The 144,179-nt window shown below is 38.8% G+C and overlaps 4 protein-coding genes across 9 annotated transcripts; 2 read left to right on the top strand and 2 right to left on the bottom strand.

Annotated features, from left to right (window-relative positions):
- Positions 1 to 55,201: 55,201 nt before the first annotated feature.
- Positions 55,202 to 75,649, bottom strand: hccsb (holocytochrome c synthase b). 3 transcript variants are annotated; one of them, XM_028025765.1, is made up of 8 exons: positions 75,562 to 75,649; positions 65,017 to 65,128; positions 64,884 to 64,931; positions 64,635 to 64,768; positions 60,465 to 60,613; positions 56,619 to 56,738; positions 56,149 to 56,235; positions 55,202 to 55,902 (listed from the first exon to the last, which is right to left on the bottom strand). In XM_028025765.1, the coding sequence occupies exons 2-8, from the start codon at positions 65,120 to 65,122 to the stop codon at positions 55,704 to 55,706; spliced, it is 843 nt and encodes a 280-aa protein (XP_027881566.1). In that variant the 5' UTR covers positions 65,123 to 65,128; positions 75,562 to 75,649; the 3' UTR covers positions 55,202 to 55,703. The 3 variants fall into 3 exon arrangements, with proteins under 3 accessions (XP_027881566.1, XP_027881567.1, XP_027881568.1); XM_028025766.1 differs by having other exon boundaries at positions 64,635 to 64,753; XM_028025767.1 differs by lacking the exon at positions 64,884 to 64,931 and having other exon boundaries at positions 64,635 to 64,753.
- A 5,751-nt stretch (positions 75,650 to 81,400) lies between these two features.
- On the bottom strand, positions 81,401 to 106,225 carry trdmt1 (tRNA aspartic acid methyltransferase 1). 4 transcript variants are annotated; one of them, XM_028026146.1, is made up of 12 exons: positions 106,118 to 106,225; positions 102,665 to 102,774; positions 100,671 to 100,747; positions 97,102 to 97,173; positions 95,905 to 95,970; positions 93,665 to 93,734; positions 89,362 to 89,445; positions 88,570 to 88,647; positions 87,326 to 87,648; positions 86,158 to 86,215; positions 85,161 to 85,290; positions 81,401 to 82,466 (listed from the first exon to the last, which is right to left on the bottom strand). In XM_028026146.1, the coding sequence occupies exons 1-12, from the start codon at positions 106,179 to 106,181 to the stop codon at positions 82,300 to 82,302; spliced, it is 1,299 nt and encodes a 432-aa protein (XP_027881947.1). In that variant the 5' UTR covers positions 106,182 to 106,225; the 3' UTR covers positions 81,401 to 82,299. The 4 variants fall into 4 exon arrangements, with proteins under 4 accessions (XP_027881947.1, XP_027881949.1, XP_027881948.1 ...); XM_028026148.1 differs by lacking the exon at positions 106,118 to 106,225 and adding an exon at positions 100,897 to 101,342 and having other exon boundaries at positions 102,665 to 102,775; XM_028026147.1 differs by lacking the exon at positions 88,570 to 88,647.
- Positions 106,226 to 108,436: 2,211 nt separating this feature from the next.
- rsu1 (Ras suppressor protein 1) lies at positions 108,437 to 133,638 on the top strand. The gene is made up of 9 exons (XM_028025296.1): positions 108,437 to 108,592; positions 108,692 to 108,804; positions 110,885 to 110,935; positions 115,797 to 115,917; positions 117,424 to 117,548; positions 120,457 to 120,539; positions 122,038 to 122,152; positions 125,185 to 125,317; positions 132,150 to 133,638. The coding sequence occupies exons 2-9, from the start codon at positions 108,696 to 108,698 to the stop codon at positions 132,250 to 132,252; spliced, it is 840 nt and encodes a 279-aa protein (XP_027881097.1). The 5' UTR covers positions 108,437 to 108,592; positions 108,692 to 108,695; the 3' UTR covers positions 132,253 to 133,638.
- Positions 133,639 to 136,673: 3,035 nt separating this feature from the next.
- Positions 136,674 to 143,604, top strand: c1ql3a (complement component 1, q subcomponent-like 3a). Its single transcript, XM_028025297.1, has 2 exons — positions 136,674 to 137,577; positions 141,019 to 143,604. Exons 1-2 carry the CDS (start codon positions 136,987 to 136,989, stop codon positions 141,196 to 141,198), a joined length of 771 nt encoding a protein of 256 aa, XP_027881098.1. The 5' UTR covers positions 136,674 to 136,986; the 3' UTR covers positions 141,199 to 143,604.
- Positions 143,605 to 144,179: the final 575 nt, after the last annotated feature.

The following is a 144,179-nucleotide window of genomic DNA, read 5'->3' as shown; positions in this document are numbered from 1 at the left end:
GCCTCTTGAAAGTAAGGTGTGCAATACTTTGCTTTTTGGCTTTGTTCTTTGCACATTCACAGAATCCTGAATGGTGAATGATTGTGACCTAAATTCATATTAAAATTTTCCCAGCTTTCATGTATTATGATCCACTGTCAACCAATAGCATAATAACAGAAACTGTTATAAGTGAGTAGAAAGTTCTGATGAACTAAGCTACCGTGTTAAGGGCTCAAGATTAACATTTTGCACTGGTTGAACTGGTGCACCTAACTTTTTTTATTAGGGTGCAGCAGCGCAAAAGTTAGCCACACCCAAATGTTTGGGCACATCAGATTAGACATCACAGTTTTACAAGTTCGTTTTTTGAAATTCTGCTGTCCATAAAGGCAATATTGACTTAATCTAGTAAACATAAAATTCTTCACTTAAAGCAGAACAGTACAACACAAGTACTAAAACAGTGTCTAAAGTGCTTCAGTAAGCTAAAAACTAAGCTCAATCTAAGACAAATGAAATGAAAGAAGAATTTAATTAACATTTAATTAGTATAAATGTGTTAACATGACTGAACAGCTCATGAACATCTCAAACTACGTTCCATTATCAAACATGCTTATCCCTAGTGGGGTTTTGAGGTTTGGTGAAAGATGTGGTCACTCTGGACATGTCCAGTCCATCACAGGGCAACACAGAGGCAGATAGAAACCCAACATGACAAATTGTCAATTCTTTCAACCCACATACAGAACACAAACAGGAGACTAAGAAATCAGATAAATGACATTTATTTTGAACTGAGATTGAATTGTGAGATATGTGGTTCTTGTCCTGTGAGTGGGAAGCTGAGGGAACACTGAGGGTAGTTGGAGAGATCAAGTAAGTTGATGGTACTGATGGGATTTTGAGAAATGGAATGATCTTACTTGGTTAGAAGATACGTTTCCACCAGGGGGAGAAGTACTGTGGTCTCTGGGGATTTGGGGATATGCAGGGAGTTATTGAAATGATCCAGGTTCTGGATTTTTTTTGTAATACAGCAAGATGTGGCTGTATTACATTGTGCATGTGATGGCCAAATCCATGGCCACACTCTGATGTCGGTAACTCTTTTTTTATGCAGTTTATTTTTTCATGCAACACAACAACACTTTAGTTTCAATAAAAACATTTATTAGTTGATTTGAATGCATTTGTTCTATTTGTTAGCTCGCACATTTAGTTAGCATATGTATTTATATCAACTTAAAGTTGATTTTGTTTGCTTAAGATCAATTCTGTTTGTTTTCCCGCCGGTACTTACCTGCGTTGGAGTTGCCAGACAAAAGATGGGGGCCAGAGCTCAGCAGGCTTAAATGCTGATTGGACTGCAGCACTAGTACCTGCTGGCAGGGGGAATTTATAGTTTCTTTGTTTAGATAAGTTTTCTATTTAAGTAAATAATAGTATTTAAAGTTTAATATTTTTGATTTTAATTTTTGGGTTTTTAGTTTAGCCAAACTTAGCTGTACTGTTATTTGTTTTTGTGTTATTTGTAATTGTATTCTGTTTATTTACCCCTATTGTGTCTTAATTGGTCTGATCAGCCAGTATATAAACCCCTGTGTGTCATTTCTTTGTTAGGTCAGTTATGTTTGTTTGTGCAGCCAGTTTGTTTACATGTTTTGCCTGAGTTCAGTTTTGTTTCTTTGACCTCTTTTATGAGCTCAGTTTATCTTTTGTTATTTATAATCTTAGGGTTAAAATAAAAAACCCTATTTTTCTAATATGTCCTGTGACTCCTCCTGTTTTTAACTCGGTCCATCACAGTGCACATGCAGTAACTTGTGAAGGAACTGGGTTTCACTTGTGAAGTAGAGAGACAATCAGTTTTATTTGTGGCAAATAGGAACAAAGGTGATGAATTACAATCTGTTATGGGGATGTGTTTATAATACAAATATTTAGCTCAACTATCCTCCTGCCTCCTAGCACTATCCTATAGGTTATACTGGCATGCTAGAAAGCAAGGGTGACTCAAGTCTATCTGATGTAAAACTGTTTTTACAGCTCTATATATATTTTCAGGGCCTTCCTGCCATTAGCAATAAATTATTAATATCAGCAGACCACACTTATCATTACGATGAACAAAGAAAACAATACGTGAGTTAAGAGACCAATATTTCCATTTCAGGTTACATCACATATTAAGATGTGTTATTGCAAGACAATTTCAGGATAGGTGGTCTGTGATTGTTTGTTAAATGGGTTAACTGATCCTCTGTCTGAAAGAATTTGAGAAACAATGATTTAGAGATTCCCTAAATTACCCTTTTGTTTCCATGTCTAGATCACAGTCAGTGGATGATTTACTTTCACATTTATTCACAGCATCAATGATTTCTTTCTCTTATATGGGGGTAAGATACATTGAACTTGCATTATTCTCAACTGTAGCAGCTCCCCAGCAGTTGAATTACTCAGCCAGTCTCGACGGGTGAATTTAGCGTTTTATTTTTCTTTGATTGAGATCCACCATGATCATCACAGTCACCTCAGTCACCGTAAAAACTAAAACATATGCAAATATTAGAATACAAAACATAAACTTACAATACAAACAACAAAACAAAACGTACCTCGCTACTTTCACTGGGGAACACTAAGTGTTGATTTCTTCGTGTTTTGACAGTTCAAGTCATTCATTGGCACAATGATTCTACCAGCTTTATAGGGCCTGCCCTCGTTAGCTACGGCAGCCCGTGAGGTACATACAAACCCCCCCCCAAAACATTACAAAGTGTAAATACCATTAAACAAAACAAAATATAAACCACCAACAATGCTAATCAAAACAGACAAACATCCATAAACAATCTGCGACATTGTTAATTTAGAAAATTCACTTTGAGTAATTTACTTTCAATAGTCTACAAATATAAATTATTTGGGCAATTTATTTTAAATAGCTCACTATCCATTACATCAACTTTAAATGAGTTGCTGTTTTTAACGCTGGTATTTTTTCTGCTAAGTGATGTCCTATATTCATCAGTTCATCAGGTCGTGATCTGCAGCTCTCGATGGAGCAGTTCGCAGCCGAGTGTGAAGCGGCCAGAATAAGGATCAGCGCCTCCAAATCCTAGGCCATAGCCGGAAAAGGGTAGAGTGCCTTCTCCGGATTGGGGTGGGGAGGTGTCCTGCCCCAAGTGGAGGAGTTTAAGTGTCTTGGAATCTTGTTCACAAATGAGGGAGGAAAGTAGTGGGAGATCGACAGATCAAAATGGGTTTTCTCCGTAGGGTGTCTGGGCTCTCCCTTAGAGAAAGGGTGAGAAGCTCAGTCATCCGGGAGGGACTCAGAGTAGAGCCGCTGCTCCTTCACATTGAGAGGAGCCAGTTGAGGTGGCTCAGGCATCTGGTCAGGATGCCTCCTGGACGCCTCCCTGGTGAGGTGTTCTGGGCACGTCCCACCGGGAGGAGGCCCCGGGGAAGACCCAGGACACGCTGGAGGGACTGTGATTCTCGACTGGCCAGGGAACTCCTTGGGATTCCCCCGGAGGAGCTGGAACAAGTGACTGGGGAGAGGGGAGTCTGGGCCTCCGCTACCCCCGCGACCCGACCCTGGATAAGCGGAAGAAAATGAATGGATGTATTCCTTTTGAAATCTACTCCTCATTTTTTCAGCTTGTCCTCTTATTTTCCTTAACCAGACAGGTTTTATCATATGGTAATTTAAATATTCTTAAACATTCTTCATATGCTGAATTCACATCACATCATTATTCTATAATTTAATCCCCAATAATGTCATCAAATTGCCTTTTAGTGCCTTTAATGACTCTTCACTGTGATCTGATTGTTTTGATGACTTTTATTGTAGTTTTATTGCAGTTACAATCATAGACTACAAACACTGGCAAATTATCAGTTATGTCATTTATTAATATTCCACTAGTTAAACTATTTTCAAGAACATTTGTAAAAGAAATATTATCAACTAAGGTTGCACAGTGCGATGTAATGCGACTGAGGCTGGTGATTTTAGGATACAGACTTAGACTGTACATGGTATTAATAAATTCTTCTGTCATTCTATGTTTATTTGGATTTAGAAGATCAAAGTTCAAATCCCCACAGATAAATTAAACTCTTTGATTAACTTTTATACATTTTTCTTCCATCCAGTCTTCCATATTTGTTCTAGGTGCTCTATGCAACTCATAAAGACATTCTTCTGTTTTTCCACGAGTATTTCTATAGTCACACAGTTGACATTGTCTCCATCATCTTATAATTAATATTCTTGTCCACTGAAAGAGTTACACCACCTCTATTTTTGTTATCTCTGTTTTTACAAACCATTTCATAACCATCCATTTCAAAGTCTATGCCCTTTTCACTGTTGAGCCACGTTTCTGATACAGTATTGCAATATTAAAAGTCTGTGTGAGTTGTTGGAGGTTCTGTTTGATGTTGTAGAAATTTCCATACAAGCTTCTACTGTTAATGTGAATTATTGAAAGCTTATGTTCAGTTTTAATGCTGCTGTTAAACTGTTCATCAGTGTAATAGTGACAACTGTCGATACCAGTAAAAAAATTGTTATCGGGATCAATGTCATTTTCAATATCTTGTTGATGATAGTCGTTGTACTGAAATGTAATCAGTTCCACATCCTCATAATCAGCGATCCGTTACAGGTTTCTCCATCTAGGATGCGCGTCCGCTGTGCTTGTTGCCATGGTAATGTTTGTGTATTTGGATAATGATTGGCATCACTGGGTACAAACTGCATACCTGCCTGTCCTATATAGGTCACTGAGTAATTTTGGGGAACTCGAGTGGGGATGGGTGATCCACTAATCATAATGGAGATAAGCAATGTCTTCTCTTTGGTGTGCTGTTTTTAAGTACTGCATCAGTTCCGCCCTCCTCTTCCTTAAAGCATCTGTGAAGTCCTCGTTAATGTAGATTTTTGATCCCTTAAGTGCCTTGATGCAGTTTAGAATAGACGATCTGTCCTTGTATCTCAGCAATCTGACAACTATCGGCCTGGGTCTGTCTGCTCTGGTTTTCCCAGTGTGGTGAGCTCTCTCCATCTCAATCTTATGTTGAAGGTTTAACTTTTCAGACAGAACTGTCTTCACTTTCTCCTCTGTCTCAAGTGTCATTTGGCGACTCAGTAATTCCATTGATAACCAGATTGTTTCTCCTTGATTGTCAATTCAGTTCCTCCATCTTATCGGTGATTGCCAACAGGCTATCACAAACTTTAAAGACATCTAACTGCAGTGCTCTTACACAGGAGAAACAATACTTACTGAAGTTAGTTGAGGGCCTGAAACTGGTTGTACTTGGTAAATGTGATTATCTTCATGACTCTGCCAAACATATCATCCCTTGATGATATGTATATCTATATTTTTTTCCTGAAACAAATTAAGAGTCCACTGCACTGAATGGTTATTCCACCATGTATTGATTTCTGAACCCTTCCTGAGCTAAAACATTAGAATTGTTTGTTTCTAAATGACCATTTCTCATTTTCAAATAAATACTACATTTTTACTTGGAATTTTGGAGACATGTTGTCAGTAAAACAATAACTCTATTGTTCATAGAATTAAAAAGAACAATGTTCATTTTACTCAAACATGTATCTATGAAAAGTAAAACCAAAGAAACTGATCATTTTAAGTGGTCTTTTAATTTTTTCCAGAGGTGTATATACATATATATATATATACATATATATATATATATTTGTAAGCATGACATGAAATACCCACTCTAAAATTCAAAGAAGGTCTGTTTGATGTCACACCCTAATAAGATGCTTTATGCATAACCCCCCTCATGCCTCCCACAGTACCGGCTGAAACAAACTCATACTCAGCGCTCTTGCCAGAGTTGGAACCTTTGTGTGTGAGAGTTTTCGTACATGCTCATCTCATTAGATCCTCTCTGCAGGGATGGAAAGAGAAAAAACAGCAGGATTGAATAGTGAGATTTTTTTTGTTGCAATGAAATTTCCATTTTCAAGACCCGAAATACAACAGGAAGACAGCTCTCTGAGGACAGTTTAAGAGGACTTTACGGATGTAAAGAAGTAGGAGTAAAGGGGAATAAAGCAGCAGCAGAGTGACCTGGCTCCTCTCTGCCAGTGTGAGTTTAATCTTGCTGAATTTAAGATGTCAGGATGTGTCATTTCAACCTGAGCTATACTGAGTCCCAGAAGGTTTGCTGGAGCTGCCAGGCGCCCTGTGCTCTTAAACGTGACTGATGGAAGGACAAAGATTGTGGCTGGGGACTCATTACACACACAACTTTATAATAGCTCCATACGCCCTCTCCTCGTTTCTGTCTGACTGAATTTGAACCAATTGTTCTTCTGTCACTAACATTCTTTATGGCTCTGATAAAGCAGACGTTGCAGACCCAGCTACAGCAACATGACAGAAATAAATTGAAGGGGTAATAAAGTTGTCTGACTTGGGGTACGATGTAGAAACAAGCTGAATGAGATACAAGAAGCTAAAAGATATTTTCCACCCCTAACAGCTGGCAACCCTCTCAGTTTGTTCTTTGAAACATTAATAACTAAATACTGCATTTTATAACTATGTTTTACTTTGTTTTCCACAGCCCATATGGCACCTGGATCTGGCCACCAAATCATATTTGGTGGCCAGATTCCTGCAACAATATACGCTTGGTGATAAACTGACACAAGTGAGTGGGGTAGTCATTCTGCCATCAAACTCAGGCCCTGTTTACACGACAACAATTTCTGGTGAAAATGGAAGAATTTTATTGTGTTTGTAGTGTACATACATAAAACCACTGAATGTTTTCTCTGACAATGGCACAGATTGAAAACGGGTTCCAGAGTGCAATGGTTCTAAAGCGTACCGGTGTCCGTTGTCTTGTAAACAGAATAAATTGATCTTTTATGTCAGGGAATCCCTATCTCGTGCATAGTATGACGCAAAACATAGCTGCTTCCTACAATCCACAGAAGAAGAAGAAACTACTGACAATGCTGGTGTTACTACAATTCATGTTTCCTCATCAGATACGGTTCCATCAGCGTCTCTTCACCGCTCCGCACCGCCCAGGTGGCAAAATACATGTGTGCTTGTTCAGCGCTCATAACAAGCACTCGCTTGTTAAGCGCTCTTATCTAGAGAACTACGGACACCATGAAAGTTCAAACAACATGTTTCAGCAAAGTTATCCCACTTTTTTCCAACTGCGCCCTAATCAGACGCATATAGTGCGTGTTTTTCCCGCAGTATCTGCGGAACGGTACCTGATGGGGAAACGCGAATCGAAGTGCTTTCAAGTAGAACTTCTTTTTTTTTAAATACATGCACACTTAGTTTCAAAGAACCTAGCACCAACTAGTGGTGTGGCGAGAGCATTACACCATTTCAATGCGTAACATTACTGTGTAAACAAAGATTGTAATTAGAACGTCTTGATGTAAATGTGTTAACAGAAACTAAACAAAAATTCAATTTTCGTTGTATAATTGTCATGTAAACAGGGCCTCAGTTGTGAGTTTGATTTCAGCTTTCTTGTGCCATATACATATACACAATATCTATTTCTCTTGCTATTACCCCTGATAGTCCATACATACATAGTCTGGTACATCTGTAAATAAATATTTATATCTCGTAGAGCACTTCTGGATAGATGCAAACTACATCTCGTTGCTTGTACTTGTGACAGTGCAATGACAATAAAGTTGAATTCTATTCTATTCTATCCTATTCTATTCATATGTCAATGTGCCCCAGGACAAAGCATTTAACCCCAACTTTCCAAACTAATGTTTTCCAAAGAGAAGGTAGACAAAGACCAGGACCTCCGCAAAACTCTTCTATGGACTAAGTCTACTTCCTGCTTCCTTTCTTTCATACTGCATGCTGGGGATTGGTGGTGGAGCATGTGGTTAGTGGATTGAGAGATAAAACAGTTTCTTTCACATTTTCTCTCTTATTTCTATTCTGTTCTATTTCTGTTCTTTTTAATGTTTAAATTGTTACAAGAAATGTGTATTTTTTGGTGGCTCGGTTTAAATAATAGTGTTTGTTTCTGGTCGTGTTTTTTCCCTGCAGGGATGCCATCTGCAACAAAAGTTTATCTGTCTCTCAAAAATGAAAATGTGTATTCGTTAGAGGAAATTATTGCTTTTTTGGATGATGTTTATGGGAGATCATTTGACATAACAGATTATTTTCCTGATGTTGATCAGTTCATTCAGTTTGTGAAGAAAATACAGAAAGTTGTTGGTTTTTATATTTTAGATGATAAGAAGCAATGCCGTTTAAAGAAACAAAATTCTTTCAAAGGTGTTATCTAACAGGCTTAAACTTTTGATTGTCCTTTCAGTTCCAACAAATCAGTCATTGTGTTCCAGACAGATCTATGTTGGATCATTGATTTGTGTGATGTTTGTAAGAAATGTGATGCGAATGTGGGGATTATCTCTATGGATCAAGAGAAGACATTTGAAATGCTAGTTGTGAGGTGAAGGTAGTGGGGGGTTGAGTATCCCTATTTCAGTTAACAGAGGTAAGAGATGGCTGTCTTATTTTTGGTCAGTTATATAGTTTAGCAATTGAACCTCTTATTTAGGTTGAGATCTAGAATAAACGGATTTACTTTACCGGTTTTGATTCAGAATCTGAATGATGATGCTAATGTTTTTGTTAGTAATAAGAATGATATTTAGAATTTAAGGAAAGTTTACTTTTGTATGAAAAAGCTTCTTCAGCCAAGGACCACTGGGATAAAAGTAAAGCTTTCTTGGTGGAAAAGTAGTGTATGGATGATATTCCAATCTTGTCAGGAAAGCCATTTCAAAGAGGTTCAAGACACCCAATAACTGCAATCGTGTTCATAAAAGAGTTGAAAAAAGAGGGACTGATGCAGTCAACAAACAAGTAATTCTCCCTATACTGAGCGATCAACTGGCAGCAAGGAGGTAAGGCGGAAATACAGAGTTCTATGGGAGCAAGAGTTCTCTTGGCTGAGGAGGAAGGATGGAAAAATGTTTTGCGACGTGTAAAAAAGCCAATTTGAGAAACGGATTTGTCCGAGGGTACACAAACATACAGAAATCAGCATTAAACGACAGCCAAACTAGCTAGAGCCACATTGAGGCTTCAAGAGCACTCAGAGTTTATCCACATGCTATGATTAAGCATGTGGATAAATCACAGGTTGCCTGCAACAAGGTATTAAAAACACAACTTAAAGTTGTGCTGCATATGGCTAAAACAAACACCCCGAGTCACCTGTATCCTGACCTGATAAAGCTGTTACAGTCAGATGGCAGCCAAAATCTTACCAGTGCACACACATACACCCACCATGAAACTGTCAGTCAGATGGAGGAAGCCTTATCGAAGACCATAACCAGCAATATTGATGACCGCATCGCCAGCAGCAGATATGTTGGAATAATAAGTTGATGAAACTACTAACGTTGAAATGAAGAAGATGCTAATCATATACCTGACACTTCAACAGAAACTGTTCCCCAGCTGAAACTGTGTTCATCGGCAATTATGCAGTTTCATCTGGCACTGCTGAATGCATCACAGAAAAAATAAAACATACCCTGTCGAGTCGTGGGGTTGCTATGGCTCAGGTAGTTAGACTTGGAAGTGATGGAGCGAATGTGATGGTGGGCTGCAAGACCGGAGTTGTACAGCTGCTGCTCCAGAATGACTGTCCCTTTCTTGTAAACATTCACTGTGGTGCGCACAGGACTGTGCTTGCTGCTCATGAAGACTCCAGGGCTGTGTGTCAACTTAGTGTATATGCCACCACTGTTAACAACGTATTATTAAGAAAGAATAATTTAAAATTAACTTTGCACAAAACGTTTGGCTCTCTCTTCCTTAAACTTTCGGGTCCTCAGCGGGCGGCGTGCAGCCAGAATGAAAACAACAACACTGCGCGTTGACGTCACAGATCACAGAGTTTAATCCCATACAAAGCAACACATGAATCAATCAACAAAGCTGCAGAGGTACAGAGATATGCATTCTTTACCTTATACAGACAAAGACAGACAAGACAAAGACAGACAAAAAACAAAACAAAGACGCGTCTTTGGAGAGAGCCGATGGAAAAAAGCAAAATAGTGGCAGCTCTCTGAATTTTTAGTGCTGTGCACAAAGTCTTATACTAAAGGTGTGTCTTTGTTTTCTAATATATTCAATTAAGGCGTTCCTTTAGTTGACCAACTGGAAGCTACCTTGGACACTCAGAGAAACTTAGAACTCCCCCTAATTTATGGCAAAGATCAAAGGGCCATCTGGTCTCTGGTAAAACAAAAGAGCGAACAGCTGTGCCCTGACCCCCTGTGATTCTACGGTCATTCTGGGTACAGAACAACCTGAGATAAGATTTCACAGATACCTGTGAAATCTAAAGTCTCTCTCATTATCTCCCCTTACATAAATTCTCAAAGAAACTTACATCCCGTAATTTTTAGTTCAAGGAAATGTTATCTTTACAAACCCCAGTTTTGCTTCTCTACAGTCAGCACCCCAAAAGATTGAGTCCTGCCAAAAAATAACACATAAAATCAACAGAACAAAATAAGGTATAATTCCTGAGCAATTTTCTAATACTAAACAAAACATTTTCATTCAAACAATCTCCATTTGCTTCTGATATAGTCACAGATAATACAATTTTCAAATACATTCATCATTTAGTAGTTTTTAAAATGAGATAATACAATCTTCAGTAAAAACATGGTATTAATACTTAGAAAAATGTCTTAGAAATTAAATGTTAGCGGTTTCAGTCTTCTATGTTGTATTAAGTTTCACACCATCCCAGATGTTGGTTTATTGCAGGCTTTTGATCTGCTGTGAACAGACAGGCTTCTCTCCCCCAAGCTCAATTTATTGCCCTGCAGGAAATGCTAATTTTATGGCCTCGTGTGCTCTGGCCGCACAGCGGGAGGCCCCTGTTTGTCTGAATGCCTGCTCATCTGGCCCAATCCCGAATGCTCAACACAAACCTGTTCAAAATAAAGAAATTTGTTCAAAATAAGAGTGTTGAATATACCTTTTACACATGCCGTAAGATTAAATGTATTAAGCACTAAAAATAATCATTTTTCCTCAACAGTATATACAGTACATACTACGTGCAAAAATGTTCCCATACGAACATACAGAATAAATGAATTTCAAAAAGAAATGGGGGAACATGACCTGTTGAGCCTAAAACAACCAATGGCTACACGTTGGCTGTCGCTGGAGAGGGCAGTGAAAGGCATACATGCCAACTGGGCGGCTTTGATGTCAGAGTTGGGAGAGGAAGAAGACGGGAAAAACTGCCCGGTAGCTAAGGCCATCAGAAAGTGCCTTCAATCATACATGTTCCCTGCACTGATTCACTTGCTGATTGATGTTTTAGTCATGTTGAACCTCATGAACCTCATCTTCCAAAAAGAAGACGTAAACATCTCCTCCATTTCACCTGTTGTGAGCATGACTGTGGCCAGTCTGGAAGACTTAATGAATGGGCCGTGTGAGGTGGAAAAAAATTCAACAAGGCTTCACAAGATGGCAAATTCTGTGGCATCACACTTACGCATGGAGACGCAGAGCTTTACGTAGGGCAGTGGTCCCCAACCACCGGGCCGGTCCGCGGACCAATTGGTACCGGGCCACGCAAGAAATAATGAACTACTTCCGGATCTTTTATTTTGAAAATCCTAAACCTGATTTTACAGGTTACGTCTTGCGCGTCAAAATTGAGCCAACTTGCAGCAGAATGAGTAACAAAACAACATCACTAGTACAGTGAACCCTCGCTATTTCGCGGTTCAGCTTTCACATTCTTGCTGCTTCGTGGATTTTGTCAAGAAAACTGGTAGGGGGTTTGAGATCTATCCAGGTACACGCAGAAAAAGGTGCATGAAGGCCTGAAGGAAATAAAGCAATCTTGTGTTTTGATTTATAATGATTGAGTGTTTTGATAATGATTAAGTTGAACATGGATGAATACAATAGGTAAAATGACTGTATGTAAGTAATCACTGAATGATTCTGAAAGTGTACGAATCATGATCTGTAATAACATGACAACAATGAAATGATTAAGGTTTGATGATTTATAATAAGTGAAAGAGGTGATTAATGCTTATGATTAATGCTTAATGGAAATCAGCACATAGTTTTTAATTTGACTGTGTTTAAAAGTTAATCAGAGAAAAGCACATAGTTTTTAATGTTAAAAGGAAAAGGGGAAAAAGGAGAAGGGGAACTTGTGAGTTCCTGCTGTCGCAAGCAGTTCTGAACAGATGGCCAGACGCACAGAATGGGTGGGGCGGTATGGTTGGCTAAGATCAACACGCTGAGGAAAGGACGGGACTTTCCATCCCAGCCAGCAGACAGGAGGAGCCGACGGGGGTTTCCGTGAAATCAGCAGATGTTCAGGAAACCACGTAAACTAACACTCCCCATACACATACATGGCGGAGAACTGTATAAAAGCAGACGGAAAAGGAGAAGTTCTTGTTCTTTGTCTGCGGCACCGAAGTAGAGCTAACACGAAGAAGCAGATCGAGGAAACAACAGCAGACCACACCCTGGAGCCACGGGAAAAGCTGAAGCTTCGTGCCGCCAAAGGGAGACAAGTTCCAATCGTCCAACCCGGGTTTCTGATTCGATCGTCGGTCTTACCTCAATCCAAACATTGCAACAGACTTGGAGAAAAGACAAAGGTCCCGGAGGGATAAAAGAGTTGGGTTTTCAAAAGCAATTGAGCCCTCTCCACTTTGCTTCTATTCTAAAGAGGAATTTTCCACACAGAGGACAAAGATTCAGACCAAGGTTTTCGGACGTTCCTGTTGCTAAAGATCCACCACCAACTGGGTATGAGTTGAACTTGCTTCCTAAAAAGCTATCTCAGAATCTGCGACATAGGTTAGGGAAAGAGACAGGAGGGTATGATTGTACATGTTGATTATATTACACTGCTCTTGAATTATATACAATTGATTATTGATTTGTATGTCACATATCCCTGCTTAAGCTTGCTTAATAAATTCATACTCTAAAATTCTAATGAGGTTGGTGGACATTGGAATTAATTGAGTCATTTATTCATTTTTCAGTTCTTTTAATAAGGGTAAAACTAATGTACATGGTTCTAGAAAAGAGGAGGCTTCATAATTTCCTTTGGCGAGAGTAAAATAACGACCCAGGGACTTACATCCGAGTCACTAAATTTAATCTAGCCGGTTCCAAGAGCAAGTTATATTTTAGAAAGCGAGCTACCGTTAACAGGAGTGGTTATTGGAATTATGCAGCTGTGAGGGCTACTCAGCTGACTGTTTCTTAACTGAAAAGGGTCGTAACTTCTGGATTGGAGGTAGTTAGAGCTAGACGAATCGCTTTCGACACCAGTTTGAATAGATTATCTCTTATAGATCTCATTTAGGGTAATACCCAGGTCTTAGAGATTTTCCGGACCTGTTAGACAGAGAACTGGTCAGTAGTCAGCCCCGGAGGGTTGTGAGGAAGAGGGCGGGGCTAGCTATTGCAGGATAACGGACAATTTGCATCGTACATTGTGTTCTGCATTCTGATTGGCTAAACAGTTTCGCCGCTTCTTCTCTACCTGTTTGTCAACAACGTTGCGGTATAATATGTACACGTACGTAAAACAGCTTGCCAAATTTAACGTAATCGATGGTGGCATGTCGGTTTATAAGAATCTTTTTGCCCAGAAGAAAAAAGAGCAACAGCTACCGATAACTATGTTCTTCTCTCGAAAAAACACACCTGCACCGCGGGTTTTAGAAGAAAAAAAAACCCGCTACAGAGTTGAGTCAGGATGCAGCGGCTCAGACAGAAGAGCAGTGAAATACACGTGAGTCACTATTACTACTGTACTTTGTTTTGTTTTTTTTCATAATCATTTTTTTATTTTCTCCCGTTCTAATCCAATGACTGAGGTCGCAGTGGGGCGGCGCTGATCTCCGCAATTCGGGCACGGGAATCCGCTTTCAGTTCATATTAAAATTATTATTTTACAGTACAGTAGTTATTTGTAAAAAAAAATGTTTATACAGTACTTCTTATTTCTTAAACAAATGTTTGGGCCTGTAAAAAGGCTTTGTTCTTTGGTTTCAATGTATTATGGAGTATTTTATTGTATAATAAATGTAAAAAAACGAAGGTGCCTACTTCGTGGATTTCGCCTATCACGGGTTCTAGGCGAAAGAACCTAGAACCCACACTTTTATGCCTAGGGCTCCAGACTCCTTTCAACAAATCATTCAGAGGTCTAACCACTTTGGCATAATCTCTAACAAAACGCCAGTAATAGCCATTGAAATCTAAGAATGACCGCAGCTCCTTAACTGTTTGAGGTCGAGGCCATTCTTTTACAGCAGCTACCTTTTCTGGAATATGATAATATGAATATGATAAGATCATCTAAGAAGGCAACAACCTCCTGGAGGTTAATTCCTTCCATCACTTTATCCATAGTTCATTGAGATGTGGCTGGAGAGTTAGTCAAACCTTGTGGCATTCTGCGGAACTGTCAGGTACCACAGGTTGTGGTAAACACTGTCTTTGGTCGATCTGCAGGTTCAACATCCAGCTGATAATACCCACTCTTAAGATCCAGCATGGTGAACCACTTTGAACACGACAACAGGGAAAATGTATCCTCTATCTGAGGTAATGGGTAAGAGTCTTTCTTAGTTAAATTGTTCAGTCTGCGATAATCCACCACCATTCGCAACTCTCCATTCTTTTTACAGATCAGAACAATGGGAGAGGCATAGGGACTATGAGATTCTTCTATTACACCCACAGCCAGAAGATCTTGAAGATGCCATTTCAAATCATCAAAGTCTGCAGGTGAGACACGTCTTGTTCTCTCTTTGAACGGCACATGAGGTCCTAGTTCAATACGGTGAGAGACACCTACAAAGCTACCAACATCTAGATTCATCTAAATCATGCCTAGAAAAAGCACTAGCAACTTCAGTGTTGATTCTACATTGTATGTGTTCTTTAAATTGGGGTGATATAGGGATGTAACCAAAGTGAAGATTGAGAGTTTCAGTTGTTGGAGCTAATTTTACATCACTAGTTACCAAAAAGGAATGTGCTTGGGGAACCTCAGCATCTGATAAAATGTCTGGTTTGCTGGATGTGATAGGCACAGCCCAGTCAATGGGAGAGCACTCAGCAATGAGAGTTTTTGGATACAGAGTTATGTCACATTATGAAATGTTTTTGACAGCAGGGTGGAACTTATTGTGGGATTTAGACTTTACCTCCACAATCTGGTCATAAACTATTAAGCCTCCTGGTATAGGGGCTTCCTCTGCACCACCTACAAGATCTTGAAACTCATCATTCCCCTGCTTACAATGGCAGATACCCTTTAAAGTGTATAACTGGCCACTCTTTAGGTATACAGGTACTTTGCTGCTAAGTGTGACACTGAGAACTTTTTCACTCTTTGTTTGAGAATCTGTCAACTCACGACACTTGGCATACACCATTACCCAATTGGCCTGAATAGGCAAAGTTCCTAAAAAATTTGTCCCACCCATCTACATACAATCTCGTGTCACTAGACGCAAGACAGTTGTACCAACAAGAAGAGGGTACTTGTTGTTGTAAGCCTGGTCTGGACTGACTAAAACTAAGATGTGATAGCCTTGGCCTGTCCCACATGCATCTGAACCTCCACCTCTACATATCTCACATAAGGGACCTTTTGCCTCGTTGCTCCTTCAACATTGAGTGCCCCTTTTTATAGAGAATAACTGTCGGTGGGAAAGGTAATGGGAGTAAAACGACTGAAATATTATGGTCACCTGTGACCAAGTGTCAATAATACATTTGCACTGAACTCCATGCAACCATACGTCACTATCACAGGGGCTTCCCCACCAGTCTAACAGGGATCTGAGAGATTTCTGTTACATGAGATGGCTCGGTAATACTCTGATTCAAAACAAGGGAACTAGTTTGACTTTGGGCCCCTGCCTATTCCATAGCAGGAGCCCTTATTTGTTTAAAGCCAAGTTTGGCGAAGAGGTTTTGTGTTGTGGGTTTAGTGTAAGTTGATTCTGCCTGGTTTGATGTCTCACGCACAGTTTCTTTTGCAGCAGGACAACATTGGTTGGATTGGTGCATTGCAGCAACAAATGAGCGTCATCTCCACAGTTATAACAAAACTTTCCAACTTTTATGAGATTTGGTGATAAAATGGCTGGGGCTGCTGAAGTTGCAGGACTGCCTTTAGTTCTTTGGTGGAGCTTCCATATTGGTTTCTCTTCTTTGGAATGTTGAGGGTGTTTAACAGGCACATTTCTCTGAAGTTCAGCTTCCAACTGCTGAACTGGGAGCTCAGTTCAGCAGAGCTTGGAATAGCAACTCTATTCCGGTTGCTCTCTAGAATACAGGGCTTTGAAGTGTCACTAGTGAGATGAGTCCTGGTATGGACTTTGTATGTGTGTGTGAAGAAAACAGTCTGTGATGTGTGTGTGTGAGGATAGTCCATGTGTTATTGTTATATGAGAGGATAGGGGAGTACAGTCCTTATAGTTTATGTTTTATGTCAGGAGGCGTTCAAAAGCGTGACAGCTGTGGGAAAGAAGCTGTTCCGGTGCCTGGTGGTTCTGGTCCGTAGGCTTCTGTAGCGCCTCCCAGAGGGCAGGAGGGAAAAGAGTGTGTGTGCTGGGTGAGTGGAGTCCTTTGTGATTTTCCCGGCCCTTTTCAAACATTGCTTCCTGTAGATGTCCTTGATGGCAGGGAGCGGTGCCCCGGCGATATACTGGGCAGTTTTCACCACCCTCTGCAACGCCTGCCGGTCGGAGACAGAGCAGTTCCCGTACTAAGCTGTAATACAGTTGGTGAGGATGCTCTCAATGGTGCAGCGGTAGAAGTTCGTGAGGATCTCTGAGGACAGGTGGTTCTTCCTCAGGGTCCTCATGAAGAAGAGGCGCTGATGCGCCTTCTTAATGAGTTTGGAGCAGCTGGTCGTCCAAGTCAGGTCCTCGGAGATGTGGACTCCCAGGAACTTAAAGGTGTCCACACGCTCCACCACTGTCCCCTTAATGTGGATGGATGAATGTAAGTCAGCGTTCCTCCTGAAGTCCACGATAAGCTCCTTGGTCTTCTCGGTGTTCAGCTGCAGGTTGTTTTTGTCGCACCACTCAGCCAGACGGTCTACCTCCTCCCTGTAAGCGGCCTCGTCATTATCTCTGATGAGGCCGATCACAGTGGTGTCGTCTGCAAACTTGATGATGGCGTTAGAGCCATGGACAGGTCTGCAGTCGTAGGTGAAGAGGGAGTAGAGGAAGGGACTCATTACACAGCCTTGTGGCACTCCGGTGTTTATGATGATGGTGGATGAGAAGTGGTTGTCCAGCCGGATATGTTGAGGTCAACTGGTCAGGAAGTTGAGCAACCAGTTACACATGAGTGGACTGATGCTGAGGTCTGTGAGTTTGGTAATGAGTTGTGATGGGATGACAGTGTTGCATGCTGAACTAAAATCTAAGAACAGCAGTCTGGCGTAAGTGTTCTTACTGTCCAGGTGAGAAAGGACAGAGTGCAGCGCTATAGAGACTGCATCCTCTGTGCTCCTGTTCTGCCTGTATGCAAATTGGTGGGGGTCTAGTGTGGGGGGGAGACAGGATCTGAGGTGTGCTAGGACCAGCCGCTCCAAGCACTTGGTAATGATGGGGGTAAGGGCTACCGGGCGGTAGTCATTGAGTCTGGTTGGGTTGGGATTCTTGGGGATTGGGACGATGGAAGTAGACGTGAAGCAGGTCGGTACCACAGCGCGGGCCAGGGACAGGTTGAAGATGTCCGTCAGCACTCCTGCCAGCTCCCCAGAGCACATTCTGAGGGCACGTCCAGGTATGCCATCAGGACCCGCAGCCTTGTGGGATTTAATCCTGCTCAGAGCCGCTCCTATGTAAGTGGGGAGGAAAGTCAGTGGCTGTTGGCCTGGGGTGGTAGCTGCTTTGGTTGCAGTTGTGGTATTCCCTCTCTCAAAACGAGCATAGAAGTTGTTAAGTTTGTTGAGGAAGGAGACATCATTAGAAGCGAGGGTGGTATTGGGGTTCTTGTAGTCTGTGAGAATCTGAAGGCCTTGCCACATACGTCGGGGGTTGGCGTTAGAAAAATGATCCTCCACCTTCCTTTTGTAGTGGTGTTTGGCCTTCTTGATTCCCTTCTTCAGCTCAGCCCTGGCTGCACTGTAAGTCTGTGCATCCCCTGACCTAAAGGCGATGTTGCGGGCCTTCAGCAGGAGACGAACGTCTCGGTTCATCCAGGGTTTCTGGTTGGGGTACATGGTAATGCGTTTGCAGGTGGTGACACATTCTATGGTGGTGGAAATATGGTTCAGTACAGATCAGGCGTACTGATCCAAGTCTGTATGGTGGAAAATAGTCCAATCTGTATTCCTGAACCGGTCCTGGAGCACAGTGTCTGAGCCCTCTGGCCACACCTTTACTGTCCTCACGGTAGGTTTCACACGTTGGATGAGTGGTAAGTATTGAGGTGTGAGGAACAGAGAGAGATGGTCTGATTGTCCGATGTTGGGGAGGGGTGTCACATTGTAGGCTCCAGCCAGATTGGAGTAGACATGGTCCAGGGTCTTGTCTCCTCTGGTGTGGCAGGAGACATGTTGGTGGAATCTGGGAAGAACTGTCTTCAAGTTGGAGTGATTGAAATCACCCGCAACAATAAAAGCAGCCTCGGGGTATTTGGTTTGGTGTTTGCTAATAGCCGCATAGAGTTCTTTCATGGCTAGCTTGGCATTAGCATCCGGGGGGGTGTACACGGCAGTGAGGATGATCGAGGTGAATTCCCTTGGGAGGTAATAAGGTCTGCATTTGACCATTAAAAACTCCACATTCTGTGAGCAGTGACTCTCGGTAGTAGCAGAGTCTGTGCACCAAGCTTTGTTAATATAAATGCACAAACCTCCGCCTCTGGTCTTGCCGGAGTCATCTGCTGTCCTGTCTGCTCGGTGTGTGTGGTGTCCACATAGCTGGATAGCATTGTTGTTTAGCCATGTTTCGGTGAAAAACATGACATTTGAGTCCATAATCCGTCTGTCACTCGTGATGGATTGTCGTAACTCATCCATTTTATTAGCCAGAGAACAGACACTGGCGAGGAAAATGCTGGGTAAAGGGAGCCGATGTGGTGTTAGCTTTAGCCTAGCTCGCACCCCTCCACGTTTACCCCGCCTTTGTTTACGTTCTCGTCACGGCCTGCGTACACTTCCACCCAGCCGGGAGAAGCGAGCAGCCTCTGGTGTTCTGGAGATCTCTGGGATGAGTCGGAGATCGGCGATCATAGAGTCAAAATTGTAGCTCCAAATAGAATAGAATAGAAGTACTTTATTCATCCCAGCAGGGAAACTACTTTGCAGTTACAGCATAGAGACAAGACACAATAACAACTACCATTGAGTAGTAGTTGTAGATAAAATAAATATAAAATGCTATAAATTGTAAAAATATAAAATGCTGTTAATATAAAAAGCAACTTAGAGCAGTCCTTGCAAAGATTCAAAAAATGCAGATATGTATATTTAAATGTCCATTGATAGGTATTTTCCTTTCGAACCTAAATAAAAGAAAGAACCACAGACAACGTATATGAATTTTATGTAGAGCTTTTGCAAAAGGAGAACACTCTATCGAACCTCTCCTCCGATCAGTTCTACAGAGCGCTCTGACCTGCCCTTACAACGGCTCCTGTTTTTATTGTCAAAGGAGAACAGGCAAGGGGGCAGTCAAGAAAACAACAGAGGTCGTAAAGCTTCTAACCCAAACATCTAACAACCCAGGTCCAGATGTGATATCTGATCAAAGGTCTGAGCCCAGTTCAAATCTCGGTCAATACTGTCAAGAAAACAAAATACGACTGCTCACAGGTGGTTACTAAATTAGGAGGTGTTCTTGCAAAAGGGTTTAAGGTCTGAGAAACTTAGTGTTACCTATTTCTCGTAAAGTTGAACAGACAGTAGTGACCTCCAGGTCATTTAAAGAAGAGAACACTTTAAACAGAAAATCACAAAGATCTATAGACTTAATGTCAACTAGAGTAAGAAAATAAAATGATAATACCAAAAAATCTCTAACATCCATTAGTTCATGTCTGTTGTAGCGCAGCAACGCTGTGCAATTCTGAAAAAAACGTCCAGTAATGAAAAGATAAAAAACCACTAAAGAGCAGATTCTGGAGAGACGCTGAGCCTTGCGTTGTTCACGCGCCACCATCTTGGTCGTTTTCAGGACTTTCTTAGTAATTTGATTTATCCACAGCTGTGAAACATAATTTAACTGTTGTGTGTGTGTTGACTTCTGCATTTTGCAAAATAAATCCAACACATCAGGACTTCTTAAATGGAGAAATGTTGTCATAGGAACATTTAGTTTTCTGCTTCAATTTTAATACGTTAGAAAGGCAAAAGATAAAAAACTGTCAGATGATTTTCAAGTTTAACAGTTAGAATGCATGTTAATGTCTGGTAATAGAAAACAACCAGCTTACTTTCAGACATTTGGAACCCTACTAACATAGCAGGCTCTTTCCAGTCAATACTCACAGTAATGCTCTAATGGCATCTCTCAGTAACATGTACAGTTTCACAGAATCATATGGATCTGATGGTGTCATTAGGCCATATTCTGCAATTAAAACATAGCAACTGTTATACACAGCTGAATCACATGGTATGGTCTGCCAAAAGGTGCATGCATCTCTACACAATTGAATATGTTCAACTTGAACAGGAGTGAGGAAGTCTGTAGTACTGTACAGTTCAAGTAGAGCATGCATCACATTGACCGCTGGGAACTTGCAAGTTTTTGGATGGCCTGATGTGGTGTGTGTTCCATACTTGTTCTGTGTCATTCAGCTCATCCTGTAACAGATAAAACGGAAAAAAATTAGTGCACTTTTGTTAACCTCAGCTGGAAAAAAGGATTAGGCATAGTCATTGTCCTTAATAGTTAGTGCTTATTTATTTGGTGTATTTGTTGTTTTTTAATGTAGCAATCACAGCAATGAAGTCATCAAAGAGGAAGAGTGGAGGAAGGTTATTGCATTTCGGAGGTTAATTTAATTGTAATTAGAGCAATTTCTTAAGTAATTTGATTTATGGTGTAGGATCACAATCTCTCAATGAGACACGCTACCCTGTCCGCAAAGCTTTGTGCTGGATTGCACCAGGAGAAGAGAGGTGAAATGTGCTGGCTATAAATTAGAAATTTTCTTATAAACATTACAAATAGAATAATATATTCTTGCACTAGTTGCTCCTTTTTACAGATTTTTTTATATATGTATCCAGTTTGTGTGTTCTGTTTCATAATTGCTAAATAACGTTTATTTAGGTAATTTCAGACTTGCTGTTTAGAACTGTCATTCATACTGTTACAGTTGAAATAGAGTTACAGAAATACATTTTTTGTGACATTCCTTAGACAAATTGATTTTAAAAATTACTTTGGTATCTTATAATAGTCTGACTTTTGATACAGTTAATACAGTTAGAAACTTGATGCCTATTTAAACGCCTACTATTGAGTTAAAAATAGTTCACTTTTGATTTTGGTTTAAAAAATAATAGCCAATTAAATTGAATGTATCTAAATTATAATAGAGGTTTAAATGCAGCTGTCAAAATGATCCCTTGTTGCTGTTATAGTGTAAAATCTCACGGTTCTACCTGCTCTTTCGTGTTATGACATTAAGGTAGAAAAAGTAACCAGTGCATTTTCAGCACCAGAGCTGTGTGAACAGCGACCAAGAAAGAACAGCTAGAGAACAGCTTTCTTTCTTTATATCATAATTTACCACAGATAAACTACTCCTCTTTGTAGAAAAAGATCACTTTCGTTTATGGATGTGCGCTCGTCATGCATTTTTTCCATTTTCAGTAGAAAGTTAATGATGTGATAAAAGTATGCACCTAGGTGACAAAATTGAGCGTGTGTCTGACATTCAAGTTTTGTACGAACAGAATACTAAATGGTGAATGCCACAAATAACCAGTGGCACCTCGTCCAGATACCATTAATGCTGATTTTAATGTTCATGCCTTTCAGACTTCCTTCCCTACGTCATATCTTATCCATCATATAAATATTACATTTGATTCAATTAACTCACCTGTATGAGTCCCATACAGCAAAACTGTAGAATGCTTTTGTCCAGAAATCCCCCATCAAAAAATCCATTGTCTCTGATTTCAGCAAACAAGGACAGCCAGAACTCCATACACTCCGTACGCAGAAAGCACCACCAATATTCAATTCTTTGATTTGCAGTGCTTGCTCCTTCGGGGTAACTTTCCAGAGAGTCGTTGGGCTGAGTGGGAATGAGGTATCTCTGGAAGTCTCTGACATAAACATTTTCTATACATAGATCCTCTCTAACAACTCTCGGACACCCTCCCAAATGCTTTACTGCTTCAGTGTAATATCCTCCTATCAACTTGGGACCATTGAGCATTGAGCCAGATAAAAAATTCATCTATGCTTCCGCAAATACAAAAGCCAAATGGCTTCAGTTTATCATAAGAATCAATGTGCCAAATGAAGTTCGGACCCTTTGAGAAGTAGTTGCTTCTTTGAAGACGTCTGGCTTGCCTTGAGGACACTCCGGCTGGATCTAATTCTCTCATGATCAGACGAGCATTCTCCTTTCTTACACGAAGTCCATGTTGCCTTCATTTAGCATATGCTAAATGAAGGTAACAACGATATCATCAACGATATCCGTGAAGCTGTCCAGAGGACTGAAGTTCTTTCCTGACGAATTCCACCAGACTTGCCAAGTCAGCATAACAGTTGCGATGAGTGTGGCCTTTTGCACTAAGTATTCTCCATTATAATAGATTTTCTCCAAGAGAGGTAGGTAGACTGTGTGGGACTGTCAACCATTTAGCATAGTTAGCTTAGCTACAGACTACTGTTTGCCTCCATTTCACTAGCGTTTAATGAATGAAGGAAAGAATTTAACATATTCATATGTTTAATTTGTCCCTCTACCTCTTACCACACTTAACAGATGAGTCAGTCAGCAGCAGTTCTAGCCTCGATAACATAACCGCTTACCCCTGCCCAGTGAAAAGGGTGAGCAACACTGTGTTCAATGACAAGCTAGTTAGCATCAGTTTTTTTTACCCAAATAATTATAGATTTATTTTACCCAAAGATAATCTGAGTTCATAAAAGAGGCCATAGAAACAAAACTGAACTCAGGCAAAACTGCAAATAAACTGGCTGCAAAAAAAAACAAAACTGACCTAACAAAGAAATGACTCACAAGGGTACATATACTGGCCGATGAGACTAATTCAGACACAATAGTGATAACTAAACACAATACAATAAATAACAAATAACAGTACAGCTATGTTTGACTACCCTTAACACCCAAAAATGAAAATCAAAAATATTAAACTTTAAATACTAATTTAAATACAAATTCCCCCTTGCCAACAGGAACTAGGGGCACAGTCCAATCAGCATTTAAGTCTGTTAAGTTCTGGCCCCCATGTTTTGTCTGGCAGCTCCATGTCAGGTAAGTACCAGCAAGAAACAAACAAGAGTTAATTTTAAGCAAACAGAATTAACTTTAAGTTGATATAAATACATCCATCCATCTTCTGTCTTCTGTACACCCTTGTCCCTAGTGGGATCCGGAGGGGTGCTGGTCCTTATCTTCAGTGAACCTTTTGGGCGACAGGCAAGGTACACCCTGGACAGGTCACCAGTCCATTGTAGGGAAACTCAAAGACAGACACACTCACATTTAGGGAGAATTTAGAGGGACCAATTAACCTGACAGTCATGTTTTTGGACTGTGGAAGGAAGCTAGAGTACCCAGAGAGAACCCACGCATGCACAGGGAGAACATGCAAATTCCATGCAGAACGACCCCAGGACAGGAATCGAACCCAGGACCTTGCAACAGTGCTACCAACTGCACCACTGTGCAGCTTGAGTTTTTTTTTTGCTCTGTGGCAGCTGAAGGAGGAACAGCTTGTCCTGCTCTCTCCTGTCCTTACTGATAACTTTGCCTGTGAGTTATTTTTTTAAAGTGACAGTTTTTATAGTTATATTCACATTTTCGACATCATAACTGTATTACTTCAACCTAAGGACTGGGGGATTTTCTTACTTTTATTTTTACGTTACTTTTCTTCATCTCCAAGTTGAACCAGGGCAAAATGCCTCCGGCCGACCCCAGGGACATTAGCAGTATTATACAACGACTTCAGTCTATAGAAATGAAGATTAAACTGCTGGAGGTGAACTTTGAGATCAACGCTACCTGTGGAAATCAGACAACTCTTCCTCAATTCAATGGAGAGGTCGTACGCCCCGCATCAAGCAACTCACCCTGGAACGCTCTGGGTGCCAAGTCGAAGCAAAAGTCTCACACCGCAGATCCGATGAGGCGACTGATAGAGAGAACCCCTCACCTGGATGAATCAGCGTGGCCGGCTCTGAGCCGAAACCCATCTTCAACTTCAACACCTGCTCCACCAAAGAAAAATAAACAAGCAGCTGCAACCAAAACGGTTCCACCGACCCCGCTCCCAAGGACAAAGCGACCAGCCCGGGCCTCAAAACATTCTGACTCTGGGAATCCCACTGAAAAACAGATTTTCTGTACTACAACCTGAGCCTCTGAGTGAAACCTCACCTTCAAATATCAACAATGAGGCAAGACCATCACATCCAGCCCCCGAAGCTCCAAAGGACAAAGCAGCTACCAGGAAAACGAAAGATATGCCAAAAGTGCTTATTGTTGGAGATGAGGCAGTAAATGGAATCAGTCATGTTTGCAATCCCAAGAAAACGAGAGCGAATTCTTTTCCTGGTGACACTGTATCTGATTTAACTCGTAAAGTTCTTTCGCTAACCACTGATCAGCCAGATATTGAGTCTTTAGTTGTGCATGTTGGAGCCAATGATCTGGCAAAGCAGAAATCTGAGATTCTGAACAAGTACTTTAATATTCTTCTGAACACTATGGAAAGATTAAAAATTAAGTCATTTCTCAGTGGTCCAATTCTATCACCTCAATGGGGAGACGAAAAACACTCCAGGCTGGACATGATAAACAAATGGCTGATTAAAAGCTGCTCTGCCAGCTCAGTGACCTTCATCCATAACCTCTGGATCTATTGGCAGTGCTTTCACCTTTTTGGAAGAGGCGGATGCAATCTTAATAAACATGGGATAAAGCTACTCACTGCAAATCTTTTTCATTTTATCAACAAGGACAGCAACATGATCATCGCTTCAGAAGAACAGGCTCAAGGAGTTCTGACTAGGATGGAACCCTCTGCATATCAGGAGCAAACCGTTCCAAAACAAGCTGATACATCGACTGCAGACAGAGCGACTGGTTCACTTCCTCCTTCCCCCCTCCCTCTCTGCTCACCCACTCATTCACAGGATTCACAAAATACTTATGACGAAATGTCTTCTGGACTGGAGTTTCTTAAATTTACAGATGGAATGAATCAACAGGTTCGCTTTGGCACGTCTCTCTTTAGTGCTCAAGTAGCAGACCTCACTTCATTTAAGCCACCTGACTCTAACTTCCCGGAAGATCCATCACTCTGCGTTTCTGAGGTCTGAGGCCGGGATCCAGATTTTATCTTTACACCCGTCTTACTCCAGAATGTGTCTGGCCCCCCTGGCACTACAAAACAGGACATTACCTGTCCGGATAACTACAAGAAAATTTACAAAAAACAGAAACATAAAATACAGCGGACCTAATTCAAACCTCAGAATGAAGAACTTTTGGCCTCCAAGTCACTTAAACTAGCTCTTTTAAATACCAGATCTCTCTGTGCTAAAGCCCTATTAATTAATTATTTCATCATTGAGCATAATATCGATGTTATGTTTCTGACAGAAACATGGTTGAATGACAATAATGAACCAATCGTACTAATTGAATCAGCGCCTCCTAACTACAATTTCTTAAGTGAGAATAGAAAACATAAAAAAGGAGGAGGCGTGGCTTCAATATTTAAGAATACCATAAATAGTAGTAAAATTTCCTTGGGTCAATTCACCTCTTATGAGTATCTTGGAATTGAGGTTAAAGGCCACAAACGAACTTTGACACTAACTTTATACAAAACTCCAACATATGTGGAAAATTTCTTTACTGACTTGAATGAGCTTCTATCTCTTATATGTATTGATTATGATTGTTTAATAATTGTCGGTGATTTCAACATTCATGTTGACAACCCACAAGATAGAGGGGCAAAAAAGCTCGCTAATATTTTAGAGACTTTTGGTCTAACACAACATGTCAAACAAGCAACACACACTCAAGGACACACACTGGACCTGGTTATCGGTAAGGGTGTGAATATTTTCAATGTCTCTGTAACTGATGTCGCCCTGTCGGATCATTTCGCTGTTATCTTTAAAAGTTCTTTATCTTTTAACCCACTTGGACAAACAGCAAACATCACAAAACGTTCTCTCACAGAAAACACAGCAGAAACTTTTAATCAAATCTACTCTTCTTCCTCACCCTTAAACTGTAATGACGTAGATAAGTTGGTAAATGATTTTCAGTCTAAAGTTTCAGATATTATTGATTCCATTGCCCCAATTAAAATGAAGGTTGTGTCTGATAGAAAGAAATCTCTATGGAGAAATACACAAACAGTTAGATCTGCAAGACAACTCTGCCGTAGGGCAGAACGAAAATGGCGTAAAACTCAACTTCACGTTCATTGTGACATCTATAAAGAAAGACTACGTAACTATCATTTAACACTAAAACATGCAAGAGAGGCTTTCTTTGCAGATGTCATAAACAAAAACATTAACAATGCTCAAGCTTTATTTGCAACAGTTGACAGGCTCACAAACCCTCCTATGACGTTATCGCCTGAATTTCAATGTATTGCTGCCTGCAACCAGTTTTCCAGCTTCTTTTCAGAGAAAATTTTTTAAAAATCAGAGGATTAATCTGTACATCCACTATAAAGTCAGTACCAATGCTGAACCGAAACAAAACAAATACAGGAAAAATGACCCAATTTCAACTACTTAATTATAAAACCCTAGAGGAAATTATAAGTCAACTAAGCTCAAGTTCCTGCTGTCTGGATGTTTTACCCACACATTTCTTTAAGAAAGTCCTGCCTGTTATTGCTACTGATCTGATCCAAATAGTAAACTTATCGCTCTCATCAGGCGTTTTCCCCCAGGCTTTGAAAACAGCAGTAATCAAACGACTGATAAAAAAGAACAATCTGGACAAATCACTAATGCAGAATTACAGGCCGATCTCCAACCTCCCATTCATCAGCAAAGTTATTGAAAAAGCTGTGTGTAAACAATTAAATAGTTTCCTAACAATAACCAACCGCTTTGACTCCTTCCAGTCTGGTTTTCATGCTCACCACAGCACAGAGACCGCCCTCGTAAAAATGTTCAATGATATCCATATAAATACAGACTGTGGGAGAACCACAGTGCTGGTTGTGCTGGACCTCAGTGCAGCTTTTGACACTGTTGACCATGACATATTACTGAATCGACTGGAGAGTTGGGTCAGACTCTCTGGTCCAGTGCTTAACTGGTTTGAATCTTACATAAAGAACAGGGATTTCTTTGTTTCAATAGGAAACTTCTCATCAAAGAGGTCAAAGGTCACATGTGGGGTACCCCAAGGTTCAATCCTAGGACCCCTCTTATTCAATATTTATATGCTCCCACTACCTCAGGTTATAACAGGAAATAATATTAGCTACCATAACTATGCAGATGATTCACAGCTCTACATTACGATGTCACCAGGTGACTCTGAACCCATCCAATCACTGAACAGATGCTTAGAACAGATAAATGTGTGGATGTGCCAAAACCTTCTCCAGTTGAACAGAAACAAAACTGAAGTTATCATCTTTGGACCTAAAGAGGAACGATGTAGAGTCAATGCACAGCTTCAGTTATTACAACTAAAAACCAGCAATCAGGCCCGAAACCTGGGAGTAGTTATGGACTCTAACCGGAACCTCCAGAGCCACATAAAGACAGTTACAAAGTCGGCCTTCTATCACCTGAAGAACATTTCCAGGATTAAAGGACTAATGTCTCAGCCAGATCTAGAGAAACTCATCCATTCGTTTATCTTCAGTCGCATTGATTATTGCAACAACGTCTTCACAGGTCTGTCCAACAAATCAATCAAACAGCTGCAGCTGATCCAGAATGCTGCTGCTTGCGTTCTCACTAAAACCAGGAAGATAGAGCACATCACACGTTTTAAAGTCCCTCCACTGGCTCCCTGTAGCTCAGAGAATAGACTTTAAAATACTGTTGTTAGTTTATAAATCACTGAACGGCTTAGCACCACAATACATTCAAGATCTGCTGTTGTTGTATCAACCTTCCAGACCTCTCTGGTTCTGGTTCTGCTGTGCATCCCCAGAACCAGAACCAAACGAGGAGAAGCAGCTTTCAGCATCTATGCACCACAAATTTGAAACAAACTTCCAGAAAACTGTAAAACAGCTGAAACACTGACTTCCTTGAAATCTAGACTAAAAACCCACCTGTTTAGGATTGTATTTGAAATGTAATCAATTACAAATTTATTGATGGAACTTGACTTAATGCTGTGTTTTGATTGTTGATTCTATGTTGCATTGTGATTCTGTGTTTGATATGATGTAAAGCACTTTGAAATGCCTTGCTGCTGAAATGTGCTATACAAATAAAATTTGATTGATTGATATAAATACATAGTGTTCTAACTAGATGGGCGTGCTAACAAATAGAACAAATGCATCCAAATCAACTAATAAATGTTTTATTGAAACGAAAGTGGTGTGTTTGTATAAAAAAATAAATTGTGCATTAAAAGAGTTACCAACTTAAGAGTGTGGCCATGGGTTTGGCCATCACACATCCCTAATCAGCATCAGAAATGCTCATCCAAGCTTATTGGCCCGAATTCACAGCATGATGTGTTCGTTACTATGCAATAGTCAGCCCCGCCCACTCCTCACAACTCTTCTGAGCTGACTACTGCCCAGTTCTCTGTCTAACAGGTCCGGAATATCTCTAAGACCTGGGTCTTACCCTAAAGGAGGTCTATGAGAGATAATCTTTCTAAACTGGTGGCGAGAGAGGCTTGTCTAGCTCCAACTACCTTCAATCCAGAAGTTACAACCCTCTACAGTTAAGAAACAGTCAACTGAGTAGCCCTCACAGCTGCGTAGCTCCAATAATCACTTCTGTTAACGGTAGCCCTCTCTCTAAAATAACCTGCACTTGGAAACGGCTAGATTAGATTTAGTGACTTAGATTCAAGTCCCAGGGTCATTATTTTTATACTCACTAAAGGAAAGTCCAAAGCCACCACATTACTAAAATCATGTACACTAATTTTACTTTAATTGGAGAAACTAAAATAATCAATTACTCAATTAATTTCAATGTCCACCAACCTCTACAGAATTTTAAAAGATATATTTATTAAGCAAGCTTTGGCAGGGATAAGTGACATGCAGATTAATTATTAGAGATTACAGTACTAATTTAGAATAATAAAATCAACATAAACCAAACATTCTATCCTAACTTCCTTCCCTGACCTATGTCACTAATAAACTGAGAGAGGCTTTTGGGGAGCAGTTCAACTCATACCCAGATGGCAGTTGATCTCGGCAACAAAAATCTTCAATTCCTTGGTCAGAATCTTTGTCCTTGTGTGGTAAAATCCTCTTTAGAATAGAAGCAAAGCAGAATTGGTCCTTGTCCTTCGAATGCCCAATTCTTTGTCCCTCCAGGGATCTTTGTCTTTTCTCCAAGTCTGTTGCAGTGGGTTTGAGATCGTTGGGTTGAGGCAGAGTCGGCGGTAGAATCAGGAGCCAGGGCTGGGGCTGAAGGATCTTGTCCCTTTTTGGCGGCGTGAAGTCTCAACCTCCCTGTGGCTCCAGGGTGCGGTCCTCTGCTGATCTTTTCTCTGCATCCTCCTGTTGACTCGTCTTCAGCGCCGCGGACTAAGAACAGTTTGTTCCTCTTTCTGCCGTCTTTTATACTATCTCAGCCCATGGTTGTGTGTGGGATGATGGTGTACGTGACTTCTTCAATGTTCGATGAGTCTATGGAAAGTCCCAACCTTCCCCAACTGTCAGCCCTTGCGTAACTTACAGCGTTAAACATGTGAACTTCCTCTTTTTGCGAGCCATCTGGCGTCTTTCACAATCGTACTCCTTGACACTCCCCTACTCCCTTGCTCTGCTCAGCTTGCCTATTGCGACACAGCCTGAGAACAGGACCTCACCCATCACTTTAATTCCATCTTTTTAAATCATCACATTTCTGTTAATTCATTATAAATCATTAACACAATCATCTTATCATTTACATTCATTATAACTTTGAGTATGATTTTAAACTAACACAGCTCTGTAATCCATTATTAATTATCAAGCATGATTGTAAATCAAGCACATTGTAATCTATTATTAAGTATCAACCCCAATCATCATGTTTTTATAATCATTACAGATCAAGGTACAAAAATACATTTCAATCATTCAGTGTTTAATTGTGCACATACTGTACATATTTATTTATCTTTAATTATTCTTAAATCAAACTGCAAGATTACTTTATTTCTCTCAGACCTTTATGCTCTGTTTTCTGCGTGTACCTGGCAAGATCTCACAACCCTATGCCAGCTTTTACGACAAATGTCTTCCGCCAGGGTCCGAGCACCAAAGAACTTTAATCCATTTATGCCAGTGCTGCTCAATTCCAGTCCTCAGTCCTGCAGAACAGTCCTGTTCTAGATATGCCTCTATCCCAGAACAGCTGATCCAAATGATTGCATGACCTCTTCTGCAGCCATCAAGTATTGCAGAAGACTGTTAATCACCCAGAGATTTAATCCAGGTGTGGCAGAAGGGAAACACATAACACATGCAGGGCAGGAGGGCGTGAGGACCGGAACTGAGAAACACTGATTTATGCCAATAAACTTTTTTTTAATTGCTGCTTTTCTCCGTCTGAGTCTCTCTAGATTGAAATGTGTTTTTATGTTTTTTTTCTTCTCTGATTAGTGGTGTACTATTGGATGAGTGACTTCAACCCATCCATTCCATCAGGGACTTTCAGTTTATCCAGAGGCCTTTAGCTCTAGTACTGAGATTCTCAAAACTATGGAACTGGTGTTATTTGTAGAGAGAGCCTTTCTTGTTTCAAGCCTGGGACTAAAAACATTAAAAATAAGTAAAAATTGTTTTTTTTACATGTTATCATGTTTCAAGAACCATTATGGCTAAAGCCCAACACTTTAGGATGCCTAAACACCAATGCTGCTTTTGACAGTGAGGTGAATTTAATATTAACTGAGAGGTTGATAGCTTCTGCGACAGACTGGCGACCTGTCCAGGGTGTACCCCGCCTCTAGCACGTTAGCTGAAGATAGGCACCAGCACCCTTCCCAACCACTCTAAGGGACAAGGATGTACAGAAAATGGATGGATGGATGGTTGATAGCTTCAAATTTGCAGCTGCCCACATTTTCGAGCTAAATTCCCTGTAGGAGTCAAGGTGAACCTCCTTCTTCTTAATTCAGTCGTGTTCTCTAGCCTGGGTGGCTTTAGCCATCTAGGCTAGCCATCTAGTTACCATGTTCTCTTTGTAAACTACTCATTTGTTAGCAATGTAATATTTCATTTAAACATTTAGTTTCTTAACAAAACCCAGTTTTAATTGCGGGAGGTAATACCCATGTCACAAAATGTTCTTTCCTGAAAATCCACTTTTGGTCTCTTTAGAGACAGTGAGGGATTCCTTCAGCATGTGGTGAAAGGCAGAAATAAAAAGAGGGGGGTCAGGTTTATGCATTGTGATTATTCTTGACAGACACACGTCATGCTCCCAGGCTCCTGACAACGTCACGCCCCGGGTGAAATTAACGCCTAGCTGCTTATCTACAAGAACCTGGGATTTAATTAAAAATGACATTTCCCCAAAGACCTATGCTTCTGAATCTGCCATGTTGAAATTAGCTGATGAGGGGCCCTCTCACGGGAAAGAAAATAAGCTAACTGTCAAACGCTGAGCAAATCGTTGCCGTTTATCAGTCCTGCTCACTGCTCAGGAAACAGTGGCCTTGAATGCTGCATGGCACCCAGTGCACCATTGATACCAGTCATATTGTTCTTAACAAGAGGTGGGCTGTTGGGGTGGGTGCACGCCTGCCAAATGTGATATGGAGACAAACAATGTTCATGGTGTAAGTACAGAAATAGCTTGCTGAAATGAGCTCTTAAGCCACCACATAAGCATTGTGCATCTAATAAAGAAACGCTTCATGGCTGGAACTTTCTGTTTATTCCAACAAGAGATGCCAAGAGAGTGAGTCTTGAATATTATTAATAAAAAAGATACAAAGCTAAAATAAAGGTGATCTTTGAATCTCATAATTAAACAGAATAATAATACTACTGAAGAAAGATATTATTACCACTAGATGGCGCAGTCGTTTTGTGAGTAATACTATGTTCACATGTAAAAATATTGTTCAGGAAGTGGTGCAGATCAGCAGAAGTTGTGTTCGCAGGTAGTTTTATGGTCTTATGAGAGTGTGCGTCCATAAGACTGGTAAGTCACAGTCTTTGTATGTTTAAGTAGGATAATATGTATATTTTATTACCTTCGACATTTTCTGTTTGCTGAATTTGGCTAAGCTAAAAATCATGTTTAGTTGCTCTCTTTTATTTTATTTAACTTTAACTAAAAGACAAACAATGTGATTATAATATATTTGTAACCTACAAAATGATTATTGGTGTTCATGGTGGATTCTTCATCTTTTTTTGTAGAACCACACACACACCTTCATACATATGCCACATCAATCCATCTAAACCTGCCTGTGAAAGTGGTTGTCTGAATCTGTCTATTAAAGTACCAAAATCATCACCTGGCCTTGTTATCTGCTTGAGGTCATTGAGGCCTGTAATCAGTGCACATTCTGCAATTACCACTTCAGTAATCCCAACCCCAGATGTGCAAACTGGATTGTAACAAACTTTTCATGTCTTGTTGAGTAATTTCATGTATAACTTTAATACATGAAATTAAAGTTCATAAATTGGACACTTGATCCAAGTTGATGAAGTATCATCCAAGTTGATACTTCATCAACTTGGATGAAGTATCAATCATCCAAGTTGATTGATACTCGGATGTATCAATCAACTCAATAATAAGAGCTCTAACAACTGCAACACATAGTGATTTTAGATACACTTCTTGTTTTTTTAAATATTGCAATAATTGTTGATCAGTTTTGTAATTTGTACGTCCTTTTTACTTGATTCATTTTATTTATTTTTATCCTTTTATTCTTTTATATATGGTATGGACTACGTTTTTGTCTAAAATAAAGGCATACATCTATTGTCTATCCAACTATATTCTTCCACTAATCTGGAGTCAGGTCACTGCGTAGCAGGTAGGAGGCCCAGACTTCCCTCTCCTGAGCCACTTAGGCCAGCTCCTCCAGCATGTCCTGAGTCTTCCCCTGGGTCTCCTGCGGGTGGGACATGGCCGGAACACCTCACCAGGAAGGTGTCTAGGAGGCATCCTTATTAGATGCCCGAGCCACCTCTACTGGCTCCTCTCCACATAGAGGAACAGAAGCTCTACTCTGACTTCCTCCCAGATGACTGAGCTTCCCACCCTATCTCTATGGGCGAGCCCAGACACCCTACTCATCTCGGCCGCTTGTATCCATTACCTTGTTCTTTCGGTAATGACTGTCATAGAATGGAACAATTTTATGCGGAAGTTTACACTGGAGTCGAATCCGGAAGTGAAGCACACACCATAAATTTTATAGCCTAGAACACACTGTTCTATGAGCTGCAATGTGTAACTGTTACGTTCGATATTAAAAAAAGATAAAACGCAATATCAGTGACATTCTTGATTTTGGCCATGTTAAAGAAAAAAATATTTGTGGCAGATTGGTCTTAGGAATAACTGACAAAGAGAGAAGCTGAAATGAAGCCTGACTTAACTCCCAGTAAAGTGGTAGAGCTTGTGAGACAGTCAGAGCAAGTCAAACAGCACGTAAGCGAACAAGGAGCTAATGCTTGTGATAACCAGTGAAGTGGTTTACAAGCTCCAGCAACACAAGCTGACACACAGTGAAAGTCATGCAAACAAAACACAGAACACAGGAGTAAAACAGAAACACTACCAAAATGTTAATAAATGTCACAAATGCATAAGGTGTGGTCGAGTACAAGCAAAAAACAATAAATATCCAGCCAGGGACGCTGAGTGTAGGAGCTGTAAAAGCTGGGTCAATTTATGGTCGTCTGTCGCTCCCATGTGGTCAATGAAGTTACTGCACCAAAAAAGGATAATGAAAGAAATACCTATAAATATCCAATAAATAAAATAAAACCTTTAAAAAAGAACTGCTGGAGGAAATGGTAGCATATGAAGATGCAACACAATGCTCTTGGTCTATTTCTCGTACCAAGCTGGATTTAATCAAACAAAACATGGCAGGATGCAACCCTTCAAACGGTGTTTTTTGCAGGCAGGTTGGCCTAAAACTACAAAGAAGGTGCCGGAAAGGGAGAGGCCATGTTACATCAACAGACATTCTCTTACCATGTCCTAAGGCCTGTTGCTGTTTAATGACAGAATTGTTATTAACACAACAGTTAAGATCTGACATTCTGTCCATTCGCTATGGACTGCCACCGGTTCAGAGTGAAAATCAGCCACCTGTGGAACCAGGGTGTGATCCTCCAAATCCAAAAAATCTTAGCTTACCTGTGATTTCAATTTGCACAACTTCTTTTATTTATATCTGTTATTTTGTCTTAAAAGTCTCGAAAAAGGGTGATGACTGGTACAGTGCCCACTTCACTGCGACAATCTGCCTGTTGATCTCCCGTTCCATTTTTCCCTCAATCATGAATAAGATCCTGAGATACTCCTCCACTTGGGGAAGGACATCTTCCCCAATCCAGAGAAGGTACTGTACCTTTTTCCAGCTCAAGACCATGGCCTCGACATCTTGTGGTGGGATGGCATAAGCAAGCCCACCCCTCACCTCACCAGCCCCCTTTTTAACTCTCTCAACCAGAGGATCTGAATGTCAATAGTGCCTAATGTAAAACATCCATAACCTCCCTCCCAGGACCCCAGGGGGTGCCGGAACGGCAGTTCGCTCAGGGTGCCAAACAGGCTAGGACCGCCTCTGGCTGCCAGTCAACAGGTTGGTCATTTCTCAGTCAATGGTCAGGCACATGGGAGTCACTGTATGTATTTGGAAAAGGCTTTTAATATCTACACTGTAGCATGCACATGTGCACACATTCAAAAGTACCTCCCAATGCTTATTTTATGTGAAGTACATACAGCACAAGAGGCACACAAAGGAAAAAATGAATTCACAGATATACAACTAAAACATCCACAGATACTCATGCATAAAATAAACACACACATAACAAATGGGAGTGGAATGAGACAGAGAGAAAAGCAGTAGCCCTGCAGCTTATTTCTGTACACAAGCTGTTGTTTAATAAGACTACAGCAGATGCCGGCCCCACGACAGTCATTTAAACCTCCAGAGTCTGCTCCACTCATCTCCTCTTCTTTGCTTTTCTGTTCTCCATCTCCTTCCATCTTTCTTACCTGCCTCTCTGTTTCTCACTTAGGAGAAGGAGGAGCCAGAGGTGGTGGAGTTATATTAATGCTTCATTAAAGCTATAATCCACAACCTGTTGCTTGGTTCTCTGGTGAAATGATGACTGTCAGTAGGACTCCATGAAGCCTTCCTTTTATTTATTCACTGCTCCTCCAGATGCTGCTGATTTGTTAACAAGAGTGGAGTTTCACTTGTGCAGCTAAAAAAAGGAGTAAAGCACAATTTGGTTGTTTTGTTTGATGTTGTTTCTAGATTTGACATCAAGCCATTCTGAAGAGAATAACAAAATGTATTTCATTATCCCATGCAGCTGTCTATTGCTGAGTAGGCAGCAAGAGACAGTAAAGCTGTGGTCAATGTTTGAATTAAACCCAAAGCAGAAGTCAAAGCAGTGTTGACTGATGCCACCTGTTGGCCAATACAAGTTTGTTACTATGGAAACTGAACAAATACAGGTGCATGGTTCTTATTGTTGACCCAAGAGTCACACTGACCTCTTACCTAAATCCCCCAGCTGCTTGGGAAGTTTTATTTCTTACATCTAAGGAAAGACTCTACTTTATGGAAGTCCTACAAACAAGAGAAATTGATTTTTACATTGTATTTTTCTGATATGCATAAAAGGACAATAAATGTACTTGTATTTCAAAACTAAAAATTTGAAACAAATAAGTGACATCAATGTGGCAGGAGTCCCCAGACATAATAGTGAAACCTCCTTTTTGCCCAGTGCTTCTGCTTCCGAACAGCAGCATGTGACAACACAGCAGCAGTTTCTTCTCAGCTGGTTGATAAACCTGCTGCTCCTCATACCATCAACATCTCCCCCGGTTTCTGCTAGGTCCTAATTGAAAACTACTTTATTGATTCAAAGGGAAATTAATATATAGTCAGCTAATCTCTTATCTCTTATCAATGGAAAACTGATGTGATATTAGGCTGGGAGATTTCTGAGTCACTATTTGGTGTTGCGAAGTGAATTCGAAAGAAACAAACCATGTAGTTTTCCATTTTGGGCCGGATTCAGATTTCCTGCTCTGCCTTGCTGATGGTCTTTAGTGATGGTCATTTCTGTCCTCTGCTGCAAATCTTTCTGTTCAGCATTTTTACTATTTTAATTTAGAGCATACTTTATAAAGAGAAAATTGTTTAAAATTGTAGTTATCAAAATCATCACATAACATTAAGTTTACAAGGTTTTAAAATACTAAAAATAATAATACATTAAAATAGGAATTTTTGTGCTCCACTGGGACACAATGTAAAAAATAAACGAAATGGAAGACCATAAGAAATGTCCTTTTTTATGATCCATGAAACTGAAATCAATAAATGCAACAGCTATATATACAACAGCTATGTAACAGCTATATATACCATAAACAATGAAAGGTTGTCTCACATACTGTCTAGGAGAGTTTCAACACATTTGTGCTCCACCAACCCTTTGTCACATTTTTATTTCCTCTGCATGAATTGTCCGTCTGAGCAACATGACCACATTACCTGGCTGACGTGGTGTGTCCTTCCTGCCCCTTGGTTTCTCCACCAGCATTCTCTTCTGCAGCAGGGCTACCCTTTCACACGCTCCAAAAATAAAAGGGTTTCTTCTGAAATGAAAATAAATTACACAATAAAGTTTTTTTGTAAGACTGAAAAGTTTATAACTTCTGTATCCAAAAATGTCTCAGCTAGGTGTGAGCTTTTAAATATTTTTACTGTTTTATGACAAATGCCAGGTAACATTGTATGTGTACTTCTAGGAATGATCTTGAAAAATTCCAAATAAGGAGTGCTAAATGTGGGAGAAAACGTAAATTGCACACACAGTAAGTTGGTGTGTTGAATGGATTCAAAGAGATTGTGTGTGCAATTGGTAACAGATGAAAATTGCTGCAGACTGTCCTATCTAAATGATGATTTTGCATGCAAAATGTCTTCTTTTGTATATTGTCACCTTCCTGAAATAATGCCTTAAGTACTTTTTTTGCCAAAAATGATTTTTTTTTGATGATGTAGGGGGGGGAAAGCACTTTTAGCAAAAAATGACTTAAACCTTTGTTTCAGGAACAGTGATAACATGAAAGTGGATATGATGTTGAGGATCCTCAATCTACTCGACAAGCAATCTCAGTGTGCACCGCTCTTAGTGTGAGAAGAGAATATCACACCGTATCGTTTAACAAGACTCTTTCCATGTTTAATTTCAAATTGTCTGAAGAATTCAACCCCCATGTTGCTAAAGGAACTAGCCTCTTTGAGCAGGTTGGCCATTTATAGTCTTCCATCCTTAACACGGAGCCTTCTGCACACAATGCACTTTTTTAATAACAAAAAAAGATACAGTTAAATATGGATATTGATATTTATATAGATGTGACAAAAAATATTACTATATTGTATAGTAATTTTATGCATATAGTATGATTTGTTTGAGTGACAAGGCTGGCAGTGTCAGCAGCAGATGTCACTAGTGAGTAATGAACCTGACCTGTTCTTTATCAGAAAGTATTCTAGAGACACGGGATCAGACTTCAGGCCAACTCTCCTCGAGCTGAAGCTTGGCTCAAACTCTGTCATGAAAAACCACTAATCCAGCAGAACGTTGAAAAAACAAATTGAGGTTTTCCTAGGCGCTTAACGCTGAAATGAATATGAAAACTTCAGAGGATGAAAATCATTTTGTGAAAGAGAGCAGGACATAATTCAGCCACAGTGGGTTGATGAAGTCAGAAAAAGAAATACGGCTTCAGGTTGTTCTTCTACGACCTACAAAATAATCGATGGCACGCTGTTTTTTACGCACAAGGTTTATATTTTCTTTCATCTTTGTGCAAGTTCCATGTTAATAATATGGAACTTGTAGTGTCTCTTTTGTAACACACATTCAGATTTAAAACCTGGTTCATATTTTCATTGTGTCCTGAAATTTACAAACATTTGAACTAGAAGACAGTGTACTTGTTTTATCAAGACAGTAAGTATTTCCCTATATATATAGGTATTAACCCTAACCCTAACAGTTAAAGAAAGAAATTCTATTATAATTAAACCTGTGTGTTTCGAGGGTGAGCTCAATGGTTTGGAATTTCGGCAGCATGTGTGTAGGGGCTGCATAATGGTCAGTGTGTATGAGAAAATGTGTGTGTCTCCTTCAGACAACAGCCTTGTTGCCAGGAATGGAGGTGAGCGAGACAGCAACCAAAGAAGTCACACAGGAGAGATGGAAAGAGCGAGAGGAGGCTCCCAGAGGTGCCTGTGGGTGCCTAATAGTCTGAGAGATTCTGTCAAATAATATTGGCTCCACTGTCCAACAGGGATGCTTTAGGGAGAATGTGTGGGTGGAGAAAGATGAGATGGGGACACAATGAGTAGACATAGGCTTCCCAACCTGCTGCTCCACTGAAGCACAAAGGAGCTGAACATAGATACTATTTATTTCCAGTCAGTCTTCTTCAATCTTACTTTAAATGCTACTTTTATGTTTATTTGTTCAGGTATGAAATATTTTGCAGTGTGAGTGTAATAAAACTCAGTTATGGTGAGCAACTAATGTTGAATTTGTTGCAATTACAGTACTGTAATCTTTCAGTTTTTACCAGCTTTCTACACATATTAACAGTTCAGCTAATTGATTTTAGCAAATTAGCTTATACTCATTCTGATTGGATGTCAATCAATAAGCATCAGTTTTTTATGTTGTCATGGACTTTAATAGAGCTTAGGCCTGCACTTTGACTGAACTAGTCTATTAGTTAATAATTATCATTGGTTGTTATGCAGTGGCTTGCAAAAGTATTCATACCCCTCGAACCTTTCTATATTTTGTCACATTTCAACCACAAACCTCAATATAGGTCTTTGGAATTTTAGGTAAACACTGGAGTGGAGATCTGTAGCACATGCTATGTGCTAATGCTAATATCGCCTAATTGTCAAGTTGAATAACCAGAGACTGCCTCTGAATCCAGACACTGCAAGAAAAGTGACATTTTTGACCCTGTATACCGACGCGAGTGAAGCTCGTGAGCGACAGCTATCGACAGTAGCCGACAGCTAGCAGGACAGCAACAGCACATTGTCACTCGCGGGAGTCGAATGTTGTCGGGCTGGCTGGAAGTGTTAACGACTCTACTTAACATACGAATAGCCTAGCACATGCAGGTTTTTCTTTTTTTTTTTCTTTTACTTTAATTCTCTTTCTGGAAAGAGAATAATAGTGAACCTTATATTATAGTGAACCTTTATATATAAAAATTTCCCTTCTCACCCACCGCGGGTGGTTCTTATCCTCTGAGCTCGGGTCCTCTACCAGAGGCCTGGGAGCTTGAGGGTTCTGCGCAGTATCTTGGCTGTGCCAAGGACTGCACATTTCTGGACTGAGATGTCTGATGTTGTTCCTGGGATCTGTTGTAGCCATTGGTCCAGTTTGGGGGTGACTGCCCCGAGGGCCCCGATGACCACAGGCACCACTGTGGTCTTCACCTTTCAGGCCCTCTCCAGTTCCGTTTCTCGTGCTCCTTTTTCCTGATGTTGCAGTCGCTTGGTATTGCTACATCTACCACAACGGCTTTCCTCTGTTGTTTATCCACTACGACAATGTCTGGTTGGTTCGCCATTACCATTTTGTCTGTCTGGATCTGGAAGTCCCACAGGATCTTAGCTCTGGCGTTCTCCGTCACCTTTGGGGTTGTTTCCCACTTTGATCTCGGGGTTTCCAGTCCATATTCTGCACAGATGTTTCTGTACACTATGCCTGCAACTTGGTTATGTCGTTCCATGTACGCTTTTCCTGCCAGTATCTTGCACCCTGCTGTTATGTGCTGGACTGTCTCAGGGGCCTCCTTGAACAACCTACACTTTGGGTCTTGTCTGGTGTGGTAGATCTGGGCCTCTATTGCTCTGGTGTTTAGGGCCTGTTCCTGGGCGGCCAGGATGAGGGCCTCTGTGCTGTCCTTGAGTCCAGCTTTTTCCAGCCATTGGTAGGATTTACTGATATCAGCCACTTGGGTTATTTGCTGGTGGTACATCCCATGTAGGGGCTTGTCCTCCCATGATGGTATCTCTGGCACCTCAACCTCCGTTCCCTGTTGTCTGAGATATTCACTGAGCACATTGTCTGTTGAGGCTTTGTCCCTGATGTATTTATGGATCTTAGTTGTTTCGTCCTATATTTCGTCCTATATATATATATATATATATATATATATATATATATATAATGCTAATCACAGGCATTGGCTAAATAGAAACCAAAAGGGTTCACCCAAAGGTCTGTCACATCCTGCTGCCACAACTAAGCATTTATTCTTAACTGGATGTTGGATATTTGTGCATTACAGCCCTACTTTAAGTGATACCATTTTCAGAATAATGTGGGAGAAGCGGAAGCAGCGAACAATCCATTACAGGCTCCTAAAAGTTACAGTGACAAATCACAGAGTGCTCCAGAACATTGTTCAAACTCCCCAAAAAGGGCAACCCCTTCATAACTGCTCTATAAAAACCAAAGTAAGCTGCATGGCTTTCTAGACCTTCTCATTCTGTGGCATGAGTTAGATGGTTAGGTAAACAGCATTCATACAAGAGCTAACATTTCAGGAAACTGGAGAAATTATTAAAAAAAAATAATAATAAGGGCACTGAGCATTCTATAAAAGGCCACTCAGTAAAACACAGCATTTGTCAGGCAGTATGAAACCCTTTTTGTTTTTTTGTTAGAGGCTTCATGTAACTGAACAGAGGTTACCATGTACAGTATATTATGTCCTATGTGCAGTTTGAAAATACTCTGAAAAAAGAATGTAACAACTCTATTTCCAACATAGATAATCTTGATAAGCTTTATTGATCCCCTAGTCCAGGAGACACGCAGCAATATTGTGAAAACAATATATATTTGAAATACATTGTGCAGCTATAATCACATTTGAACTTCATATGAAACACTATGGTGAGGTCATTCTGAAGTGAATAGTTGAAATATATCATGAGCACACCTCAGTATAAGCCACAGCCACCAACTTTGAAAAGAAAAAAGTGTACACATATATTCCACACTTGTCTAGAAGTCGCAGGTGTCCATGTTGTAAGAGGAGATATTTACAACTTTTAATGAATTATGTGCTGTTAATAGGAGCAAATGATATTGTCAAAAATGAGTGGTGGTGGTCTCCATTTTGTCCACATACTGATGTTCAGAGTTTGGCATCTGAGCGTCTGGTTTCTGTCAATTAGCCACACACATGGGTTGACATTCATTTTAAATTGCATTCTTTATTTGTTGTGTTCTTTGAGTAGTTTTCTTGTTTTGTCTCAAGTCCATCTGGTTATGTTGAGTGTCTTTGTATATAATTTAGATTTTTACTTGAGCTGACATGTTTATTTTGGGCAGTTATTTGGTATATCTTGGTGAATTATTTTGTAATCTACTAATTTTTTCCCTTTTGTTGTATTTAGTTTAGGGTTTGTAACCTCCATTAATGTGTTTTTTCTTTTGCAGTTGCTGGTTTTGTGGCAGTCTTCCTCTTCTGTGGGCTGTGATTCCTGAGTTTGGGTTTCTCACTGCATGTCTGATGTCTTAAAGGGGCTTTTTCCTTTTCCTGTGTTTCTGTCCATTACCACTGACCCTTCTACCGGTCACCTTGGCTACTGTATTTTTTTTTGTTTGTTCGTTCTATTTCTATTTTTTCTTTTTAGATTCGAATTTTTAAAATAAGTTTTTTAATCTAGAATTTATTAAATTACTTTGTAAATCCTGTCTCAGACATTATAAATATTTTTTATATATATGTGCCTTTTAAAGGAGTAGTATTCTCTGGGTGAAATTCCCAGAGGGTGTTACGAGCTGCTTACTTTTGGGGTCCAAAAACGTAAGCAGCATAATATTCATGAGTCTCACTTAGTGCTGCCACATTTGTTTTAATGGCAGTTGGCAAACAAGTACAGGAAGCACAGCCACATAGCCCCTCATGCTGCACAGGACAGGCTCAGTTAAATGATGTCAATTGATGTCCATCCATCCATCCATTTTCTGTTCACCCTTGTCCCTAATGGGGTCGGGAGGGTTGCTGGTGCCTATCTCCAGCTACGTTCCGGGCGAGAGGCGGGGTACACCCCGGACAGGTCGCCAGTCTGTCGCAGGGCAACACAGAGACATACAGGACAAACAACCATTCACACACACACTCACACCTAGGGAGAATTTTAGAGAAACCAATTGACCTGACAGTCATGTTTTTGGACTGTGGGAGGAAGCCGGAGTACCCGGAGAGAACCCACGCATGCACAGGGAGAACATGCAAACTCCATGCAGAAAGACCCCGGCCGGGAATCGAACCCAGGACCTTCTTGCTGCAAGGCAACAGTGCTACCAACTGCGCCACTGTGCAGCCCTCGTCAATTGATGTCATGATTATAATTTTTCACAGGTGTCAAAATATCCACTAGTATTACCATAAACAAGATAATATGGTACACCCCTAACTGGTAACATTAGAATACATATTGTAAATGCTTTGTCTGAACAGTGTCACACAGCTGCTTAAACAAAAATAAAAGGAAAAGTAATTCATCACTATATTCATGTTTCTCCTGCACATCAAAACTACTAAAATCATTTTCTTTGGTGTTGGAACTGAACAGCCTCTTATATTTTTTCAATCTCACTTTCACTTCTGTCTTGAGGCAAATTTTCTTTTGACCTTGTGTTGTCCTCTTCATTAGACACCAGTCCAGCCTTTCAAAACTCGCTGGTAAAAAGCCATGCATTAGCCACACTGCATTGTTCAAAAGTAACACCTTATAGTACAGAAATGATGGTTTACTAAAATGTGCACACGTGATGTGTTGGATGGCTGGCGTTGACCTTGTTGCAAGATGTGATGCTGTCTTCTAGGGGTTGTGATTGGTTCCTTTTCTTCTACTTCTTTTTGACAGCGGTTGGCAAATAAGATAAGGGCATTTTCACCGAAATAAAAAATACATATTTCATTATTCTAAGGGAATAATATCCCTTAAAGATGTTATTCCTTAGTGTCTTTAAGGGTGACGTTTATGAAAGTCACACTTCCCCACAAAAACACTCATATCCAATTTACACTGTCTTAAAAATAAAATATGGAATGAAATCTGTTACTTCTCAACTCTTTCTGAGATAATATATATAGATCTAGACCAAATATACCAGTAAAGTTTTATCAGATAAAAAAATGTACCAATCATTGAATCTAGACGGGATTAAAAGTGTTTCATCAATTAATTTAATTGAGGAAATATGCTAAATTAAATTAATTGCCTCGGAGGATCAACATGTTTGACATCTTCAATATTGTGATTTGTCACAGCTTTTCACATGGTGGTTATTTTCTATTTCAAACCAATTATTAATGTGTCATTGGGATTGCATGCTTGTATACACTTTTTATTTGGTCAAACGATCATAAGTGGGGAAGTAAAAGATGTGAAAGCAATCAGCACAGGAGCAGAGCCTGCTGTTGATACAACTGTATATTTTATTTATTATATTTCTCCTTTCTCTCAGTCTTTCTACCATCTTTCCAGCTTAACCCTCCCCCAGTCCTGGGCGTGGGGCATCAATGCAAACAATCCATACGCTGCTCTGGAGGGATCAGACTAACCCCACATGAACTGTGTTTAGTGTATAACTTGTCTTAGTCTTAGCCTGGGCCTGCTTGGCTTCAAACCTGAGTGTTTTTGCGTTGGCACTTCCAGCCAGTTGGTTCCAATTGGGCCAACCAGAGGTTTGGAGTCAGCTGTTGATTGGTCCATTGGGTTCGGGGACAGGACAGAGATAAGTTGTCTTCCAGATCTTCCCAGTTAGAGGAGCATTTATTTAGCATTTAGACTTTCTCATGTCTGTTATTTTAACATGCAGCGCCAAAAGACTCCAGTCATAATCTATTTTTATCTGTACGTTTTTTAAATGACAATATTGACATGTTCGATTGCATTTTATTTTCTTTTGGTTTAAATAATATTCAACAGGTAAATCTTTTTCCCACAGTGAAAACAAAAACACACACTGACTGTGATCCCGTAACTCCATATAAACAATACAATTTAATGATTGCACTTACTGTAATTTGTGAGCTATTCCTCTGCGGTAGCCTCAATGTTCTGTATAGAGTCTCACAACTTCCTGGTCTGCATCGGTTGTATAATGAAATATCTCAGAGTCTCAAACTCTGCGGTACACTAGGATTGAAAGCGCCACTTCAGCCAAAGATTTTAATGGTAAATGTAAAAAACGTTTCTCCAATTGAACCGATCAGAAATCGGCAAGACTGAATGAGAAGATTTCCGCATCTTACTTTGCTTGGGCAGGGAAATCCTGCCAGCTGCAGCAGCAGTAGAGCATTACCAAGCACTAGTCCAGCTCAGACAGAGGTCAGCAACCCAACATGTTGAAAGAGCCATTTTGGACTGATGTGGAAAAATTACAGTTAGGTTACACCTGCTAGTTGTATTGCTATATGTTTATTCTAAGTTCTGTATATTCCCACCAAGTTAAAGCTGTTTGGGTTACATGCACAAGGTTGGACGTTGTTTTTCCCCAGCTGCATGGGAACCAGTCTGATTCCCAGGCTTTGGATCCCGTATCCCTTTGTACAAAACTCATGTGTTTCTCTGCCTGGCAGAGCTTTCTGTTTCAGACCTGCTTCATTATTGATTGTCCTGTGAGCTCTCTGAGTTGTGCACAATTCATGAATAAACCTGATTGAGTGATTTTACCTGAACAGTGCTTGGAAATAGTTTTTTTCCACGACATGGACCAAAACAACAAACAACAAATCTGTCTGGAGCCGCAAAAAATTAAAAGCCTTATATAAGGTTTATAATGAATGCAAAACGAGCTTTAAGTGTTTATATTGGCTATATTAGCCTATTATTAAAATGACTAAGTGTATACATAATTACCATTCATGATTAAATGTTTATTTTCCCTGCTGTGCATCCTGGACGGAATGACGCACCACGTGACTCTGTTGTACAATGGTGCTTTAAGTTTACCTTCCGTTACAATATTAATGTTTTGAGTTTTGTTGCATTGATAAAATTAAAGAAATGCAAAAAAAGAAATGAGATTTTTGATGTTATTTTCATTATGACAGGGAAAGGGTCTTTTTTTTTTCCTTTTGGAACTCGGAAAATCTGCTCCAAAATGCAGTTTGCATAACGACGATCGCTCTTTGTAAATAATCACCGTAAAGTGTGTGATCAAACAAACTAAACGCAACCTGCAGTTACAAAATAAAACAGCAGCCTTTTGAAAAGGTTAGTATATTAAATTAAATTAATACAGTTTAAGTTTAATTTCTGTGCAAATGCCAAGCAAGTCAGTGCAATGGTAAGACATAGCAGCATCCTCTTCTCTTTTGTCAAGTCATTATGTTTTGACCGGAGCAACAAAACACAATAATATCGCCAAGTGTCATTCTAAATATATACTGACAAAAATCATTAATCAATTTATAAAAACAACAACTTTGTTACTAAATATATTTGCCTATGGAAGGATTGTGTTCTTAGTGTTTAAAGTGATTTCTGTTTACGGACATCACTGGACAGCTTCTCTACATCGGGCTTGTAAGATGCAACTTTAATCTTGACGTGGCAGCTAATGTAGCGCCTTCCCTGAAAATGTCTTTCCACATTACTGCATTTTTCAGACTATAAGCCGCTACTTTGTCCCCACATTTTGAACCATGTGGCTTATAGCCCGGTGCGACTTATGTATGTATGTTTCCAGTTATTATTGTTTTTTTTTATTATTATTATTGTAGGTGCAGCTTACAATAAGGTGTGCTCTATAGTCCAGAAAGTAACATACTCTTTTTACTCTTTTTGTTTTTTGACAACTTCTCGCTACAGAGCAAACATTCAGGTAATCCTTCTGCATTGGCAATGAATGCAAATGATTTGGTCCAATAATTGTAGAATCTCTCCTCGGCTATTTTTCTCTTTTCCCCTTTGCTCTCCATGGCCCACCTCACACCCGTCGGTTTGTTTACAGCAGCCACCTGCCTCGCTCTCCGTCCAGCTGAAAGAAACGTCACAGGCTATGACGCAAATCTTCGTTCACAGAAATGTTGAAATTTAATATTTATTCTACACATTTTTATAGCATTAGAAAACATTAAGAATGATTGTGTCATGTTTGTCCTCCTACAGAAACCATATTAAAACAAAATATATATTTCCCACCCCCATCTTTTTCAAATTTCAAACATTTTTTGAAAAAGCTCCAGAGAGCCACTAGGGCAGCGCGTAAGAGCCACATGCGGCACTGGAGCCGCGGGTTGCCGACCCCTGACCTAGTGAGATTTTTTTTAAAGGTAATTTTTTTTTTCGCAGCTTCCTTGCTGACAAGCTGGATGGGACAACCAAGAACTATACTGTTCCTTGGTCTTTGGGAGATGGCCTCAGTAGCTTCAGGAATTTCATTGACATGATGGTCAACCTTCGAGGCAACACTCTGGTCAATGCAAAGCAACCAGGGCCGCAGTACAATAAGGCTGGCTGGGCCTTTGTGAAATGGTACCTGCCTCAGAAAACTCATCTTTTAGGAGATTTATTTGAATAAATTACATTTTTTATAAAAGTGGATTTTTCAAATATTTCTTGTGATATTATGTTGCTGCAAGTAAAGATGCATTTATTTGTTCATCAGCTTTATTTTAACGTCAATTCAGAACAATACATGGACTATGCTTTGGGAGACGGATATTAGGTAAGAGGGTCAAAATGAGCAAATGAACTGATATAACAGGAGCATGAGAGCAAGGAGAACATGAAAAACGGATAGCAGCAGCACCACCCACCTGACTCTGCTCCAGCTCAGCTTCCTCTTTGTTTCTTCATACTCACATATAAATCACAGACATGGCTGTCCTTGTATGATAGAGCCCACTTATTATGGCTAAACACACAAGAGTATGGGGTGATTAATGTGTCTGGGGCGTCTTTGAGAAGATGGAGACATGATTTATTACCACAAACAGCAGCACAGTTAAATGGAGAAGGACTGAATGTTTAGTATTGTACCAAACAGACACTGTTTTCACAGACACTGCAATGAAAACAGTGTCTGTGACTACTGCTGCACTTTTACATATCATTTTACAGTTTAAACAATCTTAATGCTTTATTGTTTTTTCCAGTAACAGATGAGTCAAAAAGAAAAAGCGTCCTCTCAGGAAAATGTATTTACTTTTTCATTTCAAGCTCTGCCAGAGTTATGAAAAGGGCGAAAAACACTCCTTGCTTACCTTTTCTTCAAATGCATGTCTTTAATCATAGATACTCACAGAAATGAAGTAATGATGTAGGCAAAAGGTTTGTGGGAATTCAGTTTGCAAGGTTATATAGAATTCTAGGTCACTGTGCAATGTCTGGACAAACTGTTTGCACAACAGTGAATCACATAATCACATTCCCACACTAGTGTAGAAATTTGTCATGCTTGGTTCTCAGATCATTTTTTTTGCATCCCATATTACTAAGTTAATTTTCTAACTGGCTTCATCAGGTCATGATCTACAGCTTTGACTGGAGCAGTTCGCAGTCGAGTGTGAAGCACCGGGATGAGGATCAGTGCATCCAAATCCGAGGTCATGGTCTTGAGCCGGAAAAGGATAGAGTGCCTTTGACCTGGAGAAGGGGAGACATCCCCCCTTCACCAGGTCGGGGGATGTCCTGCCCCAAGTGGAGGAGTTTAAGCACCTTGGGATCTTGTTCACGAATGAGGTAAAAATGGAGTGGAAGATTGACAGGCAGACCGGTGCAGTGTCTGCTGTGAAGCGGGCGCTGTACCAGTCCGTCGTGGTGAAGAGAGCTGAGTCAAAAAGCAAAGCTCTCGATTTACCAGTCGATCTACGTTCTTACCCTCATCTATGGTCATGAGCTTTGGGTTATGACCAAAAGAACCAGGTCATGGATACAAGCGGCTGAAATGAGTTTTCTCAGTAGGGTGTCTTGTCTCTCCATTAGAGATAGGGTAAGAAACTCAGTCATCCAGGAGGGACTGCTCATCCTGTTGAGAGGAGCCAGTTGAAGTGGTTCAGATATCTAGTCAGGATGCCTCCTGGACACCTTCCTGGTGAGGTGTTCTGGGCACGTCCCACCAGGGGAAGACCCAGGACATGCTGGAGGGACAATGTTTCTCTGTTGGCCTGGGAACACCATGGCAGAGGTTAGAAATGAAAGCAAGTGCAATCCAGCAAGGAGGCTGCATTTTGGGTTCTGTGTGGGGTTTGCCTTCCTCAGTGTCCTCCAGAGGGAGCCAATGAGCAGCTGTGGAGGATGGACCTGTTGTACATCTCGCACACCTGCGATTCATCTGGGCTCATCAGCCAGAGGATAAGAGGAGTTGTTGCCAATCCGTCGACGCCTGAGTGTTAGCCTTTATGGTACTCTGAGCCCACCAGTGTTCAACCGTTGGTACTCTTTGTGTGAAGGTTTGATTAGCTCTGTGACTCACCTCTACATGTCCTTCTTTAAAAGTTTCTTCTGAAGAAGTTCCTGGATTCCTCCCTTCAAATCCCTCTGGTCTTTACCTCTGGATCACATACCATGGCTGGCAATATCCAACTCCTCTTCCTCATACCTGCGAACCTGTCCGTCCTCCACCACCCAGCAGGTTGTCCCTCTAGACTGTCTCAAGATCTCCCTTGATTCCAAGACGCTTCCCCACATGGCCCGGCTCCAGCCTCAGTCTGCCATCTGCCCCCACAGATTCTTTCTCCACGCCACCAGTAAGAATCACATTTTTGCTTCTACACTTTTTTTACCCTGTCATCTCCTGCCACTCACTGCTGTCCACTCTGTTCCAGTACCATCCCCAACTCCTGGCTCCCCAATCTCCCAGACTGAAGACTCACATTCATAATCATCTTTGTACAATAAACTTATCTTTTATCACCTGCCTCCTGAGTATGTTCTGCATGTGGGCAAAGAAACTACCCAAAACCATGACAGCAAGGTGACAAATGATGATGGCACTAGTTACAAGCAATGAGCTGATGAAAGGGTGAAAAAGAAGCCAAATTAAAAGACCAACTTTTGAGGTTACTTCAGATGGCAAGTTAAATCTAAGTTTAAAATGTAACTGTAAAATGGTCATAGTTTTAGGAGCCTATTGTCACCATCTCTGATTGGTCCAATGAGATTTCAGTTAATCTGGCAGCAGAGTCAAATAAGACAAGGAGGACATCCAATCAGCCTCCTTCCTGTGGCCGCTGATTAAGGGTTGCTGCTTCATTAATCCTCAACAATTGCTTTGGCTCATGGTAATTAGTTAACCTATCTTAATCAAAACAGGATGTAGTTATTGTTTGAAAGGAGTGCTACTGATGACGATGAGAGAAATTACAGGCCTTTCGTGTCAGATCTGTGTTGGACGCTGTGATTGAGATATTAGCGCTGCCTGAGTGAACCAGATGGAGACGACCATTACCACAAAGAGCAGGCCTACTGGCTTCTGTGGTAATGCTTTTGTAAACTTAGGCAGTTAGGTCTGAGTAGTACTGCTTCATCACTTACATACCCTAATGCGAGTCTACTGTCCCTACACACAGCACTGGAGGCTTTTCAGACATTAATTTTCATATTGTAGGTTCATTCAATGAATTAACTTGGAAAGCTTTCAGTCTGACTAAGATCCAACAGAGGACAACACCAACTGAAGGCTGACATAACTCATATGGTATGGCACAGATATGTGTGTGTATGTGCATATGGGGCGTTGTGTTCCCTGAAAAAAAATCTTGCAGTTTAAACTTTTCACAGTGGGAGTGATACATTTTCCTCCCTTCCAAAGTCACCTTAATCTTCCTCTTAAAATTGCATTTAAACAGCACACTGGAAAAACTGAAGAAATTTTCTCTCAATATGCAAAACTCTGTTCACAAGGCCCTTTATGGCTGTCCTGTGATGTATTTTTGAGATATGCAAATATGACATTTCTTCTCTGTGATTGCACTTCAAGCCCAGCTCTCTCTCCTGCTCTTTTTCTCTCTGTCATCATGAGGTGAGGCATCACCTGCTCAGCTGTGAAAACATTACAGCAGATTGCAGCATCTGTTTGGAGCAGCTGAAGAGAATTTTACTGTCATTGTCCCTTATTTTCATTTGGCCAGGCCCCTGATTTCTCATTTAGTTAAAACATTTTTTTACTCATCACAAAAACATCCAGATTTATGAGGTGCTCCATAAAATTGCACAATTTGAGTCTGCAGGGTTGTATGCAGTAGAGTGATGTGAGGTTTTGGGTCATGATCAAAAGAACCAGGTCACGGATACAAGAGGCCAAAATGAGTTTTTGCAGTGCACATTTTGTGACATCTCAGGCATATACACACATTATACTGGAGTTACTTTATAATCTTTCTCTGTTTTTAAGACTAAAATAGTTACTAATTATATATTGTTGGCTGTTTTTATATTTAAACAAAGTTTAGGTTAATTATTTGAATATCTATTTATCCTAATGGATATGGAGTTAAGCTTTACTTTTTTAATTTAATTTTATTTTATTTATTGAAGTGACACTTAACAGAGATTAAACATTACTTGTGTCTACTTTATCACATCTGGCAGACCTACAAACATTTAATTTATTGTTGAATGTCTATAATAATATTTTGTCATGCTAACTTATTGGTTATTCCCTTAACCCTCACCCCCCAAAAAGACATTGTAGAAACGGAACATGGACGTTTTGCTGCTTGTCAACAACAAACCTTGACAGTAAAAAGAATATCATTAATTTTGAAATAAGACACTTTTCAATAGTAAGCTTTTTGTACAAAATCAATCTTGAACACACACATATCACAAAATTTTTTACTAAACCACTTAACTCTGGTTTTCAGTAAATACTGACACAATCACAATGGAAGCACTTTGCAGGGTGACGGCTGGGTTCCTGGCATGTCCCACATGGTGCATGATGCTGAAGGTCTTACCTCCAACACGCTGCTCTGCCGTAAAGAGGACGTGGCCTGATCAGAACTACCTCCAGCTAAGTTGTGCACCTGTTGAGAGGTTGACTGCAGGTGTACCTAACACTAACAGGAGTGTTCATAAGCTCTGTCTGTTGGTGAAAAGGATTGTCATCTTTGATTTTGCTGAGCATTCTCTGAGTCCTTGTCTTATGAGGTTATATCTGAGTCACTGTCAGGTTTTGCCCCAGCAGGGGGCCAGAAGTGTGTTAACTAACAATTGAATTATTACTTGCACTACTACATTAAATTACTCACCATTATTGTTATGATCATTATTATTAGATTAATTTGTGTTAGATGGAGAGTGTGATGCTTTTTGACTTGAAAGATCTTCTTGCTCTTTTTTTACCAACTTATTTACTCTTGCTCTTCTCCGTAGAACAGGTTTTTCTGCTTCTTTTTGATAAATAATAGTGTAATCATTTTAATAACATTAAACAATCATCAAATGTATATTCTATTCTACAGAAATTGTACAACAACAATTAAAAAATAGTATAATTGATGTATTACTCATTGTCCTATTTTTCTGGCCAATCCTACCATTATATGAAGAGCTGCACCTTCTTACATAAACACAAAAATCAATAAAAAAATTATAAAATTCTCTAGACCATAAATTGCTAACATAGCCTGGAGATAAATAAATATGACTAAAACACTTTAATTGAGCTATATAGTATATAGTATATAGTATTATAATCAGACTGGACAAAATATACCTAATATTAGACTTACTTGCTATGCCGTGTTGAAGCTATCCACCATCACTCAGTGGGTCGGTGATTCTCTGGCTTGGCTTTAATAAAGCACACAGGGCTGGCAATCCTCATATTCTGCTACAATAAACCTTTCATATGTCCACATGCAAAATAACTGAAAGCTTTAATAAACTTGTAGGCTTTCAGTAACTCTTCATCGAAGGGGACAGGTGTTTGTCCGCTTCTCTGTACAGCTGGTCAAATTAGGGCTCCATCATACACAAGCTCATTGTTATACTGCTGCAGGTTGAAGTGCTAACGCATATGGAGAATATACACTCATGTTTTCACTAAAATAATTGGTTTGATTCAGAAATAACGTACACATATCACGTGTATGTTGTTTGCTGGTTGGCAACAGGAAGTTCTTTTGCCAACCAGCAAAGGGCCAATGTAAACATTAACACTGAACTTGTCTGTAGGCTTGTATGTTTTCTTTACAAAATTTTGCAAGTGAGTGAGCAAACTCTGGAAAAGCTAAAACAGTTTCTAAAGGATTCTGCTCCGCCTGTAGCTTTTCTATGGGATTAAGAATCCAGGGAGAACAATGATTTGTCTTCTGTCCAGTGAATCATTTATGAGTTTATGTAAATGGTGAATGGCTTGTACTTATCTAGCACTTTACAAAGTACAGAGAACTCCAAAATACATCACAGTATATTCAGTAATTCACTCAGTCACACCCACACACATTCACACACTGATGGTGGTGAGCTGTATAGTACTGTGTAGTAGCCACAGCTGCCCTGGGGCAGCCTGACAGAAGGGAGGCTGCCACTCACCGGCCCTACCGGGCCCTCTGAGCCAAACCACACAGTGTCAGACAAACACACGACAGCCTTCATGAAGACCTTTTAGAAGATGACCAGCAGGGTCTCTCTGCATCAGGGCTTTCCTTTAAAATCTCTGTATAATAATGAGTAATAATAATAATAAAATCTCTGTTTTTCCCTCATGTCTGTTATTACGTCAAGTAGCTCCAGCTAACAAGCAAATGTTTAATGTTCAGGTCTGAATGTTGAATTTGAACATTCACTAGCTTAAAAAGGAGTTTTTGCTGTGACTTTATCTGATCAGTTTTTACGTATGAATCACAAGCTTCACTTTTGGTTGCAACTCTATGTTGTGTTCGCCTGGCTAGCATACAAGTCCTATAAATAGATTTTCATATTGTTTTGGTCCACACTGCATAACCTTTTCAACAGTTTTAATTTTGTGCATATTTCTCTTCCAAGTACAGCTGGATACGGAAAAGGGTTAGGGCCACCAAAAAAAAAGAATTCTGAGATTAAAGTCAGAATTCTTTATTTTTTTTCGGTGGCCCTAATCCTCTTCCGTAGCTGGAGCATGCTTATAATTTCAAAGTCAATCTTGTGTTTTTCACCCTTGTACTGAGATGCGAGTGATTGTTTTGTCCACTAGCTCCATCTTGTGGCCTCAATAAGTCACTAACTTCCAGTGTGAAGTTTTAAGCTTTTTAACTTCCAGTCTGCAATGTTTTGAGGGAGATAACATTACAGTTCGCGTCTGTGTCTATTGGAAACGTAGCTTTCTTCTTATTCATTATTTGTTCTTCAGACCATCACTAATTATTACTTCTTGCTTTTCAAGCTGCACCAACTTCCTTTACATCCATAGTTCCAATAAACGCTTTTTTACTTTGTTTAGCCACGTGCATCTTGTGCTTTTCTGCTTGCTGCATGTCCGGCACGTTTACAAAACGATTTTTCTTTTTTGCACTTGTTGCATGATTGACCATAGGCTGAGCACTTTCAGTTCGTGCTTATATCCTCACCTATCAGTCAATTTTCTTCTCACCGGACAATTTTGTGGATTTCCCCAAATGTTCCCTCTGACTATTTTAACAAATCAGGAATAATATTTAATGTTTAACATGTAAATCTTGATTGACACAATGGCTTTGATCAAGTGCAGAATCTGATATTGTTAAAGTCATTACAGATTAAACATCCTGGAAGATGGAGTTTTCTTTTCAGCACTTGAAAAACTAGTTCCACCGAGCTAATCTGCTTGTGTCAAAATTCAATCAGGGCCAATACATTTGTAAATGAATAAAAAGGCCCCTGAAAGTAGCTGGCTCTTTCCTGTTGTTAAAAACATGGTGTCTACATCTACATGTCTTCACCACATTTACGCAGAATTTCTTACCTAAAACAAGCTGAACAAGTCAAGACAGCAGACAGACAGCCTGGCTAATAAACCAACAGGCTGGAGAGAGAACCATCAAGTTTGATTATCAGACTCTTGGTCCAGATGCCCTTCACCGCTGCCCTGCTTTCTTAAGGAAAATCCAGCAGCTGATCCTATTCAGGATCAGTGTCTGTGTGAGAACACTAAAGCTGATCAATACCCTGCAGAGGAAGCAAACAGAGCCCCTCTCACAGATTAAGGGCAGAGAATTAAATCGACAGCAGAAAGGTGTTTTTGGTTTAAAGGGCCAGTATTATGTATTTTCCAGGCACAGTGTTGTTTTATAGCACAAACCTTCAGTTATTAAAAAACTGAAGGTTTTATATCAAATACGAGTTAAAAGAAATGTAATTTTGTAATTTAACATCTTGAAATTAGGTCTCTGTCTCTTTAAAAACTCCCTTTGTCCATGGATGTTGTTCTGAGACAGACGACATTCAGGAGCAGATCAGAACCAGCTTTATTGATTTGACTGAACCAGTACAACAGACAATCAGTACAGAAACAGAGCACAGTGTCAACGAGTAAGAAAACTAAACAGTTCCTCACATCAAAACCAATCAAATAAGATAAATAAAACTGAATGGTGAAGAACTACAGGGATTTGAAACTGTTCCATATAATTTCAGGATGTTCTGTAAGACATCAGGTTTTAGATATGATGATTTCCACTCAAAATCATTCCCCCAGTCCTGTGCTTTAATCCTGACCTGCGGGACAAACACTCAACTAAGATTGGATGAACAGACACACTGTGTTAATTACATCAATTCCAGAAAATGAAAGTCAATGAGCAAACAGTGTTGTACATTACATCTGAAAATACTTAGTAATCTTACTTTTTCTCACTACATCATGTTCTTTTCAGGGCTCACAATTCTCTAGAAACATCCCTCAACAGTCTTTGTTTAGATGTGACTATGACATTCACATGAATCTTAGGAGGTCCAACGCCACCAGGCCACCTTCATGCGATCCCACACAGCGTCTAAAGAGTCAAAAGCTGGACGCACATCTAGGATGGAGAATTGATAGTTTTCACGGTTCAGTTCTCCATCATAGTAGTCGATGACATAGCGCACCTCCTTCCCACAGCGGTCAATGATCCAGTCATGGCGGTCAAACGGCAGTTCATAGCTATGAGAACACATTCAGTTAAAATCATGTAAATGCAGCAGACTGAAACACTTAGGATCTGTAAAATGAATTAAGGGGGATTATTAGTCATTATGGCATCATTTATCACAATGAGGTTTTTATACAACAGACATAAATAAGTGGTCATAAAATAAGCTACATACACCCACTGATAATGTACTGAATGTAGGCAAACCTAAACAAACAAACAAAAATGAAGTTGAATCAGAGCAACGTAGAGCTTACCCCATCCAGTGGCGTACCCGGGCTCTGGGAGAGAACTCTTTGGCCTTCCCACCAAACCTCTTCAGTGTGGGCCCACAAGGACACTCACTGTGAGAACCAGAAACAAACCGCTCATCGTTTGAATCTTAAGATACAATTTAAACTCAATAATACTTTATTGATCCCAAAGGGAAATTAAATGAAACTCATTAATTCAAAATTCTTAGCGTTATTGTAGATGGTAATGGCTGTTGGCAGGAAGGATTTCCTGTAGCAGTCTGTATTACAGCAAATTTGAGGAAGCCTCTGACTAAAGACACTGTTTTTATGAGATGACCTCATGAAGAGGATGAGTAGGGTTGTCCATAATTTTCTTGATTTAATTTAAAATCCTCCCTTGCATCATCATCTTCAGAGGTTCCACAAACATCCCAAAAACAGAACCAGCCTTCTACTTCAGAACTCTTCGGTACTGAATGACCGTCACTTACCGTGCATGCAGGGCTTCCCACTTAAGGATCTCCTGCCAGGCCTGCTCATTGTTCTGATTGTGGATTTTAATAATGTCGGTCATGTCGTGGGGAGCAAGGTCATCATCCCGCCAGCGCCATCTACAAAGTAATATCAAATTAAAAGTCCCAAGTCATTAGGTTACCAAATACAACACAAACATTAAAACAAAAGACAGCAGCTGAAAATGAAATGCATTTTAATAAAAGTAAGTTGAAAAGTGAAAAAATAAGTGCTTATTCTAGAAAGCAAAAAAATGCATGTATAGTTTTTGCCCAGGATTGAAAACCCAAATCCCAGAAAATGTGGAAGTTCTGCAATTGTAAATAATAATAAAAAAAAATCCAAGAGATTTTCAAGGCACAAGTTAATGTTTCATTCACAACAAAATCTGTTGTGTTAAATCTGAGAAGTCATACACCTGTATTCATCATTAAATGAGATCATCTCAAAGCTGATGCATGGTTACAGCTGCCACCATGTGGAATCTCCTCCCTTTTCCAAAACACTCTGCAGACAGCTGGACACTGGCTTTCTATTCTTGCTTTAATGAAGCATCCAGCAACTTCATTTGTGGAACATTACATTTCACTTTTAATGATGTTCTTGTTAGGCAGACATCCAAAGTAAAAGGAAATGAATGGACAAGCTTGGACAAAACAGCAACAACAACAAAGTAGAGGCTTGTGTTAAAAAGGGAACTCTAAATTCTGGTTGAGAGAGGAACAAAAAAGAAACTAACATCACAAATTCTGAAACCTCCATGTTTCACACTGAAAGTGTTTTGTAACCAGCTAAGGCCCTGATTTACAAGCATCCAAATAAGGACTGGTAAATTGTGCAAAGAAAAAAAAGTGCACAAAAATATGCACATGACTACAAAGATTGACTGCGCAATTGATTAAAGGAGCAGCAGAGGTACAGACTGGCCTATTTAAAGGAGGAGTTAGCGTGAGCCACTGGCTCTCTACACAGAGAATGTCAGAGAGGAGAGAGGCCAGAAAAATGAACAGAAAGACATTATCCTGGTTTCATTAAAACAGACACTTCTCATACAATATACAGAGATTGTTGAACTTAATGTATTAAAAGATAAACAAGATTCAGAAATTGTAACTTTACATGCTAAAAAAAGCATTCGATAAAGTGAACTGGTCATTTTTCTGATCGATATTAAAAGGGTTTAGATTTGGAGATTCTTTGATTAACTGGATTAAGTTATTCTGCATATCATCAAGAGCAACTTCACAGGACCTCATCTTACAGACATGTCCACTCTCTCCATCCTCGTTGTCCATTTTTATTGAACCCCTTGCAGCAGCAACTCATCAAAACTCTCTTATAAAATGTATTCCAATTAATTCAACAGAACATAACATTTGATCACAGGATGACAATATCCTGTTACTACTACAGGATCCATATTCTTCAATGACAAACAATCAGAAGAATTTTCAAAAACATCTAATTCCTCAATAAATTGGAGTAAATCTGCAGTTCTCCCTTTAAATCATTTAAAATGGGAGACAATCCAAAACATACTCATCCCTCTGAGCTGAAGTCATATTACATATCCTGAGAACCTAACCTCTTAACCTCTTAGGTTGTCAGAACTGTTTAATTTTAATTTCATACCTCTTCAACAATCAATACAACACAATTTGAAACAATGGTTAAATTGACCACTTCACCTGCTGGCAGAATAGCAACTATTAAAATGAAAATACTTCCTCAAATTAATTATTTTCTATGTTACCCAGACAACCCAGTAAAGAATGGTTTACATCTTTAGATATTATAATCACCAAATTTTATTGGAAAAATAAGCCACCAAGAATAAACTTCACAAAAATCTAAACAAAATTTGGAAGGTTAGATGCATCAAATTTTTAGCATTATTATGTAGCCAATCAGCTGCAGTACATAATTAAGTGGAATCAAAATCAGCAGTAAATGGCTTAAATGAAACAGAACAATCATTTTGTGGTCCAACTATCAGATTGGTGGAAATTCAATAATATTACCAATATACACACCACTTTGGAACAATCTCACAATGAATAAAAACTCCTATTTTTTTAGCTCATGGGTCTCTAAAGGCATTACACATTTTGAACACATACATGGCTATAATAAACTCCTTCATTTCCATAATTAATTAAACGATATAAACTTGATGATAATCAATTCTTAGAATACCTTCACATAAAATCTCTTTTACAAAGTAAATATGCCCTGGCACAACTCATTATAGAACCTAATTCACAAATTACTGGACTACTTAATATTACATCTAGAAAGAAAATTCAGGCGAGATACAGAATATTAAAAGGATTGATTCAACGATATCCATACTACTTTAAAATGGCAAACGGATCTGAATATAAACCCAAATGATGACTTCTGAATTAAAATTTGCAATAATATCTCATATATGACAAAAAACTCTAATCTTCAGCTCATTCAATATAAAGTACTTCACTGAATCTACTACACAAGTCACAGAATGCATAAAATGGGTTTGGCTCCATCTGAATTGTGCAGAAATTGTTCACAAAATATTCCTGATACATATTTTCATGCTTTCTGGTTATGCAAACCTGCTGAATAATTTTGGACACAAGTAACTTTTATTAATGTAATATACCACACCATGTATTTTGTACTTTGATGTAAAATTAATTTCTATTAAAAAAAGAAAAAAAGAGAAAGTCATGTTGGGCATTACAATGTTGTAATACTAATTTAAATGAATTGTATTATTATTATTGGCACACTAGGCTTAGTCATGGTGTTTTTTGTTTTGTGATAATTGTATTAATGTATTAATATACTTTTTCTGGGCTCCTGCAGAGCATCAAACTGTGAGTGTTCTGGATACAGTGATGGTGCGTTGTAATTATTCTGTAGTCCTGCAGCTCAAAATCAGCAATGCAGGAAGATATTTCTAAAACATTTTATACAAGCCATGACATACAGGTATGTCATTTATTGTAAATATACCTCCTACTGCGTACAGTTTACACCTACTTTTCAAGCGTGTTAAACATAAATGCAACAACAGGTCCAGCAGTCTGGTTCAGGTTTAGTACATTGTGTTGGAGGAGGTAAGTCATTACATTTGCATGTCCTCCTCCCATGATTTGTTACTTTCTGATGATCAGCTATGTTTTCCATATTCATGAAGGCAGACATGTTTTTGCGCCTGTGATTTTAATTTTGTTATGCAATCCTTTTTGTATATTGAGTTGTTTCTATACACAAACCTTTAGTAGATCAGGCCTGTAGTGTTTTTCAGAAAACCATCTGACCAGAGCACCATCTTCAACATTTGCTGTGTCTCCCACAAATTTTTGATACCTTTATTTGCGCAATAGTTTATTTTCAGCAACAGTTTTCTGCTTAGCACTCTCCTATTGATTTGTGTAGTTCATAACTAAAAGGTGTCCTGAATGAAAAGAAACTGATGATGTCTACTAAGGAATAATTATCTTTGTATGCCTCCTGCAGTATATGAAATCAATGTTTGATCTTGAGAGAAAATGTCACTACACTACTGCTCCCTGGGTCACGTTTACTTCTGGCTCTGCAGCTACTTACACACAATCACATCTGGTTCAACCATCCGCTCTGCAAAAAAGCTGAGTAAAACTCCTAGTACAAATAATATACTCATATTACTGATCATAGCCAGCTAATTAACTCCATTCATAGATGAGTCTCTGAAAAAAACTACTTTGCCAAAGCCAACTAAGATTTAAAACAATCTAGAAAACAGGCGTAGAGCCCTGAATGAAAAGCGTTCTGAATGTACAGCTGGGACTAACCCCTTCCGCAGCATGGCGTTCCAGAACATCTGCTCTGATGGGTAGACCCAGTTCTTTTCTGCACCGTGACGTGGAATGTTTGACTCCTCTCTGGAGACGGACAGTTTAAAGGGCTGATCTGGAGCTGGCGTTTGGTTTGGAGGAGGCATCTGTACAGAAATGAAAAGTTAAGCCACTTCATAACATCTTTACAGTCAAAACTCAGTGGCCAACTGAAACACATTAAAACAGAATACTTGCAGAATAACCAACCAATGGAATTTAAAAAAAAACTACCAAAGTGGGCATTGACATTTTTTGTTATTGGCAGAGTATCTCTGAAGTTATGTTGAATGACGAACATAATCTGGATCTGAATAGTAACATAATCAGACAGTTTAGAAATGTACAATAATCAAAGCTGCAAGCAGCATCAAGCACCCTGCTGGAGATCTGGTCTGCTCTGTGTTGAGACCACAGATCGTTAGTGGGCCTGCCACACATTAACTAGAAGACAAGTCTTGAAAATTAAGCTTAGTCATGTTAAATTCAGCTCTGGTGTGAAGTCGCAACAATTTGGCTAAAATAACTTTCCTGGTGGAAGTTAGTTACAGTTTGATGGTTGACAAATATATGTAATTTTGGTGCAATATTGAAATCACTCATGTTCAAAAGGGATTTAGAGGCACTATTTGTAAATGGTGAGATTCTGAAACTCACCACATATGTAGGATTGAACAAAAATTGGACAGTTCACAGTTGGATTCAACATAATCATGCTCCTATACGGCTTCAAATTTATGAGTGAGCAAGTAAAAGAAGATCCAATGTTTGTTTCAAAATGGCCAACTTTCTCTGGGGTCTGGACTACTGGACCTACAGACTTCATTGTAGGTCTTCAGTTACATTTATTATCATATTCAGCAAAATTAAAATAGGCTGGCGAGGCTTTTTGGTCAGATTAAAATGATCTTTTAAAAATAATCTTTAAGTGGGTATTGAACAGTTTTCCTTATGCTTATGTATTAAAAATATTTTATTGACCTGATGTAATATCCTAATCTCAGCTGTTGCTTTTTATTTGCTGCAAGCGGAAAAGCAAACAGAAATAAATGTTTGAAAACATCAGTCATGTTATTAATCTATAAAATGTGTTTGACTGAATGAGTTGGTTTGCTAAAATAAATGGCCTTTTCAACAATATTCCATCCATCCATTTTCTAACACCCTTGTCCCTAGTGGGGTCAGCAGGGATTCTGGTGCTTCTCCAGTGAACGTTCCGGGTGAGAGGCGGGGTACACCCTGGACAGGTCACCAGTCTGTCGCAGGACAACACAGACACAGACAGGACAAACAACCATGCACACATACACACACACACACACACACACCTAGAGAGAATTTAGAGAGACCAATTAACCTGATAGTCATGTTTTTGGACTGTGGGAGGAAGCTGGAGAAACGAGAAAGAACCCACCATGCACAAGGAGAACATGGAAACTCCATGCAGAAAGACCCCAGGACGGGAATCGAACCCAGGACCTTCTTGCTGCAAGGCTACTGTGCAGCCCAACAATATTCCAAAGTACTGTATATTCCTATGTCATATGTTTATAGAGGTGCTGTAAGGTACCGTATTTTTTGGACACATAAAATCCCTATATTTGAAAAAAAAAAATCGGCAATGCGCCTCATATTCCGGTGCGCCATATGTATGAACAGTGTACCGTATGTTTTATTACGACTTTGGTAAGCGACAAAGCCACTCCCCTTGATTGTCGAAGCATAGTCGCTGCTGGTCAGAAACCTGGTGGAGTCAGCTTTCTATGCTGTCTAGACAGACTTGTTTTGGGGTCGCGGACCACTTCTCAACTATGGTCCGAGCTTTCACAAGGGCCGGAATCATCAATGAACAGCCAAGCAACAGCAATGAGACTGAATCGGATGATGACGAGAGGGATCCGGGTTTGCTTGATGCCGCTGTCGCCCAACTGTTAAATTCCGACACCGAAGACGAGGAATTTGATGGAGGTACCATCATTGACGAAGATTACTTTTATTACTTAATTTTCATACAATTTCTATTCATCATAGCTTTTGTCTGTTTCAAATGATGTCAGTGATCATCATAAACCTTTGGTCATTGACATGAACAACTTTGTATGTATATATGAGGACATGCAAGATTAAGAGCAACTCATTCATTCCAAATAATTTCTACCTATTGTGCTTTGCTTAACTGAAGAGGATGTTCACCACAGTGGTCATGTCAGAGTGGGCTTACCACATAGTGAAATGTGCCAACAGGAATCCTAGTTTGAATCTTAAACTGATTTTTGTTCACTTTATGTATTTTTGTTCACTTGATTCCCAGTTTAGCAAAGGAGCAAATTTAAATCAAAAGGCCAAAACTTTCACTTAGATTTTTTCACAAAATACTTTTCAAACATCCTGCTGCCTGTACACTGTTCATGTAGAACCACTTCCCTGGCAGAGGAGATGAATATCTTCTTTGCCCGCTTTGAGGCAACACTTACCACAGCTCCATCACAGCTGCCTGTCCACAGCAGCTCTGCTCTCACAGTAGAGGATTGTGAGGTGAGGCAGGTGATGAGGAAGGTGACCTGACGGTGTGTCGGGACGGGTGCTTAAAAACTGTGCAGACCAACTGGCTGGAATCTTCACAAAGATTTCTAACCAGTCCCTGTCTCAAGCCACTGTCCCTTCCTGCCTAATGTCCTCTACCATTGTCCCCCTGCCAAAAAGAACCAACATCAACACCCTGAACGACTACTGTCCAGTGGCACTCACACCGATCATCATGAAGTGCTTCGAGAGACTGGTCACATCCTCACTGGCCTGCCTGCTGAGCTGGACCCTCTCCAATTTGCCTACAAAGCAAAGAGGTCCACAGAGGACGCTGTATCCACAGCACTTCATGCTGCCCTGACCCACTTAGAGAAGCAGGGGAGCTACGTCAGAATGCTCTTCGTGGACTTCAGCTCAGTATTTAATACTATACTTCCCCAACGTCTGGTGTCCAAGCTAGCAAACCTTGGGCTCCCATCAGCCACCTGCAGTTGGATCCTGGACTTCCTAACAGGTCGCTCCCAGAGGGTCAGACTGGGCCCCCACACCTCCACTGCTCTGAGCCTGAACACTGGATCGCCACAGGGTTGTGTGCTCAGCCCACTTCTCTACACCCTCTACACTCATGACTGTGTCTCCAACCACCTCAGCAACAAGATCATAAAATTTGCAGATGACACGACTGTTGTTGGTCTCATCTCAGGTGGGAAGGGGGAGCTGGAGTACAGGGATGAGGTGAAGCGGCTGTTAGAGTGGTGCAAAGATAATAACCTGCTCCTCATCACCTCCAAAACAAAGGAGCTGGTAATCGACTTCAGGAAGAACAAAACGGACATCCAGCCTCTCACCATCAGTGGGACCTGTGAGGAGAGGGTCCCAGTGTTCAGGTTTCTGGGCATGGAGTTGGAGGACCAACACCAAGGAGCTGTTGAAGAAGGCACAGCAGAGACTGTACTTTCTGAGAATACTCAAGAAGAACTGTCTCCCCTCAGACCTGCTGCAGGCCTTCTACCACTGCTCCATAGAGAGTGTGCTCACGGACGGTCTGTGTGTCTGGTACGGCAGCAGCACATCTGTGGACAAGAAGGCGCTCCAGAGGGTTGTTAGGGCAGCAGAGAGAACCATAGGCTGCCCCCTCCCCACTATGGAACAGATTTACACTTCCAGGCTCCACAAGAAAGTTTTGGACATGTTAAATGACTCTTCACACCCTGGCCATGGTCTCTTCCAGCTGCTGCCATCAGGCAAGAGATACAGAGCAATAAAAACCAGGACAAATCGCCTAAAAAACAGTTTTTACCCGATGGCAATCATGGCACTAAATTCAAAGGCATAAGAACTTCTGCTCTTGACACCACTTGTTAAAAATGTAAATTCTGTTGCGACACCTCCAGGTGCTGCAACCATCTTCTGATGTCTATTTATTTCTCATTTTGTACTATTTATTTCTTTATCTTTTTTATGTATGTATGGACAGTATATGTATATTGTATATTATGTATATACACATAACCTGCATTTTAACTCGAGTCGAGCAAATCTCAATCTCGTAATCTATTGATGACAATGACAAATAAATCTTATCTTATCTGTCTTAGGTACCATATTCGCTGGGTCAATGTCACTATTCTTGGGTTCTGCAGCTCTCATGGGACACTCCACAAACTCATAGGCTCGGTCCTGATGGGCTGGACCTGCCTCTGCACCTTTTATCGGGATCTCTGAAAGAGAAGATGCTGTCAAAGATAAGAAAGGTTTGAAAGATAAGGACCATTGCAAACACCTTTGAGCTAAATGTAGTTACCAAAGAACTAAAGCAATGTGTTCTGACCTTACAATTAAACTAGTTACCTTTGATAGGCTGAGCTTGACGCATAGGACATCCTGAAGGTGGTGATGCTAAGAAAATAAAATTCAATTAACATTGTAAACAAAATGTCATTGATTACATGTGGCAAGCTACGTATATTAAAATATGTGGAACCTTTGGTAGACTGGACTTGGTGCATAGGACAGCCTTGAGGGGGAATTGCCTCTATGGCCTCTGCTCGAACAGTCAGCGCACCATCAGAGGACACACCCGATCCCATCTTGACCTATCATGATGAAAAACACAAAGCATCCATTGAAAACCACCATAAAGCAAGGGTCTCCAATCTTATCTTATCTGAGCTACGTTCTCATGTAAAGGTAGCTCAGATAAAATGAAAGAGCTGCTCATGCTTAGCTAAATTTATTTATAAATAACCAATTTCTAAAACCAAAAGTGAACATTTATTTGAATACATTGAAACATGTTTACACAGAGCACATATGGTATATGAGAATGTACATTCACAATCATCTGAGTGCTGCTTGTTGCAATTTTAAAGGGTGCAAAAAACAATGAAGACAACATGCACGAATAAATGAACAGCATAGGTATTCTGAACTACTGAAGAACACTTCAAAATAAGATAATCAAATAAAATTGATGCTGCGTATTTTAATTACCTGAACATCTTTAATTCACATTTTGTCAAAGCAAACAAATGTCTGAGCTCCTGAATCTACCATCTTTGTATCATTTTACTGAGATATTCTGCAGCTTCTGCAGAATATCAATGGGAAGACTGGTACCGCATACATTACCAGTACCAGAAATGTATGCTGACTGGTACTGCATACATTTATCAAGCGACATCATGGTTCAGCCTATTCTAGTTCCCACAAGTCTTTGACCAGGTCTCGCATGTTTCCACAGAGAGAAAAAGGTTCTGCAGTGGAAATCCTGGAAATATATAGTGTTACTTCACATTTTGCATTTTGTCCAAAATGTTACATTTGAGTCTGGTCTGACAAGACTAAAATTGACCAGACTAACCTGCTTCTCCCACATGTTTGCTGTGTCCAATGTGGCTTCTGGTAAACTGCAAACAGGACTTCTTATGGTTTTCTTTAACGACGGCTTTCTTCTTCCTACTCTTCCCTTTGTGTAATGATGACTAATATTGTTCTGCGGACAAATAACCCCACCTGAGCTGTGGATCTCTGCATCTGGTCCAGAGTCACCACGGGTCTGTTGGCTGCATCTCTGATCTATTATTATTATTAATGTTTGCGGTTGTAATGTGACAAAATAAAAAAATTCAAGGGGTATGAAAACTTTTGCGATGTAGGTTGAAAGTTATAATAGCTATAAGACAATGTGACCTCACATATTAGCTTGGTTGTTGTGTAAAACTCCTTCAAATACAAACCAAATGGACTTGCCACTGTACATTCCTTCACATTGTCAGAGTTCAGTACAACTGTCTGTTCAATTTCTGTTATTCTCTTCACAAGATAAACAGCATACATTCTCCATTAATGTCAACTCAAACACATTTTAATACTTTAATAACTGTTGTGAAATGTGATGTGATTAGTAATTTGCTAAATTTCCACTTTTCAAAACCTTTAATCATGACAATGTCATGGAGCTTGAAATGACAGCATTCAAGTCTGTCAAACAGTGTTCTGTGTCAAATTAAAAAATATGTACTAATCTTCTGAGAATCGCACTACAGATTATAATTATAATAATAATAACAACTTTAAGACTAACAAAATAAGTAATTTCAAAGTTTTAAGGCCTAAAATTGTGATTTTCACGTTACCTTTTAGACCCAGTAGAAACACTGGTACAGAAAACAGTTTTTACCCCATGAACACAACCTATTTTCACAAGTGACTGTTACAAAAGGTTCTCAAAGCATCTTCTAATTTCAGGCTTAAATTTTACTCACTAAAGTTAATTGGTTTGTTTCAGACTGCTTAAAAACAATGTAATTGTGTACTTTACAACTTTACTACACATAGGCTTACGACTGATGAGGAGCCAGTCAACTGTGATTCATCACCCTTGCTGTAGCCCGACAGACCAGCGTGCAGCATTAGCTTAGTTGCAAACACAGATTAGGGTCGCTGTGTGTTTGTATAGACTAAAGATAGATCTGCAGCTCAGCCTTCACAAACTGTAGACAAAAAGGATTAAAGACTTCACATCTAAAACATTTAATGTCTGTACATAAGAGGAATTAAAGCTAATTAGAGGATACTAGCCTAAATTTAACTATGCACAGGCAGTCACACTTCTTCCAACCCATTACCTCTGATTGTTCAAGCCAAGGTGGCTTTAGTGATCAATAGTAAGCTTGTAAACTGTGTGAGGTGCAAATTATCAAGGTACTAAAGCTTTAAAGCTGGTTTAAAGACCAGACTGAGCAAGTATTAAGTAATTATAGGCCAATAATTATTGGCCCAATATCAAGGCATCGTGTCATTCTATCTGATATATCAAATAGCACCGATAATGTATTCAGTGGTGTGGGTTTTAAGTACTCCACCTACTGCACAGAGATCAAGTGGCATCAGAATAATTGTAGAAAACAACTGTGGGACTGGAAATAAATAATTTTAACATTTCCTCAAGTCAGGAAACAACTGTCATAATTTTAATAACACTACAAGTAAAAAAAGAACATATCAAGTAACCCAGGGTCTTAGAATAGAATAGAATAGAATTACTTTATTCATCCCAGGAGGGAAATTATTTTGCAGTTACAGCAGCATAGAGACAAGACACACAACAACCACCACCCAGTAGCAATTGTAGACAAAATAAAAATAAAATATAACATGCTGTCAATATAAAAAGCAGCTTAGAGCAGTCCTTGCAAAGATTCCAAAAATGCAGATACAGTATGTATATGTAAATATATGTACAGCAAGTGTGTCACAGTGCAGTTGTGCAAAATTGGACTGATTTGTGCAGAACAATGATTTAGCTTTTATTGTACAGTGAGATGGCATGTGGCAGGAAGGATTTCCTGCATCTGTCCCTACGACAGCGGAGCTGGAGCAGTCTATGTGAGAAGGTGCTCCGCTGTCTGTCCACTATGTGGTGGAGAGGCTGCTGTTTATTGTCCATAATAGACAGAACCTTCTTCAGTGTCCTCCTCTCCACCACAGTTTCCAGGGACTCCAGCCTTAGTCCCAGTACAGAGCCAGCTTTCCTGATGATTTAGTCTACTAGCGTCACTGGCTCTGATGCTGCTTCCCCAACACACAGCAGCAAAGAAGATGGCACCGGCAACAACACTGTGATAGAAGGTCTCCAGCATCTTGCTGCACACATTGAAGGATCTCAGCTTCCTTAAAAAATAGAGTCTGCTCATCCCCTTCCTGCACACAGCGTCAGTGTTAGATGCCCAGTCCAGTCTGTTGCCGATTACAACTCCCAGGTATTTGTAATCCTCCACCTCCTCCACCACTTCCCCTTTGACCTTTAGTGGCCGTGAAGGTATCTTCTTCCTTCTGAAGTCAATCACCATCTCTCTGGTCTTACTAATGTTGAGCTTCAGGTGATTCTGGTCAGACCACTCCACAAAACTGTCCACCAGTGTCCTGTACTCCCCCTCCCCTCCATCCCCTATACACCCGACAACCGCTGAGTCATCAGAAAACGTCTGTAGGTGACATGACTCAGAGTTGTACTGGAAATCAGTGGTGTACAAGGTGAAGAGAAAGGGAGAAAGCACAGTTCCCTGTGGAGCTCCTACGTCACTGACCACCACATCAGACAGGACACTGCCCAGACGGACAAACTGTGGCCTGCCTGTCAAGTAGTCAGTCACCCAGGAGATCACTGAGTCGTTGACACCCATCCTCTGCAGCTTCTCACCCAGCAGCAGAGGCTGGATGGTGTTGAAGGCACTGGAGAAATCTAAGAATGTGATTCTCACAGTGTCTCCTCCACCATCCAGGTGCGACAGTGCTCGTTGCAGCAGGATATGCAAACAATGGAAATATAAACAAAAAAGGTCAGAATGAGCCCAACTGGGAACGTCCAATACTATATGAATGCAGCTCAGCTTGTCAGTCAACTTCTTTAAGGTTTCAGTGGAAGACAATACTCTGTTTAAAAACTGTTCAAAGTTCTCCAAGTTGAAAAATAGCATGTCATCTAAAATGCAACCATTGCTTTGACAAAGTATTCAAACTCAGCATTTGAGAACGCCTGCGATGCTAAAGATGGTAGCAACAAGGCAGCTTTTAAGAAACCATCGGGACTCAAATCCATTGCAAAGCTTTTAATGAAACATGAATATGTGCTCACGAAACAAAAGGGCTGAAACAATCAAATGAATGACGGCACTTGAAGACCAACCCTCTACCCTAGTTGAAGACGGGGCTGTTTTCGGCTCATTTGCCCCTTGGAGCTGCAGTTTACCATGATGAGCTCCATCTACTTTTCTGATGTGCGTCTTCCAGATAAGTATGATGCGATCACCAAATACATTCACACTTTGATTGCATAGAAATATTATGTCTATGTTTGACAGAAGCGTTAATGAAATAAGCTTCTTCTACTAATAATTTCTGCCAAGTTGTAGGCTGGCTTAGAGTACTGGTCTTATTCTCATAAGCCTCACCATGAATATAACAGTTAATATCCATAATTGTACATTGGTAGTACAAATTAATGTGCTTTTAATCTAATTTGTGTAAGAACATTTTCTATTTTGAACTTGGGCAATAAAATTGTTCACTTTGTATTTATTTAAACTTCCTGATCAATTTTAGAGGCATTGATTTTTTAGTAATGAACTTTATTTAAATAAATGCTTATTTGAGATATGGCTTATTTGGGGGATTTTCTGATCAAGTTTTTTGCTGGAAATACCAATCACCAATACTGATCACCTGGATTGGCTGCAAATTTTTCACTTTAGGTATAAACGTTACTATGTGATCTGGCAAAATGGAAAAATAATCTAGTAATAAAATCACCTAGCTTAAGACAAAAAACTTGGAGGCACAAAGCAGCAAGTATCTGGTCAAACACAACGGAAAACCTGCCATCAGTAATACAATATTTAGTCTCTCACAGCCGAACAAAGTCAAATAAATCTCACAACACTGCCTAAATAATGTCAAGTAAACAGTGAAACATTCATTCCAAGTCAAATGCAGGTTACAGTTACTAAATCAAAACTGCCTGATTGTTTTGTGTTGGTTCTGATGGGTTGGTTTTGACCAACCTGAGTAATTCTGCAGAACACAGAGAGGAGGCAGAAGAGGTAGATTTTTGTTCACAGATTATATGTCTCATCTTAGGACAGTTAAAGTTTTAAAATGTATGTAAAAAACGTTTTTTTTTTAATTACATGCTGCAGCCTTAAGGAGTCGTTCAATTGATGGATCTCAAACGGTGCAAAATATTACAGTTTTCAGCCAGACAGAACGCAGCGTATTACACCACTAGCTTGAAGACAAATTATTTTCTGGGTTATTTGCTTAGCTTTCTGACAATCATGCTCCGCAATCATGCGGATGGATGTTGAAAATTATGCTCTGCTTTACTTGTTGTCTGACTGCTGTGGATTTCTTTTTTCTGCAGTGAGCCTTGATATAGCCATATATTGTTTTTTAAATGTCATATTAGATTCATTGTGTTGATGCATTTTGACGTGCTTCACCCCTGAGGTAATTTGCGTCTTAAAACGCAAACGTTGCTGAGGATTTACTGCCAGGTGCTTGTGCAGTGTGGAGGAAAGGGGTAAGTACGCTGTATGCGGTACCTCTGTAGATTGTGAAGTATAAGATACTGGTGATCGGTTTTTGTGATCGGCAACACCAGTCATAGACTTTTTCACTGAGATCGACCGATTATGATCAGAGACTGAGAGTACATTGGGATCCTGGCAGTTTGAGAGGCAGCTACTCAGAGATCCAAGCAGGAAAATGGCAAGGCTGCGCAGCTGCAAGGAGTCGATCACTATGGGGTGAGGCAGAGCCACTCCTCCAGCAGCTAGTAGTAAACAGCTTACAGCCAAGGTAGAAAAACCTTTTCCCTGTAATCCAAAATACTTTTTTTACTCCAAAACACAGCCACAGTATGTCCAAAAGAAAAACAGAAGTGCAGTCATTTGCATAATGAGAGTCTATAGAGGCTGATAATCTCCAAACTCAGCTGCTGGATCACTGTTGAAACTTTTGAGTTTTATGTCAAATCCACATGAATTAAATGACAGAAACTAATTTTCTCAATGCATCTTTGATTCATTTTGTCCAGCTGTAGACTGTTAGACTCTGTCCAATCAGAGTCAAGTATTGGGTAGTTGGTGCTTTTAATCTATTTTCAGTTAATTAAATCCAAGTCTATGGAACACAAAATGTCACAAAAATCACTTTGTCCCTCTAAAATCTTTCAGAAAATTGTAAAAGTGTGTCAAATCGTACCGAATTGTATTGTCTGTCAAATATCGTGATACATATTGTATTGTGATCAGAATATCGTATATGGTAAAATAAACAATCCTAACTTACTAAATCCAAACTTCCTGAGAGCATGGCTAGCTGAGTAATGCTGGCTCTGATTGGCTGGTTCTGACTGAGCTGAATAATTCTGCAGAACACATGGAGGAGGCAGAGGAGATTGATGTTTTTTTCAGAGATTGTCTATCTCATGTTAGGACATAGCGAAAGTTTTAAAAAGCATGTGAAATCTTTTTTTGTTTAAGTTACATGCTGCAGCTTTAAGCAGATGTTAGGTGTCAGAGTACACTGCCGGGTGGAGGTTGACCAGTGCTACGTCTATTACTACCAGTAGAGCGTAGCAGCGGTCCAACAGCGAGAGCAGAACCCAGGATCTTACACCACTAGCTCGCTGACTTGAATTATTTTGCAGGTTATTTGTTTAGCTTTCTGACCATCGTCTCTTCCGGGTGAGTGTTGGTAGTTGTGTGCTGCTATCTGGCCGCTCCGGATGTCTTTTTTTTCTGCAGTGAGCCTCGATATAGCCAAACTCTGTCAAGTGTTTGTTTTGTCATATTAGGTTGGTTGTGTTGATGCATTTTGACATGCTTCACCCCCGAGGTAATTATTTGTCGCAACACACAAACTTCCCCATTCAGTCTGAGTGCTGAAGTTCCTCACCACATTGCTTAGCATTTATTGCCGCGCGTAGTGTGAAGGAAAGAGGTGATGAGCAGCACACGCAGGCTGCAAAGTGAGATACAGGTGATCGATTTTGATGATCGGCAACACAAGAGTGATCAGTGATCAACGATCAGACACTTTTTCGCGGAATTTGGCCAATAATGATCACCGGCCGGTCAATTAGCCCACCTCTAGCAAGAATAATCTATAACAGGGTTTCCCCTAGAAAACCTGCTAAGCCCAGTGGTCGGGGCGCTGAGGCGGTGCACTGGTGGTCCACCATATTTTTGTATTAAAAGATGTTAAGTTGACAGAAAATTTAAAAATATTACTGGGTAATTATATGTCATATGAAAACATCACCAGTGAAAAGCTATTCAAACTCACAAGCAGTCTTAAAAACAACAAATCAAAAAATATAATTAGAAGTGCAAATAAATATCAATTATTTGCACTTCTGTTTAATCCAAATTAAGTCAGCGGCTCCATCAGGCCCCCAGGGCTTCAGGGGCCATAAATGCTAATATTTTAACACAGATACATAAATGTAACATTTGTTTACTGAGATAATCCATGCTGCTAAATTTGATTTAATGGTTTCAGCATAAGTTAAAAGATTTAAATTGTTTAACATTTAAATGTAAGATTTTAAGGCGCTGGTAAGTTTATTTTGTAAAAGTTCAAATAATATTCACAATTAGATTGCTTTATTAAGAATAGCTACAATCTGACGCTCTGAGTTTAAGCTCTGTTTGTCAGCCCTCACAAATACAAATTAGTAAACTGCAATTATAACTGATTGCTTTTTATGTTGGCCAGTTAATCTACTCTCTCTCTCCCAGATTAAATCGAACACAGAAGCTGTTAGAGGTGCTGAGGTTTTCAGCAGCAAGAGGGGCCCGTAAGTCAAATTCTGCTCAAAGCTCCATACAGTCTTAGACCGGCCCTGCATGATTATTTACATTTGCTGCACTGCCCTGAGATGTGCAACAAAATGCTGCTAGTGTGGCTTCAGTAGCTCTTCCATTTCGTGTCAGTTGAGTTTTTAATAAGCGCCACAGAAACTGTTTTGGTTGTCCGACTTTAAGGGACGAGTTTTTCAGATCTCCGTGCCACCGTATTAACTCTGACTGACTAAGTAGACAAATCGTTTGATACAATTTGATGCTTCGTGTAACCGGAAAAATAATAATAGAAATAATAATAAAATAATATAAAACCAGTGTGATGCGTGACTACAACGAGAGTGCGAAAGCTACTCATGGGGCTGAACCTGCATGATGTGGTTAGCGCTGGTACGTTAACCACTAACGCTCCGGCCAACCGGGAACACAGACATCAACTTTACAGGGAAGACAGTGCCAGGCGCTGGGCAGCGTGTTGAGATGTAAATGCCGCACATGATCCTTTGTTCACAAATATAGATCCTTCTCACCACTTGCTCAACGCGCACCTCTGAAAGCGCCACTATAAGTTATACCTGCAGTTCACATAGAGCTGCGCAACCAGAGCTAACACAGTGGGGTTTAAACTCCTACCTTAATGTGGAGTTTTCTAAAGAAACGTAATTCCCCACAGGGGCTTCATGTAAATATCCATACAAGTCAGTCTGTGTCCAGTTTGAGTGAATGGAGCGATCTGTGCTGAGATCAAGCAGCAGCAGCACAGGCTTCAACGCACAGAGGTGCCAGCTGTGTGATTGGTCCGCTACCCTGGCTTTAAATGCATAAACTATAAACATATCTTTTAGGAATAAATTCGCTCCGTCAGTGAAACACTCATTGCAACAGAGATGGTTCAATATGCCTTTAACTTAAAAAAAAAAGACAAAAAGTTGTATTTTTTAAAGGGCTGTTGTGAACAGCTCTTAAATTGTTCAAGTAACGTGGCCCAATATTTATATTTAGTCATGATATTTTTCTTTTTGATTTAATTGTGTAAATATTGCTGGTAGACCGGCAGCATTCATCTGTTCGAAGCAGGCATCTTTTCCCACACAATTTGTGTAAAATACAGCTGATATAATTTGCATCAAAATTTCTGAGCAAAATAGACACGCTCATGCAGAGCATGAAGACAGTATGGTACCATAAAGTGAATGTGCACTGGAATTATTTGTATCCTGCAGCTCAAAATTGGCATTTTGTATTATTTAAATGTTTCAAATATTTGACAAGCAATGACTTTTGTCATTGTATCTATGCCTCCTGCTTGCCACTGCCACAGTGACTTCACATCTTTGCATGCCAGCTCATACCTACTTTATAAAAGTGTGAAATATAGACGCAAAAACAGCATCCACCAATCTGGTTCAGATTTAGTAAATTGCATTGCGGTCAATACATTTGAATATTTGTCTTCAAGTACTTCCACTTGCCTGCTCTATAAAGTGAATTGTGAAGATTTGGAGTACAGCAACCTTTGAAGATTTGGGTCCCTTCAAAGAATCATTAATCCCTTCATTCTTCTTCTTCTTGTTTACTGGACATTGGCAAGCAACTAATGATGCATTACCACCACCCAGTGGTGAGGAAGGTGGACCAAATATTGCCCAGAAAAAAAAAAGTAAAAACTACCTTTCAAACAAACTACGTTTAAAAAAAGAAGAGTATCAAGTATAATGGTGTTTGTTTCCTTGCAGTCTCTTCCAAATCCACATAATGACAACTACAATTGTAATGTTCTTGAATGTGTATTCTGGCTGTGCTCAATCCATCATCTGTAGTTGATTTGTCATGACTTGCTGTGTGGAGCAGCCAATCAGACGTCAAGGTCTGTGGACCAGCCACATACAAGTCCCACTGAGTTTGACAGTTTAAATTAAATTATTTCATGACACCTATGGAGCGTTGTCATAACATTATAACTGCCACAAATACACAGTAAAATTAAGTATATTACTTAATAGTACACAAATAATTTCAAAATTGTAGCCCACCATTTATATGCACAAGCCCTAAACGCCGCTACGCACTGTAGAATCTTTTAAAATGAAGACGCAGAACATTTTTGTAGCAGGTTGTTGGACATTGTAGACGGTCCCTAAGAACTGGTCTGCACATGGAGATCATCCTTATTGGAAGGAGGACAATGTGGCTTCATTAAAGAAATCATAGTCTACAGTTCAACTTGCGGCGGTTACAGAGATGTTCATCCTATGTTTAAACACCGGTTCGTTTGAGACATTGAGAGGAAGGGAGAATAGACCGACTTTACTGTATCCATCTGGGTAAAATAGCATAGCGCTAAACTCCGAGCTCTAAATCTCTGTGGTTATTCTTTCTTTAAGCCTTTAATCAGAACGAACAGCAAAAACGTCATGACCCGAGACTCTTGTTTTCGCCGTCTAACGAGTTACAAAAGCATGACTACAAACAAGCACGTCCATTTAACGCTAGCTAAGCTACTAGCAGCTATGTTAACGTTAGGTTGAGTGAAGATAAACTTACAAAATAATAAACAAATCTCAGTGGGAAAGTTTTCAGTAAAATCCCTTCCTGTGGTTTGTCTCTGGTCAGATAATGTTGAGAGAGATTAATAACAAACAGTTAAAGTAAAGACTAACCTGTGCAAATGATTACTTCTTTCCTCCAATGTCACCGTGGACAGTGGTCGACTTGTGCAACTACGAACGTTAAGTTCTTCTTCTTCTTCTTTTTGTTTTTAATGGCGGTTGGCAAGCAACTTAATGGTGTGCATTACCGCCACCTACTGGTATGGAGTGTGGATCAGAACGCAACTTAAAAAAAAAAAAAAACACTAAATCCTTTCTATCAGTTTAGTTTTCTTAAGAAATTTTATGAAATAACCTAAATATTCAGAGGAAGAAGAATATCCCAAAATATCTGATATTTTTAACTGTAACTTATTCTTTAGAAGCCTTTATTCTAATTTCCTTCTCTCCTCGGAGTACTTTGGACATAACAATAAAACATGTTCTACTGCCTCTTCTTGAAGACAAAGATCACAATTACCTGATGGATGTTTCCCCATTTTAAATAGTGTACTGTTTAAACCTGTATGACCAAACCGTAATCTGGATATAATCTTTTCTTCTTTTCTACTTCTTTCTGTTGCCCTCATTGCACCAACTGTCCTTTGAATACGATAAAGCCATCTACCAGTTCTTTCTTCTTCCCACTGCTTCTGCCATCTTCCCTTAAACTTTTGTTTTATAATAGATTTTATTTCCTCTTTACTAAAAGGAATCGGTATCTCAATGGAACTGTTTTTTGAAGCTTGTTTTGCATATTTGTCTGCCAACTCATTTCCTTTTATTCCTATATGCGATGGAACCCATGTAAAAATGACAATTAATCCCATGGCCTGAATTCTATAAAATATTAACTGAATCTCAAATAAAAGGTCTGGCCTACTATTAGACTGATTATGTTTAATTGAATATAATGATGAACTTGAATCAGAACAAATTAAACTTCTCAGAGGACGAACCTCTTCAATCCATCCTAATGCCAGAATTATTCCCATCATTTCCCCTGTAAACACTGAGACGCCATCAGAAATCCTCTTACATTTTTTAATACTAAATCCTGGAACGATAAACGACACCCCATTGTTGCTATTTAAACTTTTAGATGCATCTGTATACACTTGAACATAATTAAAGTATTTATTTTCTACATATGCTTGCACTGAGTATGATTCTGAAATATTTCCTTTTTTTCCTCTTCTCCAACAAAGATAAATCCACAATGATTTCATGAAACAGAGATGGATGGACCGGTGACAATGGAACTGTTTCACTCATTTTTATAGATGATAAATCAAAATCTTTCACGTCACTCTCTATCTCCCAACCAAAGGATTTTAAAGTCTTTTTCCCCTTTTCCCAGCTAGGTTTTAAAATTTCTTGACATGGATGATTTTCATACTGACCCTTTAAATAACTCCAGTAAGATAATCTTAACTGTAATCTTCTGAGGTAAAGTGGTATTTCCCCCATTTCAACTAACAAAGCTGAGATCGGAGTTGTTCTGATGGCTCCTGTACACAACCTCAAGGCTTGATACTGAATAATGTCTAATTTTTTAAGTAATGTTTCTGATGCTGATCCAAAGGCCAGGCTACCATAATCTAATACAGATCTTATTAAACCCGTATATATTATTTTCAATGCTTTTCTCTCAACGCCCCACTCTTTTCCCACCAAACACCTCATAATATTTAAAACTCTCTTACACTTATCCACTATTTTTTGAATATGTCTACTCCAAGTAAGTTTTTCATCCATCCACAAACCCAAAAATTTAAACTCATTTACTCTTTCTAAATCATGTTTATACAAATACAATTTTAGATCACTAGATACTTTCTTTCTAGTGAAAAATAAGGTCTTTGTTTTATCTATTGAAATTTTAAAACCCCAATTATATGACCACTCTTCTATACTATATGTGGCGTTCCGTAATTTGGACAATACAATGTCGTTTGTTGCCAACAACGCCACCCGGGGTTTTCACCCAGGAATTATTAAAGGGACACAGGTCCGGTTTTGCAAAAAAGCGAGACAGGCCTCAAGACAATAATAATTTATTATGACAGAGTAAAAAAAAATACCTGTATCTGAACCAAAAGAAAAATTCACAAAACAAATCCAAATAGGCTTACCGGTGGATACAGCCAGGGCCTGGATGGTAGGCTCCAAAGCAAAGAAATCAAAACAAACACCCGTGAAGTCACTCACTCCTTGTAATTTCCTCCCCCTATTGGTATTGATCACTACAGTCACACCAAAAAGGGACGCCGCATCCAGGGCCCGAGCGCACCACCGGTAGTCTAGAAAATAAAAATAAGAAAAGACAATTTGTTAAAAATACAGGCAATAAAAGAAATAAAAATGTCAAAATAAACCCATAAAATCCCTATGCTCGACGTCACAGCAAAATGAGCAACCCAGTCCAATCCAATCCGAAATGAATGCGATCAGCCGCTCCTCGTTTCGATTTCGGAAGAGGGGGTGAGGGGGGGGCGTGTCCCCGGCAGCCGGTCTCTCTCTCGCAACAGCTAAGTAAGCAGTGACTTGGTGCAGGCAAAGCAGCAGCGGTGTGTGACAGTCGAGATTCCTAAATAATAAAACAGTTTAAAATAAAAGAATAAAAACAAGATGTGTCACTCATTCCACCTACCAATTAGCAAGCTCTCCACACTTGCACCCAAATGGGGACGCTCAAATGTTGGCACTGTTTTTGCAGGAACCACCTCACCCACAATCAATGTGGAGGTAAATACGCCCGTCCGTTCCTGCTGATAAAAGGCTCTACATGACTACGATGTATAAGCAGCTGTAAATACGCAGGTAGTCAACCTCACCTGTACTCAGCGCACAGACAGCTCAACACGGAAGCGTGGTGTGTCAACAGCAAACAACGTCAGACTGGAGCTCACCTCTACTTTTATACTGGGCGCCCTCTGGCGCTATTGGCCCGCTTGCAATCACCCTGCCAGCAGGTGCAGCCTCCACCTCTTCCTGCCACATTCATATTGCTTCTTGTAATTTCTTAACTATAAATTTCAAGTTCTTACCTCTCTTCCAAATTGCTCCATCATCAGCAAATAATGAACAACCCATACCACTCTCCAAATTGTCAAACATATCATTAATCATAATAGAGAAAAACAAAGGACTCACAATACTTCCTTGAGGAGTTCCATTTTCAACAAAATATTTTTCTGACAACTGTTGACCTATTCTTACTTGTACAGATCTATTATGTAAAAAATCTTTTATCCAATTGAACGTTAAGTTCTTTGCGTCATCACGCCAAAGCTGACGAAGTGTGGCAGGATATGGCAGGATATGGCAAGCCGTTTGAACATACATTCGGTTTTGTCTAACTGTCCTTATTACATTCTAGAGATGTCTAAAATTCATTTTGACTTGGCAAAACTACATTATGACTATCCGCAATGATAATTTAAGATATCTGCTTTTACATTCTGACTAGTAAGAATAATAATTCAAGATATATTCAATTGCATTTAGACGAGCCAAAATTTCTGTCCATATATAACGACGTCGCCTGATCTGTCATTTGACGTAATAAATAGCTGCAATTACGATTTAAAATCATCATAACCCTAACCCTCTCGAACGTAATTACAATTAGTCAAAATTACATTTTTAGATATCTGAATTAATTACGAATTACACCAAACAAAAACATAAACATTGTTTTTGTACTAATTTTTAATGACCTCTAGACCTAAAACATTTCAAAAATTATTTCTCCCAAATATCTGTGATAGTTAGCGCTTATCCTTTGCATAAATAATTAATCCCACCTCACAGTGTAGCATATCCTGATTAGACAGCATGGTTATTACTCTGGTGAGCTGTAGGCTGGCTGGCCACATTAAGTCACTAAAATGTGCTGTTTGCTTTTTTTGGGAGGGTCTTACAAAAGTATAAATGCAACACTTTTGTTTTTGCTCCCATTTTTTTTAGCTGACCTCAATAATCTAAAATATTTTTCTACATCAACAAATAATTTTCTCAAATATAGTTTACAAATCTGTCTAAATCTGATAGTGAGCACTTCTTTAAATAAGTGTTCACTGTGTATATACTCACAGGTCTGGCATATACAGATACTAATTAGATAGCATAATTATTGCACAGGTAGGCTGGCTACAATAAAAGCCTCAGAAATGTGCTTTCAGAGTGGCCAGAGGACAACTTGCCTCATGCAGTGCAACATCCGTCACATAGAGTTGATCAGGTTGTTGATTGTGGAATCTAGGTCCACTCCTCTTTCATGGCTCACATGTCCAGTGAGAAAGCTGGCCATGCAAGAACTGGGATGTTTTCAGCTTCCAGGAATTTTGTGCAGATTCTTACAAGATGGGGCAACACAAGGAGACAGTCGTGGATGAATGGCACAACAATGGAAACTCAGGATCTCTTCATGGTATCTCTGTGCCTTCAAATGCCATCAATAAAGGTACTTGTGTTTGATGTCCATGACATACACCGGCCCATACCATGACCCCGCCACCACCATGAGCCACTTCATCCATGGGCCACTCAGTCCACAATGTTGACATCAGCAAAAGCTTTATCCACCCCCAACCACACACACTGTCTGCTGTCTGTCCTGGGCTGAGGTGGTTACACATGGCCTGCAATTGTGAGGCTGGGTAGTTGTACTATCAAAATCTTTGAAAGGCTTTAGGAGAAGGTTTATGGTAATGATGTGTCTTCTCTGCCAAGGCTTTGGAGAATGTGTCTAGTACTCCCGGAGGATTTTTATGAACTGCGTATCAAGGCTTGTGTTGATGGAACAGGTTGTGACGTTTGAAGCCTGGCAAGCGGGGCGTACCACGTAACTGATTTAGGGACTGGCTCTCAGTTTGCCTGCAGATCAAAATAAATGTTTCACCCACCACATTTTCTTGTTTTAGGATTTTATTGCGTGTGCGTTTGCAAGTCATTGCATGAACCAAATTTTTCCTTGTCTGGCAACATTTTGATTTCTCCAAATAGTTTCACGCAGTAATAATAAACCATTGCCTATAAACATAAAAGAAACCCACCGTAGATCCTGTGTTTTAATTTATTAGAACACACAATTATGTACGCAAAGGAGAAGTGCCATCAGACTTAGATTTGTGAACAATATTTGAGAGAAATTATTTTTGTATATAGAAAATGTTTTTGATCATTGAGTTCAGCTAATAGAAATAGGAGCAAAAACAAAAGTGTTGCATTTATATTTTTGTTCAGTGTATTAACTCAACAACCAAAGGATACTCAGCTTAACTTGCAGAACTGACCTGACCCAAAGACACCTGAGGCTAACTTGCTTAGCGATTTGGCCAAACCATTTACACACAGTAGGAAAAACAAAACTAATCATTATCTAAAATGGATTAATCTAAATAAACCCAAAACCCCACCTTGCTGTTTAGCAAATGATTGGTCCTGTTGAGCTGGCATTGCACTCCCAAAGTCATAAACCATTGATTAGACATTAAAATAATCCCCGCCAAATACTCAGTCTCCGGAAATTTCCACTATTATTCGTAATAATAATTACTAATTACTAATACAAATTACTAATTTGTAATTTGTATTTGTAATTTGAAAGGTTCATTGCTTCATCGCCATCACAAGTGAAGGGTGTCGATGACGGTTTTCTTTAAAGTCAGAAGTCTTTGCCATAATTGTGTAGCGACTGAGGCAGAAGGAGAAAATTCAAAAGTTCGGGAAACCTTTGCAAGTGTTCTGAGTTAATTAGCTGATTAGGGTGTGACACCATGAGTTTCAATTAATGTGATTTTTCACAATATTCTAATTTTCTGAGATACTGAATGAGTTTTGCTTTCCGAGACAATTGGCAAAGATAATTACATTTTTACACAATATCATTATTTTGGTCTTCATATATGTACATCTTCTTTTATCTTTATTTTAGCTACACTAATGTTTGCATGTCTATACTTAATGTCTGAGCATGTGAAAACAACAAATACATTGTGCACACAAACTTAACCAAAAAACTGATTCTGACTAGCTAGAGGGCTAATTCTCATTAGAAAAATTTAAATGTGTTTCACTGGGTTTTACTTAAAAAATCAGAATGAAGAATACATATGCAGCTTTCACAGATATTAAATGGCTATGCAAATATGACACAAAACCCACAAAACAATACACTGACGTTTTTGGTTGAAAATTACAAAATATGGAACAAGTTCAGGAAAAAACACATACTTTTAAACTGGTTTGTACTTAAAAGAGAAAACATGCAAAAGTAAAATAACAGCCAACTGAGAAAGCAGATTTTAAGGCACACTGACATAACAGCCACATAACCAGTACTCCTTTGTGTAGTTGAATAAACTACAATGCAGCAGCATCTACCCATTTATTTTATATCAGGCAAGATTAACCTCACCCTATACTTATTTACCTTTAGCATGAAATGAAAAGGTTAATGATTCATTATAAATAGAAAGAGTAGCAAAGAAAAGCTAGCTAAGTTTTGCAATGCAGCTAATATTTATGGTATAACAATGTGATGGCACAGTATGGCAATTTCAGCGTCTTCTGCTTATCTGGACGGAGAGATTTTCTTTGCTTGCATCAGTTAAAAAACTGAATGTATTGCAAACAGAATGAGAAAAAGCTGTGCGACTACAGTATATAAGAATATAATAAGTAGGAGTTTTGTTAAGCTTACTTCGCTGATGCCATAAAATTGTGTGCACTCTGTAAATAAATTCTATTTCATGATGTTTGATCAACATTTGTATCCACAACTCTTCATCCACAGCGACAGAATTAAGAGCACGGATACTCATTTTCCAAGACTGAGAACTGCTCTTCTCCTTCAGAATGTCCAAAATGCTCAGATGTCATCAGTTGTAGAAGTCTGGCCACAACCAAAACATTGAGACTGTTTCCCAAAACTCTGTACTGCTGGATGATTGAGATATCCTCTGGAAAAGCTGCAAGGAAATTAAAAAATAATTTTGTCAAAACCTATAACATGTAAACAACAGAAAATAAACATGTTAGCTTGATAAAGAAACCATTGCAATTTTAAGCAGTTACAAAGTTCACTTTACACAACTAAAATATAAATCATTTTTTACTTCTCAAGCTCACATTTAACCTCTGACTGGTGTTTAGACTTTGTTTTAAATTGATAGCACAGTGATCGGAAATATGTGCTACTTCTATTTTTCATATAACTGCTCTGTATGGATCCCATCATATAATCCATTGATATGGTGAGTGTTGGGCATATTGAGCGGCGTGAACACTGTTTGCCTCCATACAGCTACCATTCCCTGATCTTTCACAATGGTGTTGATTTTTCTTGAGCTTTGTCTACCAACCATGTAATCAAGTTCCATATTAAAGTCTTCCACACACTACAATCCCTTCAGATTCTCACATGGTGTTAAGTGTGTAGGGCCTTCACATTTTGCTGATCATGTTTAGGAGGTATATAAAGATTATTTAGTGTAACCACCTCTCATTCTAGTTTAGATCTTACATTGACATCACTGTTTAAAATTACCCAAAATGTTTTATGCCCTCCTCTTTTATTACTTTTACATGTAGTATAGTGAGCTTCTAAAACCAAATTTCCAAAATTGCTAATGTTCTTCAAGTGACAGACATGTTTCCTCTAAATATATTGGCATTAAGCTTCCTCATTTTAAGTATCACCTTACTTCTCTTAATTGGGTTATTCGTTCCACTGACATTCATTCCCTCCATACTTATATCCAGCTATTTACTGTAGAGTTTTGTTCTATGCTTGGCTTATCACAACCATAGCAACCCACAATAATGCTGAGAACTTCAAACAAGAAAACACAAAACTTCAAGTAGCTGAAAATAGATGTTTGCCAGAGAATTTCTATGGTTTGAGGGGTATGTCACTTTCAAAAGAGAGGTCCTGGTGAGATCCAGCCTAGGTTTTTAATAACCAGCTTTTCAGGCACCACACTTTATTTTGTCTACAATGGCATGATAGATCTGCAAACATTTGGTCTGATTTTTTTCTGTCAGCATCAATTTCTACTGGCTTCAGCTGCTGGCTACATGTCTTAGAAATTCTCGTGCGTGTTCGCTGCCATTCTGATGCGTTTTGCAGCTGCTGCTCATTCTCACTTTCTGCTGAAACAGCCTACCTGAATTCTCTCCTCAGCTGTTCTGCCCCTGAACAAAGTCAGTAAACCCTAACTTTGTTCAGGGGAGTACAGAAGCAAATTCCTCTCTCATCCTAAGCTCTTTAAATTAAGGTGTAGTCCTTCCACTTCTAATTCACATTTATAGCATAGACATGATAAAAGAAAAGCTGTTTGTCCTGATACATAACTTTTTTCTTTGTCTTCAGTACCATCTCCCTTATTTTTTACTGAAGTAAGATCTCTACAACTGACTGCCGGGGTTTGGTCTGGTCTACTCTTAGGCATTAAAGCACTGTGTGCATACTGGCTATTCGGAGCCGGCGTCCTACGAGAGTACAGAGTTCCCTTCTGAATTCTCTTGTTTTTTCTAGTGCAACAGCTGACAAACTTTTTAAATATTCAAAGTTTTGCAGAGAGGGAGGTATTTTTAAGTTAACGAAATATTGCCAGATGTGCATTGGGAAGTTATGTCTAAATCTTAACAACTGAGTCAATAGTATCATATGCAGTGTTGACAACAGCTGATGGTGGAATGTACAAAAACCTTAGTGAACTCTCGTTAAGACTTCAATATCTGGACTACAGAGACAATGTTTCACAGTAGCATGTTAGTTTGAAGAAATTTCTCCTAGAACATGCGAGCCTGCTGCTAGCATGTGCTTGTTCTAAATGAAAATTAGCGCTTTCATTTTTGATTTCCAATTTTGACTTCCAATAATTCACTTCCTGCTAAAGAGCCCCCTGGTGGTTGAAGAAAAATCCACAGAAAAGCTGCACCAGGCTATAAGCCGCCTGGTTCAAAGCGTGGGAAAAACAGTAGCGGCTTATAGTCCGAAAAATACGGTAATCTACAGTGGCTTGCAAAAGTATTCATACCTCCTGAAACTTTCCAGTTTGTCACATTACAACCACAAACAAATATATTTGATTCTAATTTTATGTGAACCAACAAAAGCAGATGAGAAACAGCATTTTTGACATTCGTACACCTCAAACTTTAACAAACTCCTCCTGGGGATTGTGAGCTATCCGTTTCATCTTCAGTCAGTATGCAGTTTGGGGGGCAGGGGATTAAAAGTTAACAAAATCAAGAGTTTTGAGGGAGGCCAAGCAGCAAACTTGGTGTACTCACCAAAGCAAACGAAACACTATAACTTTCACACAGAGACTGAAAGCTTGGTCATCTAGGAGCCCCTGCTCCTTCACGTTGAGAGGAACCAGTTGAAGCATGTATGTATCCAACACTCAAACTTTGAGGTGTATACACAGTAAATACAGATTGAAACTTTAGCAACTGTTTATGTAGGAGGCTTTTCAAGGTCATCACAATGATGCCTGAGGCAGAGTTGCCACACTATTTCTATATGAAAATAATGGGCTAGAAATAATTTAAAACTGAATGAACTGAGATAAGCAGAGTTGTGTGAAATGGAAAATATCAAAATTTTAACACAGGCAGATCGTGTGAAAAACAAAATCCTGACATTTTTGACTTACTGAAACTCTGAGGGAAGCCCATCACGTTGGCTACTTCTCTTGGAGTAAAATAACGTAGATTTAATTTTAACATTTTCTGGAGCTTCTCCTCTTCAGTCAACTGGTCCAGATTGGTAAACACACTACTAATCTGCAAAGCACACAGAGAGAAATTTCACTATGATGACATACCAGCGTATACGTTGCGTGATTGTCCAAGTGATAGCTCCAATTGCATTAGAAATCATAGCTCAAGTAACTGGAACTAATCCAGAAGGCAAATGTTAGAAGCCAAGGATGCAGAATAATGACATTTGTCGAGTATCAGTGACGTTCAGGTCGGATAAATGTGACCTGGACATTAGGTTACATTTGAATAGGATATGTATCAGATACCCAGGTGGCCTGGGTCACATTCAAAAAGAATTCGACTTGTGTTGTTCAGACTGTCATGAAAAGATCAGACACAGGTTGTATTACCTAAAGAAAAATCAGAATTGGATCACTTCAGGCTGTAGTGTGAACGCAGCCTAAGTAGTTCTTCCCTAACAATAACTGCTTTGCAACAACGTGGGATGATGCAGAAACCACCGCCATTTTGGCTCGCTGTCTGCTCAGCATCTTGGTCTGCTCTTAAGACATGGAAAAAGTCTTACACTTATACATTTGAAACACCTTAGCTTGTAGTTCATCTCTATAGTTTGCCATTACATCAAATGATTAGTTAATTCTAACGTCATTAACACAAGAATTTATTTTTTTTAAAGTTTTGTCGGCTCCAGTGGCCTTTATCTGGCACTTGTCAGACAGGAAAACAGGCTGTGAGATTCATCGAAACATGCCGTTTCGATGAATGACACCTCCGTATGTCGGTCGTGCGATTTATCCTTACGCCATCACCGAACCCAAGAATAAAGAAGTCTAAGGAGGTAGTTGTGGAATGAGCTTCTAGTAAAGCTGTAAAGATTTATCTATGCCAAAAACGTTTACACTGTGGCTGAAAGTAAAAACTACATACCTCATTTTCCATGCAGCACTGTAGAACTGATCCAGTTCCTTCCACATACCTTCCATAACTAAGCAAAAAAGTATCACAAAATAATAAATCTTGCATGTAAAAATAAAACCTATACATATTAATAGCCGTTTTTATGAGCAAGAAAAAAAAAAGCCAAATCAAATACAGAAATTTAGCTAAATGAAAACTAGGGTTGTTACCACATATTTATGAAAGAGGAGCAACAAATTATTTGTTTTGCTTTCATGTCTTTGACACAGTCTTAATTTCTTTTTAATTGCACATCTGAGTTTGCATATATGCTAAATTGTCAAAAGTATTGGGACTCCTCTTCAAATCATCGGTCACTGCCATGCTGCTACTAGCATTTGATAAAAATGGAGCTTCAATCATTTGAAAGCAGTAGTACTGATGCAATTATTTATTTCGTTAAATATTTGTATTCAATTACCATTTTGTAGATAGCAGTGTCACTAACATTAAAACTGCAGTATGTAAGTTTTACAATTTTTTTTTTTTTTTTACATATTTATTGTCACCAGGTCCAACAAATGACAGTACGGGACAGATCATCTGTGAAAAACTTGAGCACCTCCCAGTGCTTCCAGTGCTAACTAGAAACAACCAGTCAGAGCCAGGATTCGGGTCAGTTACAATCTCGAGTGGCACCACTCATCCTCCTGCTCTGTGCTGTGCTGCAGATAGCAGAGCCTGTTGTGAATGCTTTGCCTAGTTAGTATGGCCACCAAAGACAGCAAATAAACAGGTTTCCTGTAATGGAAAATAGTTTCTCCACCATTTAGCAGCGAGTACATGACATTAATTGACAGCACTAAGACCCTGCTCCTGGTTCTGATTGGTTGTTTTTGAACGGGACCGGTCCATATGTTCAGATGGCAGTAGCAGCTCTGAGAGGAAATGGAGCTCGATCTATTCACAGATTATCTGTTTCATAGCATACTGTCATGACATGGTAACATTTTGAGCAAATATGTTAAAAAAACGTTCTTCTACACAGACTATGTTTTTAACATGTTTACATGTCTAAATATATAATATCTTTCACATCTTGTAAACAGGTTTTTATTGGAAAAAGATAATAAATAGTGATTGAAACTTTAAAATATTGAAATGTATCAAACTATGTTTAAACAGTTATTAAACTTACCCTTTAGTGAAGCAGACAGACCTCCGGCTGTGGGGCTGAACAATATCCAAAATTGAGCCATACCGCAACAAGGTTTTAGGTTTAAGGAGATAAAGTTCCATGTCTATATTCATCTGAGGTTCCAAGTAGCCTTGTATTTGTTGAACAGATAGGTTTTTGTTCTGATTAGTCTTCTTTTGAGAATCCATTTGAGTCTCGCGTTTATACAGGACATGAACATTGGGGTTGTCTTCTGATGGCTGGTCAGTATTCTGACATTTAGATCTCAAGACAGAGGACCGTTCAGGAAACTCACTGTCCGTCACATGAGAAAAGGAACAACCCTGGAATGAGAAATTTTGTCAAATATTCCATGTATGAATCCATAAAATTACAAAACAGATGGCTTTTACGAAGAAAATATTACACCTTACCAAACAAAACGTTTAATTACTGTGAAACATGACATCACTACAGTCAACACAAATAACCATCAAACCAAATTCTAAGTAATAGCTGAAATATGTTTCCAAAATTGGGAACATGAAATTGTCCAAAAATGTGTTGGTATGGTGAAATATTAAAGAGTTTCTTTCAATTTTGTGAAAGGCTGAACCCTCCTTCCACCAAAATTCACTCAATACAGTGCAGTCAGGCAGGTGCTGCTCTCCTTGCAAGTCCCAAAGCCAGACTCATTCACTGGATTGTCAGACAGAGAGGCAGGATTTGTTAGCCAAGTTGCTGTTGTTCCCACTTGGTGTAATACCACAAAACCATAGAACATTTAGCTGCAGATTTAGGCTTCCTGGGATTAAAAGCAACAGACTCTTGAGTACCCATAGCAGTCTCTAAATTTGTGAGTTATAATTCTGTGTTATATAATAATTAATTTATTATATTTTGATCTTCACTTTTGAAGATCAAAAGTTATCAAAAGCTCATGACTGCATCAAAATCTGACCAGTCGTCATAAAATATGAGGCTAAAATAACTTACACACACACGCTTCCGGCTGCATCACATAGCCCTCTTTAAGTGGTTTTAGCCCCGTTTGTATACAACTGGCTCTAAATCACATATGCATCGTCCAATTTACATTGTACTCGATATAAGTGACTTTTGTTGATCTCTAAACAGGCCAGTAAGCCAATTTTGGAATTTGTCTCCAATGCGCTCTCTAGATTATTCCAACAGCTATACTCCCTGATACATCATCCAATCTGCACCAGCTTTATTGTGCATCAATAGGGAGCATTGTTACACACATTGGAGTGGTAGTTTGATGACATCATCTCACTTGGAGAAGAAACTGAGGACCATTGGGTGACTCCTCCAGCTTCTCCCTGTGTATGATATAGAAAATTGAAACCGTATCCACTAATACTTGATAATCACACATGACATATTTAAAAGCCTAGAGGAAGTCCTTGCCAATCATTCGCCACCAAACAGGAAGTGAATATAATGCCTTTGACTCATATTGAACTGGACTGAAGGCCAATTTTAAAATGTGACAAATGTGGCGCCCAGTGAACAAGTACATGAATAGCATGAGAGCAACAACAGCAGGAGTGTGCCGGAGCTTCCATCATCTGTGCAAGGCTGGAACGGCACTGAGCTACGAGCTGCCAATGCTGCCTGCAACATTAAATGCAATGTTTTTTCTTGGTATGCCACTACTTTAAGTGGTTTTTGGGAGGGCTTAACATATTCAGCGTAAATTGTTCGCCATGAGAAATTTTCAGATTTCAATGGAATCAAAAGCGGGCATGGCCAAACTGCTCTATGCAAATCTATTTCATAAATAGTTTACACTTAGTTTAAAACTAAAGTGTTATTGTTAAGTAGGAAGAAAAATTCTCAATAAAACCTTTTGTGACTTTAGATTAAAATTTTTTATGTTTTCGGCCCACAAGTACTTTTGAGTTGAAGATTTTGGCCAATGTTAATGAATATAAATCACCATCTAGCCTCTACCTTAGGTTAGAGACCAGTCAATTCACACTAAAGCTGACATTACAACCCTTTATCTGTTTTAAAACACCAACAAATATTACCTTGGCACTTGTCTGGATGCTCGAATTTTCTGCAGACATTTTAGCAACCAGGAAATAACGCAGTCGTGAATTTGGAACCCCCACCTACAAAAGGAATACAACAATAATAACAAAGATTTGTCAGAATGACTTTGTTGTAGGTCATTCCGTCAACAAAGTTGGTAGTAATCAGATCCATCAACAGCAAAACACATTTAAACACATTCAGTTCAATTCAGTTCATTTATATTGGATCGATTCACAAGTGTCATCTCAGGTCACTTTATAAAAAAATAATTTTAATTCAATTATACAAACATAACTTGATAACTTGCATCAATTCAAACTGATCCAACTCATCAAGCAGTACAGTATGCTCAATTAATTATTCAAATGTCTTAAGAAGTTTCTATCTAAAGAAACTCAGCAGATTGCATCGAGTCATCGACTTCCAGCATTCGCTTCTCCTGCATGAGCAGGTAGTGACTATCAATGGCATTGTGCCATTGACTTTACAGCAACCCCTTATACTGAACATGCATGTAGTGTGTAGTGACAGTGGAGAGGAAAAACTCCCCTTTAACAGGAAGAAACCTCCAATAGAACCAGAACCTGGCTCAGTACAAGAGCACATCTGCCATGACCAACTGGAAGAGTGAGACTTTCAGACTATTCAGTTCACTCTGTTCATGGACTATAGACTTCTTGACCACCATTTTGCAACATTTTCTCAGGAATCTTTCTCATTTTAGCAAATGCTGACACCACATTATGACTTTAGAGCACTTCTGGACTAGACAACATGAAACAATGTCCAACTCTAAATGCAAAATCATCGAGTTGGACCAACAGGTCAGTGCTTCAGTAACAGGCTTCACTCAACACAGTGAACAAAACGACGAGAACAGCAGTAGCCTGTCTGAGCTCGAGCTGGAACCAGAGCTTGCTGAAGCACTCGAGGTAATGACAGGGCTATGTCGAAAATCAGTGAGAAGCTGGAACCCCTGGCGAAGACGGTCGCATTGCATACAACCGAGCTTAAGAGGGCTTACGAAGCTGAAAGCAGGGTGCTACAGCTAGAAGAGGCTGAAAAGCCCCTCACTGCTAAAGTACAAGCCCTGGAAGAGAAAGTCAAGACCCTCGCAGACCACAGTGACAACTTGGAAAACAGGGGGCGATAGAAGAATGCGTGTATATTCAATATCCCAGAAGACGCAGTAAGGCAAAAATGCTTTGAAATTTTTGAAAATTGGATGCCAGCTTTTCTTAACGTGAAATGTCAAGACCTATATTTCATCAAATGTTATAGGCTAATTATACATCCTTATCAGATGCAATAAAGACAGATTTACAGAGATGGTGCAGTCTTCCCATAACAATACAATTGTTGTTAATACTGTTAAAACTTGGTCTGCAGTGTGAAAGCTAGAGGGTAGATCCTCACTGACTCCTCTGCTCTCCCCTGTACAATATGAGCTAGGTATGACAAATACAGGCTATTATTGGAACCTATTAAGAATTAGATTATTTTTTGCTGAATTATTAATGTTACAGATCCAAGATTATGCGAATGGTAGATCTATTGTTATTTATTCACTTTGCTTAGACGCTCCTCCTTGTCAGTCAGCCTCCTGCTGTGATTAACAAGCAGAAGCAGCTGCTGTAGTTGATCTGATTGTTTGATAGAGTGAGGAGTGAAACAGTTTTTCAACCACAAAATCAACATTTATACTGAAATTTTTTGTATGAAGTCAACTCGGAGAATATTTCTGTTATTTTTATAAGTAAAGAAAACACTTTTTGAAACCAGAACAGGGTTTCCCCCAGTATATTATAGGCCCGGTGGCCGCCATGCTTTGCAAGCCCCACCTCCAGGCTAAGCCTTTCTTGTTTATGTTTTTAGGAAAATAATAATAAATAAAAAACACTATTTTTTCTTTTTTCTAAGCCGGATTGCAAGCGTCTCTGTTGCTCTGAGCGGTTCACTGGCTGAGCAGATTTATTCCTAAAAGATATGTTTATAGAAGATAGGTTTATAGTTTATGCATTTTAAGCCGGACCAATCACACCGCTGGCGCCTCTGCGCATTGCCTCGCACTGCAGCAGCTGGATGTCTAAAGTTTACCTCAACGCGCCTCCTTTCACTCAAACTGGAGACAGGCTGACCTGTATGGATATTTACATCAACCCCCTGTGACCCTGTGGTTAACGAACCAGCGCTAACCTCATCATGCAGGTTCAGCCCGGTGAGGAGCTTTCGAGCTCATATCGTTGTCACGCATCACGCTGGTTTTATATTATTTTATTATTATTTTTAGTGTTATTTTTCCGGTTACGAAGCATCAAACCATATGAAATGCTTTGTCCACTTAGCTAATGTGCACAGCTGCGCGGAGATCTGAGAAACTGGACCAATAAAAATAGTTTCTGTGTTCCCTTGTTAAAAACTCAATAGACATGAAATGGTAGACCTACTAAAGTCACATTAAAAGAATTAAATTAAATCTCCCGTTTGCTGTGCAGTGCAGCGGGTTTAACTCATGCAAATCCGGTCCAAGGCTGCATGAGGCCTTGAGCAGAATCTGATTTACGGGCCCCTTTTGTTCCTAAAAACCTCAGCACCTCTAACAGCTTCTGTGTTCGATTTATTCTGGGAGAGAGAGAGTAGATTAACTGGCCAACATAAAAAGCAATCAGTTATAATTGCAGTTTACTAATTTGTATTTGTGGGCAAAGACTCAAAGATTAAACTCACAGCATCGGATTGTTGCTATGGTAACAAAACTATTTAACTATGAATATTGTTCTTTGAACTTTTACAAAATAAACTTACCAGCTTACATATAAATGTTAAACAATTTAAAATCTTTTAACTTATGCTGAAACCATTAAATCAAATTTAGCAGCATCGATCATCTCAATAAATAAATGTTACATTTATTGTGTTAAAATATTAGCATTTATGGCCCCTGAAGCCCTGGGGGCCTTATGGAGCCGCTGACTTAATTTGGATTAAACAGAAGTGCAAATAATTGATATTCATTTTAATTGTATTTTTTGATTTGTTGTTTGTAAGACTCGTTGTAGGTTTAAATATCGTTTCACTGGCGATGTTTTCCCATAACATATACCCAGTAATATTTTTACTTTTCCTGTCTACTTAACATCTTTTAATACAAAAACACGGTGGACCGCCTCGGCCCCGACCGCCGGCTTAGCAAGTGCAGAAAACTCTCTGCGAGTGCTTTTTATTTTGAATGAGTCGAAAACCGCTTCCTAAAAATCTACTCTGATATTTTTGATTTTTGGACCTTATTAGGATGCAAGAGTAGCCATAACAGTTATAATATTTGGACATGTCACGATGAACTACTTATTTGTGCGATCCTCCTTCTGTTCATTTGAGTTGATCCGGATTAAATAAGGCCTCCACAGTAGCCACTATTTTAAATACCTCTAAGGTCAAGATTTTATATCTTAAAAAAAACTACATTTGCTTCTGATGCCACCTTATCTCCAAAAGAGAAGTTACTGTTTAAGTGTCCAGGTAAGAAGATGATTAGCTGCTTTTATAATGTGCAGAGCCCTGCGACAGACTGGCGACCTGTCCAGGGTGTACCCCGCCTCTCGCCCGGAACGTAGCTGGAGATGGGCACCAGCAACCCTCCCGACCCCATTAGGGACAAGGGTGAACAGAAAATGGATGGATGGATGGATGGATAATGTGCAGACCTGTGTTACACTGACAGCTCCAGGTGTTGCACAAACATGGCCAACTAAATTGGGTGTGTTTGAGGAGAAGTGGGATGTCATTTGGAATCATGCAAACAAACATCTATTTGTAATCAAGCCAGGCTTTTACAGCTCAAACTCATTCACAGACTGTAAATTCCTCCTAGGAGGAGACAGAAAACGAACCCTCAAACTTCTCTCAACTGTTTTGAATGCAAGCCAGTGCTGGGTACACGTATTCATTGTGTTTGGTCCTGCCCTAAAATTCAGATGTATTGGTTAGACGTCTTGAAAGATTTCAAGACATACCAAAGATAGGTATGGTTTAGAAACAAATGAAAAAAACAAAATTTTGTTGGGACTGGTCTCATAAAATTTGAATACTCCAATAGAAATTAATAGAAAGGGATATTTTCAACAGAAATGTGAGGCATCTAAAAAGGTACACTAATTTCAGTTCACACAATACTTGGTTGAAGCTTCTTTTGCATGAATGAGGCATTTTGTTGGGTCTGGTGTCTCATCTTCTTCTTGTGAATACTTGATTATGATATTGTCATTTTTACATAAAATAGTCTTCTGTAGTTCTTACACTTGTCGGGGAGATCATGGATTCCTGGTAAGTGTAGCCACAGTCACTCAGGGTTTTTATCAAATAGTCCCTAAAAAACAGAAGCACAGAGTTAACACACATTCAATGCACACACGGTGTTTAAGAATTGACTTTTGTTTCATTGCTCACTGCAACAGAAATAAAAAGAAGAACTCATCTCTCATGTAGTGGCTCAGTCCTTGCAAAGGTCAAGTCTTAAGGTTTAAGAAGATATTCACAGATTCTACATAAACATACTCTGGTTTTATGATATAATTATTGCCCTTTGTCACCGATTCTGTTCATCATTTTCACAGACAGAATTTCTGTGCGCAGCCATGGTGTTAAGGGGATCCGTTAGGATCGTGCCTCTACTCTTTGAAGATGAGGTGGTCCCACTGAAGTTATCAGGGTCGTGATCTACAGCTTTCGGTGGAGCGGTTTGCAGCAAAGTGTGAAGTAACCAGGATGAGGATCAGCGCCTCCAATTACGAGGCCACATGGTCTTAAGCCAGAAAAAGCTGGAATGCCTTCTCCTGGGTCTGGGAAGATGTCCTGCTCCAAGTGGACATCTTCCTCCACTCACTACTTAAGCTGTCCCCTTGTCACCAGTGGACAGCTTAAGTATCTCAGAGTCTTGTTTACAAATGAGGGAAACATGGAACAGGAGACTGATGGCTGGATTGGTGCAGCATCTGCAGTGAAGCAGGCACTGTACCAGTCTGTCATGGTGAAGAAAGGGAGAGAGAGAGAAGGAAAGAGAGAGGGGAGAGTGAGAGCTACAGAGAGAGGAGGGAGAGACAGAAAGAAAGGGCGAGAGAGACAAAGGCAGAAAGAGAGAGATAGAAAGATTTTTTTGACTTTTAAAAACTAATTCATTCACTCAGAAGTGATAAGGACTTTCAACAAATTAAAATTAACACATTCATAAATGAAAGTTCAAAATTATATAAAGTAAATAAAACACCTTCATAATCCCAAATATTCTGAAAAATATTTAGTTCATCCATTTTTAAATAATATTTATATTCTAGCATCACTCTTGCTGTAACCATACTCCTAAAGAGCTTTACACAATCCGTATTCTGTTCATTATTCATTTTAAATTTTCTACTGATGAGCATCAGAACAGACTGTGGGACAAACTTTGTGGGAGCACAAAAGGAGCTACAAGCTGCTGAATGTTTTTCTTAATTGCAAGAAAAAAAATTCAACAACAGTCCAATTGTCTTCTTTCTTTTGTCATAAAAAAACAAAAATAAGACTGTTCTGTGAAACTTTCTCCAAATGATTTATAAATATCTCTTAGTAATGTAAATAAATCCATTATTCTGAAACATTGTACAAAATAATGAAAAATTGTTTTTCTTAATGAACAAAAGAGACATTTACCTAAAACAACAGGATTAATAACGGAAACAAAAGCATTAACTGCAACAATACTGTGCAAAATTCTCCACTGTAAATCACCAGCATTTTTAGTCAATGGTGGCTTATACAGTTTACAATGATCCCAGGAATTTTGCCTTATCTTTCCATTTTTAAAACGCCACACATCAGCTAAATCATAATTTTCAATAATATGTGGCTCCAAATGATTCCTATCTAAATCATCGTACAATTAAAACCACCTCCTAAAATTAAGTAATCTGTTGACACACAATTTATTAGTGTATTTACTAAAGACACGTTCACTTGAATTCACAGCAGCAAATACATTCAGTAAAAATTACTTTCATATTCTCATAATATTAAAAGTAATTTTATAACAATAGCCTTTAACAGTCTTCCAGATGCGACATCTTCAGTTTCAACAGAAACTGGAAGAAAATGTCTTGAGAAAAGAATAGCTGCTCCTGCACTTAGCAAAGTTTTATGACTGAGAACAAGATTTCCATCCCATTCTTTCTTCCAATCAACCTCATTATCAACACTGCTCTGAGTTTCTTGAGCAAAAGTTAAATCAACGCATTTAGATTTTAAAAGTTCAAAGTACACAGCCCTTTTTTCACATCCCTTGCGCCATTAAGGTTTAAAGATTAGATTTTAAAACTACTCATAATCTCACAAAAAAAGACACTATTGAAACACCAGTGAAAAAAAGAATGTGTTAAAGTGCAAAACAAGTGAATCACCACTGTAAAAAGTGAAGTTCGAATCAAGAGAGAGGGAGAGAAAGAGAATATAAGTGAGAGAAGGAAGGAAAGAGGAAGGGATGGATGGATATTCTTCATCATTACCTGGCTGAGGAGCTTTCAAAACCTTTGACATTCTCCAGCAGGATATATGTTGGCATCTTGCAAAGCCTGAAATCATATTGGCAAAAGGAAATTGAAAGAATTCCACTAATTGGACAAGTCCTGCTTGCAACTTTCTGGATAGTCATGTGGGAACAGTGTTTTTATAATGTACACATTATCTCTGTCTCTCTCTCGATGAAACATTGTCTAGACTTCATTGCTTATAATTTTTATAGGTATGGTTTAGAAACAAATGACAAAACAAAATTTTGTTGAAAAGAAATTAATAAAAAGGAATATTTTCAACAGAAATGTGAGGCATCTAAAAGGTACACTAATTTCAGTTCATGCAATACTTGGTTGAAGCTTCTTTTGCATGAATGAGGCATTTTGTTGGGTCTGGTGTCTCATCTTCCTCTTAAGAATACTCCATATATTATCTATGGGGTTAAAGGTCAGGTCAGTTTGATTGCCAATCAAACACAGGAACACCATGGTTTTTGGACCGGCTTTTGGCTCCTTTGGCAGTGTGGGCAGGTACCGAATGGACAAGAAAATCAGGTCCCTCAAATCCCTCTATGTGTAATGAATCCGATTAACATCATACAAGTTTCACTTTCTGAAATGAGTGATAGGACATATTGAACTTTTTAATATTCAAATATTTGTAGCCCTACTAATGTTTAGATATAGAGATATTAGCTTTAAGTTCAGAATGCAGCCTTTAAAGCAGTTTTATGTACCTTTGATTTAATAAAAACATTCTTTACATATTTGTTAAAACTGTCACTATGTTGTGACAGTATGGTATGATACAAATAATCTGTGAAAGAAATACTCTCCTCCACCTTGTCAAAATGCTACTATTGCCATCTGCAGAAATGCACTGTTCCCAGTCAGAAACAAACAATCAGAGTCAGGAAAAAGGTCTTAGTTGGTGGCTAATCTGTGTAGCCTGGGCATTCATGGCAGGCTCTACTGTTGCTAAAAATCTGTGGCGCAGCAGAGAGCAAGTGGCAGAGTGTGAGGAGTGCAGACCACAAATCAGAGGAATTTAAGTTTTCCACAGATTATCTCATGCTATACTTTCACATACTGTAGCTTTAAGTAAAAAAATTCTAACAACTTTTTCAAATTATTTTTTAATTCCGTCAGGCTGACTTATGACTAAGTCATGTGTATTTGACATCCTCATACCTTGGAAGGAGTTCAAGGATGAAGAGGAAGCTCTTACATCTGGGGTCTGCAATGTCACCCTGAAGTCCTAACCTTGAAAAGAACAAAACAAAGTACAATACCAGTTAAGTTGACAAAATGTCCTTCTCATCTTCATCAGTAAAAAATAAGTGCGATACGGAAATGTAAATGTAACATAGAATAAGGATCAGATTAAAGGCACTTCTCCACTGGCAAGACTCACTAACCACTTGATGTGTGAGTTAGTTCTACTCCAGGGGTGAGCGTCTCCATTACGGTCCAAAGACTCTTTCTGCGCCCACGGAGAACCTTGAGGTTCTGATTCTGATGGACTCAAACCCAGATATTCATTTTATCTTATAGAAATTTACTGCTGACACAAATAATGATTCAGATAAGCTGATTATTTCTCTGTACATATAAATATATTCTCCCACTTTAATTTTTTAGATATGTAACCTTTTGGGAAATGAAGTCAAAAGTGTAAACCAATTTCACACTAAACATATTTAAAAAAAATATTAAAAAACAAAAAATAAAATGCACATCACACCAGGCTAATATCATGTAGTTTAGCGTTTCACACAGAGCGGGCAAAAGTACGGCTCCATCAGAAAGCTGACCACAGCTTCACCATTTCTCTCCTCTTTATTGCTGTTCATTCCTCAGAGAGAAGAGCTGCTAGCAGCTCTGCTAATTCAATGTCAGTCCTCTGCTAAAGTTACTGCATGTATTCCTGCCGCTGCTCCTGATTAAACCCATAATTAAACTCCTCCAGACTGAGGAGAGCAGCTCTCTGATACCAGACAGAATGTCTGTCACTCCACAGCTGTGCTATGAGAAATGTTTGGAGATTTCAGTGACATAAATCAAGGGCCAACCAACACATGTGGTCAGATTTCAGATTTATTTGTATCCCAAATTTGTCATGAATTGCGGTGCGGTGTTGGTGATGGTGAGGCAGACGCTTGTAGACCTAGGCAGGATGAATAGTGATTTTAATAATGAATGTCCCAAACAAAGTCCACACAACCAGGCAGCACGACTGAGCAGAAGCCAGGGCTCAACGCCGGTAGCAACTGGTAAATTCAATGGACAAGACGAAGGACTAAACGCACATTCGACACTGACAAGACATTGACAAGGACCCGACGAGGAACAAGGAACACAGGTGGAGTTAAATACACAGCGGGTAATCACAGAACGAGACACACCTGGGAACAATCAAGGGGAGGACAGGACAACGAAGAGACTCAAGGACACAGAAAACTCGAAATTAACACACAGAAAACACAGAACACGACAAAATTATAAAAACTAAAAAACAAAGTATCAAAGATTTTAAAAAAAACAACAAAAAGGACATGAAATACAAATCAACACATACAGGGGAAGAATACAGCAGTGTATTTCATTATTGACTGACAGTTGCTACAAACACTATATGAGGTGCAAGTCCCCCTACCTTGTCCTGCATTAAAAAGAGATGTTGCTGTAGGAACAAAGGAGTGCTTGTTCCTGTTACCTTTTATACAAGGGAGTCTGAGCCTGATGCCAGAAGGCAGAAACTGGAACTCAGCATGTAAAGGATGAGAAATATCAGCAATAATGGCTTTAGTTTTCCTAATGACTTGTTTTTTTACACAGTTCTGTAAGTGAGCATTGTTCAACTCCTAAGATCTTATTGCTACTATGTATTACTCTGTTAAGGGCATTTTTTGATCTAATACTGAGATTTCCAAACCAACAGAGGAGGGAAAAAGTCATCACAGATTCAATATATGATCTAAAAAATAGGATCATCAATTACTTATCAACTTGAAACTTTGCAAGCCTCCTTAGACAAAATATACTTAGACTTTAGACTTAGACTGACTTTATTGTCATTTTGCATGCACAGGGTGTATACAGAACAAAATTTCATTGCATACGGCTCAGGACAATATTTTGAGGTTCCAATGTTGTGAGGTTACTCCAGAATAAAATAAAATGGAGTATAAAATATAAATATAAAATATAATGTGCAGGACTGACAGTAAAAATAATCTTTGCTGGCCCTTTTTTTGTAGGTTTTCTGAATGGCAGGTAAATTTTAACTTATTATTCAAAATAGTCCCAAGATATTTGTAGTTTTCTACTGTCTCCACTGTCTGACCTTTAATTACTATTAGATTTGTGTTATGGGGTTTCTGTCTAAAATCAATGCACATGTCCTTTGTTTTCTGTACATTACTGAAAGAAAAGCTTTATCACACCAGTCAACAAATTCATCGACCACAGGGCCATGAACATGTTCATCATCATGTAGAAGGCTAACTACCACTGAGTCATCTGCAAATTTTAATATTAACCTGTTATCATGCCAGCTGCGACAGTCATCTGTGCACAAAATGTAAAGAAGAGGGGAAAGGACGCAGCCCTGAGTGGACCCAGTAGACAGAGACGTCTCTCTGGACCAGCATCCATTCACTCTGACTTTCTGCGTTCTGGATGCTAAAAAAATCAAGAATCCAACTCACCACATTAAAATCCAGATGAAAGTTATTAAGAAGTTTATCAATCAAAATATGGGGCTGGATTGTGTTAAAAGCTGATGAGAAGTCAACAAATGACAACTTAGCATGATTTTTGTTACCTTCAAGATGTTTAAAAACACAATTTAGTAAAGTGGCAGTGACATCCTTAACTCCCTGACCGGCCCTGTAGGCAAACTGTACTTTACTGGATCCTTATCCAGTAAATGTTCAGTCTTGGTAAGAAGATATCTCTTAATCAATTTTTCCAGAGATTTCATGACAAGGGAAGTCAGTGCAACAGGTTTAAAATCATTCAGGACTTTTGGGTGGCTCGTCTTAGCCGCATGAATCACTATGAACTGCTTCCAGCACCTTGGCTCCCTCTGTTGGTTAAGTGACATCTGTAACATGAAATAAAAAATAGAAGCCAACTGTTTCGCACAAGAGGAGAGCAGTCGACCACTGATATTATCTGGTCCTGGGCTTTTTCTAACCTTACAGCGTTTAAAAGATTCAGCCACAGAAGTAACATCAAAGGGGATATGACCACACCAAAGAAGTTTGTTTGTCAGATTTAAAATCTCATTACTAAAATCAAAAGAATCAAACCTAAGATAAAATATATTAAACTCATTTGCCAATTGGCAAAAACCAGGTAGAACCACCTTTCTGTTGCACTTGATCTCCGATCCAACAATTGTTTTCAGCCCATGCCAAACTGGGCCCAGTCTGTTGTAGGCAAGGTCTTTCTCCAGCTTTTTCTTGTAATTCAATTTTGCATTTTTATATTTCAGCTGTCAACCAAATTGCTTCTGTGCAGTACACGGCTCGGTGCAGCTGGTACAACCCCTGAAGTAGGTACAGAAAACGGAGAAGAGTCACGCAACGCAGCACTGCGCTGGATCTGCTAATGAAGATGAATCTGGCTGGAGCGGACAGAGGCTCAACAGTTGAGAGGATCTCTGGTGGACAAGTGCCTCAAATCTACTGCCCCTTATTTCTTCTCGAGTTTTTATGACTTTGTTTCCAAAAATATTAAATAAAATATCATACCTGGTAAATGGCTGGCAAGGAGGGCTCATCATTATCATATCAAAAGATAATTTATTGAAGTCATCAAGTGGTATACCCTTAAAACAAACAAGCAAATTATTTCAATTGAGCTTAATCATAACATAATATGCACAATTTAAACCAAAGATCTATTGACACATCTCAACCTAAATTTGTTTGGTCAGGTTAAAAAACAAATCAGACTGCATTGATATAATAAGCATACCCCATATATCCATCAAATTTGAATCACTCTTCATCCAACCAACTGTTTCGTAAAGTGCCTGACAGAGGCAAGACTAGACATAAAACCACAACAAACATACACATATAAATGGTCAAATTAAATAAGTTAGGCACAATAAAGAAATAAGGTAGGTAGATAAAACAATCACTTACAGGGGAAGAGAACCTCAGCTACAGCAGGTTTAGAATTTGATTGTTGCAGGTAAAAGTTCCAATATTTTGACCACAGAAACATTTGATCATATTGTTAGTGCCAAAACAAAAAGGTAAGCAGTCTACAGGAAAATGACAGAGCAGACTGTTCTTCTTGAGGAAGCTAAGGTCCTTCAGGGTTTGAAGCAAGATGATGTAGATCAGGGGTGTCAAACTCCAGTAATCAAGGGCCACTGTCCTGCAACTTTTAGATGTGCCTCTGCTGCACCACACCTGAATAGAATAATTAGGTAATTAAGGCTCTGGAGAACTGATCTACACAAGAAGAAGGTAATTAAGTCATTTCATTCCAGTGTTTTGTAGCTGTGGAACATGTAAAAACTGCAGGACAGCGGCCCTTGAGGACTGGAGTTTGACACCTGTGATGTAGATCTTCTATAGGTCTGCTGTTGAGAGCCTCATCTTTTCTGCCGTCATCTGTTGGGGCAGCAGTATCAGAGCCAGGGACATAAAAGGGTTCAACAACCTGATAAAGAAGGCTGGTTCTGTTCTGGTTCTGTTGTGGGGACTGTGGAATCTCTGGAGACGATGAGGCAAAGAAGGATTTTACATGAAATCAAGAAAAGTATGGACAAAAAAGTGTCTTCAGTTAGAGGCTTCTTCAAATTCTCTGTAATACAGACTGCTACAGGAGCTCTTTCCTATTCACAACCACGACCATCTACAACAGAATTCTCGAAATCTCCTCCAGCCATCTTCTTACGCTTATCCGGGGTCAGGTTGCAGGGGGTAGCCGTCAAAGTAGTGAGGCCCAGACTTCCCTCTCGCCAGCCACTTGTTCCAGCTCCTCTGGGGGAATCCCAACGCATTCAAGGCTGAGAAACATCGTCCCTCCAGCGTGTCCTGGGTCTTCCCCGGGGCCTCCTCCCGGTGGGACGTGCCCCGAACACCTCACCAGGTGGCGTTCAGGAGGCATCATGACCAGAAGCCCGACCCACCTCAACTCTACTCTCAGTACAATGGTGAAATGAAGGTTGCGGCTGTTTGCTCTTTTTTTGAAAGTACCTTCTTTGCTCATCCAATGACATAAATCCACTGATCTATCAATGAATGCAGCCTGCTGCCTATTTGTATCACCCCTCAGGTGGTTCCAAAAAAATGTAAGGGAACTGCGCATGATCTGCAAATGAAAAAGAGTCAGGCCAGGGAAGACTGGGGAAGAACAGAGTAAAGCAGTGTTTCTCAATTCCGGTCCTCGGGCCCCCTGCCCTGCACGTTTAGGTTGCAGTAAAGTTTGCTAATGTTGTGCTTATAAAACATTTTCAATATTAGGTTTAATCTTGAGTTTTGGTGAGATTTCTTCAATTACTAAAATCACCACACCAATTTTAAAAGAACTTGAAAACTGCTAATGGTGGCATTTATTAGCTTTGAAAACTAAAGTAAAATTTTCTACTACAAATGAGAAACAAGGATGAAAGGGAAAACAAAACACAAACAAACAAAAAATACTGAACTACTCCATTAGATCAAAAATGACAAAATCACTGAAGAGACGTTACAGTGGACAAGCTCAGTTCTCAATTACTACCTACCTCTATGGTCTTGTTCCAGAGGGGGGTGTCTGGAAAATTGTGCCTGTAGATTTTATTGGCTGTGGTGTTGATGTCAACAGCAGCCACCACCTGAGCAGATATCCCACTTTCTGGTAAAGAAAAAAAAAACAAACAGAAAAAACACAGATCATGTAAACATCCAGATTGTTCTATTCTGTATCCATATAATTTAGTTTCAAATATCACTGCCCCCTCAACTAATTTAATGGTTACACTTAAAAAACATAAAAGTAGCAGTTGAATGAAATATATATAACTGCAGCTGATGGCGTAATAATACCTAAGTACGACTGCACTTTTGTGGAAATAAAAGACAGGTTTAAATTTTTCATAAACATCATCATCATCATCTTAATTACAGTTGTGGGAGTCAATTATTACATAACAAATTATTTAGAACATAGTTTTGATTGCTTAGATGAGCACATTTTATTTTGTGAAAAAAATTATTATTTTAAATATTTTCCAAGCAAGTTCTTAACACTATGTTCCAAAACAGACCCAGTATTGGGTCCTTCAGCACTTCTGCTAACAAGATCAATCTAAACACATGCCATACAATAACCAATATAGGCATATTGCATATCTATGTAATGGGCAAAAGCTCATCTAAATGATAACAAAATTTTCTACATCAACAACAACCAGCTCAAACACTAAGCATTTTTAAAAAACATAATAGGTGCTAATTAGATGCTAGGCTCACACCTGGTAAACACACAGCAATAACAGTGCAATAAGGTCAACAAACTACCTATCAGATTAAAACCCAGACTTTGCTGTTTCCAACAATACCAGAATCACCATGCTATGTGCAAAACTCACTGAACCAGCAGCCAATGAAGACAAAAAGACAGCTAATTTCGTAGCTAATTTCACGAAGCTAAAAACATAAATTCAGTATTACCTTTGCTGTTTTGTGGTCATAATCCATGCTAGATGGGTCAATCACCCAAATCAACCAATGGGCTGCAGAAAATCTGCCCTGTAGGTTTGGTTTTCTGACTCAATGCTTTTATAACCAGAGCGCCCAAGACTGTTCTTTTTAGTAGTAATTCACTCTTGTATTGTTTTAAGAAAAAAAAAATCAATGTTATTAATTGCAAATAATATTTATAGCAAGATATACTGTAGGTTGGAGGAAAAATAAATAAAGAGAAATTTGTAATTGCACACATAGTGCCAAAATGTCCAAAAATGGCACATTTGGAATGTTCACCTGGAATTTTATCAACCAATATCTTTCTAAAATGTTTATCCTTAATTTTTTGGAATGAAATTTGGTACAGTAAGTGGTCAGAATCTGTATTGTGAATTGCTAGAGGTTCTCTGTTTCCACTGCATTTTTTTAAGGAAAACACATTACATAATGTGTTTTATTAGAATTTATTAATAATTTTTTCACTGTGTGCCATATGTATTTGTTCTTTCTCAGTAATACAAATGTTGATTTTTAGACCTTGAGTATTCTCTGGAATATTACTTTTATTTTGCTACCTGAACCAGTCAAATGCACCTTGTAGTTCCTGAGATATATGGAATTCTTTTTCGAGAACTGTCCAAACAATATACATAAAAGAGGATCTGTTCCCAAGAGCATTTATGGTGTTTCAGGTCTTAGTCAACATGATTTTAAATAACAAGACTTACACTATAACACTTAACTCCAATATCAAACATTTAACAAGTACTAAAAAACTGGAATAAAGCAATAAAAAAAACTGGACGAAAAGGGAAAAAAGCATTAGTTCTTTCTGCAAATGTCCCCAGATTTGTAGTCCTGCAGAGTTCCATTTCGTCAATGGAATGGAATTCTGGAACGGAACTTCTGTGTCCAGTTTTAGACTTCATCCATATTCAGTTAAACCCAAAGTTTTTTTTTCCAGTTTTTTTCACAAATCTACAGTCAACTCCTTTATTTTGTTCAGATTCAAGATGATATATGATTGTTCCACACCATGACACAAAGTGATTCACCAGCTCCTTGTACTCAGCTTCTTGTCCATCTCTGATACACCCAACAACTGCAGAGTCATCTGAGTATTTCTGGAGATGACAGAAGTCAAACTTGTGCTGGAAGCCTGAAGTGGAGAGTGAAACGTCCTGTGCTGTCTTCTTTGATAGTATGATAATGGCCAAACTGCATGGGGTCCTGATACAGTATGTCCTTGTCTGCTTATTCAGTTGAGCGAAGTTGAGTTTTTCCAGGACTTTCATGATGTGGGATGATAAGGGAACAACAGGTCTATAGTCACTGATGACCAATTGGTGAGTTTTCTCACTCTCTAATGAGTGAGTAAACTCTAGTGAGAAACTCTAGTGAGAAAACTCAGAAAACACTGAGTTTTCTCACTAATGGTACAGGAAAAAGGCAGGATGCCTTCCACCAAAGTCAAACATTCTTGTGGGTTGAAGACAAATTTGTAGAAGCAGAAAAGTTCATGACTGAAGTGGAAGACAAAACATCTGAGATGTGAGAGAAAAGCTGTGTGTAAAGGGAGGTTGGTTATAGGAAGCAGAAGATAGAGGTATTTTCACAACAGAATGTTTTTCAGGAACATAGGTTGATGTCTGAGAACATCCCCCTTTAATTTCCACTGCATATATCAATGTCAAATAACTCAAAAGCAGGTACTCTGAAAACAACCCAGTAAAAAGGTGGGAGTGTGTGAACTGTCCCTAACCTAAAGGTGGAGCTTTGTGGTGGAAGGATGCTTAACGTGTTTGGAGTTTTACTTGACCCAAGCAAACAAATACTCAGACAAGGACTGAGGAAGGTAAATGTACCAAGATATACATATGTTGTGGTTTTTTTTATCTGTTTTGTGCAGAAAAATGTTGTTCACATTTTACAGTCTGACAATTTCATTAAGCACAAGGGAGCTAGAGGAGTTTCAGCAGCAGTTTGTGAAATGTTATGAACTGGGAAAGTGTCTGCCAGCTTGTAACTGTAAGACACTGCTACAGTAAAGATTAATGTAACACTGTGCTGCATTCATCTTTGTAGCAAAATGCCTTTAGCAAATACACACACATGCGCACCATTCATTGTTACTGATTTACTGTCTGTACTGCATCACTGATACAGTGCTATGCTGGGACTATTTGTTTTGTACAAATGGACACTGACAGATTTTCTAGACTTACAGAAATTTAACATCAGCACCGAAGCAGAGTCTACTCCGAACAGGAGACATGGGGAAAAACGATCCCGCACATATCAGGTGGATTGTACAGAAGTGGATGACAGTTTCCCAGAGAGAGAAGTTCCTTCGTCTTTATCCACGTGTTATGTGGGAGACAGCAGGCAGGGAAATGAAAACAGACTCTGCCTTTTATCCCATCTGCTGTCTTTTTACGGGTGATTGAACAGACTATTTTGAATCCCAGCTCAGCCATGTTTGATGAACATCTCTAATATTTTGCATTTACCCTTTAACGCGTAGTGCATGCCACCGATTCCACTGTAAAGCTCCAGCACCCGCAGACTTTCCATGGCTTCTTTTCGAGATGGGTCTTCTTCTGTTGATGTATTGTGGCGGTTAACAACCAGAATAAAGGCGCATTATCGCCATCTACTGGGCACCAGTTTCGGCTATTTTTTGGACAGATTCATTTATTTCATCATACATACTGTATGTTCTTTAAAGATTAATTAAAAAATCGAACCAAGGAAAGCTGTAATTGATACATACCTTTACATACCTTGCACAAATTTCATACCAACAAAGAATGTGCTTAGATGTGGGAGTGGTGAGAAACAAAAAACAAAAAAACAGTCAATGCAATCTAAAAAATAGAACTTCAGATTCCATTGAATAAGAATGAATGTGAATGTTAATTAATAATAAAAATTTTCCCAATATTGGGTAGAGGAAGATATTTACATAGCAATCAAAATTTTGTAGGACAGAAACAGGAAAAGCAGGAAACATTCCATAATGAAGTTTGGTTCAATATCTTGCCTAACCAACATTCATAGTGGAAAGTTAATGAGTCAACAAGACTTCATAGATTAAATAAATCACTTGAGATACAGCAATAACAAAAAATAAACATTTAATTGATGTGAGTTCTAGCATATATGGCAGTAATGGATAAGGTGGATGTGCCAGACAAATTAAATTAAATTTAAGGTCCCATTAAATGAAACCTAGGTTGAAGTAATTATTTAAGATATCAATAAAATATGGAAGGAGGGAGTACAGAGAAGAAAAGACGGCTGCAAATATAAACTACAAAGGGAGGTAACGTAAAGTTAAAAAGTTATCCTTTTATGGAAAAGGGTCAAAAAGGGTTGAATGTTTTTGTTTTGGGGAATAGTTTTTGATAAGAAATTACCTTGGAAAAATTACATGAAGCAAATTATGGACAAAAGTAACAAGATATGAAGGGTTTAGCAGCGTTGACATGGGATGCTAACTTTGAGTCTATTGAAAATGTTTGTATCATTAATTCATTAAATAATAGATTATCAATGAGTGGTACATGGCTCAGAGGCTAAAACTTGGTAAAGTAAATAAATAAATAAAAATAAAATGTTATTCAAACTCAATGCTTGAGTATTAGTTGAGGGACTAATGTTGGAGTTGGTAAAATAACTCCATTATGTTTTACAAGTAGAATCATAAGAAATGCCTTTGGAAGACAACAGTTAATAGATAATCACTGCATACATTTCAAATAGTATATTAAAACCTTCCAGTTAAGAAAATGTTAGAAATTGTTAGGAAAGAGGAAATGAACTGTAAATAGTTTTGACTGGATTGGGGATAACTGTGAGAACATTGAAGTGCATAACAAAAATTGTAATCAGACAGTAATGTAGTCCTTAAGACCAGCATGGACATGGAAATACATTTGTGCAGATAGATCTATCAAATATTAAGAAAAAAAGAAATGCAACAAATATTACAGATGGATCAAAAGATTCAAAAACTGAAACAACTAGTGTAGGAATAGTGAATTCTGAATTAATGATTAGGATTTCAAAAAGAACAAATGTTTTGAGTATACAGTAGCACTGGGTGTTATTATTGACTTTGGAGTGCTTGGAAGATAGTAGAATAAGACAACTAATTATTTGAAATGATTCATAATCAGCTTTTTGTTCCTTATAGACTGTGAGCAAAACAAAAAATCTAGTAATAATGTGGACATGTAGATATTTGGGGTAATGAAAGAGCAGATAGATTGGCTAAGGAAACTGTTAAAAATATATTGATATGCAATAGGTTTCCAAACCTATTGTTTGGAAAGAAAGTAAGACATTGATGAGGAATAATCATATAAAAAGGACACATTACAAAATACAGTTGAGGTTACAAGACATAAAAGGATAAGAAGGAGATCATAATAAGTAGAATAAGAACTGGTCATAGGTTTTTGAATGGCACTGTTTATGTGTTTGATATAATACTATAGAGATGATAGAATGTGCTTTCATTAGAAGCAGGAAATATGTGACTCCAACCTCCAAGACAAATATTGATTTTGGGAATGGGTAATAATAGGAAACAGAATTTTGAACATCTGGTTGCTCAGTTGAATAATCATGAAAGGAACGATATTTCGCTTTTTTTAAAAATCTTTGTAAAATACAATAGATGGCAGTAATAAAAAATGGTTGCATGTAAGCTTCCGTTATAAACTGAAGACGAAGAAAAAAACTACCTCTTCAACATGGCGGGCCTCATTGACGTACGCGACAGACACTCGGTGTGTGTGCACGTCCGGAGCTCTGCTAGACGTAACGTATGCACTTGGACCCCTCTCCGTTTGGTCGGGCGCAGTGAGGAAAAGACATTTCCTAATAAGGAAAGGGTGTGCTTTCGGACACACTTCCGGTAGGCGGAGAGTTTGATGAAAAGTCTTGTTTTGGAAATACTTCTAAACATTTTTTAAACGGTGAGCCTCATTGATACTGTTTTTTTCTGCTTTTTCTGGCTTCTTCTGCTTTCATCCTGTTCGGTAATGTCTGCCTGTGTTTCGCCTCCATCTTTTCAGAACGATGTCAAAATCTTTGAAGAAGATCGTGGAGGAAAGTCGGGACAGGAGCCTTCCTGAGGTAGAAATGTGCGACAGGGGGATCTCGAACATGCTGGACATCCCAGGCCTGTGTAAGCTAAACGCAATTCTTCATTTGTAAAACTGGAGCAAAAAGGCTGAAAAGTGGAGACCCGTGTCTGTAGAACAGTGGGGCGGCGGGGTTATTCCATGTTCTGCTGTGGTGCAGGACCCCAGATTTCTTCCCATAAAAGTAATGCTGTCATAAATGCTGAACTCTGTGGTGTGTAAAGTCCTCTGTAAAAATGTTGAACCTTCTTTTTTAGGTAAGATTTGATCACAACATCCCAGAGTCTTCCAGAGTAGTTCCCAGAGTAGTTCCCAGAGTAGTTCCCAGAGTAGGCCTTTGATAGTCTTCTAAAGTGAGTACTTAGAAAAAATTGAGATTGGACTAAAAGAACAAATGATTTCAGACTTTATGATTAGGATAGTTTCAGTAGTTGTCTTTGTTACTGCTTTATTTATGAAAATTAATTTGAATGTTTTACTGAAGCATTATTCTTCAGTATGCCTAGGATACCATCTGAGTAAAAGACTAGATGAGATTGAACTCTGTCATGCTGTGGCAATAATTGTGTGCTTTCAAAGTATCACTGATGCAGGTGAAAACAAAAAAACAGCATCAGTTGAATGCAGAGCAGGGCAACTTTATGACCCTCAGTTTCTTTCCAAGGTCACAAATAGTCAACAAATCTGAGAGACTGAACCTTGGGAGTCTCTCCTTGAACACTTTCAAGTTCAACTTGAAAATGTAGCACTGAGCAATTGGACAGAAAAAGAATAAAAATGGGACAATGCTTTCTGTGCTCTTTATTACATATATGATATAGAAAAATCATGCATATTGCACATGACCCATTATAAAACCTGTCATATGCAGGAACCCATCTAATTAGCTCAAGTGAAGCCATGATAATGGTTGACACAAAATATATTTTTAAGCAGTTTACATTGCAGTTAAGGACTCTGAACTATCTGCTAGCACGTTTCCAGAAAGATTAATCTAATTGACTGATGATTTTTCTCTGCTCTCTTAAAGCCATTTTTGTCTAAGCTGCATTCTTAGAAAAGAAATTCTTGATATTTTTGAAGTCAGGCTTTGTGTTCTCTGTTTTGCATTGCTAAACTATCTCAATCTCATGGTAGCAGCAAGTTGGAAGAACTCTGTTATGCCTCTACCATTTTTTAATTCCTTTTCCAATTAAGTTGTAAGTTCACAACAAATGTTGTCTTAAGGCACTCAAGAAAAAAATATTTTTAGTTCAGTCATGCATACTGAAAATAGTTTAAAAAGTTTTTATCTAACAAGATTGCATTTAACCACTGACTTGCAGCATTCACTCCTCCTGGATGAGGACAAGGCAGCAATTGCTTGTGTTGTGTTGTTGACTTACAGCAATGCTTCTTACCAAGCATTCAGAGTAAAAGTAAAAGTAAAGTAAAACTTTGAGGAAGAGCAGTGGCTCTTCTCAGAGTAGAGCTGCAGCTCCTTCACGTCGAGAGGAGCCTGTAGAGGTGGCTCAGATATCTTGTCAGGATGCCTCCTGGATGCCTCTCTGGTGAGGTGTTCCAGGCACGTCCCACCGGGAGGAGACCCAAAGGAAGAGCCAGGACACGCTGGAGGGACTATGTTTCCTGGATGGGCTGGGAATGCTTTGGGATTCCCCTGGAGGAGCTGGAACAAGTGGCTGGGGGGAGAGAATTCTGGGCCTCCTTACTTTGGCTGCTACCCCTGTGACCTGACTCTGGATAAGGGAAGAAAATGGACGGATAGATAAAGAGCATTGGTCCAAGAATGGAGTCCTGTGATACTCCACATATAACCCTGAAGTGTGAAAGTATGTTCACATAAGCAAACTGGAATCTGTTGGACAGAGAGGATTTAAACCAGCCTAGTGCTGTTCTCTTGATACCTATATGTTCAAACAGTTCTTAGAAAATATTGTGGTCAACTGTGTCAAAATCAGGACTGAGGTCTGGTAAAACCAGAACAGACACAAGTCCATTGTTTGAGGCCAAGAGAATACTCTTTGTAAGTTTGAGCAGCACTGATTCAGAGCTATGATGAATTCTAAAACTATTCTTTAAAACTATTTGTGCATTTTTGACTTTTTTTCTTGTATGTCATTTCAGTCACTCTATCTCACATCACTCAGTTGGTCCTCAGTCACAACAAGCTCACAGGTAAGATGGTCCCTTCGCTTTACAATTGATAAATTAAACTGCAGTTTTTAAATAAGTAGTTGTTGCCAGAATGAAGAAAACATGTAAACAGCTTTAAAGAATTGCTGTCATTACAACAGTAACAAAGTAAAGATGTGCTGCTTACTTTGTGCAAATTTTTGGTATCATTTTTACATCAGTTAACTTGACCAGATTACACACTATTACAATTCTTGCTTATCACACAATAAATTCATTAACTTCACTAAAAAATACCCCGTAAATACATTTTTTCACACATTCACGAACAGTCAGAGCAACCAGTGAAACACAGCCAACTCTACACCCACTGTGGCTAAAAAAATAGCTTTGACATTATAAAGTTCTGTATTTTGTTTAAATATCCTAAATAGAAAGATTTTTAGAATCTTTTGATTATTTCACATTAGGCATTGACTGTTTTAGGTCAGTTTGGATCACCAGAAATATTTATTTTTCCTAAATGTCATAATTAAAGGAAATGTTTAGAGATTTCTTTTGTTTTCTTTAGCACTGCTTAAAATTTAGAAGTTTACATAGATTCAGCTATGCCTGTCAACATTCAAGAAGGTATGGTTTGCACTGATAAACTCACCGAAACGTTCTTCGGTGGTAATTGGACGATAAATACATAAAAAACAATCTCATGCAACCAATCTTATCAAACTCTACAAATGTCTGAAAATCAGCCACTGTTTCTTTTTGGTTGATCTACTTTTTCAAGATCTACTTTTTCTCTCACCAGCCGGCTGAGATCTACCTCATGACTAGGCCTGTCACGATAGCAAATTTTGCTCAGCGATTAATTGTCTCAAAAAATTATTGCGATAAACGAAAATATTGTCTGAAGACCTTTTTATACTGATTTAATGGAAATGACGTAATAATGCATGTGATTTCCTGCCAAAGATAGATACACTTTATTTTCAAAAGAATATTTAACAGTGGAACTGATAAACAAAATAAACAAAACTACCAAAAACAAAATGGATTCTCAGTCTCCATTAACAAAAAATGTACTTGATAAAAACTAAACAACATAAAGCCAAAGTGGAAATAAATACTGCATTCAACCAAACGAGTGCAGATTATGAAGTCTGTATATTATGTTGCCCTTCAGTAATAATTAGATTTAAATAGAGAAAATGGGCACATTGACTACCTGATGCAATAGTTCACACTACGGGATTTTTTGCTCCTATTTTTCCCCTTAAACAATCTTAGACCTTTGGTCTTTCTAAGATTGTGTGGTGTGTTACGGTAGATCGTCGTTGCCGCTCCGATCCAAATCAGGGGTTTTCCCCACTGGGAGCTTAACGTAGCCTGTTGAATGTGACAGGTAGCCAATCAGAAAGCGCGGATTCTCCTCCGTGTTTTCTGAGGGGAAATTACGTCGGGGAATCCCAAACAGCTGACACGGCGCAACCCGAAGTCCAGCCGACGTGGAAACAACATTAATGTTTATTCAACATGCAAAGAATATAGAAATGACAAGAGGAGGAGTTGGAGCGAAATTGCTACCGCAGTTGATAAACCCGGTAACTTTTCAGCTGTTCTTCATTAACGTGACATGAATAGGTTGTAATAATTTTCATTCAGTCAGGACTTTACGCTGACACTAGCCACATGCATTGCAGGTTGATTGTAGTAAAGCATTGATTAATGCCTGGTTTTAAAATTAGTTCACTGAACTTGTAGCCATTATTTTGTACCCATTGTTGGACACCACAGGGCCTGACCGAACCCGATCGAACCGTTATACCTAGGATTTCTGTCGGCTAATGTGTGGTCTGTCAGGTTTTAAAAATGGGCCGACAATCGGCCGACAGCTCTAAGATCGTGTCGTGTGCGCTGGGCTTTACACTAAGGAAATGAGAAAGGGAGGGTCAGTGGAGAGCACCGGAGTTGAGCCTTTTTTCATTCACTGTCATTAACAGAAAGAGAAAAAGGCCGGAAGAGACGATAATGCCGATAATTAAAATGACGTCGATAGTTTTAATTTATCGTACGATTAATCGATTTATTGTTTATCGCGACAGGCCTACTCATGACACGAAGTCATAAAATTGTAAATTAAACTGGTGTCAGTCAGTTATGGTAGATCTGAAATTTGGTTTGATGACCTCAATATGAGAAGCTACAGACTGATAGGAGGAACCAAAGAGCTCTGTAAAGGTAAAGGCAAATCTTCTGAAGTTGGGATATAATTAATTATTTTTTTTTTTACCCCTCCAGGGGGTCTTTTTGTGGGCTCTAGTTCCCTTATATCACAGTAGGCTGACAGGAAACGGGGAAGGAGAGGGGGGAAGACATGCGGCAAATGTCATCGGGTCTGGAAGTCGAACTCGCGACGGCCGCGTCAAGGACTCAAGGCCTCCAAATACGGGTCGCGCTAACCGCTACGCCGCCACGGCACACCCCATATAATTAATTTAATTACCCATAATTATCGCGGTAGAAGCCATTTGTTTGTTGAAACTCAATGAAATATATTTGTCCTATTTGATGTTTGTTGTGAATGATGTATACTCACGAACAAACGAGGTCATCAGTCCAAGTTTGTTGTTTATTGAACGTTCAGAAACTACAGCGGCTGTAATGAGCCGCAGCAAAGGTAAAGAAAGGTAAAATAACCCAAACAGGTGATCAACTCAAAACCACTGGTACCTTTTTTCTCTCTCTCTCATTGTTGTTTAAGCACACCTGTTGCCGTGGCAACCGCCTTCACCCCCGCAAGAAATAACATTCAGTCCGTTACGATATCAGGTTTCCAGGCTTGATATTTATTTCTTGATTATTAATAAGCCTCTCATGAACGCGATGGTTGAGTAGCTAATTTAAACTCCTGCTCTGCTGGTCAGTCGGTCATTGAGTCGCCTTTTTTTGTTCATGGAACTGAAACGCACTGAATTCCGCAACACCTTGTTTATTAGATTTATAGATTATTAATTTTAACACGTTTTGTTGATTTAAAAAAATATATTATTCTTTAATGAAGTTACAAACGTTTAGGATCTTAGTGATTATTTTGATAAGCCTGTCAGAAGAGGAAGTGCTGGTCTCAGCATCCTGTCACCTATTGCCGAGATCGACGTATTGAGCACGCCTGCCCTACATCTATAGCTGGACAATAAATTATTAATGTATATGCTGCCACATGGGATCCATCAAGTAGTTCTCTGCTCCAACTGAAGCCAAATGAGTAACTTCAGATTAGCTGAAATGACTACGGTGTGAAATTGACCAGAACACTGATGAAAAGGGTTGTGATCCTCACTGCCAAATTGTGAGGATGGGTTCACAGTTACTTAGCTAACTTCTCCATCATTTGTGTACATACATTTCCTTCAGCTTTCAGATCCTACAGTTTGAAACTATGAAACATGCACAAAATGTTACAATTGGCCAATTTTAATCCAAGCAGTTGCTGGAGCCACCATTGTTGTTTAGGAGGGTTACCTACCTAATGTTTTGTTATGGGGGTTTTATTTAAAAGATTCTGAGTTGAGCCAAGTGTTATTTTTACACCTATGTTCATTGTTTTACCACAGTTAAAATCAGTGAAAGAACACAACCATGAATTCTTGGAATTGAAATCTTCCATGTTCTTCCCCAAACTATCTCTTTTTATTGCAAATTAAAACATTAACTCGTACAATAAACATTCTTCATCAGACGGCAGCAAGGTGAAGGCGGGGTAGTCCTATGGGCTGGCATCACTAACGATGAAATAGTTGGACCTTTTCAGGTTGAAGATGGATTCAAAATCAACTCCCAAACCTGCTGCCAGTTTTTAGAAGACACTTTCTTCAAGCAGTGATACAGAAAAATGTCTGCATCTTTCAAGAAGACCATGATTTTTATGCAGGACAATGCTCCATAACATGCATCAAACTACTCCACTATGTGTCTGACCAGTAAAGGTCTTAAAGATGAAAGAACAATGAAGTGGCCCCCTTCCTCACCAGAACTAAACCCCATTGAGAACTTGTGGGCCCTTCTTAAAGAGTTCACATCTCTGATCAGTGTCTGGGAGGCTGTGGTTGCTGCTGCACAAAAAGTTGATCGTCAACAGATCAAGAAACTGACAGACTACATGAGTGGAAGACTTATAACTGTTATTGAAAAGAAGGGTGGCTATATTGGTCACTGATTTATTTTTCAAATGTCAGAAATGTTTGTCAATTTTGAATTGTATATTTATTATTCTCACTTTAACAATAAACAAGTGAGATGGGAAAAGTTTCAGTTTAAATTCAGTTGGATAATAATCCTGCACACATAAATATTGTTTTAAAAAAGCCAAAATCTCACTTTTATTTTCTTCAATATTCAGGTTTGAGAGGTTATTAACATTTTGGATTGACAGAGAGCGCTGTAGATGTTCAACAATAAAATTAATCATCAAAACCAGAACTTGAGTAATAATTGTGCACACAGTGTATGTTTTCCTTTTTTCTTTACAATGTAACAAAATGTAGATGCTTACCATGCACTGTGAAAATGAATACAAGCAAATATTTACAAAAAAACTTCCTCAAACATGTAGGTATAAAACCAAAGCAGAGTCAAACAATAACTAGATAAAACATTTAGTATGACATTCCGGTTCTTTTCCTGAACCAGTTGAGAACTGGGTCTAGCAGCAACCCTGCCTGGAGCCTCTTTGGTGGAAAACCTCTATTGAAATTCTTTAGGTTAGCACTCATAAGATTACCTCTAGATGTGCATTATTGTACACAAATGTTTTAAAATATTAATTTCACAGATCCACAACTGTACTGTTGCAGAGATATAAAGTTCTGAAAGTATTTAATTGGGGTTCATAAAATTTATTTTCCAGCTGTGCCTCCTAACATCTCAGAACTGAAGAATCTGGAAGTTCTGAACTTGTTCAACAACCAGATTGAAGAGCTCCCGACTCAGATCAGTAGTCTTCAGAAGCTGAAACACCTCAATCTTGGGTATGTGACATTTTAAGTTTCTCATGTTTGAGGCCTTTCATCATTCACAGAAACCAATTAAAAAGACTGAGGTATATTGAACACTGAGGTGTATCAGGACTGCATTTCCTGTAGGGTATCCTGGTATTCCAAATGATGCAATTTGTGGTTAAAACTAGGACAATTTCATGTGTACTAATATGTATAAAATGTGCAACATTTGCTTCATAAAAAAAACAGCAACCTGTGTTTTTATGGTGTGGTAGGTTAGTAAAAATGTGAGCATTTAAAAAAAAGTCCCTTATTTAGTTAACAAATTTAAACAAACACCAAAGCAATGATATGTTGACAATCTGTCAATGTTTTTTTCTCCAAAAACAGTCCTTTTGTCATATAATATGAAGTCTCATTCCACATAACAAAATATTTCTTACTGATGGTATTACAAATATTAATGACAAGATAGGGAGAATATTAAAATACAATTATCAAAGACAGCAATACTATTGCTGCTGTAAAATTGCAAGAGCTATTGTGGCAGAGACCAGATTAATATGAGTGTGATTTGATAGAGAATTAAAGTTTTATTGTCTCTACTACAGTTTTTTTACTCTTCCCACCCACAAAAAATGAAAGGTGGGTGATTTTATCTGATTGAACAAAATATCTGCAACTACTATATTTTCACTTGAAAGCAGTAAAGAATATTTAATGAAATATCCTTTTATTAAATTATCTTTCCCTTGCATCCAAGCACCTGACCTTGCTAACTGGTACGGTGTCCATCAGTCCACGGTCAGCCGGATCATCACAGCATGGACTAACTTTTTATTTACAGTACTCTGTTAAATTAGGGTCTGGAAACCGGAAGATCGGAAAGCAAAAATCTACCTGCAGACTTTAATAGCTACCCTGACATTGCAGTCATCCTGGACTGAGCCGGTCTTCCCCTCTCCTCCAGAGTGATGTGTTTTCATCACTAGTAAAAGCAAACAAGCCTGACATCTGAGTAACTGTTAGGATGAATATTGTATATTCACTGTTCCTTTTGGTATACTGTTTGTACTTACAATAAAATTGAATCTCTTTAATAATACTCTGCATTTTACAAACCCGTTCTCCCTTATCTCAGTGTTTACATTACATGAAGTATTTGCATATAGACCTGGCCTTCAAGTGGGATATTAAAATACAACACTTTCAAGTAATTCCAACAAAGAAATGTGAATATTAAGTAATATGCAGTTAGTCATAAAATTCAATATACTGAATATATACCTAGTTGACATCTCCTGTTCTCAAACCGAAAACCCTGAGTATCTCAGAGCTGGGTAGGTGTACTCAGAGTAACTGCCTTCTACTCAGAATTTGTCTATCCCACTTTCTGAAACAGAACTTTAGAGTTTATAATTTTGAACTTCAAAATATGCTAGTCTTCTGACATGTTGATAAATGAATGAGTGAATGTTTTGCTATAAATTGAAATTCTAGACAGGTGGGAAACTGGCTCTGTTTCTGTGTATACAGGATGAATCGTCTAAGTGGCTTGCCCAGAGGATTTGGATCTCTTCCTGCTCTCGAGGTGTTGGACTTAACCTACAACAATCTGAACCAGAACTCTGGTTCTCTGCCTGGAAACTTCTTCTATCTAAGTGAGCATTTGCAAACAGCACTGAACACACCATGTTTATTTGTGAGTAAGGTGCATTAAGGTTACAGGTTACAGAGGGACATACCATTGTTTCAGTAAAGACATGGCTCACATGTACACACTCACATGAACATGAAACTAGCATTTTGACATTTTTCCACTCTGGGGTTTGTTTTCAAAACTGATTGTTTCTGGTCTCCCAAAATGCCAGATCTGTGTGGACACACAGCCCAGACAAAAAACTTTTTTGGATGCACCTAATGTCATCTATGTGTGAACTGGCTATGTTCACACAGGAGGCAAATGCCACCCAAATCCATTTTTTATTGACTTACTTTTTGCCTACATGCAACCCATAACACACTTTCTTATGGCAGTTTGAACGAGCAAATTCTGATCTTTTCAGCCCCCCAAAATGTGCTTTGTTGCATAAGTTATAATAAATCAGATACGTATCAGATAGATTTGAAAGTGTCTGCAGTCCATCAGTCATGTGGCATTTTATATTACTTTTACGTTCTTGAAAAATACATCATAAGTCTACCCCAGAAAAAGCCTGATTCAGTAAATTTGAACATAAATGATGGCTAAAAATGATAAGTATGAAAGTTGTTTGTGTCAGTGAAGTTCATCACATCATAATTCCACTGCTCCCAGTTCAGACTTTGCAATCAATCTTCAACTAATGGCCCCTGCTATTTGTTGTGCTTTCTTTTTATTAGTTTCCTTCGTCTTATGGTCTTTTGACTATACTCTCAGCTCCTATTGCTGAATAACTTTTAAACTGATTCAAAGGCATCCAGTCTTAATTAATTCCATTAACAGTTTGTTGCTGTTTGACGTCTACATTTTTCAAGTAGATTGCTTTGGGGTCATAAATCATTTGCAAAGATGTCTGAAGTATGAACAATTACAAAAGAAATGCAAAAAACAATCAGATTTCAGCAAAAAAAAATCGGAATTAAGCATAAAGAGCTGCTTTGTGAACATGACTGTGAGTGATGTCTGCACCATAGAGGTTCAGTCAGAGTATACGTAGATACCTCTCTGATATAAAGCGTATGATCCAATATGACATAATTGGTCTAAATAGATACTGCATTGTTGCACTTCTTTATCAATTTAGATTGTCTGGGTTAGGCAATTGTAGGATAAATATGGTGGAGATATACCAGGAAGGGAACGTAAAACATGGACACAAAATGCACTTTATGTGGTTCTGTTTTGAAATACAACCAATCAGCCTCATTCTGCCGACTGAACAGCATCAACTTCTCAGCCAAAAATGACTCATGTGAGGTGATAACAGAAAAGTGCAGGGCATGATGGGGAAAAACATTATGCCATTAAGCACAGCTGATGGTGAGGGCCTTTGTGAGTATTTACTCTTCATGGAGCCAAGTTTTAACATTCTTCAGCAACAATAGCCACCTCCTTAAAGGGGCAGCACAACAGGAAGGTAGCTGAATTGGAATCACAACTACCAGCACAAAGTGTTGCCATCACCACAGATTGTAGACGGCAAAGACATGGAGTCTGCAGTCCTCTTCACAAACAGTCCTTCTGTATTAACATCTGTTCTGGGGACTACATGTTTCACAAATTTGATTCTTTTAATCTTTTATCTTCCTATTTAGCAACTTAAGAGATTCCACCGATCCATCCATCCATACATTATCTTATCTTTAGTGGGGCTGTGAGGTGTTGGTGCTTATCTCCAGCTGTTGTCAATTAATCACTAGTCGATCGATAAGATCAGTCAACTTTAGATTAATTCATTTATCAATAATTTCCAGCCCTGCTTTGGATCTAAATTACCAAGTCTGGGTACCATCTGATTATCAGGAATATAATAAGTAGATGAATAGCTCAGACTCTGTTAATGTTTATATATACCTGCCTTATGAGGCTTGGTTTTAAAATAATGTATGAAGGCATAAGTCTAACACTTAAAGACATCACAGTTCAGTGCAAATTGTAAATGTTGAGAAACCAGGGTTCCTTATAAAAGCAATATTTTATGTTTTCCAGGCACCACAGTATTATTTCATAACATGATCAAGTCACTATTACCTTCAGTTGTTATAAAAATGCTATATGTTTATCAGAATCACGTTTATTGCCATTGCCAGTAAACAAATTCACAAGCTATGTTATGATATATGGTGTTTTTCTTTTTGTTTTTATTGCATGGATATTTGCGCTAATCTGTCCCACTCAGACATCTTTTGTCTACACGATATGTGGAACATGCACCAGACAAAATAATCTGGGGACATTTTCTGGGCGTTAGTCCCAGAGCATCCAGCTGTAACGGTGATGCCATGATGATGCACTTATTATTAGTTTTTCTGTCTGTTCAAAATTGACTTGTTGGACGATATTTGTCAATTATTTTACCATTATCATCATTCTTATATTTTTAATCTTCCAAATATTTGACCAGCCTTGTTTTCTGTCATTGTATCTATGCTTCCTTCTCCTACTTGTGTCAGATGCATTTTGCACTTGCAACAAACGGCTCAGTTAGGAGAGCACCACCCTTCACAGTGCGGAGACCAGTGAACAATGTGATATGGCAATAATTCAGTATTTTCTCATGTCTAGTTGTAGTATTGTTTCATATACACTAGATGGAAGCATATAATATATAATAATTAATTTATACTATTCCTTTACATGAAAATACATGTAATTTGTTGTTGTTCTGATACATCTTTTATTTAAAAATCTGGCTAAAGGGGGATTTTCATTCAGAAAGTTTATTTTAAACTATTGAGAAAATGCTCAACATTTCATTTAAAATTACATGGAGCATTCCAGATGTTGTTGGAATGGGGCATCATGTTCATTTGGAATAAGTGGGAAAATTAATGCTAATACACAACCATCTTATTTCTGTTTTCTAGCCACTCTTAGAGCGCTGTATTTGAGCGACAACGACTTTGAATTACTTCCTCCTGACATTGGGAAGCTGACAAAACTGCAAATTGTAAGTTCAACCCAGTAGTACTAACACAACTTGGACTGATAAGGTTTTCTACTATCAGGAACAAAATGAATGTAAATACACAAATGTGTGGAATAAAATTCAGTCACCACAGAAAATGTTTATATTTGTGAAGGTTGTGAGGCTAATCCAGGTTGCCTACAACCTGGATTGGCTGAAACACTGTGACAGAGCAAGATGCTAGGGGTGGGTTGATTTGGTGGTAGATCTTTATCTGAACATGTTCATTACAGTGATAGACCTTGCATTGCTTGGAGGAACTTCTCATAATCTTAAGGATTCCTTTTATTCAATTCAGTTTATTTTTATTGTTCCAATTTATAACAAATTTAGATCAAGGCACTTTACAAAAAATCTTTTCAATTCAACCATACATACATTGCAGGTGATCCTAGTTAGTTAAGTTCATTACATTTAGCCTAAAATGTTTCTATCTAAGGAAACCCAGCAGATTGTACTGAGTCATTGACTTGCAGCATTCGTTCCTCCTGAAGGAGCACGTCACAACAGGAAGAAATTGATTGAATTCAGTGAATTTACAATGGATACACCTACAAACAAGCAGAGAGGAAACCGGTTTGGCAGAGACTGTATTGTTGAGAGATTGCACTGCTGGGTTGCCTACAACCTGGATTAGCTTTTTAAAATAAACTTTCATAACATGATAAACATCAACAAGCAAACATTTGAAATGTAAATATTAATTTTAAATGTTAGTTATTTTGTTCTTTTGGCTTTGAGCACTTTGGGGGTTGATTCACAGTGGTTTACTTAGTATTATTTTTGAGGTTTGCTTTGTATTGTTTTTGCTGTTGGAGTAAAATTAATTTATGTAAACTTAAATAAGTGAAATGCCTTGACACACTGATGGATAAAGAAAACTGCTTGGTCCTTTGAGTGGAATATAGTTGCTAAAACAATTTGTGTAGATGTTTCAATCCCTTTTCAAGTTGGCAAACTGTCCAAATTAAAGGAGAACTTGACAGTCACAAAGCGGATAACTGAGGGGAAACGTGTGCTGAGTCCATGTTTGAAGCTTCACATTCACGCCTTCCTGTTCACCCTGTCTGTGACTTTGCTGAATCCCATAAAGAACAGCTGCACCACCAGCCAGGATTTCAGTAAAATTGACTAATTGAAAGTTGAAAAAATGCTTAGTGGGGACAGTCTGATTTTTACGAGTTCTTCCCTAGTTCAGTTCAATTTAGTTTATTTAGTGAGGAGGCAAAGTGCAATGAACATCATTGAGGAGGGTGGGGCACCTACCAAATTTAACGATGGGAACACACTGACTTTACAGGGTTGATTTTTAAAAAGGTAATTTGTATAAATAAATCTGCTCATTACTTTGAGACTGAAGTTGAGAAATATATGAATGTCCATCTGTGAATGTCTGATTTAAATTTATAGGTGCTACAACATTTGAGAAATTGTGTGATGCTAACATATTTTTATCCTTATCTTTTCTTTGTGTGCCCAGCTGAGTCTCCGAGATAATGATCTGGTCTCGTTACCTAGGGAAATTGGTGATTTGGCTCAACTCAAAGAGCTTCACATCCAGGGCAACAGACTGACTGTTCTGCCTCCTGAACTTGGTACTCACAAAAACATTCCCACTTGCACATCTTCTCTTCTTTCATCAATACCTCAAACTAATGGTAGCAAGACTACATAAAGAAGTATCTTAGCAACTGGGAATTTTCTTTGTTGATTTTTCAATTTATCATCATGACATGGCAAACTATGCAGAAAAACTTTACTCCACTTCTATGCATAATTTACTGTTATCCAACTTTGTTAACATTTTTTATGTTAAGTGCCAAAATCTTTTAAAGACGCACTGGTTTCTAGTAAATATTGCAATGTGTTTGTTGTACTGGCCGCATACATTGATCACTCACTGTCAAGATATTTCATTGTTTACCGCATACCTTCAGGCTTACATGGTTTGAACAAATAAATATTTTTTTTGCCTCTGTTACACCAACAAATTCAAGCTAACTACACTCTCTATACTAGATTCTAGATTTCTTATCAGAAAAGAACTATGTTAGTAGAGTGTTGCATTTAAAGCGCTCTACACTACAGAAACATTCACTCAGACACAGAATTACAAATTATTGTAATTTTGAACAACTTGTTGAAAAACTGACTAGATTAACAAAAACATCTCAGACTGCAATAGATCTTCTGTTCTCAAGTAAGACTGAAATAATTGCCAAGGCATTTAATTTTTTTGACTGATTTGTCAAGTCATAATAATATTCTGTTCTCAAGAAAGCTAGTAGAACAGAGCTACACAAAACTATACAGTGACTCTACTTTGTATGATGTCAAACCAAACTTTATATCAAAGAGCCATAGTAAAGTCTTGAAAATAGCAGACTGGGGCAAAATGCTAACCTCCACAAATGTAGATGTCAATTGTGAGTTATCAATAAACTTCGAGGTGATGTCCTCCTTTGCCTGTAGGGGGAGGCATAGACCTATAAAGAGGAACAAACTACCATGGTTAGATAAAAATGAATAAACTTGTTAAAATCTCGAGACTTGTTCAAGAAATACTTAAAATCTAGCCTATCTATTGATTAAGATTTACTCAAGCATGATATAGGCTTACACAGACCATAAGAAAAGCCAAAGCAAACTTTCTTTTTTATCTCTATTACAGAGAATGTGAATGGCAATAGGAAAAGAGTGCTCCACTGGATGAAGGATGCAAAGATCTGTCAGCCCAGATAGCAAAATATGAGTGAATCCACGTTGAAACGTTAGGCTCCAATGTGGATTCAGTGTTTCTGCCTGACATTGAAACAATATTGAAAGTGGTCGGTGACTTGCATGTTGAATCAACATTAGGGTTTCAACCATAACTGACACTATATCAATGTTGATTCAACCATCTACTAAATTTGGATCTACATGCATATTTGTGTTAATTTTATTTTGAATCAAAGTTAAGGAATCAATATTGATTCATGTGCATGTTTTGGTCTGATAGTTCTACGTCATAACATACCTTTACAAGTTTCTTCACTGGTGTTAAACATGGAATTTTGTTGGCAGATCATGGGTATTATGTTGTTCAAAATTATCTTACATTGCCATATTTCCAAATATTTGTCTACAAAAACTTAAAAAATGGCAAAATGACATTAATATTACATTTTATTTATGAAAACAGGAATAGATCTCTAAACGTATTTCACTCCTTTTTGACTGTTGGAACAACAGTCTATTTTCCATGGAAGAACAGTGTCCATGAGGTTAAGCCTTGTACTGTATGAACTTGTGAACTCAGTCCTGAGGAGCTTCTATCGCTGTGTGGCGGAGAGCATTCTCTGCACCTGCATCACCGTGTGGCACAGCAGCTGCTCTGCTGCTGAGAGGACGACTCTGCAAGTGGGCGGTTAAAACTCTACAGAGGATTGTGGGGAGCAGCCTTAGCTCCACCTCGGACCTCTACACATCAGCAGGAGGAGGGCGCTCCTCATCATGAAGGACTCCACCCATCCTGCACACAGTCTGTTCAGCCCCTTCCTTCAGGCAGAAGGCTGAGAAGCATCCAGAGCAAGACCACCGGACTGAGAAACGGTTTCTACCCCTCAACCGTCAGACTCCTGAACTCAAGCTGCACCTAACACAGCTTCAAGTTACTTTTTAAATGTTAATATTTACACACCTGAGTCCAAATTTTGTACCACAAACAAGCAAAGGTGAGCTGGAATGCTAATAAAAACATCCTTGAAATATCTTCAGACCATCAGTTACATCCAGCAAATATTTTCTCTTTGGTTTTTTAAAAAGGTGATGGAAAAATTTGACAGCCATCCATCATTTTAACATTGCACACACTTGAGCACATGGTACAAACGCTCAGACAGTTTCAACCTTAATTGCTTTGTATAATTTCTGATAGAATAGGGAAAATTGCAGATAAAAAGTTCAATGTATTAGGTTTGAAAATGCCACAATGTGGATTACCTGTTCAACTGAAATGGAATGAAAATGAACTGCAATTAAATGTAGATAACATTTTAAAAATCCATGGGTAAAAACAGATTGACGGGATTTTTTTGACACTGTTGGTCAAAATGACAGACAATGGGAAAAGTGTAGGCTGATCTCTACTCCAAACCATGGACATTTTTGCCATGTAACTTCTGCCTACTACTTCAGGGTTGAAATTCTTTGGGAAATGGCCAAAAAAACCCAACAAGAATTCTGAAAAGGTATGTAAACGTATGAGCACAATTGGATGTCCTCATATGCAACACCCAAAAAATATCAGAATGGATAAATTTGAGTATTGACTAGAGAAATATTTTTTGATGTTCAATTGGTGCAGATCAGATGTATGTCAGAATTTGTTTCTAACAAATGGCAATCAGATGATTTTATAATTAGCTGTGATACCATACTCTCCAGTGGAAACCTGAAGTTCGCAGAACTATTTTACACCAACCTGTTTTACATTTTCTGCTACAGCTTAAAGTTGATTGGGTTCAGATGTTATGAGGTACATGCACTGGTAAAAAAAAAAAAACTTTCAGGCACAACAATCCATAAAGATAGGGGATAGTATAAGCAAAGTGTTATTGTATTGTTTGTGTCTTTATGTCTTCAGGTAACCTGGATTTAACTGGGCCTAAGCAAGTGTTCAAAGCAGAGAACAATCCATGGGTCACTCCCATCGCAGACCAGTTCCAACTTGGTGTTTCCCATGTTTTTGAATATGTTCGTTCAGAGACCTATAAGTAGTAAGTACAAAAATACACATATATTTCTGTTTTTTGGTTTCTTGTTCTCATCTGAACTATTTCTAGATTTTTATTGTCCTAACTTGGTCTTGACACACTGTCTGGGCTTTATGTTAGAAAATGTAAATGCCTCTGCAGAATTTTCTCATTTTCATTAAATTCTACAGATAAACAAAAAAACAAAATGATGTACAAAAACAAAAACAGATAACAGGGTTGCTATACCCTTGTTAACACATTTCTTTGTAAATATACTGAAGGCAAAATGGTTTAAGTTTCCAGGTGTGGATATTTTATTCTAGACATGTAAGTGTTGAAAGGCAGAGCAGCTCAGAAGGATGCTATTAATTCCTTGTTCCAAGCAGCACAAAAAGCTACAGAACTGAGAAGATTTCACATTGTTGCCCTGAGGCATTGTGTGGAACTGATCTCTTCATTGTGTGACTGTGTAAGACCAGACCTTGTTTCAGCTATGTTTGTTGCCACTTTATGCTTGCATATGTTTCTGAACCTTTCTCTCTTTACATAATGAACAGCATGCAGCAATTCTATGTTTCATTTAAAGTAGGTCATATGAAAGTAGCATAGCAATCATAACTTGGATTGTAATATTCTTTATCAGAGACATGAGTTACTTTATTTTGTTTCTTACACATCTATGCATTTCAAGCCTAAATGAAGCCGATGAATCTGGTTGCCTTCACGTGTCAAGGCCACTGTGCTTTACAAAACACAATATCTTTATCAATTCAAAACTACATCTAAGAAACATGCAAAAAGCGAATTCAATATAACACAGGACCTTTAACTGTATGGAGCATATCCAAGCATTGCATCTCAGCATATTTGAAAGATCAGCAAATGGTGATTAGACTGATTGATTTTTTCCGTTCATAGCTCCCTCCTTTCCTGTTTAATGATTCATAACATATTTACTATGTGATTCTGGCTTCACGCTTTCTAGCAGAGACAGAGAGGGAATATAGCATTTAAAAAAGGATAGTTTAATGTTATGTTCAAATAATTTTTTATATCACAATTATGTAACTGTTACCTTCAGTTATAAAAATGCTGTAAATATCAAATATAACTTGAAAGAAATGTACAAACACACCTTACATGACAACCGGATCTACCGGTAGATTTTAGATTGCGCCTTCTGCTCAATTTTCTAAATCTCACATAAACTCACATGAGATAATAAATACCTTTTTCTGTAATATTATCTTTCTTTAGTAAATAATTGTCCAACTAAATTAGATGAGACCAATTTGATCAATTTGAAACAGAATGTCAGAAACCTACATCATACCTGCCAACATCTGCTGATGGTAATGATGAAGGACTCCTATATGTATTAGTGCAAACCTACAAAATAAGCTGCCCTGTGGAGTCCAGGGACATGACCACCAGAAAAGAAGAAATTAACTCAAAACAAGGATGTATTTTAAGTGCAGCTTGAATGTAATTTCTTTCTCTGTTTCAGCTGTTTGTCTTTGGGGCCAATAACCCTTCTCACAAACGTAATCTCTGAAAACAGCTCCTTTCTCTCATCTCTGTGAAATGATTTTACTGTTCACAAAACAATGTAGCAAAGCATCATTTTACATGATGCAGCTATGCTTAACTGAAGCAACATTAAACTGCTATGAACAAATAAAAAACAAAAGCATAAAAGACATGAGAAATCATCCCATGCTGGTTCTATAATATTTGAATTTTAATCAATTGACAGCCATAATAAAAACATTTAGAACCCATTAACTCACTTAATTTTTTTTAACAATTAGATTAAACATGTTTATTATCTTATAGTCCTAGCCCAAGAAATAGAAAATAAAATGTATCATATCTGTCAGTTGTCCTCTAAAAAACTTATATGCACTTTTAGTGGAACACTAAACTGGTTCCAGTTTAGTGTTTAGTCTCATGGAGACTGATTCCAGTTGCTGTTGCGTACTGGGAGACTACATTACCTGCTTTTTGAGCCAAACAATGTCAGATAATTTCTTGCATTTTAATTGGTTGTTGGCAGGAGAGGCTTGCACAAAGCAAGAACCACATCGGCCTGCATATTTATACTTCAAGCTTAAGCTCAATGATTAATATAATGTTAGAGTGTGATTAATCTGATTACATTTTTAATGATTGAAGCACTAATATTGGTCTGTAATCTACATTATAAACATTCTGGGTAACTGCAACTAACTGCAGTGTTTAGACAGTTTTAACTTTTGCCTCTGAGGTTTAGGAGGCAAACACACTCAGGTTGTTTGTTACCTGCAGTTTAGCCACCCGTCACCTGGACATCTATCTGATGACAGAAGAGAACTCATTAACTCACAAGCTGCCCCAGCGCAAGCATGGCGGCCTCTGTGTTCACCCTCTGCTTTGCAGTGCATTCATGCTGAGTGAGGCACACGTGGCAGGACACTTAGTGTGTGTGTGGGCGTGTGCGTGTTTGGAATGGAGCAGTGGAGGAGTTTTGTCGAGCAAAATTACAAAAATGTGTGGCGCTGCCAATACAGGCTTTTAAATCCAGACATTTGTTACTTTGGGTTGCACACTAATAACTTTCTATTCGCAAAAAAATTATGTGGGCTTTTTTTAAGATGGGTTTTCCTTATTTTTACAACTCTTCCTTTGTAATCTTTTTGTCTCTGTGTCTATGAGGAATACTGTTAAATCACTTGGCACTATTGTTGAAGATGCAGTAAGTCAGCTTCAAAGAGAGGCCATCAAGTCATTGACCTTTGGCCTCGTACACTTCACTCACAAACACATTCACACGTTTAGTTTCTAACTTCTTAAAAAGACACACCAGAGTAATAGAAAATAGAAAACCAAATGTTTCTTCTCCTTGCTGACACAAACGCAGCTGTGTGCAAAAAGAACTGACTGGGCTTAATTAAGCCAACATGGAATAGGAGAACTCCATAAAATCGGCCAGAGGAATCGAAATCTATTCCCCTCTTTTCTTCTGTTGCTAATTGGTTCTTGCAAGTCAAGATTTGAGTAGCAAAATAGCCATGGACACATACACACATATACACACATCCACGCCCACACACATGCAAATACAAAAGTGGTAAATTATCCTATGTAACTCAGCTTTTTGATGTTTAAAGAAATGAATATTTGCAGTGTAGGTCACTATCTCTCCAGGTTCTTCAGCACACAGATTAGTGAGTGAGCACTAAGGTTAGCTATGTGACATTTAGATATGTAATAGATATGTAATACTACTTTTAACATTAATGAGAAAATGAGATTATACAACAAAACAATAAAAACTAAGAACATATATATTTTTGAGATTATCTTCTAAATATAATAAAGGAAATTTATTCCCGCTTATATTACATCAGGGGTAAAGGACTTTGCAGCAATCCCTCACCCTGAGCATGCATTTAGCGACAGTGGAAATGAAAATCCCCCCGTTAACAGGAAGAAACCTCCAGCAGAACTAGAACCGCTCACTGTGAGCTACTGTCGGTGTATAGAAAAAAGTAAAATGTTGATGTACCATTTTTATTAGTAATAATTCTCAACCGCAAATTAAATTTTCATTTAAAAAAAACATGTCAAGAATATGTGGACTATAATGAAATTTGGTGCCTTCATTGACAAACATTCATTCACACAACCACGTCAGTGAGGAAAATACTCATTTGAACACCCTGTGACTTTGCAAGTTCTTCCACTTAGAAATCATAGAGGGGTCTAAAATTTAAAAAATTTAAAAAAAATCCAGGAATCACAATCTATGATTTTTAAAAATAATTTATTTGTGTGTTACTGCTGCTAATAAGTATTTGAACACCTGCCAATCAGCAAAAATTCTGGCCCCCAAAGACCTGTTAGGCCTTCTCTAAAAGGTTCACCTCCACTCCACTTATTATTCTTCACTAGCTGCATAAAGACTCCTGTCCACCCGACACAATCAGTAAGACTCCAATTACTAACATGGCTAAGACCAAAGAGCATGTTGAGTCTTCTCAAAGACACCAGAGACAAAATTTTAGACCTTTTTTACCAAGCAGTGAGCTGCTTGGTAAAAAAGCTGCTTGGTAAAAAAAAAAAGCAGCTGAAAAAAGATCAACTGTTGGAGCAATTTTTGGAAAACATACAAAAATGTACATACTGTATTGAAAGACATTTCATTGCAAGACTCCTGTTGGATTCACTCCTCCCATTCTGCTAGAGGAATCTATGGCTGCTTTGCATTGGTACGTGAGTGGACGTGAAGAGGAGGAAAACTGACGCGGACCAGTAGTGTGTTTAGGTTATCATTAGCTGAAACTAATAAGCTGAATCTGTCATGAAATCATGACAGATTACTGGTGTTCATGAGTGTTGCCCAACGTGTTTAACTGGCATGTCTGTATAAAAGCATTCGGCAATAAAATTAACGACAACAACAACAGCTATCTTATGTTCTTTGTAACAGCTCCAATAATAATAAAAGTAATAAAAGTATCAATGTAAATATATATGATTAAAAGGTTAAACTAATGGGAGTGTAGCATCTTTATGGAATCTGGTTGTTCTGCTTTTGAAGCTGCTGAACCTTTTCCCAGAGGGCAGCAGGGAGAACAGATCATGCTGAGGTCAGAAGGGGTCTTTTGTGATTGGCTGAGCCCAAGGGTGTGTTTGCTCACCGGGTTCTGGGAGATGATTGTGTTGAATGCTGAGCTGAAGTCCAGAAACGGCATTTGCACAGGAGTATTCTTCTCCTCCAGGTGTTTCAGGCTCAAGTGCAGTGTGGAGGAAACCGGGTTCTTTGTGCAGCAGTTGGATCTGTAGGCAATCTGGAGCAAAACTGGAGCAGATCAAAAGAGGAGGGAAGTTTGGAGATGAAGTGATCCTTCACCAGCCTCTTGAAACACTTCATCATCATGGGATTGAGTGCACCAGGGCAATAGTCATTCAGTGATGAAATTGTGGGTTTTGTGGGCACTGGAATGATGATGGCTCTCTTAAAGCAGGATGGAACGACAGCACAGCTCAGCGAGGTGTTAAATATGTCAGTGAGGACGTGAGCCAACTGGTCAGCACAGTTCTTGAGAACCAGACCTGGTATGTTATCAGGACCTACTGCTTTATGCATGTTGAGTCTTCTCAAAGTCATCTGAACATCAGCTGTCTACAGTCTAAGTATCTGTTCATTTGGATGAGGAGTGGATTTTCTCACAGGAGTGTTGTTGCGGACCTCAAAATGACCAAAGTAGTTAAGTGCATTCAGAAAGTCTGTTCTGTCCTCACAGGACAAAGGAGCAGCTTTGTAATCTCTGATTGTCCTGATGCCTTCCCACATGCGCCTGGTGACTCATGGAAAAATAGGGTAGCTTAGGATACCCTAACTGTCTCACTGTCATTGCCCACATAAGCGCTGAAGTCACCCAACAGAAAAAGGGAGTCTGCAGGAGGGGCAGTCTCCCTCCAAAGACTCCAAAAAGGGTGGGTAATCCAAACTGTCAGAACCCGTCCCCCCACTCTTAGGTGGAGGCAGGCTCCCCTCTCATTCACCAGAGTAAACCCCACCGTACAGGCACCGAGATGGGGGGCAACAAGTATGCCCACTCCTGCCCGGTGCCTCTCACCATGGGCAACTCCAGAGTGGAAGAGTGTCCATCCCCTCTCATAGAGACCGGTTCCAGAACCAGAACCATGCATTGAGGTGAGTCACTACTCTGGCTCCCTGTGGCTCAGAGGATAGACTTTAAAATACTGTTAGTTTATAAATCACTGAACGGCTTAGCACCACAATACATGGTACTAAGATCTGCTGCTGTTGTATCAACCTTCCAGACCTCTCAGGTCTTCTGGTTCTGGCTCTGCTCTGCATCTCCAGAACCAGAACCAAAGGAGGAGAAGAAGCTTTCAGCTTCTATGCACCACAAATCTGGAACAAACTTCCAGAAAACTGTAAAACAGCTGAAACACTTTGTAAAAGTGTTTTTATAGCATTTTCAGTGTGATTTTTAAATTGATTGATTATTTTTATTTTCTTAACAGGAAGTTAGATTCTGTGCTTATGACGACATGTAATGTTTCTTGATAATCATAATTACTCCAGTCCTTTGTTTGTCTTGTTCTCAAATTGTAGTTACTCCTGATTACTGCACACTGCAGTTTTTCCTGTTTAGTTGGGCTTTGTAAAATACAAACACACTCTTTAATACTGATATGAACTAAAAAGAAATGTTTTGGTTTTAACTGAGTCAAAACCTAGAGAGAGAGAGCTGAAGTAGGTTTGTTAAAGACCCCACCTGAGCTTGATGTACAGTAAGAAGTGGACTAACAAGGCTGTAGGGAGGAGTAAGAGAGTCTGGGCTTTTCCACCTCACTGAACCTCCAGCCTGGTGTATGTTAGACACCCAGGGGGAAGAAAGTGTGACAGACAGCAGTGGCAGTGGAGGACATTGGCCTGTAAGTGTGGAACTGGCACTAATAAGTGAATCACATTAAACATTTGCAATCACTGAGAAAAACTCCACACCTAAGTATTTTTATTGCTTTTAATAAACATTTTTACTAATGTTATTTTCTTTATCAGATACTACCTGCTGATGATGATCACACCTCTTTATGCCAATATTCCAGATACTGGAATATCGGCAATATTGCAGTATTTTTTTCTAATGACGCTTATACACATTTGTGGGCATTATTCTGTGGACTAAAAGATTTGACTTATCATTTTATTTGCCAAATTGATGAACAAATTCTTTTTTTTACAATTTTTTACAGAATCAAAACATTTTTCTCAGATCACAAGCATGAGGATTTTTAATCTGTCTGCTCACATTTCTTCTTGCTTTGTTCTCAGTCTCTATGGTAGACACATGCAGGCTAACCCAGAGCCTCCGAAGAAGAGCAGTGATAAGAGCAGGAAGATCAGCCGCAAACCACTGGCTGCCAAGAACAAATGAAGAGGAAATTGAGCATGGAGATGAGCCTTCACCTATCAGCCAAACTGTCTGCTTATCATCTTCCTGTTACTTAACAAGTTAGGATGTTTTTGCATGTCCTGTTTTCAATCTTCAATGGTCTTTGCGCATTTTTGTTTCTTTGTGCTTTATGTGCTAATGAAGTAAGCTTACATACATAAAGGGAATTTTACATTTTTAACACTTTGTGGAAAAAATATCTTGCTTTTGAAGAGCTTTATGCCAAATGAAAAAGACACGTTGCTTAAAAATACTTGTGGAAGACAGCTGCTAAATGACTCTACACACTATTATCACTTCTGCAGTTTGCCATAAATGAAAATGAAGACTCTACAGTATTAAAATCTGAAAGATCCCGGTTCACAGCTGTGTATCCCCACAGATCTTAAATCGTTATTTTAATCTGTGTTGTCTGTCTACTGGTTTTTCCAGTTCATTACAATCCTGTTACTTCTTATTAGCAGCCAGAGTGAAACACCAAGAAAATCTGAGGTTAAGAATCCAAATTAGGCTTAAATTAGAGATGAGAGATGATGCTTCTCCTAGTTCCTTTGTCCAGTTTAAACAGGTATGGTATAACATCTGCTTTGCTTGGTTTCTTAAGCACATGCTTCACAATATGCTGCATGATCATGTTCAAGTACATAATCATGTACTTTTAAAGTAAAGTCTGAAAGTCTTTACTTTAAAAGCTCCTCGACGTCTAACATGTTGTAAAAGAAAAGACTGAAGTGTTTAAAATATTTACCTGTTATTTCGCTCTTAGTTTTCATTTGCTTCTCAAATTTGAAATTTCTCTTACTTTTTACTTTTATTACAAATATTATGTTGCCAGCTGGTAATAATCACCAGCCTTGTTTTCATATTTGTGTGTCTTTTCAACAAGTAGTGGCAGGTTTTGTAGAGCAACCACAGATAACATGAAATACGAAGAAAACACAAATATTAACCTACTTGTTTTTTATATACGTAAATAAACACATGAATTCATAATAATACCTTAAAGCTTTATGTAATGATCTTAGTACATATAATTTTTTCATATTTTGTCCTAAATGAGATGCGGGGCCTTGAATGTGAGACCGCAGTGACGTCTACCGCTGGGTTTTTTCATTGAGCTCGGATTTTCTGAAGAGTTTCAGACCTTCATGACTGGAAACTAATGAAGCTGATGAACTCTCACTGCATCCATTCCACTGTACTCACAGAATCCCTTTGATTCTTCTCATTTTTACCTCTGTGCCTTCAGATATATTTCATTTTATATTTAATGCTTAGTCAGTGGTTAGAACATTTTTGCTTTTTGCCTCAAATAAGTTGAAAAAATTCCATATTTTGCTTTTGTCAATAAACGTTTTGAGAAATTGACCAGGGTTCATTGTTTTGCTTTAAGTTGTAACTTATTTTCTGTAATTTTATAATCAGGTCAGCTCATTTATCTGGTCATTTCATGTAATAAAAGAACATTACATAGAGCTAATTATTTTGTATATGGGTTAGTAAAGAGGTTTACTGTTTACTGTTTCATTTCTTAACAACTAGACCATTTAGAGCACACTACCTGCACATTATCCTAGTGATTTGTTGTGCTGCTGTTTCTCTAGACAGAAGCAGGAGAATGATCATTACTGTTGGGGTTTAATGTCTTATTTTTATGTTTATTTTTGTCACCATAAGTGATATGATCTATGATCAGTAAAATCGTTAGTTTTGCCTCATATCTTTGAGATACCTCAGATAAAGCAAATATGACTTACAGCAGTAATCCTCAAATGGTGAGCCCTGGGCGATCTCTCTTGCACACTCATTCCATAAACGGAGATTTAAAGTCCTAGAAAAAACTCACAATCCAATTAGTTGAATCGCTTCAGCAAGTCTAAGGTTAGCTCAGAACTCCTGAGACCTTCATTTGTCACAGGTCAGTCAGACATATTTTCTGCACTGTTTTCCAATAGATAGTGTGGAAGCATTTGACAGCCAGAGCTAGGAAATGAATAGAGGAACATCAAAAAATGAGAATGTTTCTTCTTATGAGGTTTATATCTCATTAAAACCAAAACAGTAATCTGTTTACAACTAGAATTACTTGTGATTTTATTAAACATTTTTAATGAAACCACAGGCCAAACCAATAGAAACTAGAAACATAACATTTTGCAGGTATGACACTCATTCCTTGAAAACTTTGGTCTTTAGTCTGGATATTTCACAAACGTTGGGGGTAGAGGGATTGATTTGCACATAATATGTCATTGTTCATATGACATATGAACAATGACATATGTTTGGAGGTAACAGTAAAACAGCAACATCTTGCAGTATGTTTGAGTGTCTTTTAGAAGAAACAGTCAAAAGATCAGTTTCTTCTTATTCCTGTTTATTTTGTTTGTTATATTACTAGATTTAAAAAGATAGTGTTCTTGAAATGAATTCTTAGTTCTGCCAGCTGACTGCTTCCATAAGATACAATATGACATTTGTTTTGTAGAAATGATTTACAGTTACACATGGACTTACAGATGCTAACAGTTTAAAAGTTACTGTGTTGGTGCCTAAACTTGGTACACCTGGGTTAGTGCTTTCTATCTCAATCCATAATTCATTTTACATTTAACAATTACATTATTCTTAATGGTTGCCATGACATAAACACAGTAATCAGCAATGCAAATCAGTCATAATTGCAACACACAGCAAGGTTTCTGGGTCAACGTTGAAAATTATACCGGAAAGTTGTGCACATGTTTGAACAGGGCTTTCAATGCAATTCAAATAACTTTATAACTCAGACAATAGAATTCTTAAAATTGATGCTGCTAATATAAGCAAGTAGTAAAATGTGTAGTGTGATTTGTGACTCCAGTGTGCAGTAATTATGTAGCCAAAGTTCAGAGTTGTGTTGGGAGGGTCAGCTGGACACTGACTGATGGCTCTGTGTTGAGAAGAGCCGTCACTCAACACATGATGTTGACAGTTGCTTTTGACCCTGGGGACAAAAGCAACTGTGCTCCTCTGGGTCTTGTAGTTTGGACCGTACTGTAGCTTATGTCCAGGACAGAGCCGGCTGACTCAGGATCCAGACGGTCATCAGGGTCCAGAAAGATATGGACAGCTTTTCTTAATATTTGTTGTTCACAAATTGTTGCAAGAAGTCCAGGGTTTTTTACAAAAAAATCTTAATGCTCTGTAGACTTCAATTTTACAGAGATGGAATGAAAACAGCTAATGATGGAGAATGTCAAAATGTTGCTTATCAGTGAGCTGTAGAATGTGGACATAATTTGCTTACTAACATTAAAATGGTTAAACTTTTTCAGGCTATATTGTTGCTGTTACCACACTTTTTAACAATTTTCATGGTATGGGATACAAGATTCAGTGGGTTGTCAAACACAATACCCAGATACGTTCACTCCGTTCCTCTCTCCACAGGATCACCATGTCTAGTTGTGGTAGTGGACTCAGCCAAAGCTGATCATTGAAATCATGCTTTTAACTTAATGAGCTTTTTAGGATGATTCAAGATAGGCTGAAAAATGACTTGCAAAATCATTTCAGAAACTGTCTTATTCAGGTCTAAACTGTCTATTGCCATTGGTCAATACTCCTCATTTCATTGAATTTATAGAATTCTCGTTTTCTTCTGAATTCATCTCACACTTTTCCAAGGACACAATGAGTCCCAGGCTAAATAAATCCCATTGATTTTCACATGGTGATTTATAGGTGGACAGTGTTAGTACAGCCCCAACTGTGGAAGGAAGACTTGAAAGTTTAGCCTTTAGTAAACACTGTGATGCAGGATTGAGAAGAAAGTGTCCTTCTCAAATGTTTATTTAACCATGAAACTGTTGTCATACTGGATCATTTGCCAGTAATACACAGAAATACATATTGTACAAATATCTCAAATTAAAATGTTGGTTCACAATTTTTTGTGTTTTTATACATATTTTAGCTGTCATTTTAGGGCTGTTACTATGGAAGCTAGAACTGCAATGACACTACAGTATATGGGTAGTGTCCCTTTGAAAGACTGCTGTGGTTTGTTATTCAAGGATTTTGTGGAGCTGAGGACAGATAGATGGTCTTGGCTTTTGGTAAAAAAGAGGTTTATGTTTGAAGTTGAACAGGGCAAATTTGATCCTGATAAGTTGTAGGTTTTGGACAGTAACACAAAGATTAGCTATAAGCATCAAGGATTCATCCCCTGCTGTTTTATGACACCGTATAAAAGTCAGCACTCTTATTACATTACATTATTCTTATTTATTTTAATCTCACATATTGATTCACTTTTTTTTCCGATGAGGTAGCTCTCTCTCTCGCTCTCTCTTTTTCTTTCTCCCTCTATCTCTTTCTCTCTCTCTCTTTCTCCCCCCCCTCTCTCTCTCCACCTCACTCTTACACCTTGCTGCCTCCATTTGTTTTGTTTCTTTGTTTGCCCCTGATCTACTTTTAGATCTCTCTTCAGATCCACTGCTGGAATTAAGATTATAAACTCGTTTCGGGGATTTTCCAGCACAGCAGGAGAACAAAGCCTGAAGAATTTCTTTGAAAAAGTCACTCATCATAAAAGCAGCATATTTTGTCTTTTGAGGTTTACCTCTCCAGCCAGCCAAAATTCCCCCCAAACGCAGACAGCAGGACCGTCCTGCGCTTTCGCGGCTCGCTGGCAGGAAGGGACTGGTGGCAGCGGGGGTCCTGGGGATCATAATGGTTCTGGTTTTGGTTGTCCTTATTCCAGTTCTGGTGAGCTCAGCTGGAACATTAACGCACTACGAGATGCTCGGCGCTTGTAGGATGGTGTGCGACCCATACAGCACAACTACTCCAAGCAGCACCGGCGCTCCAGACGCGGTCCCGGACAACAGCCTCCTGCAGTCGTTGCCCACTTTTATCCAGGGTCCCAGAGGAGAACCGGGTCGTCCGGGTAAGGTGGGACCAAGAGGAGCTGCAGGTGAACCGGGATACCCCGGTCCAGCTGGGCCACCAGGAAATAGAGGTGAGCCGGGGAAACCTGGTTTACCAGGACCCCCGGGACCCAGCGCAGTTGCTGGCGCAATCAGCGCCGCCACATACAGCACTGTGCCAAAGATCGCCTTTTACGCAGGACTGAAAAAGCAGCACGAAGGATACGAAGTGCTCAAATTTGACGACGTAGTGACCAATTTGGGAAATCACTACGACCCAACTTCTGGAAAGTTCACGTGTTCCATCCCTGGGATTTATTTCTTCACTTATCACGTTCTGATGCGTGGAGGAGATGGGACCAGTATGTGGGCAGATCTTTGCAAAAACAATCAGGTAAAACTTTGAACTTGGAAAAAAAAGACATTGAAAGTATCTTTTCTTTTCTGGTTTCTTTCCTTTCCTGCAAGACATGCCTACAAGCAATTATGTTAGCCATAGTTACAGGTCATAACGTTTTCAGCTCACACAATACAATAAGCAATATTTACACAATACACACGGTTTCAGCATCAATAGCCCACCTGTACAGAACATTCTGAGGTAAATCCAAATCACCAACACCCACGCTGCCAAAATGATTACTTCTGTCTTAACTCTCTGATGTGTAAGTGGGTCCTTTTGGACCTGGTGAGGTCATCTTTATGCAATATCTTTGTAATGAAAAGTTTTCATCACTTCATATTCCAGGTATTCCTCAAAAAAATGTTACTGATATCAAGCAGTTAAAATTTTTAATTTACCTTTTATACATTTTAAGAAATAGCATGTTTTATATTACTATCCCATTCTTCAGTGAGTGGATCAAAAAATGACCCACATTCATTTCCTATGGAATCTTTGTTTCTTACCAACTGTGACTGTCAGGAAAACATTTTTTTTGTGAACCATGCACACTGAGTCCTAAGTGTTACCCTTGAATAATATTTTACACAGCAAGAACTCTTACATGTAAGTATTAGTTTTATTTTTTACCTCACAAATGAAAATAAGCTTTTTTTGTGGACAAAAACAAACTACAATTAGCCTAAAAAACTGAAAACTGACTTCATGAACCCATCACTAGCAGGCAAGGTGGGTGAAACAGGATGGGCAGACCGGGAATCAAACCGACCACCATCATCACCACCCTTAATAACATGTCATCTATAAACTCCATACATGGAAGATGTCTTTTGTCCTACAAATATTTATTTTATGTTCAGTTTTAGCTGTATATCTGAAAAATATTGACTAAATATTATAAAGTTATTGTTGATTTCAATAAATGTACAATAGATTTATAGTAAAATAGTATATGATTACATTATATTTTTTACACTTGGTTTAGAGAATTTTCAGTAACATTAGCGTATGCTGTTATATTAACTCTAAAAGAGTGCATTTCCTTTAACACTTGACAAGTTACATTGTAACAAGTAAAAATGTAACATTTTACTTGTAATTTTTACACCATTTTTGCACCATATGCACAACATGATACATTTTACACTCACTGTTGTTGAATTGACTCTTACAGAGTTCACCTGCTGCGACGCTGCTTATTTGACAATTGGGATTTTACTGTGTGTTGGACTAGAACCTGAGCTGTAGCCTAAAAATAGCAGCTCATCATTATTCTTAATAAACTCTGTTATTAATGAAACCATCATTACAACATATAATTATTATCAACAGAACTACTTATACTACCAGCAAGGACTGTTGCCATGACTATTGGGACACATGGTGGCAGCCTTCTGGGTATTTATACTAATTTACATATGCATTTATGGGTGGTAACAGGGCAGACCAGCAGCTGCTCTATTTCATGCAAATTGAAATGTACAGTATATAGGAAAAGTGTATGCACATGGTTTTATACATCAGATTTTTTTGTGTGCTGCACATTTCGATATTTGTCCTTATGCCAATTTTTGTGTTACATCTGCACTTTTTATACATGAGGCCCTAGTGTCATTGAGATGTAAAGCTGTGTATCATCTGCACTGTAATGCTAATTAACATTATTTCTTATTATAATCTGAGCTAGGGGGATCTTGTAGATATTAAATAAGAGCATCCAGAAGATGGAACCTTGGGGTACCCCACATGTGATCTGTATCAGCTCTGATGAAACGTTATTAATACAATGACGTCCCTGTTCTGTGGGTAAGATTCAGACCAGTCAAGTCCTGTACCAGAGTCCTACCCAACTCTCCAGTCGTTTCAGTAATACACAGGTGTCAAACTCCAGTCCTCAAGGGCCGCTGTCCTGCAGTTTTTAGATGTGCCAAAGGTACAAAACACTGCAATGAAATGGCTTAATCACCTCCTCCTTGTGTAGATCAGTTCTCCAGAGCCTTAATGACCTAATTATTCTATTCAGGTGTGGCGCAACAGAGGCACATCTAAAAGTTGCAGGACAGCGGTCCTTGAGGACTGGAGTTTGAGACCCCTGCAGTAATATGTCTCAATCAACAGTGTCAAAAGCTGCACTGAGGTCCAACAGAAGCAGCTATGTGATACTTCTATAGCCTGTGTTTATGTGAATGTCACTGAACACTTTGACTAGGGCAGTACTGTGGTGAGAACGGAAACTGGACTGAAAAATGTCAAAGCAGTTGGTCATTATTAAGAAGCTATTTAACTTTTGAAACAGTTTATTCAACAATTTTGCTGATGAATGTTCAGCTGTGGTTTTAATGACCAGAAATAAAAAATAAAAAAAACACTTGTCAAAGTAAAAACTAGTTTCCACAAAATAATGACAATTAAAAAAGAACTAACTGAATGAATTTCTTTAAAGTCAGTAGATGCACCTTTGGCTGCAGTCGTAGTTTGGGATCTAGCTCAGTATGTCTCAGTTATGTTGCACATCTGGACTCCATTCTTCCTGCTAAGCTAATCAACCTCTGTCTGTTTGCATGAGGATTGACTGTGAACAGCCCTTTTCAAATTCCTTGTGGGACTGAAGTCTGGGCTTTGACTGCTCCACTCCAGAACATCCACCTTGTAGTCTTCAAACGTTCTCTGTTAAGTTTTAGCTGGATTCTTCAGGTTGTTCTCTTGATTGTTCTCCGAAGGCGGAGTTCTTTTGCAGATTTATCCAAGTTGTCCTTTAGGATTTCCCTATGTTTTGCTTCATTCATTTTATCTTCTAACGTCACAAGCCTTCCAGGGCCTGCTGCCCACCACCACCAGGCTTCACAGTGGGGATGGTGTGTTTGTGGTGTCAAACATATCATCTTGTCTGATGACAGAGAAGCTCCATTTTGGTCTCATCTGACCAAACACCGTTCTTCCTCTTAACCACACAGTCTCCCACTGGCCTTTTGGCAAACTCTAGTCAAGCCTTGATATGAGCTTTTTCCAATAGGAGCTTTGTCATTACTACTTTCTCACAAAACTGACTGGTGAAGAACCCAGGCAACAGTTGTTAGCAGAGTCTCTCCCATCTCAGCTGCTGACACTTGTAACTCCTTCAGCGCAGTCATTGGTGTCCTGATAGATGATAGACGATAGATGGATATAAAAAACAAGTAGTTCAAAATAAGAAGCTATTAATTTATAAATAGCTAATGCAGTGGCCAAAAGAATAAACAACAGATGGAAATCCTAATAAATACAGTTATTAAAGCATGGTAGATAAGTGCTGAAACAAAGGAGATCGTTTGGAATTAAGAATTATTATATTCCATTTAATTCTATGGTTATGCATATGTTGAGGACAGGCCAACTATGATGATGATGAATCAAAACTCTAAGTTGTGTTTGTCTATTTTCATATTCCTGCAGGTACGTGCCAGTGCCATAGCCCAGGACGCTGACCAAAATTATGACTATGCCAGTAACAGTGCTGTGTTGCATCTGGAGCCAGGAGACGAGATCTACATCAAACTAGATGGAGGCAAAGCTCATGGAGGCAACAACAACAAGTACAGCACCTTCTCTGGGTTTATCATTTATGTTGATTAGATGCTGGCTTTACACACAACAGTTGTCATAACTTTATTTTGCTGGTGAAACTGAAAATATAATTCTCTCTCTGTAAACTAAATCTTCTGAATTTGTGAAGATAAATTGTTAAAACTCTCAATTTTAGTTGCTTTTATGCTTTAAAAGATAGTTGTGTTGATGTAGAAAAAATCTGAAAGATGCAAGACAGAGGACACACAAGTCCAGTACCGGAAAACACTGAGATAACATTACTGTCAGTCACATGATTTGACATGCTTTTTAAACAAATATGTAAAAGAAATTAGTTGGTAACAGTAATTCAAATTTAAATCAATTATTAAGATACAAGGTGGAATAAATCACTGTCCTCTAAACAAGGTGTGCTACCAAAAATTATCAACGTACATATTGTTTCAACTGCTAGAATGTTTGTACAAAGTACAAGTTGAAAAAAATGTAATTTGACATGATATATCAATTAATGAGGAACTACTCATCAACTGTTTGGTGTTTCTCAAATCAGGTCTATTTTTTTTTGTCATTTTCTTTATGCAAACTAAAAGAAATTTCTCTGTGATCTCTAAGTATACACATATAAGTATGGGGAAAACATACAAATAACATAATTAAAACAGCTAAGATGTCTAAGTGCAACAAGTGAGCTAGACAATCTTAACATTAAGTTCGGCTATTTAGAAAGATTTATTTATTTATGGCGGTCTGATGAGGGCTTTGAGGAATCTGATGAAACTCATAACGTTGTTCCTGCATCCACTCAAACAGAGAGGAGGGACGCTCCTTAGCTCCCCTCACTGTCCTCTGCAGGACAGAGGACAGTGAGGGGTAATGTCTGTGGTACTGCAGCTGCTGAATGACATTGAGGTGCCATACAGCAGTACATCAACAGACTCTCAATCACTCCTTGGTAAAAATTGTAAAATTCTGACTGTGCTTCATTCTGTCAGGCTCTGCTGGCTGCATTTAATCCCAGCACTGGTTTTTTGTTGTTGTTGTTGTTGTTTTAATCAGAACAAGTAATCAAAGGTCTGCTGAACTTTCTGCTAACACTCAAGGACTCAATGCAGTTTACTGGGTTTCCTTAGAGAGAGACAGAGAAAGAGAAAGAGATAGATAGATAGATAGATAGATAGATAGATAGATAGATAGATAGATAGATAGATAGATAGATAGATAGATAGATAGATAGATAGATAGATAGATAGATAGATAGATAGATAGATAGATAGATAGATAGATAGAACCTGCCTGCACTGACAGCTAGGAAAGGAAGTACTTGACTTGGAATCTGTCAATAATTGGATTAACTTTACTTTTTTTGTAAAGAGCCTTGAAACAATTGTTCTGACACTATATAAATTAACTAAATTGGAATTAAATAAATTCACAACTCTGTACTGAGGGTCGTGTGCTAAGGTCCAGAAGTTTATGGTCATCTCCTATTCTGTCCACCGATTGACTTCCTTTTTGTCCATCGTCATGTCTGAAATGACTCCTCCGACTGGAATATCATCAGCAAATTTAGTTATCAGGATTTCCCCACGTGTGCTTGCACAGGAACGTGTGGTCAGCAGTGGATTGAGTGAACACTCTTGAATGAATCCTAAGTGTGGTGGAGTTGGGGAGACTCTATTCAGTGTTTAGTATCTGTGGAGTCTCATTCAGAAAGTTCAGAATCCACAGGCATGTGGCAGTGTTCAGAAAGAGTAGGAGAACTCTCACAGAGTAATGTATTAAATGCTGAGTTGAAATGACTATTCCAGATTCTGTAGTAACTGTCTTTATTCTCCTAACGAGTTAGTACTTTGTATTAGGAGGCTGGGTGCTTCCTGCTTAGAGTTGTTTGGTTGGTGCAGATGTATTAATGCAGACAGACATACATTTTGCCTTTAGTTGGTAGAATGGCCAACTTTTTATGATAACAAATTTTACCATCGGAGAGCAGTGTTTAATTTCATCAGCAAAGACATCTGCAACTCTGTTCACCTGGAACAATGTTGTTGACTTCTACAGTATAGTGGCATTAAAGGGGCAGTATTATGTAAATTCCACTTTTTTGAGCTTTGCATCATGTTATAATGTTATTCCCTCATCAAAACATACCAGGAGTTTTGCCTTGATTGTTCCATGCATGTTTGAGAAATTCTTGAACCATTCAGTTCTGTAAAATGCCTGGGTGCACCGAGGCGCAGCTCCTCCTCTTTTCAAGGTGTTAAGGAGTTTCCAAGCTTCCGAGTTTCTGCCTCTCAGAGAAACCTTCCTCTGGGCCTCCCACACTCAACATCTGATAGAACGGCGCATCTGCTGATCTCATTGCAAGAACTACTACTCAGTGCAACACTGGTAAAAACATTGTTAAAGAGTTAATAGCAGTGCCATGTTGTGATGACTTCCTGAAGGCGAAGTTTCAGAAAAAGCAGGGGGTTTTAAAGCGACAAAGGCCCAATTTCAAGGCGTTAAATTAAAAGTCAAAGTCATATTTCATAGATATCACAGTTTTTTTTAACAACTTAGTTAACATAGTTACTTGATTGTGCTATAAAAATGCCACTATATGCCTTGAAAATATATAATACTGCCTCCTTAAGGATTATGTCATGTAGCCTTGTTTAGAGAGTACGTTTGCAGAGCTGTCTGTATTTTGATCTCAGCAGACGAAGCTCCAGTTTGTTGCTGAGGAAGCAGAAGTGATGGTCTATCATAGCCTTTAGTTTGGCTCCTGTTTGAACCCTCCTTTTGCATTGGTTTTAATTTTGTGTTTTTTAATTGTTTTCTTAGACTATGTTCACACAAAAGGCAAAAGTACCTGGAATTTATTTTGTTCACATTTGAGAATTTCAGACTTTTTCATGAACCCATGAAATTATAAACTCAGATATGCACTTTCCAGTGTGTGTCTGGTGTTCATTTGGGTTGTTTAATCATGGTTTATGTTGGGAAATGAGCAGGAGTGACAAGGATAGACAGAAAGTGAAAGTAAA

The sequence above is a fragment of the Xiphophorus couchianus genome, chromosome 8 (assembly GCF_001444195.1).
Source record: "Xiphophorus couchianus chromosome 8, X_couchianus-1.0, whole genome shotgun sequence".
Classification (NCBI taxonomy): Eukaryota; Metazoa; Chordata; class Actinopteri; order Cyprinodontiformes; family Poeciliidae; genus Xiphophorus; species Xiphophorus couchianus.
The sequence above is the reverse complement of the archived record's forward strand: the minus strand, read 5'-3'. Positions and strand labels throughout refer to the sequence as shown.

Coding starts and splice junctions, on each gene's coding strand:
- rsu1 (XM_028025296.1), top strand. CDS start 108,696: ATGTCAAAATCTTTGAAGAAGATCGTGGAGGAAAGTCGGGACAGGAGC. Junction 108,805..110,884: donor GCTGGACATCCCAGGCCTGT/GTAAGCTAAACG, acceptor ATGTCATTTCAG/TCACTCTATCTCACATCACT. Junction 117,549..120,456: donor TGGAAACTTCTTCTATCTAA/GTGAGCATTTGC, acceptor TCTGTTTTCTAG/CCACTCTTAGAGCGCTGTAT.
- c1ql3a (XM_028025297.1), top strand. CDS start 136,987: ATGGTTCTGGTTTTGGTTGTCCTTATTCCAGTTCTGGTGAGCTCAGCT. Junction 137,578..141,018: donor ATCTTTGCAAAAACAATCAG/GTAAAACTTTGA, acceptor ATATTCCTGCAG/GTACGTGCCAGTGCCATAGC.
- trdmt1 (XM_028026146.1), bottom strand. CDS start 106,181: ATGGAAAGTCTGCGGGTGCTGGAGCTTTACAGTGGAATCGGTGGCATG. Junction 88,648..89,361: donor GCATCCAGACAAGTGCCAAG/GTAATATTTGTT, acceptor TATCATACACAG/GGAGAAGCTGGAGGAGTCAC. Junction 82,467..85,160: donor GGGCTTCCCTCAGAGTTTCA/GTAAGTCAAAAA, acceptor ATTTCCTTGCAG/CTTTTCCAGAGGATATCTCA.
- hccsb (XM_028025765.1), bottom strand. CDS start 65,122: ATGGGATCGGGTGTGTCCTCTGATGGTGCGCTGACTGTTCGAGCAGAG. Junction 60,614..64,634: donor ACATTGACCCAGCGAATATG/GTACCTAAGACA, acceptor ATTTCTGTACAG/ATGCCTCCTCCAAACCAAAC. Junction 55,903..56,148: donor CGGGTACGCCACTGGATGGG/GTAAGCTCTACG, acceptor GTGTTCTCATAG/CTATGAACTGCCGTTTGACC.